The sequence below is a fragment of the Adiantum capillus-veneris genome, chromosome 3 (assembly GCF_014529385.1).
Source record: "Adiantum capillus-veneris isolate H3 chromosome 3, ASM1452938v2, whole genome shotgun sequence".
NCBI classification, from domain to species: Eukaryota; Viridiplantae; Streptophyta; class Polypodiopsida; order Polypodiales; family Pteridaceae; genus Adiantum; species Adiantum capillus-veneris.
Genome location: NC_140933.1, coordinates 98,033,294 through 98,177,472, shown reverse-complemented (window position 1 = coordinate 98,177,472; position 144,179 = coordinate 98,033,294). Strand labels below are relative to the sequence as shown.

The following is a 144,179-nucleotide window of genomic DNA, read 5'->3' as shown; positions in this document are numbered from 1 at the left end:
CCTGATTCCTATTGGCTAGGAGGCAAAGGGGTCCAATGCGAGTTTAGTTTAATTATTAAATTACCTAAAGCTCTCACAAAAGGGGAAAGGGGGACACATGTCAAAAGGCTATCACTTATGCTGCTTAATAGCCATTGGCTTGACTTGGGGAGGTCCAATGAGGGCTGAGCAAGAGCAAATAGCAAGAGGGCTCGCCCAAGAGAGAGAGGGGGCTGATTTTTGCAAGGCATTATCAGACACACACTCACACAATCTCATGTGTGAAGAAAGAGAAGACTATCTCTTCCCAAGCTTTAATGGAGAGCTCATCACCTACTCCAAGCTTGTGAGATAGAAGCCTACATCGACACACTCTTGGCTTGTGGATGCAAATCCAACCAAGAGCCAAACTTCAATGCATGCTCATCTCCTCTACCAAGCTAATTACTAAGCTAAAGCTATGCTAATATGAGTGATTATGTGAGGAGATGTACATCTTTCTCGTAAGATACTCCTTCTTCCTCTCAATCTACTCTCATACCCTGCTAGCTCTCACCATCTTCGAAGGTGTGTGAGGTCTTGGGTCTGAGAACGGGGATAATTAAAGTTGTGTTTACTAAGTGTTTTGCTTAGTGCATGAAGTTTTCATCTTCATTGCACTAGCTAGTCTTGAAGGAACACAAAGAATTGTATTGTACAATGTCTCTCTTGATGGGAGAAACCATAATACAAAGCCTTTTTGAGGGGGGACCGGCTCCATCCAAATCCGGTCCTCAACTATTGTCAATAGCTTAATTTCTCTCTCTTTTGAAAGTATTGTTGATGCTATCTAACTAGGTGTTATGATTTTTGTTGCTCTCTCCACCCAAGCACTCTTGTAATTCTCATTAGGAATCTATTCTAATGAAATGCCCACTATGTTCATGCTAATTTCCGCTACACATAAGTTTTAGACCATTAAATGTTACAAGGCTACATCTCATGAAGGGTCCAAAAGGGAGATGGTCTACCAAAGAGCAATGAGCAGGTAATGGAGCTTAAAAGACCTTAGGGTTAGCTTCATTAAAGACCTCCAAAGGTTAGTGTTAAAAGTCCTTAGACCTAGGACCTTTAGGTGCTTTAGACCTTAAGCAATCTAGGCATTTTCTTGAGGTGCTTGAGATGACTAAGGTGCTTGATGACTAAGGTGTTTGAGGTGCTTGATCACTAAGGTGTTTGAAAGTCAGCAAGTGGCGTAAAAAGGAGGGGGCAAGCCCAAGAAGTAGGGGATGAGAGAGAAAACTCACCCACACACACCAAGAACCACCCCTTCCACAAGAGGCATATAGGACACATGTCAAGCCCCTAGCAAGGTTGCCTTTATATTGTGCCTAAACCCTATTGGATGACCTTTAGAGAGGTCCAATGAGAATGTAGAATAATTAAATAATTATTCAAGCATTATTCAAGCTCTCTCTCTGAAAGGGGTAAGGAGGACACTGCTACCTCTATTGCTAGTTATGACCTAAGCTTATGATTGGCTAAGCTTGTCAAGGGCCAATGAGGTGCGAGCAAGAGTAGGGAGTGAGAGGGGTCGACCAAGGCTAGGAGGGAGGCTCCTTTTTGCTCATTCTTCCACGCACTCATACACTCTCTCATTGTGTTGAGCAAGAACTCCATATCCTTGTCCAAGCTTGAGAAGTAGAGAGCCTACACCAACACCTCTTGGCTATGGAATGCAAATCCAACCAAGACTCATGCTTCAAAGCAATGTTTACCATCTTCTTCATCTTCATAGAAGAGGCAAATGTGTGAGGCTCAATGACAATGGAGGAGTTATGCCATTGATAGGCAATCTTCAACACTTTAATTGGGCTTAATCCTACTCACAAGATGACAATGGTGAACAATTATAATTAATCCCAACTAATCGCACTCTCAACAAAAGCACATGCTCATGGATGTAATGAGTCAAGCATGCACTAATCAAACATACTAACAATTGGCCATAAGTTAATCAAAACATGGGATTCCATGCAAACGAATCTCTAATCAAATCATACTTGGAACAAGAAAGCAAACAAGAACATTAGAGAGAATTATTCCACTAATTAGTGAAAGAGCCTCTCTTGCATTGAGTCATTAGTGTGTAGCTAGTCTTTGTAATTACTCTAACTATGTTCATACATACAACTATACTTGGAACAAGAAAGCAAACAAGAGAGATTAGAGAGAAATTATTCCACTAATTAGCGAAAGTGCCTCTCTTGCATTGAGTCATTGCTATGTGGCTAGGCTTTGTAATTATTATAACTATGTTCATGTGATGAATGGTACAATGGCTTATCCACCATAACCATTTCTACCAATAAGTGGCATCAAAGCCTCATAAGAGCTAGCATCTCCTAGCTCTAGTAGATCCTTCAAATTAGGCATTTGCATGATACTCTATGCTAGATTAGATTGGCATTCTCTCTCTTAACCATTGTGATTGCCAATTCAATACTTATGCATTGCAAATTAGGCATTACGTCAGTGATCTCTCTCTTTTTGTTACTTAATGATGAGATATGTACTATTGAAGTGCTACTATCCACACTAGCGTGATTAAAAAGAAAGAAATTCTTATTGTGTATCATTGAGTATGTTTATGTGTAGAGTAATGCTCAATTAGGGTGATTAAGGTCAGCTTTGATCTCTAATTACTCTATAAAAATAAGGCACTTCATTGTATTGATCATATGTGTGCAAAGCTCTCTTTATGCACTTTCTATTGAGCTATAGATTGTGCAATTTAGTCTTCAATAGCTTCATTGATTATGTTCATATACAATGGCTTATCCACCATAGTTATTGCTACCAACATATCTATCTCTCTCTCCATTGACAAATTGAGGTGCGAACATGGGTCATAGATATAACATTAAGATGCGTCATACATATGTGCACTAATCTACATACAATCAAGGAGGCTCATTAACAAAAGAACAAAGTATGAAGTTGAGGATTTGGTGTTGTTTTAATAGTTGTACTTCATGTCAAAGACATCTAACTTATCAATCGAAGACAAAGATGATTGGAAATTGATATTGATGTCACACAAAGTCTTCCATCTATCTTCTAAAGAAGACCAGGACTACCAGAACTTGTGGAATTGAATTCTACAAGGCTATGTTTTAGAGAAGATCGTACACAATGCATGTGTTGCATTGGAAATGAGGTATGCACCTAGTCAAGGGCAACCAATAGATCAAAGAATCATAGAAAACTCTGTTATCTATTAGGAATGTTCAAGTGTGGGGAATCCTATTGTTAATTCAGAGCAAAGTTTTACAACCTCTTTAAAGTCATCAAAATATCCACTTATCACTTTTGTAACAAACACAAAAGCGTGGCAACGATTAGACACATATGTTTGGCGCAATGATTAAGTTAAGCCCTTGTGCGAGTAGATAACACTTTTAATGCTCCCCTTGAATAATCAACCCTTACCACCATCTATACTAAACTAAACTAAGTACATCAAGTTTCATCAAGTGTGGGTGTATACAAGGGAATGATTTGTTCGAAGGAAAACTCACTTCATGCCTCGTGCACATGTCAAATGATTGTGGGGTTTCAGGGAAATATGTAAGTAACGACTTAGGATCGGCGCTAGGCTTGCTAGCTATGGTGAGGACTCAAAAAGACTTGAGGGATATGACCCAAGGTAGCAACTGTTAGACTGCGAACAATGAAATGCATTTTGAACGTTTCAAGCCATCATTCTCTCCGAGGGAGGTAAGCGACGTGTCAACATGGGGCTAAGTGACTTAGGTAGTGGTATGCTATGTGCGAAGATGTGAGTCCAACAGCTGAGCCGCACCATTGGCCATGACAGGTTGAGCAAGAGAGGCCGGGCAAGGACCAATGCTCGAGCCTTAAGTGGAGATGGATGCATGATGCATCATGGAGGGCCTCTCAGATAGAACACCAGGATAGTAGACTTTCTAGAGCTTTCTTTGCAAGGCACGCGTTTTGTTTTTCTGGGGTGAGTTTGTGGGGTTGTCGGTTATGTCGGCGTAAACAAAAGCTAACATATAAAAGGCCCTACGCAGAATTTTCACATCCATACACGCAATCAAGTTTACCTCCATTGCGAGTGTGAGAGACCCACTTTCGCGCTTCTCTTCTGCGTCTGCCCGTTAGGGTTTCCCTCTCCCTCCTCTCCTGGGATCTTCTGCTGCGTTTATCAGGTTGTGCTCTGCTCGCATCTATTTGTCTTTTACCTCCTACCTCTGCATGCATCTGCTCGTTAGTGTTTCTGCTAGGTGCCCTTTTTAGGTTTTCTGCCATTCCCCATATAGAATCGTTAGTACTGCGTCTTTCCCACATTTTTAACCCACTAAAGCCCCCATTTCAGGGTGTGACTCTCTCTTCTCTTCTCCCATTAGATCTTTAGACTAACACGTCTCGAGGTTTCCTCTCTCTCTCTGCAGTCAATTTTCTAGACCTGCGTTCTAAGGTTTTTCACTTCCCAGCCCTGATCTGGGCTCGCCAGCAGACGCTTTCCTTGTTCCGCATCGTCTACAGAGAAGCAGGATGGCAATTCCTCTTGGGAAGCCTGTTGAAGGTACGTAACTTGGAATCTCTTGTATAACTTGCTTTTACATGTCAATGTTTTAAGCCATATCGATGTTGATAGCCATTTCTGGGATGTGCAGAGATTACATATGGGCTGGAGGGCATTAAGATTGATAGCCATGCGAGGGCCCCTCAGAAAGCTGGAAAATTAGAGGTAGGTTGTACTTTGTAATCGGCTAACGCTGCCTGAATGCTCATTATAGATCACGCTGATGTGGTTTTGTCTTTGTTGCAGAATGGCCCAGCTTTATCCCCCCCAGATGTTGCAAGTGTACAGGCCCATCTCGTAGGGCATGAACATACTGGTGGTGAGATGACAGTTCGAACATGCTGCTCTGAGGCGTCTGCCATTGAACAAGGAAATCTTGGTCATCCCCGTGGTATTGTGCATTCGGGTGCTGAGAATCCGATGATGGACCAAGGACATCCAGGTGTTGAACATATAGCTCTTGCTCCTGAGCAGTTTGCCCAATATCCATACGTTGGAATGCCTCAAGTTCCTTTGCAGGGCTCAATTCATACAGGTACATCACGTGTATGTGCTTAGCTTTTCTTCCTTTACATAACTTTGTGCTTTGGTAAGTTACCTGAGGTTTGTTTTGTGTGTAGGCTACCCTGCTCCGATTGTGAATTTCTCGGGCTATTACCCATATTCGATGGATGGTGGTGCTTACAATAGTCCTGTAAGTACTCCGATTTGCACGATTTACTGTTTAGTATGGTAGATCTGGATCCGTTTCTCATTTTTAAGTGTGCTCTTTGCAGTTTGTAGATTATACTCCTGTATATAGTCAAAATTATTACTATTCTGCGCCCGGTGCGGCTCAATACAGCATAGGGTACTCGGTTCCATATGGCTACCCTCAGTATCAACTTGCTCCCGTGGAGCAATACAATGCCACTGCTATGAACCCCCCGTTGAATGAGGATGGTGCGATGGTACCAGATGTACAATTTCAGGATCCTGCTGCTTTTGCAGCATATGGGTACCAACCCATGAATCCCAATGTTGGACATGGGCAATGGGTCCCTGTGGCCATGGTTGCTCCTCCTACTACCGGGGACGTTGTACCGAATTTCAACCTTGTCTCTTTCCCGGATCCCTGTGCACCAGGTCTTTTAAATGCACAGCCAGCTGCTTGGATACCTCAGCCTGAAGGACTGAAGGGTCTGAATGATGGTGAGGAATTTAAGTTGGGCCTGCAGCAACCGAATGATGCCGGGTTGCAGAATGATCGCACATCAGATGTACAGAAGAATGACACTAGAGTCCCCACCATTGACAATAAAAAACATATGAAGAAGCAACCCAACGTCTTCTATGGTCCTCCCATGCCAATCAAAGGATCATGGGTCCGTTCTGGACATTTTAACTACATGAATGCTGCGCACCCTTTGAAGGCTTTTAATTCGAAGATTAAGAGCTCTGGAATGTGTGTATCAAGTGCGGAGCCTCATGTCAGGGCAGAGGTGAATTTGGAAAATTTCTCACTTGACTTTGAGGATGCAAAGCATTTTGTCATCAAATCGTTTAGTGAAGAGAATGTTGCTAGAAGCATTCAACATGGCGTATGGGCAAGCACTCCAAATGGAAACAAGAAGCTAGATGAAGCTTTTCAAGACTCGCAAGTGCGAGCAGCTGGAAAGGCAAAGGGATGTCCTATTTTTCTTTATTTCTCTGTAAGTATTAGTGTTATTGTTGTGCCCTTATGCAGTATGTGACAATTTTAGCTCTTCGATACTGAATTTCTTTTACGTCTTAACAGGTGAATGGAAGTGGGAGATTTTGTGGTGTTGCAGAGATGGTTGGAGCTGTCGACTACAACAACACGATGGACTTCTGGGAGAGAAACAGATGGTGTGGCTCCTTCCCTGTCAGGTGGCATTTTATTAAAGATGTTCCTCATTCTCAGCTCAGGAGGATTATACTACCGAATAATGAGAACAAGCCAGTCACAAGCAGTCGTGACACTCAAGAGGTTAGTCTTAGCTTAGTCTTTGGTTTGGCAAAGTCCTGAATGAGTGATGGTTTGTGTTGAGTTGTACGAGGTTGTGACAGGCTTAATTGGATGTTGCCTTAATGCTTCTTATTTTTCTGTCTAGGTGAATTTTGAGCAGGGGCTCCAGATGCTAAGCATCATAAAAAATTACTCAACCAAAGCGTCGATTCTGGACAACTTCCCTAGTCCCCATGCAGTAGCTCTGGTGGATGCTAGTATGGAGCAGCCGCCTCCCATGGAAAGTAGGGATGGTGCAAACAGTATGGTAGACAAGAAAGAAGTCCAGCCGGACTCTAATGGAACTGTCTTGGAGAAGAGCAATGCACTGAGGGCATCTAACTGCGAAGCCAAGGCCCGGGACACTCAATTGCAGGGAAAGCCCAAGTCGGATGCGACACCAAGTCAAGGTGTTACGGTGGAAAGTGGAGGAAGGAATGCTGACAAGGAGAATGTAATGGTTTCAAATGTCAGCACTGCGGTTGCTGCCTGAGCTGACCACCACCTCAATCACCGCTTGGTTGGTGTTGTCAGTTCGTGTCTGGCCAGATGGTGCGCTTACAAGTGTACAGCTGTGTATCGTCTGAGCCACTGACGCGACGGTCCATTGCCCACAAGGAAATAAAATCTGATTTTCTTATTCTCCTTCCTGGTTTTGCTTTGGCTCTCTATTTTGTCTAGAGCCCATTTCTCTCGTCTTGGATGGCAGCTTCTTTGCAGAAGCAGCTTGTATTTTATTTCTCATTATTAATCAAAGAAAATTTTCTTGGGGCTTTTGGGTCTGTCCTCTGCTCGGCATTGTGCGTGTGTGCGCTTTTTTGGGGGGGGGGGGGGGGGGGGGGGCGGGGCTCAAAACCACTGATAATTATATAGGGTGTATTGTGCATCCAGCTCAGCTCTGTTGGGTGAGGATCTATAGAATGGGGCCAATTTTACTTTATTAGTCTTTAGGGAAAGAGAGGAGAGATGCTTTTTAAAGTGGAATGCAAAGGTAAAGCAATTTTCTCTGGAAAACTCTAATGCTGGTAAACAGTGGGTCAGTACCAATCAACTCTCTCTCTCTCTCTCTCTCTCTCTCTGCGCACATGGAGCTGTTATCTTGTTCGCCAGATCCAGAAAGAGGCTGCCATAGCAGCCAGGCCCACTTGTATGCTGCTGAAGTTCAGCAGGTGGAAAGAGAGGTGAATGGCGATGGTCTGCACAAAGCTGACACCAGGGCTGCGGACCTATTTGCTTCACCCTGCAGCTTGCTCCAGGTCTGTCATCAACGCTTCACCTTCCAACCATCACCAAGGTTCCTGACCGAGCGGTTCCATGTGCGTCGGCCGGGGAGGGGGTTGTTTTGCGGTGCAACTGAATGTATTTTGTTATAGGGCAAATTGTGAGGACAATGCTGGGCTCTCTCTCTCTCCCCTTTTGGCATACATCAGGCTCTAGTACAACATGCAACTCTTGGGAGCAATTGTGTAAGCCAACCTTTTTTATTGTAAAAGGGGCTTGGAACTGGATGTAAATGGAACTGCCTAACGCTATTGCCAAGCCGTCGTTCCAGATGGGTTCTAGCCTCCTCACTATCTCACACGGGCATGGACTGGATGGGATCAATGGCCTACGTCTATTTCCCCGGGCTGGTGCTATTTGAGCCATCCGATGCGGTTTGTGTAAATTTGGGCAAATTGGTAAATTTGGGTGCAGCAAAGGTTGTAAATTCGGGCGCCCCCCCTCCCTTCCCCACTCCTCTCCCGGAATCAAACCCAGGACATCACTTTTGCAAGCCTATCACCTTAACCGTTGTGTAAATTGGGGTCAGTTTAGAAAATTCGGGCAAACTGGGAAATTCGGGTGTGCCACAACGGACGGCCCATGATGCACCTGCCCCGGGAAATAGGCGTGGGCTGTTGATCCTATCCAGCCCATGCCCGTGTGAGATAGTGCTGAGGGGGTTCTAAGGCCTAAATTTGGGGGCGTGGACTAGGGTGAATAGATGTGGTTACTGTTTGCCATGGACGTGCATTAGTGGTAGGGCTTTTGTGTGGCAATCAAGAGATCTAGTGTTTGACCCGTGCCCGATATGGCCAATGAACTAGAATGAACTCGGTGTAGGGGTAAATTTCAATCGCTGTTGTTTTTGCCCCTAGTTCACCTTAGATCCCTCCTAGTTCATTGTGGCAATTTGATGATGCAGATCAAAGCTGTGCGTCTCCCCTCAACATGGCCCTAGCTCCCCTTTGGGCCACTCCCGTGTGACAGTGACGAGGATTGTCAAGGAAGGTCCTTATGAGTGGGGTGCAGCACAATGGAGAAGTTTGTATTTGCTCATGTCAAAGTACCTCTCATTCTGCTTTCATGACGTTGACTTTGAAGGAAGGATTGTGTGTTGTGGGCGGACCTCAGCACAATTCGACATGGGGTATTGTATGAAGTCTAGACAGTGAGAGATGACGGAGAAGTCGAGGCACGTAAACAGAGGTGCGTGAAGACGTCCAATGGAAAAAGGTAAAATAAGGATATGAAAAGTAAACAATGGCATGGGAGGGGAGGGGTAAACAAAATCCAACTTTATAAACATGTGGACTCACATGGGTTTCAACAATCTGCATGTGTGGTTAGTTGACCAAGGTCCTAGTGTTGAGGTGACGGGGTCAAATCTCAAATCTTGCCGTGTTCTTTTTTTTTTTGCACCCTTCCCCGCCCCTAGATTTGTGCGCTTCACTCTGTCGTCGATTCCATCGCCTTGGGGCATTTAAGACCCTGTGAATAGTGCTAAGGGTGGGGTGGGGAGTGAATTTTTATTGCCGGAAGTTTTAAATGATGACAAGTTTTTGATGTAAGGTGTTCTCTCAGCTCAACATAATGATCTATTGATATGAGTTTGATTTTTTCCGGAGGTTCTTCAAATCATTAGATGCCATTAAACAGTTATCTTTTTAGATTTTAATATTATTTTATTTTGGTTTAGATCAATGATTAAGTTTTGTTAATTCTGTATGAGTTGATGACCATTTGAAAAGAAAGTGACAGATATTTCTTCTATGAGCTTATTCAAACTTTTTGAGATTAGATTATCAGAAAATGACTTCCTTTCATTCGATCATGATCCTCTCTTCTTTGTTTTATGTGTGTGTGAGACAGTGTTCGGGAAGAAATATTTTTCCAAACATACAATTCCTTTCCTTGAATTTGCCAAGAGGAAATTTTAGAAAATTCGGCTACTTTTTTCAGATTTTTACACTATTTTTCTCTACTTTGGGGCGGAATTTTTCCTTTTCCCCTTGCCCTCAACTGGCATTTTGGAAATTGAAAACAGCATGATATTAAGCTGATTCCCAAACATTGGTGTGTGTGTGTGTGTGTGTGTGTGTGTGTGTGAGTGAGAGAGAGAGAGAGAGAGAGAGAGAGAGAGAGAGAGGATACAAAATTGCTTTGATTTTATATTTGTGATTTGTTATATTATACCTCATTTTACGTTTTCTTGAGTGCAAATGGTTAATTTTTGATTAAACTTGGCTCTTATTTCATCTTTTGTGTCGTAGGATGACAATGTAGTCCAAAGTCTAAATTGATTCTTGATCGGATAGATCAAACATTTACCACTTACTTTTTGCTTGCTGACCACTCTTTTTTTGAAAGTCCTTTGTTCCTCAAGACTAGGGTAAAGGTACCAGCTAAAAGACGGGTCCCTCTTTAGACACCCATTGACCTCTTATTTGACCATGCTTTTTTTAAAGAGTCATTCGTCATTCGTTCCTCATGACTGTTAAGGTGCCAGTTAAAAGACGGGTCCCTCTTTAGACACACATGATGTAAGGAACCTCATGGATGGATGTGGAAACCTCATATGCATGCGTATATTGCTTTCCACCCTTCTAGGCCAAAATTAGCTTTGTGTGCTAGGGGGTGAGGTGCAGTCATAGTGCATCACTTATGCATGGTTAGACATTGTCAAAAAATTAGATTTTGCAGTCATGTTTAGTAACCGTTTGGACTTATTTTATGCATAAAAAATTCATGTCTTGAGAGCCATGTGTATGGGCTAAATTTGATTGCAGAGTGGATATGTCAAACTTAAAGTGTGGGAGTTGGTTCAGTATGGAATATGGTTTATGGGCTTGAGGGTGGATTGTTGGATTCAAGCCCTGGTTGGTTTAGTCTAACTCGTGTGGGATCAACTCTTGTCAGTTAACATATATGCACCACTCTTTGGTATTTGGAGCACGCATGGTGAAAAGGGGTGGCTAATATTAGTAAAAACCATAAGCAGTGGATGTTAAGGAACATGACCAAAAGTAGGAAAATTAGTTGGAGTTAACTTACAATAGCACCAAAAGGGAGCAAAGGATGATCATCCCTAAAAACAAAGCCCATAAGCAGTAGTAGCAGACAAGGGATATCAAGCACAAAGTAGTACCAAAAGTGCATGGGGATGGGCAAGCCTTCAAAAATCAACACCAAAAGAAAATAACAATGCATTTGCTCTAGAATTGGGCAAAGAAGGGAACAATAGGAGCCAACAAGGGTGCATCATTAAATCCAAGACAAGAAGCAATCAAGAAAAGGTTGCAACTTCCATGTCACTTCAAGATTTAACACATTTCACAACTCCAACTTCCAAGTCCAAAATGCCAAATCAGCAAGAGAGAGAATATAAACCAAAAAACGATTCATTAAACCAATGCTTAGACGAAGTCAATGATGCAATGAGATTTTAATATGTGCACTCTTCCTCCATGATGATGATCATGATCAAAGCATACTTGTGTAGAATGGGACAACGTACAAGTAGTCCAAGACCTCTATTCATATGCAGGAAAACATTTGAAGTTTTTTAGATCTTGTGTCCTTGCTTATTGTGGAAAAGAGGAATATTGGTGAAGAATCATCTTCACAAGGTGCAGGTAATTCTATTGGAGTCTTCCAGAATAATAGAGGCAGAGGTAGAGGACGTCGTGTAAGTCAACAAGGTGGCCATAATTGTGGAAACTGAAATCACAAAAATCTAGATGTATAACAATCAAAGGCAAAGTGTAGATGGCAAAGGACACTCTCAAGGCAAGGGAAGTCAAAGAGGTGATATAAATTTTTGCACAAAACAATAACGATAGGGGATGTTGAGCATGCGGAATTCAAAACCACCTTGAGCATGATTGTGCATGAAGAGGGTAGCCAAACAATTATGTAAGTACCAATAGGGGTGTAGATGAGCCAGAAAGACTATTTGTTGTTATGTAGCATATGATGAACGCTATGTTTGCAAATGTATCAAAATGTGGTGAATGTATGGTATGTGGATTTGGATACATGGAATAAAATAACCAGCGATGATGAATGGTTTAGTATCTCCAAACTTTGGATAGTTCTTGCTATGTTGAGGTGAGGGATGATAAAATGGATCCTATTGTGCATACACGTTATGTGCCATTACAGTCTTCGACAAATGACAAAGTGAAATATTTGGTTGATGTATTGTATGTACCCAATATTGCAAAGATGGAAAAATGAAGTATTTGGCTGATGTATCATATGTGCCCAACATTAAAAGAACTTGTTGTCTATTGGGCAAGGTTATAGATTAGATTCAATTTTGATGCGCTGTCTGTAGAAGAACATAAGAAGATTGGAAGGCTCATTGCACAAGGCAAGAAGGTAGATAGAATTAGGCGTGCCAGTTTGAGAAGAATTAGGCAAAGGTATCCTTTCCTCGTGATAAGCATGCAAGAAAAAATGTGTTGGAGATAGTGCATAATGATGTATGGGGCGATGTGAAGATTGGATCTATGGGTGTATGCATGTTTTATGTTACCTTCAATCATGACCATACAAGAAAAGTATGGGTGTTACTTCATGAAGGAGAAAAGTGGGGTGTTTAATTAATTTTAGAATTTCATGGTTATGGTTGAAAATTAGATTGGGAAGTATGTACAATGCCTAAGGCTGAATGGAGTAGGAGAGTACTTCTCCAATGAGTATACTCTGCAACAAAATGGTGGTGTTGAGAAAAAATAAAGCACTACCTTTACCATTATTGTAGTGACTACAACAAAAGGCTAGGTTTTGCTTTAGGTGACATGAAAAATTCATTTTTGAATGGTGACTTGTAAGAAGAGGCATATATGAATTTAGGAGCAACCGTAGTAATATGAGGATGTGAGACATCGCGAGGATGTATGTTAGTTGAGGAAATCACTTCCTGGGATGAAGCAAACATAGAGCTTGGCATGAAAGGCTTGTAGCTTAGTTTGTCACCATTTCTTTTCATATTTCTAATGTGGATCTCTCTTTCTATGTGTCGGAGAATGCGAGTCTTGTGATCATAGGTATTTATGTGGATGATATGATTACTGGTGGAAATCATGAGGTTGAAGTTGGACATGTAAAGATCCTCCTAAATCTAGATGGCTCTTTAAAGCAAGAGTTTAACATGAAGGGTTTGGTAGAGTTGCACTACTTTTTGGGCATTAAAACTATGCATTGGAAGCATCTTTCTATGGGCTTGTATCCAAAATTGAAGGTGCTATGGGTGACGTGCTTGAGAATGCCACCATGTATAGAAGGATTGTGGGTAGCTTGATCTACTTAACAAAGTCATGACCAAATTTGAGCCACACAATCGGCTTGGAGATTCAATTTATGCAATTTTTCATAAATCCACATTAGGAAAAGTTTGGACTCAAATTTGGGCCTGGTAAGAAATGCCATGCCAACATAGAGAGAGATAATAGAAAATCCATTTATAATCAACACTTTCTCATGTATGCAACAAATGGCTGCAAAAGCCCTTTTTTTCAAAAATCCAAACCCCCCAATATTATAGGGTATGTTTATAAAAAAGCTGCCCCAAAAAGTATCCAGGTAATGATAATGTGTTAGCTTTATGACGGCTTGAAATTGAATGCCGTGTATCTTGATCTTTTTCTTTTTTCCAAAAGTAAGCTTTGATTAGCGAGAGTCACTAGTCATTCCACATCAAATGTCTTCTCTTCCTCCTTTCAAGTTTCGCTCCTTTGCACTCCCGAGTAAGAATCTTGAAAGTTCTCTCCTTCATTAGCTTCACCTCCTTTCTGTTAGTGGTTACTAATCATCATGTCTCAGGCGATGCAGTCAAGGAATCGGAGGGATGTGCATCATTTGCATGTAGAGCTCTCGCAAGAGTACGAGCTTCTAACAAAGAAGAATAAATGACACACCATTCTTGAAGCTTTGAAGGAAAATTTTAAGACATAGGGCATGAAAAATGTGGATCGTTGGGTGGATGGTAGAATGTATCATAAGTACCCCCTCACAAAATCCACTCCACCTTTCAAAAATATAACCTCATTGGTGAATTATATGAGATATGGACGTAACAGTTTGTATGGCTACACCAAGAACTTTGTTGCACGCAATGATATTATGCAATTGGAGAGCAAGTGTGCATGCAAAGAGATCTTCACTTGAACTAGAATGTGGTACACTATGCTCAACAACTCAAAGACACGAATGACGACATCAAGGAGCTTACACAGACGCTTAGAAAAAAAAAGCTATGCTAGGTACTCGACAAGAAAGAGAAGACTACAAGACATTGAAGAGCCAAAGGTTGGTGTGGGAGGAATTAAGAAATGAGTGCAAGCCATCAAGTATGTTCATTTAATTTCATAGGTTCTCAGACATGTTTCTTACCTTAAACTTGCTTGCCTAGATCGTTGCTTCACCCCAATGAGGATATTGAGCGCAACAAAACTATTTCCTCTACTCCATACGATCTCATATTGAATCGGAGAAGATAAATGTTGCTAAGGTTGTTGGACGATAAGAGATATGGCAAGATCGTTGCCAAATAGATTGATTAAAAAAAAAAAAACTAGCTCCATGCATGGGAGGTTTAGTCCATTTTGGATGAAGCTGATATATCAAATAAAGGATATGCTACGATTTACATGCATGTAATGTAATGTACTATATAACACTGCAAGAGGGCTTAGTTAACTTAAGTCCTCCTTTTCAAGACTATGCAAAAACAAGGTAAGAAGTTTCACCTCAAGCACAAGCTACTACCAAACCCTTTTTCTATTCAAAAGATAAGATGACACATCAACAAGGAGGTGCTACAAATGCCAGGGAGGCCTTTCCACATTAAATCAACATATAGATCACCATCAATGAAGTACAATAATATTTTTTATGATTTGATTGCTCTTAAAAAATATAGTTGTGCACTTGTTTGAAGTTATTTTGAAAGAATGCAATGGTGTTCTCAAGTTTGTGATTAAACTAAATGAGTGTGAGCTTGTTAAAAAGACTAAGGTTGAGGAGTCACAATAACTCTCATGAATAGAGCACTAGATGCAAGCATTGCTATCAACAATTTTAGAAACTTCAACATACAATATGAGAAAAACATATTCCTTCAAGGTGAGCTGACATTGTGTTTAGCTTGGATTATAGCTTGGATTAAATTCTTTTGCATGTGGCGTCAAAATGGATAAAAGTTCCTTTTGCAAGTGCCTATTGAGAGCTTTGATATATTGATTTGGATTTGAATCAAAAGGTTTTTTTGCTCTCATATGATGAAAGATAAGAGATGTCATCAATAACAATGTATATGGTATGGAGTATGCACAACACCTGACCTTATATGTTAAACCAAGTCCCACTAGAGGCTTGTTGCTATGGCCCTAGAGTGCAAGCATTGCTAGCTTGCGAACTCCTCAAATGGTTTCCATGGGAATGTGTGGAGGTTAGTGAATTCCCTTTTTGAGTATGTCGGCTATGACACTTTATGCCATGAATTTTTTTTTGAGTATGTCGACTCATGACTACTCGTCATGCCTGTTTGAAAACTTGTAACTACCTTGGAGGCGTTGACCTAGGAGGACATTTGCGATGAGATTACAATTTTGAGTTGCAAGGTGTCAAAACAAGACGCCACACATTTTTGTGGCTGGAGGATGTTAGCCAATGTAGAGCTCCTATTGGAACGGATTTTTACGGAGGAGATAAGCACTGGACTTTTGTTTATCACTATCCATGACAATCATTAACTTCATAAGCTTACTTAGGTTGTTGAATGATTATGCAGGCTAGAAACCTGAAAAATTACTCAACAATGCATGTTGATTTGTTTAGAGCACAATAGTCCATAACATAATCAATCTTGTGGGGATGTGCCCACATGGAATTTGTGATGCCACCATGTGGCCTCCACATAGAAGATACGATCATCCTCTCGATCCTACACCTATTTTTCCAGATGAGGAACAAAATAATGTTGAGGGACCTCCTCACCCCGCACCCTTGGTCTCTCCCCCTCATTAGCCAACATTTCCTCCACATCACCCCACACACCTTGCCTCACCCTTTGTCCCTCACACCTACTTGCCTCACTTTGTTTTAAATCAGTTGCAAACTTGATGATTTTTTAATTTAACAAGACAATGTAATCATATCTACTATGTGTGAGAACACTTGGATTGGAATTTGGCTTCATATTCATATTGATGATTGCAATTAGTTTACAAAAAGTGTTGTGCATAGCTTGTTACAAAATCGGCACACATGACGTTTAGGGTTTTTTAAAATTTTGTTCTAGCTATTTGTAATACTAGTTTGTGTATCATGACATGAACTACACAACGTCTAGTTGATCGTCTATAATCTCTGCACATCTATCATTTCTTCCTTTCTCTCATATATCTGTAGAAAAGCATGCAAAAATAGAGATTATTCAACAACATTTTCACAAAAAATAAAATAAAATGCATAAACACAATAACTTCTAAATTTGTGTGAAGCATACAACCTTTCATATGTTGCACTTGAAAAGAAACTTTTTAGGCATGTTGAGGTCGACCACATTCTCCAAATCTTGTTGCACCTGTCTTAGCGTGACATTACCAGTTGATTTTCACACATTACTTCAAGTACTCTTAGGGGATTATTGACATTGTCAGACAAATCTTGGGTCCACAATTATCAAGTGACCATTCACTTGATGTCATCTTTCCTAGTGGAAGGAAGCTATGAATTTTTGAGAGTCTATCATACACTTGCACACAATAGAAATTTTATCCACCTTGCAAATATGCCATTAGAATCATGGATATCCCAAGCAGCATCGAGAAAATCCAAGTAGCTTTTCAACTTGCAAATGAACATGGTGTCTGTCTTTCTCACCTCCTTGTCATGAAAGAATTATAAAAGGACATGGATTGGCATGAAGTTAGAGACATGTACCTATCTTCTTACAATGTTTGCCATTTGATTGTAACAACTTTTGAATGGATGAAGCTTAACTCTAAAACTCTCAGAGGTTTCAAAGATGATACTGGCCACTCTGAATTATCATTGGGAGGAAGTGGGAGATGTCGCATGCTACCAAATACATGCTCAAAACATGGGGAATTATAGAAGTGATTGTAGAAGAAGACCCCTCTTTTTGTGAGTGCTCTTCAAGAGCTAATTCTATAAATAAGTTTGTTGAACGGTATCAAAGGTACCCATTATGCATTGCCTTGGCTGTAGGGATGAGCATCTCCAAAAGAACTTCTGTCAAGTCTAGTAAATGGATAATTAAGCCGATTAGCGCAAGAAACCCCAACGGTGCCACTTGCCACCATAACTCAGACATATACACATGCTCAATGGTCACCTCTTTCATTGTCTTCCTTGTTTGGGACAAGAAAAAGTCTTTAATACGTCCTTTGATTTTGTTGAGGAATTCATTATCCCTCCACTTTCTGCTCCTTATCCGTAGAAGAACCCAATTGTCAATGGTAGTGGATAGACATCAACCATGGTCCAAATCAAAGCTGTTGAATAGTTCTATTGACTTAATGGATGTGGATGTACTAGGAGTTCATCTACCCTCCATTCCTATTTTCTCTACGTGCTTAATGGCATAGCATAGAATAGAGAAAGAAAAAGGGTAGTGTGTTGAGGAAGCAGTGTGAGAATGTAGTCAATTGTGGAGAAAATGGTAAAAGCAAAGCACAAATGAGAGGGAATCAAAGGGAGAACCATGAAAAATATCAATTAAAAAACTGTACCTTTATTCAATGCGGTGTTTGATTTACGCCACATTCATCCTACCTTCGTCTTGGCAGAAGGAAGATTCAAACAAATCTCAACGTATCTCCAATTTATGTTATGAAGCAATTGAAAACTATTTTTAAAAAAATGCCTAAATTTGGAATATAAATGAAATAAATTGGAGCAAATGTTATGGTAGCCCAACCTCCATTGGCTGGGATGCCATTCTCTCTCTAGTGCCAAAAATATCAAATTTGAGTCCAAACTTTTCCTAATGACATTAAATTGGATATAGTGAGACATACATTGTGTGAAGAGAGTGCTACTTTAGATTGTGCACTACTTTATGAGGCTTGCACATTGGCACAACATTATAGCTACACTAATGCTCTATCTGCTTTGCGATCCACTAGTGCTACATTAGATTGTGCACTACTTTATGAGGCTTGCACATTGGCACAACATTATAGCTACACTAATGCTCTATCTGCTTTGCGATCAACTAGTGGGTCCATGCTCTTACCTATGAGTGCTGCTATCACATAGAGTAGGAAGAAGCAATACACAATTTCTTTGCTAAGTACAAATGCTAAGTATAGAGGTGCTATAGTTGCACCATGTGAGATAGAATGGTTATAAATTCTACTTTAGAGTTGGGCATACAAGCCAGAGGCTGATTGTCATCTATTGCAAAAACCGTAGTATCATACATTTGGTGTGGAACCCAATGTTTTACGCATGGATGCAATGTATTGAGGTGCACTACTACTTCATTAGAGACAAGGTTTTGGATTTCAACATCGACCTTAGACAGATGAGAAGGTTGGAGAAATCTTCATGAAGTCCCTATGAGCACAAACGCTGAGACAATTTTGAACTATGCTTGGAGTATGAGGGGTGGATTTGACCTTGAGAGGGAGTGTTGAGGTATCAAGCTCAACACATGGTATACTCGATCAATTTTCATCTACATTTATCTTTAAGCTTCACTCAATTCACTAGAGACATACTCAACCAGTAAGATGGAAACTTTGCATATATTTTGCACGATCTAGATAAAATTATAATTTTTTTTTTACCATGGATGATGGCTATCTACAACAGAGTGTGTGTCTCAAATATATTTAAGAGATAAACCCCTAGATATTTAAAAGTGTTATGATAGTCAAGCACAAGACGTTCACGAGTCAACAAAAGTTACAATCTTATGAAAAGACAAATTTTTCTCTCTAATTTATGAAACATCTGGATTATGTGAAGGTTAACGTTAGGATCCATTGGACATTTTGTTGGGTAAATCGGAGAGCATCTCCATGGATGTCCTAGTAGAATAACGTAAATCATAGAAATGCATGACATCGCATCGATTATTTTGGATAGATTACCCAAGATGGTGGGGTATCCAACTAAGTCTGATGTAAAAACCCAAAAATTGGCTAGGTTATTTGACATTGCATCAATTATTCTAGATAGATTACCGAGGATGTCAAGCTAAGTTTGATATAATATCCCAAAATTGGCTAGGTTGTTTGCCAAAAACCTATTTTTACTAGGACGAATACTATATTTAGAATGAGCACTGCATAGCATCCACACATGGATGGTACAACAAATTAGGTTACAAAAAAAAACTAAAGGCCTAATTTGAATCATTAGCAACTAGTTGGTAAAAGTAATTACCTTTTTTTGGAGTTTGCATATAGTTGTGCTAAGTATGCTTCCATAGAATATTATCCATTTATGTCGATATATACATTTTAGCCTAGAGTGCCATCTACTGTTGGGACAACAAAAGGAGACAGTCCCAACAAAAGGAGACAACGCAAGCACTTAAGTAATTCCTTGAAAGGCATGATCAAGATGATTAGGCTTGCTAAAAAAACCGCTAGAAAGGATGAAGATCAAGGTTAAGCCTATGCTAATCAACGCCAAAGACCTCGTGCCGATTTAAAACTGCAGCAAGTCTATCTTAGAGTGCCCCAACAAGTCTATCCTTTATATTTGAATGAAGTTCAATAAAAAATTAAATTGCATTGTGCACGCAACTCCTTTTCTCTGCACAAATAATCATGTCGAGGAAGCTCTCCAATTGTTCCAATGTTACGCATATGCGTGTGAGATCAAATTTGATAATCATAATGACTCATGTTTTTTATTTTAGGGTTTTTAAGGATTTCAAATTTCAATGTTTTGTGCACCAATGGATTTTCAAATTTTAACGGATCACCAAAAAATTACAAGGGTTCACGACCAAAGAAGGCCATGGAAACAACTTCTCCGATTGTAGCACCCATCAAACTTAGCCCGTGAGCATCGAACCATCTACCTTTGGGTTACATCATGAAGGCTCAACCAACGTAGCTAGTAGAAAGCACGAGTGATTGGTAGAGGAGAATTGAGCTCAAGTAGAAGGGTGAAAGCTTTCGGAGGGCATAGCTATGTAGGTTACTTAGTCAATGTTCACCAAAAACGTTTTTAGCAACTAATGAAGAAAAGGAGAGCATTGAAAAATCTCTCTGTTTTTAGTGAAATTTTTAGGGTTTTTGCCGGTTTGCACACTAAAATCCTCCAAATTTGGCCAGTTTCCATCAAGGTGACCCTCCAAACTAGCGGATAATTTTTAGGGTTTTTCCTTTAAACATACACTAAAGGCCACTTTTGTGTGAACAATGAACTCAATGTTCTTGTTCTCCCAACAACACGACACATTAAAGCTTTCCCTCAATGCACCTTGACTTAAGCTTGGCCAAAATGTGAAATCGAGCAAGGAGTCAATCTAGCTTATGACTCCTCCGACCCCAACTGCGTGCTCCTCATTATTCTAAACCATGACATAATAAGTAAACATGGATTGTTTGGCAATCCGTGTTCACTTTGGGCCGACTTTGATTTTCAAAACACATCTATGGTGGAGGGGGTCTAGGGTGCGTCATTTCTATGCCGTGGATCCCTTCCCCCACCATTGCATTCAGTTTCCATGTCACTTAGTGCCAAGGCCTTGACCCTCTATGCCTTTGTTCTTCTTGAAACGTTCGTAGTAGTGAAGTGCATTCAAGGACAATATTGAATGGATTTTGTATTCATATCAATAACACTCACATAACAGACTTTTATTGATAACAAATCATCACTAAGGCTTTAGCCAAGCTTATCTCAACACAAATCATGAGATTCAGCTACTTCAAACATATCTGGAAGACAAGGAACTGTCGAATTTTCGAGAGCACCATGAAAACTGCTAAGTTTACGGAGATAATCCAAGAAAGCCGATCATTGCCATTGGAAAACAGAATAGCTCTGATGAGTGGAAGAAGGCCTTGGGAGCCGTACTGAATGGCTTATAGCAATAAAGGTGTAGGTTTGTCCCTTATCATTGGGTACCTTGTTTGGGTAAAGGTATGGGCCCATCCCTTGGCATGGGGTGGCTCCCCTAATAGCCGATGTAACTAGGACCCCTTGAAGCTGGCATGGCTCGTCATGAGCATGGCAAAAGTTTGTAAATTGTTTGGTTATAGCAATATAATCTACTCACCATTGTGAGTTTTGCAGAGAAAAAAAAAAAGGATTCATCACTAAGGCTCGAAGGGAAAGAGGATTCATCACTAAGGCTCACCAAAACCATTTTTTTTAATATCCCAATTTTTACTTAAACTTTGCCCAAATTTTGAAGCATTTGTTGGTATTATTACACTAAGAGCGCCTTCTCATAGCCCAATCAAAAAGGTCCTTGAGCATGCTCCTAAGAAAAGTGTCACCCCCCATGTGGTTGAACCACCCTCTACATTCGCAGCTATGCATCTTGATCAGCTCCATCCAATTATTTTTTAATGAATTTGGCACTCTTATTGTGTGAGCAAGGTTGACATTGGGTAGTTCAGCTCCCTCATCTACGTCTTTTCACCTTGTGACTAGAAACTGATGACTCTATGGGTAGGCAAGAATTGCTTGGAGATGCCTCTGATTTCAAGAGGACCCTCTTGAGAAATGCGATTCTAATAGGCCTATGAGAAGGCGTTCTAAAACTTGTAAAATTTACACGATTTTCTTGAAGGCAAGCTCGAAAATCTTCTCTAGATTTTTGCAATTTTAGTTGGTTCAAAATACATTAAACCCTAGTTTTTTCGCCAACACTGGTTAGCACTAAGGTTTTGCTTTTGAAAGAACGAACAAGTTGAAGATTTATGCTGGGTTGAAGTCAAGTTTTGTGATGAAGGGATTTCAAAACAAAAAGTTGAAAGGGAAGTCTTGGGCTTAAATGAAGGGACCATTTACAACTAAAATAAATCTTTTTTTTATTTCGGCAAAACTCTCTTGAGAAGAGAGAGTAAGATGATATTAAAATAGGCGGATCATATATGAACACCATGCTTAGAGCGAGCCATGGATGGTGACCAAAAACAATTACATGGATGCATATAACACTGGTGACATCAGCTAAATAGGGAACCAAAATATTGCACCACAAACTAGGCTGATAAGGGAGTCACCCTGCCAACAAGGAGACCAATATATACATAAGCACAAAAACATATCGTTGCAACACTCTCTAGTGTCGCATCTTTAGGGGAGCCTTGCACCTTCAACCATAAGACCTGACGATGCCACTAGGAAGAGAAGGTCTACCACACCTACAGATCCCGCCGTCGAGCCAAGCACAACATGCCCTAAGAAGGTAGCAGAGAGAAACTTTTTACATATCCATGTATTAACAAAAGCACATTGTTGTACATTACACGTTCCATGATTGTGATGGACACTCATGAGCAACCTTCCCAATGAGGAAGGAGGATACACCCATGGCGCATGAGTCTCGTCTTGAACCCTCAACCTTAGGGTTACATCACTAAGACCTCACCAACTAAGGCTATGCTTCTTGGGTATATCAAATAATATAATATCAAATGTATGCCTACCTCTCTTATTTGCTAAGGCTCGTTTTGAAAAGCCACAAAGAAAGTATCCAAGTAAATGCATATCTTGAGAGCGATTGTGCTTTTTGAACTACCTAAGTTAGTCCTTAGTAAAGGGTTGGATTTTGGGTGCATCTCAAGACCATTATTGGATAAAGCTTGGGGATTAGTGTATTAGTGTCACATGGCAAGCTAATGATAATAAACTTTGCTATTATTATTTCTTTTAGATCCTTGTGAGAGGATGTTGACATTTGTCTATCTCTCTCTTTAAACATTATTTTTTATGATTTTGGAATATACTATAATCTAACTAGTTCATTGTTACACTTTTTGTTGAAATATAATTTTTTGTTGTAATAAATATCACATGTTTTAAAATACCAGTGTCACTTTCTAATTTTCTCTCACAAAAAAGCCTCTTATTATGAAATTCTTCTCAATAACTTTATGTAGGCCATAGTGACTTTTCACTTTGTTTTTCACCAAAAGAAGATCTTTTTTTAATTTATGAGATTCATTTCAAAACAAAAAGAAGATCTCCCCTCCTTCAATTTTGAAACTTGAAAAGTTTTTAGAATGCATATATGAAAGATCTACTTTACTCCTCTTTTCATAAAGTAAAATAGTGTCGTGTGCCAAACAATATACCTTTCTTCATTATAAAGTAGAATTGAGTTGATGATGATGCGTTTGCCTTTCGTATATTCCAACACTTTAAGATGTCTACGTTCAATCAAAATAATACTTTCATCCTTTAGAACCAAATCCTATATTTGGAAATTGTTAATTACAAATCTCAACTATCTATACTAAATATAATGGGGGAAGGGATTCTGGCTCCCTCTCCCAGACACGTGGAGATAGTTGCTTTCGATCCCCTCCCGGCAGTGTTCCCTGAATTGCTCATGTTGAGAGAGAGGAGACTCCGTAAGAGAGAGAGGCAGATGAAGCCTGCCGGTCGTACTAGTATGTATATAATTTCTTAAGTTGTCAAAGGCAACGTGTTCAAAGATTATGTAAGCCCAAAGTGTGTAGAATACTATATTGTGTATATATATATATATATATATATAGAGAGAGAGAGAGAGAGAGAGAGAGAGAGAGAGAGAGAGGACTTAAGGACTAATATTCCATTTCCTAGCATCACAACGAGACAAATCCGTGCTTCTTCAAATATTTTCTTGGTCCAAAGGTGGTGGTGATTACCCTCAAGGTTGATTTATAGACACCCTTGCTTGTCAAAACTTAAAAAATTCATAGATTTCAAGGTATTTTAGTGTATTTTTTAAAGGGTGTCTTCACATTTTCATCGATTAAAAACAGGCAAATACCCCAAAATGGGTAAAATGCTCGTCAAACAACCTTCACTACCCTTTATCAGCTACATTCATCTTTGGGCCGGCCACAAGCATGCAAGAGGAACTTAACACAATGTCTGTGATGTATAAATTTGGGAAACTAAATGGTGAAATAATTGTTGATATCATTGCCACAAATCTTCTACACTAAATTTTGTGATCCTTCCTTCAATAGGGACCCCACAACGTTAATATTTCTTAAAGGAGACTTTGTTCCCCCGATAGTTCTACACAAACGCATGAAACCTTTCTCTTCCCATTACATGCTTCGTATAGTCAAATTCACTCTTAGAATGGTGTTTTGATTATAAACAGGTAGCTATCATTAGCATTAGCGAAGAGCGGGAGTGCATCACAAGAAGCTTAAATGTTGTGAAAAAGTACTAGCGACATTGATTGTGATATACTCCATTGTGCCTATAGAATAGCTCTTACGATCCCAACAATTAGTAACCATTTACATGTCCGTGGAATTCTTAGGCTTATCTTCCTGCTTTTTATCTGGATATGCCAGAAGGGACATGAGATTGACTGAAGCAACTACGATTTTGTGCTCTAGAGTCTTATCATTTTGGGTGCTCTCATTTGTGTCTTATGTGTGTTTGCATCTATATGGACATACAAACATACAAAGACATAGTATATATAAGGGTGTGGACTTGTTTGTTGTGTTGTGGAAGGGGGTGGGTCTATCTGGTAGTCTTCTTGATGCTCTTGGGTGTTGTCTTGTTGAGGAGAGAGTGGGCCTAGAATCATATCATCCTTCTCTCTCTCTCTCTCTCTCTCTCTCTCTCTCTTTTCTATGTAGAAGCCTTTCTTTCTCTTGCTCGATCCTCTCTTGCACAACTCTTTTGCCTTACTCCTAATTCCTCAAAACTTGTTGCCTCTTAGCTATTCTTGATTTTTGGGCTCTTACCAATGAATCATCTCTTTATCGTGGTTTACCTATGAAACTTTAGGTGACTTTTACTTTTGCTTCTCTCTCTTCAATGTCTTCCTTGTTTTTATCATGGGCATGGTATCTTTGAGAGCTTTTTGGAGCAAAGGGCCATCTTCTTCACCTTCCCCATTGCTTGAAGAGGATACATTAAATTTTGTTTCTTAGTCATCCTTTCAACTTTTTTTGTGTAATTTTGGGCAGGTGTATGAGGAGCAACAAAGCTATATCTTAATTCTATTTGTATTACGAAAGACCTTGTGACTTAATAGGCATAGGTCCACACATTTGAACAAACTAGGGCTAACTACTCAGGCTTCACCACCTTGATCTAGTAGGCTTCACCACATTCACATAATCCATACTCAGAAAAATTGAAGACACGCACTTAACCTAAACAAGATAGAGCTTTCATTTCAATTGGCTGGCCTAACCAACTATGCCACAAAGAAGTATTTGGCCACTCGATTTTGTTTACAACACAATCCTATAATATAGAAACATGTAATGGATAAAGTGTACTACATTTGTCTCCTAGCCAAGACAAAGATCCCCTATTGAATCTTCTACAAGGGATTGCCATGGTAACATTTCCTTTTTAATTAGTCTCATTCAGTCGCACAATCTCGTTTGTTGCCCCATTTGCTGCCGCCATCAGCCTTGTTGAGTAGCACCCGTTCTCTTCTTTTTGCCCCATTTGTTATTGTGGGTACTTTGGTATGTCAGCATTGGCATGCTAGGTGCCGTTCATACCGATGTGACTATGTTCACGTCACGGAGGCATCGTTGTCTACACCCAACCAATGCAGAAAGAGTCACGAGGAGAGGAGTCTGTGCCTAATGTTCCTCATCTAATGATGGGGAAAGCTAGCCCAATGGATACGTTTGCCATCATTTGCGGCAATGATGAGCACGTTGAGTGTGCTATACAACACAACCAACATAAGGACTACAAAATGTGTCTTTTGCAAAGTTTTTATTCTCAAAAAATTTGCAAAAAAAGATGAAAGTGCACGCAATGTTGTTGAAATCAGTGGGTCCTTCTCATCATCTATCCACCAATTTATATAGCTCATCATGAGTGGCATATGTGAGACTAGGTGAAGGAACCATCTCATACTATTTTATATGTGGGTAGTGTCTTAGAAGACTCCACTCAAACACTCATTGAGAGTCTATCCTATCAGATGACTCCATCTGCCACCCCACTGACTTTAGGGGGCACATCTCCAAGTTTTCGAGGACATACAAAAACCGACCAATCATGTGGCTCTGATGTATCAACCCAGAGCTAGTCATAAATAAACATGCCATGTCAAAAGAAAAGGCACATTGAAAGAGATTGCCCTTTTTGTTTGAAGCCCTTCCATTTGAGATTAAGCATTCTTCGAGATTGTACATACCCTTCACTTTTGCTTCTTTAAATATTTTGGAAGTTTCATTTTTCCAAAATTGTACATTGCTTTCGCTTTTGCTTCTTTAAATGTTTGGATTCAAAATTGTACTTTACCCTTCACTTTTGCTTGTTAAATGTTTCAATTTTTTTTGAAGTTGTAAAAGACCTACATCCTGCTCCATGCTACACCTAAAACATACCCAAGTGTGTCAGAGTGGTTATCTGACAGGTCTTGAATTCAAGACCTATCGGATAGATCTCTTGGGATTATTCCTATGACGCAAAAAATTACATTTTGCTTTGTACCCTCCAATCATTTTATTAATGCAATTAGCAATCACATATCTGAATTGAAGCAATCTAGAGAAAAACCAACAAAAAGCCCAAATGTCACACAATCTTGTTTTCAATTCAATTGAGAAATGAAGGCGTTTCCCAAACAAACAGAAATTCTGAACAAAAGCTAGATGGGAAAGATCAACATCGACTGCATACATGTTAACATAGAACATGACAAAACATGTACACTGTTTTGGAATTGTTGGAAGCTCAATAAAATTATGGGACATATAAGTTGACAAATGGCAATTTTCCATCTTTTGTCTGCATATCTGCAATTAATCTTTCACTCGTGCAACTGTACCGGAAATAAGTAACTATATATAGTTGCCCAAAATGCACCACAAAAGCTGATGTTGGGATGTTCAAGTGCTAAGAGACATTGGACATTCTCGATCCTCTAGAACTCCTCTCAAAATGTGACGACCAAAGCGCAATTTAGCCTCGCCTCTGCTGGCAAAGTTGCTGCTCAACTGAAAATTCTACAAGTTTACAACATAACAAAATTTCCTTCCAATTTTGTTTAAAGAATGTGGTGAGCCAGAAAATTAACTGGACTCCACTTCTATGCACAATAACCATATATAAGTGTTCTCACGCTACATCTAGCTTTGGCCAGAAAAGAGACCTGGCAAACAGCTTTTAAAGTTTGGGACTGTTTGCAGTGACTCATTTGTATGTTTACAAATGGCTTTCAAAACTTGAAAGTTGGACTTCAACCATTCACATTTGTAGAAATTGGTGAAACTGTAGCTCTTACACGTCTTCTGCCAACCCCTCTGCTTTGTCATCTCTTAACCAAGCGATTTCCTTTGGTCAGTCTTCCCCTTTCTTCAAGTAACAGGTGGAGGCGTTGGGAACCCTGACTTTTTTATCATCCTAACCCACGCTGCAACTCCCAAGGAAAAAAGAAGCCACCCCATGGCATCATACTTGAAATTGCTCCAAAACGATTCTCTCTTCTTTGTACCCTGAAATGTTGTTCAAAACAGAAAATCGTTCCAATGCAACAGCGTATACATGCATAAGAAATGCTCATGCCTAGGAGCTGAATCAAGGGGAGGGGGAGAAAGAAACAATGACAGGAAGACATTTTTTTTTAAGGCCAAAATGGCCCATGAGACCAAAACAAATAACTGCAGGTTTGATGATTTTTACTACAGGGAAAAACCTTAGAGCTGAAAACCAAAGAGCACCATGAAGTTCTTGTTCGAGTTTTGGAGGTCATGTTTTGGGTTTCCTATCTAAAGTGAGGGCTTCTTTGTGGCTGTGCCCGGCCTTGTGAGATTTTCCCAGATTCTAGGCATGTGGGGGGATATTCCAGATTTGATCTGGCTGGCCACTTGCGACCCTATTTTCTCCCCAGATTTCCATATTTTCTCAAGTTTCGTTCTTTATCGATGTGGGTCAGGCATTTTTGTTGCTCCCCTGTGTAGGGAGGAGGGGAAATGTGCCATTAAGCCTTGTATTCTGTTGTTAGCAGATTGCCCCGCAGGACTTGTCCACACTCTCGCTAGCATGTTTCTCTCCCTCTTCTCCTCTCTCTGTGCTGTGTGTTCCCTTGTCACTATGCCTTCACTGCACTTTGACAATTATATCTTAGCTAGCAAAAGTATGGTATGATTATGGTAATCGTTCTCCAAGAAAATCCCAAATTTACCTTTCAAAGAAAGTACAACTTAGACTCAAGGTCGTCATCTTTTAGATGACAACTCCATCAGCTCCAACTCACATAGTATTCCATCCCCTCGAACCTAATCAGTGCCCCCATAGTAGGTGTAGAACTAGTCATCAATATGTAGACTTACAGCATGATTTGAAGTTAATACAATGATGACCTAATGACGGATTGAAAGGATGGCAAACCCATTCAAGAGCTGCGATCAAACAAGGCTTTGATCTGAATGAAAAAAACTAATGAGCAAAATCAATGGAAACAGTTTAAGAGACGCAAATGCTATGCATCTTCGTATTGGGCAGCAGCCATCTTGATAGGAATATGGCCTTAGTAGATTCAAAATGGAGATCCAAAATCCCAACAAACTCGCCAAGTAAATATTTTATGAGGCAAAGGCTTCCATCTGTTGGATATAAAAAGCTGGTACTTAGCACTATCCCATCTAAAAATCCTAGAATTCTACTACAATTGGTTGAAACCCTCAAAAAAAGAAACCGGAAAAAAAAAGGAGACTCACCTTTGAAGATTCACGCCTGGCGAGTTTTGAAGAGCCACTTCCACCTTTCTGTACCGCTTTTTGTTTTTGAAGTTCATGATACATTGAGGGTGCCTAAGAAAATACTCAAGTTCTCTTTCTCTCTCTCTCTCTCTCTCTCTCTCTCTCTCTCTCTCTCTCTCTCTCTCTCTCTCTCTTTGAGGGTGCCTAAGAAAATACTCAAGTTCTCTCTCTCTCTCTCTCTCTCTCTCTCTCTCTCTGTCTCTCTCTCTCTCTCTCTCAAGCGATGGTGATAGAGGTGCACAGTTGGCAGGGACATGGATTCCACTTTTGTTATATGCTGATGATATTGTGTTGATCTCCAAATTCCGGAGGGAATGCAACGCAATTGGATGCTTTGCATAGGTTTGCCCACGAAAGTGGTTTGTCTGTCAACCTTGGTAAAACCAAGGTTATGGTGTTTAATACCACCCCACAGTGGATCAGGAGGTCAGCACCTACATTCACATACGGCCAGGAGACTGTGGAGTACACATATGCTTACACTTACCTTGGAGTGGTTTTTAGCGGACCTGCATTCTCACTCAGAAGAGCAGCAGAGACCAGACTGACTAGAGCCCACACAGCATTGGGTAGATTGGAGAGGATGTGTTCACAGGTTCAGTTTCAGGAGCCCCGGACGAAGCTCTGGCTCTTTGACACTTTGGTGGCTTTTGCATTGCTCTATGGAGCTGAGATATGGGGACCCTCATTGGATCACCACGGGAGGCCGGGTCGCACTAATGGATGGGGGAACATGGAGAAACCTCTCGTCTCTATGATCTCGCGGCTCATTAGAGCCAAGGCATCAGTACCACGGGCCATTATCCGAGCAGAGCTAGCGGCCCCCCCACTAGTGGTTGAGGCGCTCACCAGATCAGTCTCCTTCATACACCGCACATGGGAACTTCCTAGAGACAGATATGCTCGCATTGCACTTGAGTCCTCTCGACAGTTAGCCATGCAAGGAGATACAACATGTTGGTATGGGGAGATGGCATCATGGTTTCAGGCGCATGGGTTCAGCATAGACAGGCTGCCACCACCATTCCAGTGCTCACTGGATGCACCATCTCTTACTCTTACGCAGTCCGAGATCACCAGGCTCATCCCCCAAGACCTGACCCAGCTAGACACCAGGAGGACATGGATACAGCCAGCACAGGAATTGGGCACGAAGATGGCTTTCTATAGAGACCATCTTCTCCAGCTTACGGAGGATGGTTTTGTGACGAGACCCAGATACATGGGCACCCACTTGTCTCATGGGATACGATGTGCTAATGGCCAGTTATGCCACATCTTCTCACCAGCTGCGGATTGAGACTGGGAGATACAGCGGAGTACCAGCTGAGGCCAGGACTTGCCCCTTGTGTGACATGGAGCCTGAGACAGAGTTGCACTACACATGCTGCTGTCCCGTCTACTACAAGATACGAGGCCGCTTCCATTGCTTGTTCAGAGAGGGTTTTGGACCACTCTCAAGAGTCATGGGATACGAGGATCACAGATGCCTGGGTTTGTTCTTGCTCGAGCTGCGCAGACACAGAGATAGCCTGATGAGTGGCAAGGCTAGCCAGTCTCAAAGACGGATCACAGACTTCTTCAGAGCAAACACGGGACAGCCGCAGGAGCCACTCCCACAGCAGAGCTCCCTCTCATCTCACACCAGAGGCACATTGATCAACCAAGCGATTGAGCTGGGGAAGTCCAAGCGCCCACGACTGCGGAGGACTACACAGCATCGACAGAGGCTACGTCAGAAGATTCGGAGCACTCTGGCCAGGCATGCACGACGCCCGGTCAGACTACTAACCATGGAGGAGATTGATGAGATCTGCCAACGACCGATGCTAGATCTCCTGTGATTCAGTTATCCCAGCAAGCCGCCCATTTTTGCTTAGTTCACATCGACCAGTCTAGGATCCCATAGTATATATCTTTGTTTTGTTTTGTTATGTTGTTATTTTGTTACTCTGACTTTGTTCAGATCCACCACATTGTAACTTTCTGGTCTCATAGGTCACTTTGGCCTTTTGAAGACGTTAATATAACATTTCATTTCAATTCATCTCTCTCTCTCTCTCTCTCTCTCTCTCTCTCTCTCTCTCTCTCAAGAAAAAGAGGCCGAATCAATTCCCAGAACATTCTGAGCAAGTACATCACTGTTTACGGTGAGGGTGAAGAGGCAACTCACATCACCAAGAGACTTCAACACGATGGCACAAGGTGGGTAACAAAGCATTGCACCGGAGCAGACAAGGAGCTTTCATCTAGAAGAGAGAGCAATCCACTTGATGAAGGTGGCTCCTGAAACCCATAATTGAAGGTGAAGTACATCACTCTTTACAGTGAGGGTGAAGAGGCAACTCACATCACCAAGAGACTTCAGCACGATGGCACAAGGTGGGTAAAAAAGCACTGCACCGGAGCAGACAAGGAGCTTTCATCTAGAAGAGCGAGCAATCCACTTGATGAAGGTGGCTCCTGAAACCCATAATTGAAGAGGAACTCTAGGGAGATAGTGCAGGAGGCTTTGAAAATTGCGTCCAAGTAAAACCGTCTGAAGAGTCTTTGAAGAGCGAGGAGAGTGAAAACAAACAAATAAAAAAAAACAAAAAACAAAAGCAACGCAAAGGAAAAAACAAGAACAATAAACTCGAAGGAGATGCATCCACGCACGCACACACACGCACTCACTCTCTCTCTCTCTCACACACACACACACACACACACACTCTCGAAAGCAAGTCCTCAGAGGGCAACGAAACACTCTCTCTCTCTCTCTCTCTCTCCATAGTATTTTATTGTGACATCTATCATTTCATTGTTGTCATCTTGTTACTCTGACTCTGACTTTGTATCAGATCCACCACATTGTAACTTTCTGGTCTCAAAGGTCACTTTGGCCTTTTGAAGACGTTAATATAACATTTCATTTCATTTCTCTCTCTCTCTCTCTCTCTCTCTCTCTCTCTCTCTCTCTCTCTTTTTTTGGAAAAATCAGGGCTTTATATTACTGAGTACAATATAATCCCCAGCGGATGCCAAAATAGCCTATCACGTGGGGTGTACAAGCTGAATGTAAGGGTGAGAGCCACTATAGTGACAACTCGACTAGAACAATCTCATGGTGGTCTGTGTGATGAGTGGAGGAGAAACCACCGAGGGGGTGCATAATGCCATGTAATTTGTCCACCTGTAAGTGTGAAGAAGAGTGGAGATCGGACCCAACACCGAAGGAAGTCAAATCGACGAGCCTCGGCTGCTCTAGATGTACCTGAGGAAGAATCCCACTACCAAATGAGGGTGTGAATGATGTCCAGCCAAATGGCAGTGAGGGTATCCGGAAGGAGCTATGGAGCCGCACTGAGAATGTGAAGACAACGAGCTCTCCAAACATTCCATAGTGCAATGCTAGTGATGACTGAAAAGATTTCATCACGTGTCTGAGTATCCCCCTGCCAAGCAATCTGTGGTAACATAGCCAAAGTCCCTCGCCGATAACCAGTCGAGGTAAGCATAAGAGATGGATCTGTGTCTGAGCCCTCGTAGAAAAGATGCGGTCCGGGCATCGGCATCAACCAGGAGACAGATCCCCAAGTGAGAAATCCATGCTGAACACCGGCTCTGTTAAGTAAAAAGCAAACTGCTAGCCACACTACGTGAGAAGACGAGCATGACCAAAGACAATGGGTAGGTGACTCAGGTAGTCGCAAAGGACAGCGAGTACATAACGGATCATGACCCATAGTAGCTAGCCAAGTCCCAACTGGAAGTCCTACATGTGCAATCATCCACATGAAAAAAGAAATACGACGAGCCGCATGTAAATCCCAGATGGCTGACCAGAACTGCTATACATAGGCATGGGAGAGACCTGAATGTAACCAAAAACGCATACGAGTGGGCTGCTCTGGGTGTTGTCTCATCAATGCTAATCTTCCAATTCTGACAGAGTACTCAAAGAATGATACAGTTGCACCGGTGGGGTTAGACTGAGGCCAATGCCACTCTCCTGGGTCCCAATAAAGCTGAGATAGGGCACGACCCTTCCACACCCAAAGCCTCCAAAGTGCAACATCAGCGGAAGCGAAACGGGGGTCAACACAACGACGCTTCCCGCGGGAGCCAACTACTCGTATGGCCTCCCAGCTAGCGTCGGGGTAGACAAGGTGCGGAGAGGAGGTAGCATATGTCAATCTAGCATGCATCCCCTGGGAGTAGTCACTATGAACTATGAACAGCATGGTGTCTAAACGAACTAATAAGAGAGTGCTCTGAGCAAAGAGGCCTTCCCAGCCACTATGTGGAGGCATCTGAACTGTGCCTCGCATGACTGCGTCCCATTGTGAAGGAATGGACAATATTCCATCTCAATTTCTTTTGTATAGCCTTCGAGCTAGTAATTGATACATAACGATTGCCCAATTAGTCCTGGTGTAATAGGAAGTGGTATTTGAGAACCAACTTGAGCTATGGTCATCAATGAAACCATATTTTCTGACCAACGGGGTATCATTTCCACGGAGAACATATATGCATCTGGTAGATCATCATCTACCCCTTTTGGGATGTGCTCTTTGGTTTGTGGTGCCCTTTTTTACAACTACAGTGAAATCAAATTCCAAAAGAATGATGAACCATCTCACTATTCTCCCTGTGTTGCATGGCTTGTTGACCAAGTACAATAAAGCTTGGTGGTCCAGAAAGAACAAAAATTTGTTGGCTAATAGGTAATGTCTATACTTTTTAACGACATAGATCATCCCTAATCCTTCTCTTTTGGTGGTTGTATAATTCTTCTCTACCACATTCAGCAGACATATCAAGAATAACATTAGGATGCATATGTAGTGTTCCCTGAGCATCGCACAAAGTCCGAAGGGTGGTGCCAGGAGGGCGCTCTTTATGCGCAGCAAGTCCTGATTCATTCGATCAGCTTTAGCTATCCAATGAGATACTGAAGCATGATGAGTGAACTCAGACCTAGCCTCCTGTACGCGACGAATTTCCTCTGTGAGCTCTCTCTGTCTAGCAGCGAGATAAGCATCCTGAGGCCACTACTCAAGCAAGCGCTGTGTGGAACCAAGAGGAATGTGGAGATCAGACTCGCGTATTCTCTACTGACGATGAATAGTAGCAGTCTGATCACGGCAGTAAATACTAGACTGAGTAATGCAATGGGCAAGGAACTCTCCAGGGGGACCACAATAAGAAGCACCCGTGGACCACAAGTCACGAATCTGTTGCTGCAAAACTTCAGTGGTGAGAACACTGTCAGGGATGCGGCAGCCTCGTCTCTGTGCAGAGGATCTAGTGAAAGAGATAAACAATGAGACGGGTAAATGATCTGAGAGGCTGGTCCCTCGCCAAATAGTAGTAAATCCACCTAGAGCTGCTGCCCAAGGGCCAATGTAAAAACGATCAAGTCGCTCTAATAATCTTCCCTGCTGTCTCTGAAACCCCCACGAGTAATGAAGTGTAGCAGGGTGGTGACCAAAAGAGGGTATGTGCCAGGCGTCAACACCTTGAATAGCTAGAAGAAATCGATCCCAAGCTGGCTGCTCATCGGGAGAAATGGATGATAGAACTGGAGGTGTGATGGATCACCAGTCAGAGTCGCTCTCGACGTTGTTGAAGTCGCCTCCAACAACCCAAGAGTCTACAGTAGGTAGAGCAGCAGCCAAGGAGGACCAAAAAGTAGCTCTCTCCCGAGGAGTAGTGGGTGCATAGACTGACATAAAGCCAATAATAGAGTCCCGAATCCGAATAGAAACATAGACTGCTCTGCCAGCGACAAGGGTGCCATGCTGCTGAACGGATGCCAAGTAACGTGGCCCCACTGAAATGCATACACCGCAACTCTGTCCATGAATGCCCAGAGCAGGCTCCCAAAAAGTGTGAGCGCCCGAGGGCATGAGATTACCAAAGGGAGTGGCAATCTTATGCTCCTGTACTAGTAATATATCCATAGTGCCTACTACATGAGCGTGTAAATCTCTGCGAAGTAAAAGCTTACGTGAACCTCTTACCCGAGAAGTCTGTAAACCATTAGCATTCCAAGAAACTACATGTAAATCCATAGTCTGCATGAAAGAATTGGTAAAGCATCTGACTAACTGCGCATCTTCTTGGAGGCAGCTGGGCCATCCAAGGGGTGAGCTTCGTGCGGTAGGAAAGCAATCCGCAAGCCCTCTCTAAAATATGGTGTCTCATTGCACCAACTGCGGACCTCAGCTTGTTTACATTGCATTACCAATGCTGCAGCTTTGACACCCCAAATGCGCAGACATAGGAAGCACCACATCTGAGGATATATGAATGATCATAGGCAATGAATAGCAAGCATAAACATCACTCCATTCCATAGCACCAATACATGAAGGGAAGTGTGGAGACAATACATCCGGAGCGGAAGTAGACAACCATAAATGAAGCTGAGCCATAGTTTGTGCATGCACAAAATGCAGAACCTGATCCTCGGACCATTCTTGAGCTGCATGGAATGGAAGGAAAAAGGAATGGGTAGGCTGAGAGCGACTGCCTATTAAAGAGGGAACACAACCTGGCTTGTGATGCATAAGGTAGAGCTGCACCCGCAATGGTCCTTTTGAGTCACCGCACATTTCAGCCTGATGAGTGCCCCAAGAAAGAGGGCAAGAGCTGAGAAAACTGCGTGGGACGTAAGTATGAGCGGCTGAGGGAGGGGGTGGACCAGAAGGTGGAGGGGGGGGAGTAAGGGCGAGAGGGAGAGGAGGAAAAGGAGAGGTAATAGCGGTGAATGATCCATCTGCATGGGAATAGGGACCTCGGGAAGAGGGGAAGGAGAGGACAGGGGAATGGCAAGTGAAGGAGGAGCTGGTAGCAGAGGTAAGTGATCCTGTGCTGAAGAAGAAGAATGGCGAGGAGAAGCAGGGGTAAGGGAGTGGTGGAAACTTGAGAGGGAGCAGGAGAGTTAACACTGGGGGCTGCATGTGTTGTGGGTTGGTGACGAGGACGGAAGGAATGATTACGACCCATTGTCTGCCATGCAGTCTCAGTAGGAGCTGAAGCAGAGGGAGGAACATGGAGGGTTGAAGCTCGGGGAGCACCCGTAGGCTGTTGAGGTGCTCGAGTAGTAGTAGGAGGAACCGGCTGTGGACGTTGACCACGTGGCTGAGCATGAGTGCCAGGAGCCGGCTGTTGTTGTCGCCGATGGCGTGGCTGGGTGGGGCAATCTCGTGCCAAGTGTCCCATCTCGTGACAACGTAAGCACTGTCCTGGGCGGCCAGTGACTACCATTCGGCAAGAGTAGTCTCGATCATGCACAGCCACAGTAACTGTATCTGGTAATGAAGTATCCCCAAACACCAGGACCTGAATGCGAGGTGGACCAGATGAGAAGATACAGGATCCTGGAACTACTGTGCCAAAATGAGCAGCAATCATCTGAAGGAGATGCTTATCAATAAAATGGAGAGGCATATCCGGGAAGGAGAGCGTCAGAGGGAATCTGGGAATAAGGTGTCGACTGTCAAACTCCTCAGTAGTAAACTCGGGATACCACCTCGTCAAGTATATCATTCTGCGATCAGAGAGTATCGGAGAGCGAGCCAGGAGAGCTGAAGCAGTGGCGGGATCTGAAAGACGTACCATGAATATGCCTCTGCCAAGGAATGTAAGCTCTGAGACCTGTCCCTGAGTAGTGCCCAATGTAGTCTGACACCAATCACGTATAGAAGAGCGAGGTGGAGACTGTCCAATCATCCGGCCAACCAAGGCATGTTGTGCCAAGTGTTGAATTTTGGAGTCAATGAGTGTCAACAGGTCACCAGTACAATCCACGCGACAGGCAAGTGGTGATGGAGCGCCGTGTGTAGCACTCAAGACCGGCAAAGCCGCCATGAAGAATGGGCGAGACTGGCAAACGGGAAAAGCAAGACCCGAAGTGAAGCTTGGACTCTCTCTCTCTCTCTCTCTCTCTCTCTCTCTCTCTCTCTCTCTTTCTCTCTTGCGGTAGAAAGATGCACACAGGTAAGGTTTGAAACAGTTAGGGTTTGCGGGCTGTTAGGGGTTCGGGGAATTAGGGTTTCACGGGATTAGGGTTTGCAGATGGGGGCTGTTAGGGTTTCACTGAATTAGGGTTTGAAGAGGTGGGCTACAGGTATTCGCAGGCGGTGACGCGCTGGGCAGGCAGAGCGTGTGCGGCTGCAGGCTGCAGGCAAGCGGGTACGCTGCGTCAGACTGCAGGCAGGAGGGTACCTCTCTCTCTCTCTCTCTCTCTCTCTCTCTCTCTCTCTCTCACGCGCGCACACGTTGAAAGATACAATCAAGAACCACCAAGAAACAAGGAAAGAAGAGAAAATAAAGAAACAAAAAAGGAGCAAAAAGAAAACAAACCCGAGACAAGCGAGGCACCGACCAAGCAGCTGGACCAACAGAAGGAGAAACGCCTGAACAACTGCTAGGGAGTCTCCAGCACTAGGAAGAGGATGGCTAGTGTGGGAGGCGAGGTCGTGCACACAACCTTCTCCAAGCAGAGACAACGGTCTTGACGGGCTTCATGTTGATGGATGATAGGCGGCACCTCCGGAAGCGGGAATGTGACAGAAGAGAAGAGGGGTTCTCTGTGTGTGTGTGTGTGTGTATGTGTAGATGGGATCTACAAACGGCTGTGCACTGAGGAGCCAGAGCGACCTCTGGAGGAGACGGACCCTGTACATATAGATGGGATCTACAAACGGCTATGCACTGAGGAACTAGGGCGACCTCTGGAGTAGCTTACTACTATACTGACACAGACATTACATGATGCAACAGCAGAGGCATACCCACACACTCAGCCTGAGCACAGACGCCGTTTTGGGAGCATGCCGCAGAACAGTTGGTATGATGTGGAATGCCGCGAGACTAGAGCCAGACTTCTGAGGAAGGTGCTTTTGGGGGACATCACTTACACAGTCACAGATTGACTTCCGACGCCTAGTGCGGCGCGGCGCAAGAAGAGGGCACTTTTGGCTCGACTAGAGCAAGATCTTTACCAGCTATTCTTGAGTCGGGACTCACGTAAGACATGGCGGCTCTTTCATGAGCACTCTCCCCCCCCCCCCCCCCCCCCCCCCCCCCCCTTGCCATTACCTCTACAGAGGCCTGGGGCCAGTATGCTTCATCTTTGTACACAGTTCTTGGACAGCCACCCCTTCCCGACCCTCCCGATCCATGCCCACACGCATGTGCTTTTTTCACCGCTGAAATGGTGAAGAAGGCCATTGACAGGATGAGGAATAGGAGAGTATATGATCATGATGGCTTAGTGGCTGAGCATTTCATGCATGCCAAAGATCTACTAGCAGAGCTTCTAGCAGTTATGTTTAACCGTGCCATGTGTGAACCTGATACTTGGAGCCTATCTACTATTGTACCTATCTTCAAGTCAGGAGACCCTATGGAGCCTGGGAATTATCGCACTATCATGATTGGACACACATTGGCACGGTTGCACGCATCCATTCTTGAGCAACAGCTCAATAGATGGGCAGAGAGGGAGAGGATACGCGCAGCCAGGCAGGCAGGGTTGAGGAGAGGCTTTTCTACTCCTGGCCATATCTTGACACTCAGAGCCATCATTGAGGAGGGCAGATCACATGGGAGACGGATCTATTGTAGCTTCGTGGACTTCACCCCAATAGTGGAGTGAACCGGTGTAGATAGACCCTCTGAGGTGCGTACATGCCCCACTAATGACCTGTATAATGCCATGATCCCCCAAATGAGATCTGTGGGTACTCCCATCTCCTGTAGTCTGCGCATCAATCTAGCTCTGGGTACTGTGTCAAATGCTTTGCGGACGCTCTCTCCTACTCTATTTGGTATGTATGTGGATGAGGTTTCTGACTACATTGAGAGCGATGGTGATAGAGGTGCACAGCTGGCAGGGACATGGATTCCACTATTGTTATATGCTGATGATATTGTGTTGATCTCCGACTCTCCGGAGGGGATGCATCATGCAACGTCACTTCGATGCTTTGCATAGGTTTGCCCACGAAAGTGGTTTGTCTGTCAACCTTGGTAAAACCAAGGTTATGAACCACAACGGAAAAGTTAGCAGTTACAAAAGATGGGTCAGACTACGAAAGTTAGGAGCGGGGGATTTAGCGAAGACAGTAGCAAAGAAGAATCTCCAATGTCAGACTCTGGGTCTCCAAGACTATGACAATGGCGCATCCCAACAGAAAAAACATCACCATCTGGGAGAGAGCTCCAACCATCCCTGGCATCAATCAACAGGGCTATGGTGCTCTTCAACTTGCAAAAGCAAAACCCAGATATAGGACAAGTTGAAGAAGAGACTGAAAGCTCCAACCCACACCTCCACTACCCATCATACGCAGATAACCCTTAATCTGACTATTCAAAAACAAAGAAAGAAACAGCAAAACATGCAGCATGCATCCATACACACACCCCCCACAAACAGACAAGCAAGCACATGCAAAAAACATACACACATGCAGAAAATCACGCATTGCAAACAAAACAAAAAACCACAGGCTCCAATAGAAAGAACAAACCTGCGTAAAAGAAACTGCACAAATCAAGCAACAAAAGCACAGTCAAGGGAAAGGGGGGGGAGGGGGTTGAGGGGACTGCAAAATGCTTGGAATCATCTGGGCACCAAGAGCAGGTCATCACGCTGGCTGAGCAGCAGCTACAGCATGTGGGAGCAGCCTCCCAAATAGTTTCGAGTGACAAAGGGTTCCTCTCTCAGGTGTGAGCTATATATACATCAAGGTGGTGTATGATGAATGTAAAAGGAACCACTGTGGGGGTGCCATGTGATGTGGCCATGATCACGACGAAAAAGAACTGACGATCTCGCCCATCTGTGAAGAAAGACGCATCTACGCTACTCCGCTGCCCTGGAGAGCCGACTAAAGAATCCCACTGACTGCGAATATGCAACAGCTCTGTCCAAATGGCTGCTAAAACAGTGGATGCAGGGGAGGATTGAGAGCCGAGCATGTGGGCACAGCGAGCCTTCCACATGGTCCACAGTGTGATGCTGCATATCATGGTGAAAACTGTGTCGCGGTGATAGAAATCCAACTCATGCCTTGCATCTGCTATCATCTGTAGGGTGCCTGGTCTATACCCTACGGGAGTAAGCAGAAAGACTGGATCTGTCGGCAAGCCCTAAGAAAAGGTGTGTGACTCCGGAAATTGCAAAAGTCATGCAACTGCCCCCCACAAACCCATCATGGATGCCCACTCTAATCAGCAAACAACAAACTCCCATCCACACTGGTTGTGCATATGGGCAAACCCAAAAACAGTGCCTCAAAGACGGAGTCTCCAAAGTACATCTCTGACAAGTTGGATCATGACCGATGACTGCTGACCAAGTGCCTACATGCAATCCAGCATGTGCTAGCATCCACATGAAAAAACATATCCTGCGGCTGATCCGGAGGGTCCAGAAGCACGACCAAAACTATCGCTGGAAAGCTAGGAGGATGCACTGATCCTCCCACACCTCTGACTGCAAGGACGATAAGATGGATGCCGTGTTCGCAAAAAGAAGCCTCCTCCCAAGGGAGACTGAGTACTCAAAAAGGATAGAGGGGCACCATCATTGCTCAACGAAGGCCAAAGCCACTCTCCAGGGTCCAAGTCCAATTGAACAAGGGGCTTGCCCTACCAAATCCATAGTCTCCAACATGGAGCCTCCTCAACAATGAAAACAGGGTCGACACATGATCTTCTTTAGAAAGAGCCTACCACTCTAACAGGCTGCCAATGCGCAGTCAGCCACTGATCAGGTAAAACCTCACCCTGAAAGTCCAATCTGATGTTACATTCATGATGGCCAGTCTCGACAATGCTAAAGACTAGAGTCCCCTGCTGAGCAACAATCGGGTCTCCAGAGATGGGATCAAAGTGCATCCACCATCCTTGATGGGAAGGTAAAGTAGACTGTCCCTCGATCAAGGCATGCCAATCAGGGGGAATGGCCTCATTAATCTCTCTCATACGGGCAGTAACCCCTCTGCGAATCCCGTAGGTTGCTCCAATAACCTGTGCCCCAACAAGGAGGCACCTATCCAACGGCGTAAATAGCTTGTTGGCCCGTCATCCCATCTAGCCCAATCAATGTGAGTCCTCTCACCTAGCTGAGGTCCTTCTGCATCTGTCACATATGCATTCCAGGCTACCTCGCTACCTCCTTCCTTAACAAAAGAAGGCAGGTGTCGAATCAAAGCAAGACGAAAGTCCTTCCAAATCCGCAGCAAGCAGCGCATAAATGGTGACAAACGGGACGTGTCCAAGGGTGGGTGCATCTGTGAAGATGAATCTGATGGTTGGGTGCCAGACACCGGTAGCATCTAGAGATCTACAACAAGGAGAGGTATGTGACAAGCATGATGCAGAAATTGTTTCCAAGGCTCGGCCCTTGGAAACAATCCACGCACTATGAGTTTCACAAGCAGTGCCTTGCTCTGCATCTCTGGATCAATAATCCCCAATCCTCCCTCCTCTCTAGGCAAAATGACTGTGTCCCAATGTAGTCATGGTCGAGTGTCTATAGAGCCATCCATGCCACCCCACAAAAAGTTGTGTACAAGGTGCCTCAACCCGCCAAGATGCCTCCCTCCTCTCTAGGCAAAATGATTGTGTCCCAATGTACTCATGGTCGAGTGTCTATAGAGCCATCCATGCCACCCCACCAAAAGTTGCGTACAAGGTGCCTCAACCGCGCCAAGATGCCCGAGAAGAGTCATGCAAGATGTGGTAAACCACGCTGTTGCAAAAAGAACCTCATTCACCGCAAGGGCTCTTCCAACCAAAGACAAATGCAAGGATGACCAATGGCAAAGTTTCTTCTTGATGGATTGTAGCACGGGCGCAAACTATTGCTCGAGGGACACATCAATCCCGACATGGAAACCCAAATATCTGCGAGTCTGCCCTCTTGGAAGCCAAGTGAAATTATCTAGTGACAATCTTAATCTACTCCTACTAGAAAGCCAAGACTTGTGCCAGTTTATGAGAGCTCCACTGGCCATGCAGAAGGTAGCAAGGGCATCCTTAGGCTGTCTAAGGTGGGTGTGTCATATCCAACAAAGAGCATAGTATCATCAGCATATTCTTGATCCAACAAATCTTGCGAGTCAACCAACAGCATAGCAAGATCTCTCAACTGTGGGGAAGCGAGACATGACATTTGCAAAAAACAGAAAGAAGTATGCAACCAAGGGACATCCTTGGCGAACTGAACGAGACAGGGAAACACGCTGAGAGCATCCCAAAACCTCAACAAGAATTGTCTAGTCAAACCATCCTCTCCAGGATAGGCGGCACTATCAAGGCCAACCACTGCATCATGCATCTCCACCATAGAGAAACGGGTTAGTAACGTATGGCACATAGCCTCTGTAACCACGGTGTGTACATGAGACCAAACCTCTTCTCTAGCACGTAGAATATCATCAGTAATCTGATCAACAGTAAACAAATACTTAAAATAATCAAAGATTTAAAGGAGATGCTGAGAGCTCGCCCCCCCCCCCGGCACGCGTACTTGCAACCCCTCCCTCTCGCCATCGCTTGCACCTCCCCCCTCCTCCCTCGCGCTGCCTGCCCGCCATTGTCCAGCCCGCCTGCGCGTTGCACGCTGCCCTGTCTGAGTGCGGCACAGCCAGCTTGCGTGCTGCTCCCTCGCCCCCTCACCCTTCCCCTCGCGCTCCCGTGCTCCTCCACCCCCTTTACCATTCGCTAGCCATCATCCCCCTGAAGGCGCCTCTCGACTTGCTCCGAAGGGATTAACCTCCTGCCATTGCTTGTTGGGATTTCCTCAGTGGGCCGTCTTCTTCCGTCTCGCGTTCCCACAACAGCAGACACAGATGGAGGCTCATGCTCCACCTCAGAGGGACTCTCAAGAAGCCCCCTCGCCTGACCCTGAGGAGCCCACCATCCGACTTGCTCTTTCGCCAACAGAGCAAGCAAGCCTCGCAGCAGAGGTGGAGCGCCTACAGGCAACCTCCATCATCTGCAAGATCATTGGCACCCGCCCTAGCACAGGAGAGGTGCGTGATCTTCTCCGGGCCTGCCTTCTAGCCGAGGTGGGCAAGATTCTCGATGTTCAGTTTCTTGGGCGTGGCTACTACCAGATAGAGATTGAGACTCCCGAGATGGCGTCAAAAGTCATTGCGATGAACCCCCTAGCTATCCGAGCAGTTCGAGCACACTTTCGACAGTAGCACCACGGTTTCGACCCCGCTACCGACGTTCTTGTCGAGGAGGCAGACCTGTCCATCTCAATCTGCTTCCCCGGCCTGCGGAGGGAGTACCTTCCGCTCCTTTCCAAGATAGGCTCAGAGATTGGGACTGTCCTAGAGGCACCTCGCACGGCAGCCTCTGTAGCTGCCAAGGCGGCCTGCATCCCCACAGTACGTGTTCTGGTTCGGGACACCCACACTCTCCCGAAGATCACATCCTACTACCTCGGGTGAGTGGAGGTTGGTTCCGTCAGAGTGTGGAGTATTTGCGCCTCTCGAATCAGTGTTTTATTTGTCATCAGATGGGCCATCTTGCAATGGCTTGTCCACGGAGGAGACCCCGACCTACACCTCAGGCTGAGCCCCAACCTTCAAGGGCTGGCCAGCAGCAGTAGACAGAGTCACATGATACACAGGTAGAGCCACCCTCCGAGCCTGGGGCTCAAGCGGAGGAGGGCTGGCAATAGGTTCGTGGTCGACGTCGACAGGGACCACCATGCCAGCTTGGCACTCAGAGTGGTCCCGAGGCTCCAGTCCAGCAACGATGGGTTTCCATGGGGAACTGTTTCGATCCTCTTCAACAGGACGAGGTCCCTGCTCCACCCTCCACCTCAGCCTCACCTCTGACAGCCCCCCCCCCCTCGGAGTTCCCCTCCCCCCCCGCCTCCTCCCTCCACCCCCTCTCTCTGCCGCTCCCCACCCCCCCTCTCCTCCTTCTCCCACTACCCCCCCTGCTTCCTCCTCTCCTCCCGCTCCTTCCCCGCAGCCGTCTCAGGAGGCAGGACCATCCTCGATTGCTAGGAGATCTCTTGGCAGTGCTTTTGCCACGAGTCGCTGGTGAGAGAGGGACAACCTTTCCTGCGTACCCCCCTTCTGGTGTAGACGTACCCCCTTTGCAGCAGTTCGTCGCGGACTGATGAGCTTCAATATTCGTCTCGGCGACCCCTCACCGAACTTTGCGGAAGCTCGCTTCAAAGTTCATGTACTGTTCCTTGCAGCTAGAGGGATAGAGGCCCTGGACCGAGCGGTTGGCTTCTCTTTTCCCCTATGCGGTAGGGATCGGCCTGAGTGGACTCAGTGTTGGTGTGGCTGCAGGCACAGGCCCTCGAGTTCTCTCATTACATGGGAGACCTAGGGGCTACAGACTTGGTTCAAACTCTGTGGCGGTTGGCCAAGTTTTTAGTGACACCTCCAGACTCGGTAGGATGTAGACACATTATGGTTCACTTCTTTGCTGACACGCAGAGCCCGCCATGCTATGTACACATACATTAGGATTCTTGGACAGAGGAGGCTACCTTGCGCACGGCTCGTTCTTCCTTGGCTTGGGCTAGGCACTCTTTGCAATCACGCCTATCTAGGGGACGCTCGGATGCAGATTATTCCCCATCCAAGCCAGCCTCGAAGATATCACGGTTAGTTGTTGCTGCAGCCTCAGTTCTCTCTCGTTCTCCATGAGGATCGTCTCATGGAACGTGCAGGGATTAGGTGGGCCCCAGTTTCAGCGCCAGAGGGGCCGATTGCGTCAGGAGCTTCAGCGATGCCTTGTGGGGGTGGAGAGATTGACATTCTTATGCTACAGGAGCATCATCTGTGTGAGAGCTGCATTAGACGATGTGGTCGGCTTTTGCGTGGGCGGTATGAGACATTCTAGTCAGCTGCATTTAGACTTGGTGGTATCCAGGGAGGGGTATGTATGACTATTGCGGACTCTTGGCAGCAAGCCATTGTGGACAGAGGGATTATTGTGCCTTGTAGGGCTCAGTGGATTACTATGCAGGTTCACGGTTTCCTCTTGGGCTTCCTAAACATCACAAGGAAAGGAAACCGTAGTGGTACTCTTGCTGATGCAACATGCCATACTAAGGCGATAGAGAGAGCAGAGAAGAGGTGCCATGCAGCCGCCCTACAAACCATGACAAAAGGAACAACAGGTCGGACATGTTCTCCAGATTAGCCGAGAAGGGCGAAAGGCGGGCGGCAGCGCACTAGTAGGTAGCACGATGGCGCACGTGGGCAGGCAAGCCACATAAGCGCATGCAACAACCAAGAAGCTAAGGGAGACTGCATAGGCCGATGGAGGATGACGGAGGGGGTCGTTGTAGAGGGCTAGATGAGTCAAAACCATCAATGCCCTAGCGGGGAGAGAGAGAGAGAGAGAGAGAGAGAGAGAGAGAGAGAGAGAGAGAGAGATCTGGGAAAGGCTCTCCATGTTGATAGCAAGTTGCTCATACAAGTAACCAAGGGTGGTCCGGCATAGAGCTAACATGCCCAATGGATAGACCCGAGGTACACACAACTGTCCCCACTTGCCATCCCGCCCTCTTTTTTACATTAAAAATCTATTTGAGCCCCGTCCCCCGTCCCCACTCCTTGGGACGCGTCCCTTGTGACTATGACCCGAGGGCTGCCCCCCAAGGTCCCCCTTCCCCTCCGGGCTCTACTGCAGTGTGCTGAAGAGGTACCCCCCTTGCTTCCTATATAGGTCTCCAAAAAGCAGTTGCCTGACCGAGCCCTCAGCCTCCACGACCTTGATAAAGGGGGAAAAAATATAAGGAGAATGGGAGAGGGCATCAGAGGCGCATAGGGCTCAGGGGGGAAAATAGGAGAGGCTGGTAAAATATCCCAGGCCAATAGGTGCCTATATAGCCATGGAACCAAGCCAAAACCCAAGGCTAAACATGGTTGAAATGCCCTGACAATAGAGAACTACCTCACACTAGCCAAGCATAGCCACAAAACAGCCCTCACTCCCTAAAACCTATCCCTAGGAGATACTTGGATGAATCCAGAGCGATGCCTGAACTCCAACACCCTATCTCAGCACCTGGAAAGGAAGACGTTGGAGTGAGCAATCTACACTTGTAAAGAGAGGTTTTCGTGGACGAGGATATCGGCTACAAAACTCCAAGGTCAAACAATACAAGCCGCCATAGTATCATCCAACCACTACCCCCGAAGACATCTGGGAAGTACAGTGCTATCCACTCAGAGTAAATCAAGCTCTAACAAGAAGCTCCTCAACTCATCCGACTTGCAAGTCGCACAACTAGCATCTGCACAAGGGATTGCTACTGACCGCTCCAAGAGAATGTATCACAACTGAGGCAACTGAGGGTAAGGCCTAAACTACTAGTTTCCCCATCATTTCCCAACTCTCAAGTTATCCACCCTCGAGGAAAGAGTTGGAAACTTGCACCTCCGGTCATATACCACATGCCAGAATCTCCAAGCTGCTACAAGAAGTCTAAAGAATAGGACAACCAAAGCTATTGAGAAATCAATTGTCCGATGACAAAGAATCAAAGAACTGCACCAACTACCATATAGAGGATGAACTCCAAACTATATCTGAAGGAACTTCATTGGAACTAAGAGTGAAACTGCTACTGATTTTCATCTATCTAGAACACACCCTAAGTGGATATCACCCCACTCTCAAAGTGAATCTAGAACAAACATCCAGTAGAAAGGAACACACAACAATATAAAGACTGTAGCTAACACGGCAAGATCAAGAGACCCTACACCCAAAAGGAGAATAAAGCGCTACAGAAAGCCACCAAATAGATTGTCAATCATGTCCGTTGCACGTGAAACTCCTCCGGACCATTTCCACCGCGTAGCTCTGTTCGAGAGCTCCACAGATATATTTTCTGTATATTTTTAGCCACATTTTATCGGCCTTTGGGCCACTTGGACTATTTTTAAGGTGTTCACATTGTCCAAGTGGCCAAATGGTCCATTTTGATAAAATGGTCCAAAACCTCATCACTTGAGTTATTGGACTTCCAAAAACTTACAAGCAGCCTCGTCTCTACAACTAGTGCTACCTCCTTTTGCCTCTTTGCACTCTACCATCGCGCACACACTCTGCAACTCAAACTCACCCAACGTGGGTTGGCAAATCTCCTCTTTCAATTGGTATCAGAGCCTCGTGCAAATTCCTCACGAGGAGTTCGTCACGAACAACAAAGTATTTCAGCCCTACACCCTCAAGAAACTTTCTCTACCATTTTAGGAAGTTTTCATCGCGGGAAGTCTCTCCGGCAAGCAAATTGCTGGAAATTTGTGAACACGTGTTTTCTGGTCCACTTTTGGACAAATTTCAATATTTACAGATCAATTTTGGGTGAGAAATTCGAAATTCTACGTGCTATATTTTTTTGCAAAAAATTTCAAAAATAAATAAATTTTTGAAGTTTTTTCAAAATTTTACGAAATTCGAAGGGGAGCTTCTAGAGGTGTTGTATTACCTGTTTTTGGAAAAATCAGTGACATTTCAGTAAATTACTAATTTCTGCATTCATTTTACAAAAATTCAATTTTTTTGTTTTTTGTGCACAAAAGTAATAATATGACCTCCTCCTCTTCGGACATGAAGAATCTCTTCGAAATTGAGAGATTCAAAAGCACTGGATTTTTGATTAGTGGAAAGACAAAAGGCAGGGCATTCTTTTCTTAAAGGATTGCGATGATGTGCTGCAAGATGTAAAACCTATAGCTATGACAGATGAGGCGTGGCTCAATCTAAACAAGAAGGCTATAGCGTATGTAAAAATGGATGTTTCGGATAAATTTTGGTAGACCTTAAGGGTCTTGACATTGCCTACGCTATGTGGGAAAAGCTCAAGGCTACTTATGAAAACAGGCTGCCAATGAACGAGGTGCACTTGATGAGTAAATTGATGTGTATGCAATTGGACACTACAAAGTCTGTAGGTGAGCACATTGGTGCATTTACGAGTGTTCTTTCCCAGTTTGCAGGACTTTGGTTTACCCGCTTTTGATGATAAGTTGAAGGCCATTTTTTTGCTTATGACCTTGCTTGATTCTTGGGAGGCCCTGGTGGTCTCATTGTCTAATAACCCAAATCTTACCTTCGATGGAGTAAGGGGTTCTATCCTCAATGACGAAATTAGGAAAGGCAAGTGATGAGGCTAATGCCTCGGCTCACATGGTTAGGGGAAGGACAGATGATAGGAATGCTAATGCTAGTCAAAGGAACAAGAGTAAGAGCGAAGGAAAGCAATCTAATGTCACTTGTTACCAATGTGGTTGGAAAGGCCATAAGAAGTCAGATTGCAGGTACTTTAAGAAAGAGCAAGAAAGGAAAAAGAATGCGGATGACAAGAAGAAAAAGAATGACAAGGCAGATAAATCTGATAGTTCCAAGAACAAGTAGAAGGTCAATGTAACCTCCAATGTGGTGACTGAAGACCTATCTGACATAGATGATATTCTGTGTGCCACTATGTCTCCTATGGATGACCAGGTTTATCATGCACAGGACATGCAGATCACCAAGGGTGATGTCATTGATGCTTTGTTGTCTATGAGTGATGGCTTGTCCCAGTCCTAGATAGTGGACTCAGGTGCCTTTTTTCATGTGACTCCATCTCGCGAGTGTTTTGCCACTTTTAATGCAGGCAATTATGGTAAATTTTATCTTGGAAATAATCATGCTTGCACGATTTATGGAATAGGCACTATTCATTTGGCTCTTGATAATGGGCAAGAGCTTGTTTTGCATGATGTCAGATATGTTCCTGGCATCAAAAAGAGTATGCTCTCTATTGGACAACTTGATATGCATGGTTATAACACCATTTTCAATGGTGGTACGTGGAAGCTCACAAAAGATGCTATGCAAATTGTGAAGGGCACATAAAAGGGGATACATTATTTCTTGCATTGCAAAGCCTTGCCGTGCAACTTTGTTGCTATAGAAGAGTTTGTTTCTCACTTGGAGCTTTAGCACAAAAGATTAGGGCATATGAGCTAGAAAGGACTTGATGTTCTTTCCTCTCGTGTTGATACTAAGGACTTAAAGCTTGATTTTTGTAATGAATGCCAATATGGAAAACAAGTGAGAAATTCTTGTTACTCTGGTGTCTCTCGTAAATCTGATCGTTTTGATCTTGTACATTTTGATGTGTGTAGTATGCCTGTAAAGAGTATGGGTGGTGCTCCGTATTTTGTTTATTTCTCTAGGAAAATTTAGGTTTACTTGCTCAAGAATAAAAGTGACACGTTTGCTTCTTTGAAAACTTTTCACGCATTTGTGACTACCCAAACATATAGGAACTTGAAATGCTTGCGTACAAACAATGGGGGTGAGTTCACATCTACTGAATTTGTTAAGTTCTGCCAAGAGAATGGTGTCAAGAGGGAGCTAACAACCCCTTACAGTCTTTCGTCTAATGGCATGGCTGAGAGATATAACAGGACGTGTGAGAGGGTCCGATGCATGTTGTCCACAACTAATCCCCCTCAAGGATTTTGGGGGGAGGTGCTTAAACTGCAGTTCATATTTGCAACATTTCACCCCACTCTACGTTGAAAGCTGGCATCCCTGAAGAGGTTTGGTCTGGCAAACCCCCTTCATATGACCACTTATGCATTTTCGGTTGTGAGCAATTTGTTCATGTAAGGCCTGAGTTGAGGAGCAAGCTTGATGCTAAGTCAATGAAAGGAATCTTCATGGGATACGGAGATGAAGGAGAAATGGGCTATAGAGTATGGCTACCACAACTTCAGAGGGTTATACGCAGTCTTGATGTTGTATTTAATGAGGCAAAGCTGCTTAAAGACAATGTTGCCTCTGATGTTGACTCTAAAAAGATCAAATATCAGCATGTACAGCCAGCCACCTATTAGTTTTGAAATTGAGCCTCAAGATGCACCACAAAGGCCCGAAACTCTTAATGAGCAAGTGGTTATTGAGCCGGAAGATGTTGAATAACCATTGCATGCACCTGAAGGCGGTTTGCAGCCAAGAGAACATGCTAAAAATAGGGCTTAAAATGATGTACAACAGCCCATAAATGATAATGTTATCGTCCCTCTTGATTTAGAACCAATGTCACAAACTGCTAACGTGTCAAGCCACTGAAGAACGGAGCCAATCTACAGATCCTGGCCGAGGAGCCTAAACCCTAGAAGAAGCAGCAGAAGAAGTTTTGTCAACTTGCAAGACCCTGTCTGATGGGGCCCAAGTGACCTAAAGGGATTAAATAAAGCAGGACCACACACACACACACACACTATTCCGTAGCAATTGATGACGTGGCAGGCCAATACAGACACCCGAATTTTGCGCTGACATGCTGACATTGCAGCTTGTTTGGATTTTCGGATTTCGTGCTGACCGTGCTAACATGGCACCTGTACGGATTCTGTGATTATTGCTGGGCATCTTTTAGCGCTAGTTTTTGAGGCAAGATGCTTTTGAGTTTAAAGCTTTTCATGTAATTGCTTTTCATGGCCAAGGGCCTTTAAATATGAGGGAAGGGCTCATTCTTTGGCACGCTCCCGCATGGAGGTGCAGAGTCTGGAGTATCGACGTTGTACTAAGTTCAAGCAATATAAAGAAATACCGTAAGGGGCGCCAAGGTTTGGGGTCAGTGCTCTCTTGGGGTGGAATTTCGCCACTCCCCGTCTCGTGTGTCATCTATCTCTTTCAGTTCAGTTGTTATTTGAAGTGCTAAAGTTGTTCAGTCTGTTCTTTTCCATTGGCACGTGGTGCCCTCAGTGGTATCAGAGCTTCAGGTGTGCTTTTCTGAAAGCATACCGTCCTACTAAAGAGTAGACAAAGCAAGATGGCACTTCCGAGTTTCACACAGAAATTTATCAAAGAATCTTCATGTCCCGACCCTGGACTTAGTAGTCACTCCACCCTTACTTCATCGCGCATCGAGCGCGCTCCCATCTTCATCACTCTGACTTATAGGGCATAAGCCATAAAGATCACTTGCAAGAGAAGGATCATGATTTTTTTTCCAAGCCGCTATCTTTCTTAGAGCGAGTGCCATGCAGTAGTGGATCTTTATAGCTACCAAGCCGCACACTCCAAGGACTTGGCAAGCTTTCAAGTTTGCCCGAAGTTATATGCCTTCAGACATCTTTCTTCGGAGTCCAACTTCTGGCAAAGTGGGGTATCCTAAAATGTTTGCCACGAAAACTCTCACAGATTACGACTTGAGATTTCTCGACACCTCTCCTCAGGTGTCCCCGAGCTGATAGTCTTGAAGGTCCAGTGTGATTGGTATATCTTGGGGCTACCATCCTAACTTTGCCCCAAGCTCTGCACAATTTCGTGGCATCTATGTTTAGCTAGTCACCAACCAAATCTAGGACAAGTCCTGCACTCGGCTTTGGCTTCTTTCCTTTATGCTTTGACTTGTCATCCTTATCCTGTGACTTGTTTGGTGGGCATTCATTCGCAAAATGTCCCTCCTCTTCACAAATGAAACATTTCTTGGCCTCTCTTAAGAGCTTTCCTTTCTTCAAAAGATTTGCTAGAAAAATGTCTTTTCTGTCCTTCTCCTCGCCCAGAAGAAGGTGTCCATAGGTGGCCCGTGCAGCTGAGAGATCCTCCCGCGTTTTCGTTTCATGGTATCAGAGCCCGCTTGGCTGCTAGTAGGACCTCGTGCACATCCATGAAGCATTTTTCTTTCGAGTCGGACAAGTTTAACCACTGATCAAAAGTTAGTAGGTCAATTTTCTTCTTCTTTTATATAAACGTGCCAAACCCTCCATAGAATTTGGTACAATCCACGGCGTAGATGGGGACGGAGGAGTATCGGGAAATGGTCCTCTTGCCATAGAGGCTTCGTCTTCTCCAATTCCACTTTCAAGTCCTTCATGCAAAGTATCCATCCCGCTTCTGGTGATGACCATGCAGTGAGCACTTGGGTACTTGAGATACTAGGGTTCTTGGGGTACTTTGGGGTACTTGGGTTCTTGAGTACTTGGTACCGCTTGCAATCTGCGTTTAAGACGGCTTTTCTCTTAGCCAAGCTCAACTCCTTCCTGCGGGTGCACCCCTTGGCAGCCTTGCGCTCACCTCAAGGTTGCTTTTCCCCACCTCACATCTATTGGCCTACCGCAATTTGCAAGGTCCGCTCTCAATGAGCGGCAAAGAGGAACGAGAGCAAGCTGGACAAGCCCTCCTTTTCTGGGTCACCTACCACTCTTCAAAACAACAGATTAGAGAGATCAACACGCCCGAGTGGTCTTGGGTTACGTGCAATCTCAAACAAGCAAAAAAATTGTGGATCTTAATGGCTTGATTGCCCTTATGACAGAGCGACGAAGACGGAAGGACGCCCGATGCGCAAAGGACTAAGGGTGGAAGTGGCTAATAAGCCCGGAGCAAGGACACGAAGATTCTTTGACATAATAATCTGAGAGAGAATCTTTTAAGGTCTTTTCTTGAGTGATGATACCGAACACTGCCAAAGATCTTTGATACCAATGTAATGTGCAGCCGAAGTGATTGATGTTGAATGCTCAGGATGAGTGCTCAGTGCGTACTCAAGGTTCCTTGTACTTCATGAGAGATGTCCACAGACGAGAGAGAAAAGAGGGAATGATACTATGAATGAAGGTTCTGTGAGAGAGAGAGAGAGAGAGAGAAGACTAACACCAAATGTTGATACAATGGTCCTCCAAGCGCCCCCCTCTCTATCGCTAGAGAGGTATTTGCTTTAGATTGCACAAATGCTGATACAATGGTCCTAGATGCTGAGATGCTTATGGAATCTTGCTGTAGATGCTCGGGTCTGCAAGGCTAAGGATTGAAAATGCAAAACGCTAGGGATGTTAAATGCCATCTGCAAACTGCAACGAGGTTATGAGCTGATCTGTTGTCGCCGATGTTGGCGATGGGCTGAAAACTGAAAACGCTAGTACTGATCACGGGATTTGAGACGGTACGGTGAGGTTATGACTGAAAACTGAAAATGCTGGTGCCGATGGGGTGATCTGGTGCAAAAACGCTCAAGATGCTGAGGTACTATGAGTACTTGGTAATAGTACTAAGGGTACTTGGTACTGGTACTAAGGGTACTAACTTACGCTTGAGAACTGACCCCTAGGGTCACTTGTATATGGGATTGAAGCTTGGTCGGGCAATGCCAATAAAAATGTCACTTATTAATGAGTTAATTAACTCACTTATAAGTGGTGCTTCACATGCAGATAAATACCTAGGCTGGGTACTAATGCAACTGTATGGGAACACTCCCCAATGCCTACACCTAGCAGACATTGGCTGTGCTCATAGGGTATGCAAGTCCATTAAAGTGCCTGGACATGCAAATCTTGCGTACATGCTCACAAAGGTGCCAGAACACTTCCTAGGCTGTCCTAAACCCTAGAAATAGGAGTTAGCTTGTCCCCATGCACATAGGGTTAGATGTGCATTTGACAGAGGGTTGACAATGTTGGTCGAGCTTTTGTGCACACAAGTGTAATCGAGGACAATTTATATATATACCTTCATAAGTTCAGAATAGTCTGAACTCACGAATTATAAGAAGGAATAAAGCACTTATAAAACTATAAACGCAAGGGCACAAGAAAAGAAAAGAAAAACAAAAACAAACAAACAAACAAACTAAATCACTTTGTTTGTTATGAAACAAAACTAGATAAAACAAAACATTATTAACTTAAAAATGTTTTTAGAAAAGGCATGTGTAAAATAAGACGACGCAACTTACTTGGCTTAAAACAAGTACTCAACTTTCAGCAAAAAAAGGATAAGACATCTTAAAAACTTAATCCTAGAAATCGAACTTCACACAACAACTTCTAACGGAACACATTCTTAAGTCCTCAGGTAAGCTAAATAAGAAATCGAAAAATGAATACTACTACAAACCTACGAAGAGCAAAGAACCAAACTTGACAATATGTGATCTCAACTTCGCTGCTTGTCCAAACAGGAAGAATAAGATTATCACCTTTATCATGCATAGCTTGGACAACAGCTATGACATCCCTACTCACATCGTCAATGCCCAAGAGTAGGTGCAGGTTTATATAGAGGTCATTCATGCTTTGAACGTACTCTACAAAATCAACGAGCTAAGTTTCTATCACCCTCCGGAGGTGATGGGCATACTCAGACATGATAAAGGCTAGCATTTGTCAAGCTATAGTAAAAATACTAGAAGCGCTAAAGATCGAGGACAATTCTCTACGAGGGAGAAGACACACACACACAAAACTATAGACGCCAATACCTCGACAACTTGTGCCTATAAACTAAAGGCAAGTGTTGTCACGTGCAGTGGAATTGAAATGGTGAAGATTTAGATTTTACACTTCCACAAATCCTTTACTTCCTTTCCTTGAATTAGTGATTCCATTTAGCTAGAATGATGGTTCCTTTTACTTTCCCTAAAGAGAGGGAATGAGAGAGCAGTAGAGATGTGTAGAGGGGGAATGAGACAGCGGTAGAGATGCGTAGAGGGGGAAAGAGAGAGAGAGAGAGAGAGAGAGAGAGAGAGAGAGAGAGAGAGAGAGAGAGAGAATGACACCCGATGGGGTCCCAACCAACCCTCTCAAGGCTCCCCCACATTGTTGATGATGTGGTATTTGCTTTTGATTTCGTAAATGGAATGTACGCACATGCAATACCTCAAGTGCAGACTCTATTGACTCGAATGGCGAATGTCGCCTCGGTAACTCTTTAGGATGAAGCACATCAGGGGCTGATTTGATACACCTTTAGATTTTTCTCGATGTGGGATTGGAGATGGCCACCAAGAGGTAGATCTGGAGTTGGAATGCGCTACCGATGTGAGAGAAATGAAGGGCTGAAAATGCAAATCTCGACGATGCCGATGATGGACAGCAATGGGAGCACTCGATGCTAACGAGGGAATGGCCGAGGGGAGGCTCGATGGGCTGCCAACGTACCGGACTACAACGAAGAGGGCTAGTGAGTGCAGATCCATGCCGATCCGGCGACGGAAGGGTTGAAAACTGAAAACATTAGGGCTGATAGCAGGGATGGCAAGCGATAGGGCTGAAAACGGCAAGCGCTGGCTGCTCTAGCGATTCCCAGCAAAAACGCTAGGGTTGAAGGCTTGCTGCAGAAAATGCTAAGGCTGAGTGATCCAAAACGCTGGCTGCTTTTAGCGCTAACTCCACTTGTTGCAAATCGATGGCTTAAGGCTCCCCTTTATAGGTAAGGTTTGGGAATTATAAATTTCTTAAGATTCACGTAGGGCAAAACTGGAAGACAAAGTTCAAAAAAAAATATTATTAAATAAACTTGACTTCAGTTAAGTTTTGGGTGAAACTGCCGCACAACTGCCACCTGGGAATCCGATTGACACGGGGAATGGCTCGTTGGATTCCTCTAACCAAAAACTACATGCACGTCATGTCAGATGCCCACCCTAGTGTAACAACATTTGTCAAAACACTTGTACAATTTATTTATGCAAGAGGGTTCCAAAATTGAAAAATTGGCTCTAGATGTCGAAGAAGCATGTCCATGTGGCTAATAGAGCCATGCACACGTAACATCCCCTCCTGGTTAAGGTGAGGTACTGGTACCGAACTCCATGCACGCCATAAGATGGTCTCTAATGAAGTTCCTTCTAAATGGTGTCCTCAATGGCGAATTTTGAAAGAGAGGCTCCCCTGGGTGATGTGGAAATGTCCAAAACACAAGGATGGTGATGATGCATCTACTTGCAACCAATGGACTACCTCTTGGATCAATGATGCCCTTGTTGGTTACCGGCAAACGATAACCTTTGTTGCCCCATCTCGGATAGTGTGAACCAAACTGCAAACGGGATAGATAATCGTTGAGCGAATGGTGGGATATGCAAACACCAATGTCCACGAAGGTTACCGACCAGCCTACGCTGCCCTTACGGAGGAAGATTGGTGAGAGCAACGCCGAATGGGAGATGAAGATGGATATGTCCTTTGGAATGCCCTCGAACCATGGCAAGTCCTATGTATGATGTCTCATGAAACCACAAATAACTCCTCAAAGATAGAGGCTCCTCTTGGGGGCTTCGACTAGATTTGCCGTATGATGGAAGCTCTAGATGAGTCCTCGTCTCTGCAACGGATGTGGCTGAGAATGTAGGCTCATGATGCCTGCAAACTCCCGCAGTGGTTTCCTCACATTAGAACCCTTTGGCTCCGGATTGATGGCCACCAATTGCTAAGAAGATGCAGATGGTGTGGACTCAATGTGCTCCCAAAGATGTGTACAGATCAATGACGATGCAATGCCTTCTCTGTCCAAGCACATGGGAGAGATGGTTCTTCAAACAATGCTAAGACTCCAAAGCTAATACACAGATCAAGATGGCGCTTTCCTTTGTCGTCATAGGCCGGTAACAAATCTTGATACTCGCAATCAACATCTTCATGTTACCGATGCATGTCTTCAATGATGCGATCTGTCATGTTGAAGAAGTTATGGCTGCAAATATACATGCTAAGATTATTTTAGGTCAAGGTGGTCGAGTGTGCACACCAAGTCAACTACCCTCTCATAGGCGCACCATAGCTGTAACCCCCGGTATACAGTGTTTGCATTTCCTATACTCAAGGCGTACGGTCCTACGCGCAATGCCAAGTTCTGCAATTCTCCAACGTCCTTGGTTGAAACGCTACAACGCACACTCAAACACTAAAGAGAAACAAAAAATTCAGCCAAATCTTCAAAGCTCTGATACCAATGTCAGGAATTAAAATGGTGAAGATCTAGGTTCTACACTTCCACAAATCCTTTACTTCCTTTCCATGTGTTAGTGATTCCCTTTAGCCTGAATGATGGTCCCTTTTACTTTCCCTATAGAGAGGGAATGAGAAAGAAAGAAAGAAAGAAAGAAAGCTTTATTAACGTCTTCAAAAGGCCGAACTCGACCTATGAGACAACATCCTATACATGTGTTGATGCGCCAGGCATCGAGAAAAATAAAATGGTACAAACTAAGAACATGAAGTGTAAAGCTACTCCTTGTGGTGTGGTATGATGGAATGTGGTGTAGTATGTGTAATGCGCAGTATACAATAGGCGGCCCTAGAGTAGGACGCGCTCATATGTGTATAACATCTATATGCAGCAGGGTAGTACAATCATGAAATGCAGGATACTAACAACATGCAACAAAAGTAGGGGACAGTATGTGGTACATCGGTAGAGTTATGTAGAGGAAGAGAGAGAGAGAAGGGGGGGGGGGGGGGGGGGGGGGGGGGAGAATGCCACTCGATGGCGTCCCAACCAACCCTCTCAAGGGCCCCCCACATCGTTGTCGATGTGGTATTTGCTTTTGATTGTGTAAATGGAATGTACACACATGCAATACCTCTAGTACACACTCTACTGACTTGAATGGCGAATGTAGCCTTGAAGCACCTCCGGGGCTGATTTGATGAGCCTTTGGATCCTTCTCGATGTGGGAATGCAACAGGTAGGACTGGTGCTGAATTGCACTCCCAATGTGAGAGGAATGAAGGCCTGAAAACGCAGAACTCGACGATGCCGATGATGGACAGCAATGGAAGCACTCAATGCCAGTGAGGGAATGGAGGAGGAGATGCTAGATGGGCTGCCGATGTACCGGACCGCAGCGAAGAGGGATAGTGAGTGCCGATCCAGCGAGGGAAGGGCTGATACTGAGAACGCTAGGTCTGATCTTTAGGGATGGCAAGCGATAGGGCTGAAAACTGCAAGTGCTGGCTGCTTTGGCAATTCCCAGCAAAGACACTAGGGCTGAAGGCTTGCTGCAGAAAACACTAAGGCTGAATGCTCCAAAACGTTGGCTGCTCTTAGCGCTAACTCCACTTGTTGCAAATCGATGGCTTAAGACCCCCCTTTATAGGTAAGTTTTGAGCCTTATAAATTTCTTACGGTTCAGGTAGGGCACAACTGGAGGACAAAGTTCAAAAATAAATCATAAAATGATTTATTAAATAAACTTGACTTCGACTAAGTTTTTGAGTGAAATTGTCCCACATTTGCCCACCCAGGAATCCGATTGACGCGGGGAATGACTCGTTGGCTTCCTCTAACCAAAAACTACATGCACGTCATGCCAGATGCCCACCGTAGTGTAACAACATCTGTCAAAACACTTGTACAATCCGTTTATGCAAGAGGGTTCCAAAACTGGAAAATTGGCTCTAGATGTCAATGAAGCATGTCCACGTGGCACATAGAGCCATGTGCACGTTACAAGTGTGCAACTTGTATAAGATCATTGTGCATGGTCGAACAAGGACACATGTAACCTCTCACAGTTGATAAATAAAGAAATCCCACCAGGGGCCCCGACTTGAGGGCCAATGGTCTCTGAAGGGGAACTATGCCTCTCCCGTGATGTCTACAAATTTGCAAGTGTGTTTTATCCCATTCAATTCAGTCTTTGAATTGCGGTTTTAGGTTCGAGTGGATCATCCGTCTAACGGGTGATTAATCCTCTTTCAACAAGCATTATTGACACCTAGTTCTATCTCACTATCAGGCTGTCACGAGGACGTGGCAGTTATTAACCATGTCACAGAGATGTGGCAACTGCTAACCTTGGTTGTTGGTTTCTTTCCAATGGGGTTTATTTTATTTGTTTAAGACCCTCTTTTTGAAGTAGCAAACGGTCGGACATTGTATGGCCAATGTGAACGGTAGATTCACCCGCAGACGGGAAGTGGTCGGCACTGGAATTCGTATGGTAAGAGGATGTCTAGGCTCAGAGCAAGATCATATAGGTCCCTCCCGTCGCACTTAGCAAGTTGGTGGATGCTAGGAAGTGAACTCAATTAAGGCGTAAAGTCAAGGTGGGACTTCCAACAAAAGTATGCGACAGTTGGGCCACATTGCATTTTTGGATGCGGTCCCAATGAGGATAGATGGTCAGAAGACCACTGGGAGCCCAACGGAAGCATCTCCTAAAATTTAGGGAACTGCTATTTTGGGCCGTGAAATGTGTTCGCGTCATTACCTTCGGTATGACTAGGGGAACACTTTATAACTCTGCCGCGAAGTCAACTGACGCGTCAGTTGGGATATTTTTAAGCGGCGAACCCGAAACGGAAAAATGCTTGTAAATGCGCCAAGTGTCACATTTTCAGGGACTTGCCTCTTCCAGAAAAATGGGCGCTGATTTTTAAGCTGGGAGAAGCCTCATTTGCAACCTGTCACAGGTTAAGAGCTATGGAGTGCTTTCTTTCCCTCTCATGTACAGTGTGGTGCTAGGAGTGATGCCCTGCACACTACACACTGCTCTCTTTCTCCCCTACGTGCAGTTATGTGATGCCCCACAAGAGGGCTACTCATTTGACTGATGTACAGTTGTGTGGGTTCATGCTTTTGTGCTGAGGCAAGAGCCTCCTTGAGCAGGAACAGGGGTAGCTAACTGCTGCTCCAAAGCAGGCACTGGTGAGGGTCATAACCTCACCGTACAGGTGCAAAATCAGCGCTGTCTATGCGCTGTAATTTGACTGTTTTTCAGCCATACGGACGCTAGGATCATTGGGAATCGTGCCCCACTGGCAAAGGACAGTTAGGGGACTGTTTGGGGCTGAAAACAGGGCAAAAACCAGTAAATACAGCGTGCTGAATTTACTGTTTTTGGACAGGAATCAGAGGGTATACGACAGTGCAAGCGAGTTCCAACAGGGGAATTGGTTTCGCGCAAGTTTTGGGGCTGTTATGCTGCCGAAATTTGGCCAAATCAAATGGTATCTAGGTGGATACACGTGAAGGATTCCCAGGACCTTACCTTGTAATTTACCCTCCTAAAGAATAAAGAAATACCGAAAGGGGCGCCAATTTTGGGGCCTACAGGTTGTCGGCGTCTGCTCGGAGCATTCTAGCTTCCGAGCCGTGTGTGAGTTGAAGTGTTAATTCCCATTACAGGTTCTCTTTGCAAAGTGCTCTGTGTGTGTGTATAAAGTAAAGAATTTCGGGTGAAAGCCAACGCCTACCGCCCTACGGGCCGGTTACATGGACATCAATCACTTTTTCCTCAAAGAGTGAGCCTGGATTGTTCAGGGTAAAGACACAGTGCAAGAACACGGGGATTACTCTATGGCCGACAAGGGGAAGGGAATTATGGAAGAGGGTTCCTCTCCAAAGGACAGGCAGGAGATTCCGATGGTTTTTGAGATTGGCGAGAGCTCACGGCCACGTCAGTCTGTACCTCCTGTCAACGTGAATGTCCCTCCAGTAGTACAGGGCTTTATGACAAGGCAACTTGAGGATGATGCGTTTAAGACTCAGTTAGTTGCCGCGGTGAATGTCTTTTCGCAGCTGGTGCAGAATCCGAGGTTTATGGAATTCTTGCAAGCGCCACCAGTGCAACAGCAAAATAGGCAACCTACGCCGCGTACGGAGCTTGTTGAAGCTCAAGCCCAGGTACTTCATGAGGCGCAGGAGGAAAGGGAACACTCGCATGTTGCGGAGTCGGGGGCTCCAAAGCAGATTCCTCCCGTGCTTGAACAGGTGGCTAGAACGCCTATTCCACAGGTTATGCCAGTTCAGCCCGCCACCTTTCAGAGCCAGCATGCTGTCTTGAATAGACAGGGAGTTGGATACCAGGCTATGCACTCAGTTTTTCCACCACCCACGGTACATCCTGGGTATTTCGGGGGTGGATCAGTGTTCCAAAGTATGGCTGGTTATGCATCTGGAAGTCAGCCGTACATGCCAGGAACAGTGTTCGGGGGTATGCAAGGCATCATGCCAAACCCCATGTATGGTACTATCGGCATGTAGCAAGGTTTCCACGGCAACCAGGGCCAGTTTGGGGTGCCACAGGGTCATTTTGGCATGGCTGGTTTTTCTGGACAGCAGCCAGATATCGCACCTCTGACGCAAAATGTGAATGGCCAACACGTGCCGATCATGCCTAGTACAGTGCCCATGTTGCAGACCATTCCGTATGACAATTTGGGGGCACTAGAGAAGCCGAAGGCTTACAAAGAAGGTGGTGCATCGGTAAAGTTCAGTACCTTCAGTGGTTTCGAGGACAAGACAAAGGCACTCACTTTCCTCCAGCAGTTTGATACAGCTTATGCGGGAGGGAATTTTACAGAGGCCTCGAAGGTCAGGAAAGCTGCCCTATTGTATCTGCTTCTGCTATCACTTCTGTAATAAAGAATCATCTTTCTGTGTACTTGATTTTTGCACGTGATGTCTCAGATAGTGATCAGTCAAATTTATCTGTGTTAGATAAAGAAAGGTCAGCATTTTTGCAAAAGTTTAGTGACTGTTTTTCTGATTCATTACCGTCGCAATTACCGCCAGAGAGACCTGAGGACCATCGGATAGATTTGGTGCCAGGGTGTAGCCCACCAAATAGACCTCCCTACAGGGTTAGTGCGGCGCAACAAAAAGAGATTATGGGCCAGGTTGAGGAGTTATTAGAGAAGGGGCTGATTCAGCCTAGTTCTTCACCCTTTTGCTCCCCAGTGCTCCTAGTGCAGAAGAAGGATGGCTCATGGCGCATGTGTATTGATTACCGTGCGTTGAATAAGAATACCATCAAGAATAGGTTTCCTATTCCTCGCATTGATGATATTCTCGATCGTTTAGAGGGTGCTGCAATTTTCAGCAGGATAGACCTGAAGAGTGGGTACCATCAGATTCGTATAAGCCCAGAGGATGTGCACAAGACTGCGTTTAGAACGACATTTGGTCTTTATGAGTTTCTAGTGATGCCGTTTGGGCTAACAAATGCTCCTGCCACGTTCAACAGAATGATGGACCGGATTTTCCGCTCGCATCAACAGTTTGTTGGAACATTCTTCGATGACATGATTGTGTATTCGAAGAATGAAGAGGAGCATAGGCGTCACTTGACCATTGTGTTCGAAGAGCTGCGCAGTCACAGGTTACTTGTCAATCCTAAGAAAAGTGAATTCTTCCTGGAAGAGATCCACTTTCTGGGCCACATAGTCTCAAAGGATGGTGTTAGAATGGATCCCGCAAAGGTCGAAGCTATCAAGACATGGCCAGGCTTGAAGACTGTGCACGATGTCAGAAGCTTCTTGGGATTGTGTTCCTACTATAGAAGGTTTATCAGAAATTTTGCCGAGATAGCATCGCCTCTTCACGCATTACAAAAGAAAGAGGTCACTTTCAGATGGACCCAAAAAGAGATTTCAGCTTTTAGTCTCTTAAAGGAAAAGTTGACTTCAGATCCAGTTATTGTTTTGCCAGATCTCAGGAAGTCATTTGTGGTCCAATGTGACGCGTGTGGCAGTAGCATCGGAGCAGTGCTAATGCAAGATGGACGGGTAGTAGCATATGAAAGCCGAATTTTGCAAGGGCCAGAGAGGACTATGCAAGTCTATGAGAAAGAACTCTTGGCCGTTATTCATGCGCTTTCTAGCTGGAAGCACTACCTCTTAGGTGCTGATTTTGTTGTCCAAACAGATCATCAGACCTTGCGATACTTCTTGACACAGTCAAAGTTATCCGAAAAGCATATGCGATGGGCAAACATTCTTTCCATGTTCCACTTCCAGATTATGCATGTGGAAGGCAAGAAGAATGTTGTGGCTGATGCGTTATCAAGAAAGCCACAAATTTCAGCTGTGTTAATTCCTTATCATCATGAGTTAGATGACATGAAGGAACAGTATACTGCTGATGAAGATTTTGCAAGGATCTTTGAACAGTTACAAGAGGGGCAACATCACGAGCACTACCTCCTCAGAGACAGTTTTATGATGATGCATGGCAGACTTTGTGTCACTAGGCCATTGCGACATAAGGTCATGGAAGAGAGTCATGTCCCACCGTATGCAGGGCATCGTGGCATTGATGCAACAGTTAAAGCGGTAGAGACGTTCTTCTATTGGCCTACCTTGAGGAGAGATGTGGATGCCTTTGTGCGAGCATGCATAGTTTGCCAAAAGGTCAAGTTTGACAGGCAAAAGGCACCAGGGTTGTTACAACCACTGCCGATTCCGGATAAGCCATGGGAAAGCATTGCTATGGACTTTATCTTTGATCTTCCAAGGACGCCAACAGGGAATGATGGTATATGGACCATTATCTGCAGGTTCAGCAAGCAAGCCCATTTTATCCCTGTCAGGAAGAAGATAAAATCTGATCAGATGGCACGCTTGTTCATGTACAATGTGTTTAAGTACCATGGTATGCCACAATCGATTATCAGTGATCGTGATCCTCGCATGACCAGTTTGTTCTGGAGAGGATTGTTTGAGAACATGGGTACTACGCTCAAGTTCTCGTCTTCGTTTCATCCACAAACTGATGGACAGTCAGAAGAGGCCAATTCTACTGTCTTAGATCTGCTGAAATGCTATGTGTCAGATAATAAGGGCAAATGGGAACAGTATTTGCCTATGCTTGAGTATGCGTACAATAATACGGTGCATTCGTCTACTGGCAAAGCACCTTTTGAAATTGTTGAAGGCGGCAAAAAGGTTCCTCCCATTTTGCATACAAAGGACAAGATCTTTGAGGCAGATCGATATGTTGAGAACATGGATGAGATGTATAAGAAGATTAAAGTTGCCTTGGAGAAAACTCAGGCAAAACAGAAAAAGGCTGCTGATCGTCACCGTCGTGAATTGCTACTATCACCTGGTGATTGGGTTCTTTTAAGGTTCGAAAAGGCAAGGTTAAAGAAGATGAAGGGTAAGGAACGGCTGTTTCCTAAGCTCAGCATGCGTTACTATGGGCCTTTTCAAGTGCTTGACAAGATCAGCGATGTGGCTTACAGGCTGAAATTGCCTGATGCGTGGAAGATTCATAATGCGTTTCACGTGAGTCTTCTAAGACCCTTCGTGGGTGATGTGCCAGAAGATATGCCAGTTGAGGATCAGCCAGAAGTTGAAGAACTTGATGAGATCTTGGTACCTGAGCAAGTTTTGGCACATAAGGACAGAAAAGTTAAAGGACAAGTTGCAAGACGCTATTTGGTGAAGTTCAAGAACTATCCGCCTATGGATGCAAAGTGGATGGAAGAGCATGAACTGTCAGAGTCACCAAATGTATTGCAGCTTTACCTTGAAGCCTTTGGGTTACAGCCTACTTATGCCCCAACCCAACGTGTGCAAAGGAGGGGTAATGATAGAGCTAGTACATCAAATGTACATATGAATTCAGTGCCATAGATGGAAATGACAAAAGTATGAAGGCCTCATTAAGTCATTTGTATCTATGTATGTTACGACCTTTCTTGCGGATACATGCGATGATAAAAGAGTGTTAATAGCACAAGATCATCAGTGGCGTGTATTTATGGTATGCAATCGAGGACGTTTGCGATTTCAAGAGGGGGGTATGTCACGAGGACGTGGCAGTTATTAACCATGTCACAGAGATGTGGCAACTGCTAACCTTGGTTGTTGGTTTCTTTCCAATGGGGTTTATTTTATTTGTTTAAGACCCTCTTTTTGAAGTAGCAAACGGTCGGACATTGTATGGCCAATGTGAACGGTAGATTCACCCGCAGACGGGAAGTGGTCGGCACTGGAATTCGTATGGTAAGAGGATGTCTAGGCTCAGAGCAAGATCATATAGGTCCCTCCCGTCGCACTTAGCAAGTTGGTGGATGCTAGGAAGTGAACTCAATTAAGGCGTAAAGTCAAGGTGGGACTTCCAACAAAAGTATGCGACAGTTGGGCCACATTGCATTTTTGGATGCGGTCCCAATGAGGATAGATGGTCAGAAGACCACTGGGAGCCCAACGGAAGCATCTCCTAAAATTTAGGGAACTGCTATTTTGGGCCGTGAAATGTGTTCGCGTCATTACCTTCGGTATGACTAGGGGAACACTTTATAACTCTGCCGCGAAGTCAACTGACGCGTCAGTTGGGATATTTTTAAGCGGCGAACCCGAAACGGAAAAATGCTTGTAAATGCGCCAAGTGTCACATTTTCAGGGACTTGCCTCTTCCAGAAAAATGGGCGCTGATTTTTAAGCTGGGAGAAGCCTCATTTGCAACCTGTCACAGGTTAAGAGCTATGGAGTGCTTTCTTTCCCTCTCATGTACAGTGTGGTGCTAGGAGTGATGCCCTGCACACTACACACTGCTCTCTTTCTCCCCTACGTGCAGTTATGTGATGCCCCACAAGAGGGCTACTCATTTGACTGATGTACAGTTGTGTGGGTTCATGCTTTTGTGCTGAGGCAAGAGCCTCCTTGAGCAGGAACAGGGGTAGCTAACTGCTGCTCCAAAGCAGGCACTGGTGAGGGTCATAACCTCACCGTACAGGTGCAAAATCAGCGCTGTCTATGCGCTGTAATTTGACTGTTTTTCAGCCATACGGACGCTAGGATCATTGGGAATCATGCCCCACTAGCAAAGGACAGTTAGGGGACTGTTTGGGGCTGAAAACAGGGCAAAAACCAGTAAATACAGCGTGCTGAATTTACTGTTTTTGGACAGGAATCAGAGGGTATACGACAGTGCAAGCGAGTTCCAGCAGGGGAATTGGTTTCGCGCAAGTTTTGGGGCTGTTATGCTGCCGAAATTTGGCCAAATCAAATGGTATCTAGGTGGATACACGTGAAGGATTCCCAGGACCTTACCTTGTAATTTACCCTCCTAAAGAATAAAGAAATACCGAAAGGGGCGCCAATTTTGGGGCCTACAGGTTGTCGGCGTCTGCTCGGAGCATTCTAGCTTCCGAGCCGTGTGTGAGTTGAAGTGTTAATTCCCATTACAGGTTCTCTTTGCAAAGTGCTCTGTGTGTGTGTATAAAGTAAAGAATTTCGGGTGAAAGCCAACACCTACCGCCCTACGGGCCGGTTACACAGGCAATGATCATACACTAAGGAGCCTTGGAGTATGTAGACGGTAGTAGCATGATGGAGTTGATGGTTGGAATGACAACCATGAGTTCATATCTCACAATTCCTTGTTGATTTGAATTCGGGATTTTCTTGTAAGGCTTTTGTTGGGGCTGTGACTCTTTTCCAGTTTTCGTATTAATGCACCACCTTTTTGGCAATCATTTATATGTGTTTTTGAGTGTGTTGTTTTAGCGCTAGCCTTTATTTTTAAATTATCAAGAAACGGACTAAGTGTCTTCATTTGTGCTCAAAAATTGGTATCAATTCTATTTATTTTAAATCGTCCTCTATAACAATGAGACCTTTTTGTACCACATCACAAGAATGAAGTATCGACATGTCCTATGTATTTGTACTCCCTTGATGTCTTAGTTATGCGCAAAAACTCATTTCGTCCTTTTTTTAATGAATAGACTTGTCAAACAGTTTCTAGAGAGAGACAAAATTCATAAATTTGCAATTCCATTGACTAGTCATATTATCAACGGCCTTGTCCCTTATAACTGCAACAACTTTTGACTGTCAAGACCTAATAAAAAACGTTTCTTTTGCTACAGTTCCCTCCTTCAGACCCCATGTAGAACATGAAATATTAAAAGCACAAACAAATCTCCTTTCAGACATTTCAAGCCCATCAATAGGCAGCTACAAATTATTTCTATGGTTTATAGAAAATCAAGGTCACATAGCACATTGATGACAAAACCAAAATGAAGACGAGGCAATTTAGAAAAAGTTACCTTTAAAGACATCTCTAATCCTCTCAAATACTGCACATTATCTCGATCCTGAAAGAATGAAAATATTTATCAGTCAGAATAGAGGATGGTTTGGTCAACCGTCCAGGCTTTCCAAGTCCAATGTAAACTGTGAGCCCCTAGCACAACAGCACCAATCAAGTACAAAAAAAAGCTGACAAAACATAAATGGCTAGACATGTTTCATTTCTCTGAAAGAAACCCCTCAACATATTTCAAGAAAGGATCAACCGGCAAGGACCAAAAACATTTTTGATAGCCAGAATTGCCCAGAGCAAAAAAGCTGTTTTGATAAAACATCAACAGCCTCATGTACATCTATGATCCTACTCGAGAGGAGCATCAGAGACAAGCAATGTGAACAACTGTGAATCCACGACCACACACGTGCACAAAAATACATACAGAATTAAGACAGCTTGTGGTCAGAGGTTATTCCTGTAAGCGATAACTTTGATCCACCTTAGCAAGCAAAAGCTACAGAGCTGAGCATACAGTGTGAAAATTGAGAACAAGCCAGTAAAATATGGTAAGTTACTTGCCTCGTCTAAAGCATCTTGATAGCATTGAGTAGCTTGTTTGAAGTAGGAATAGGCTTTGGCACCATCAGTCATAAGAAACCCCTGCGAAGTGAAGGCACTACCCAAGCACCATCTGGTGTGATGTTTGCTTGGTTCTAGCCGTAAAGCTTCTTCAAACTTAGACACTGCCTCTGTATTCCAGCATAATTAAGCATTAGATAAAATGCGGAGAGAGAGGAAGTGTTAAGCTGATACAATTTTTAAAGGTCAGCCACACTTTCTTGTTGAAATATCAAGTGCACATACTAAAGTGAAAACAGTGGCGCAAAAAATACTTGTAAAGGAAAGCAGCTCTTTTTTATTTTGTTAAATGATTTATATAATACAGGCTACAGCACTCTGAAGAAGTGTGCTGCCTTGATGAAAGCGAGACAGAGAGATCCATGAAAAAGACTGCTGCACAAGAGTCTCTTAATACTTAATGGCTGCAACTAAAGCCTTGACGTATCTTGCTCTTTGCTGTGTATGGTGTACTTCTCAAGGTAATGACAGACCCTTAGCAATGTAACTAAGTTAGCATAAACCAATAAAGGTGTTTATTGAGAGGAAGGTCAAACCTTCAATCATATCTATCGCTCCTTCTCCCTGCCGAAATTGGGCCAATTCTAGCAGCAATGAGCCCCATTTGGTCAAATTCTGCACAGAGTTAGCATGATTCACTTGCTTAACTTTTTCAACAGCAATAATAGCAGCTACACTGAAACATCATCTGAACCTAGGACCAAAAACAGCAACTAGTTCCACTTCAAGCTGGAAAATACATGAACATTTAGAAAACTATTTGACAAGTCTATCCACCTCCACACCAAAGTTCAAACCTAGGACCAAAAGCAAAAATAGTAGATTTATGTTAGGCTGTACAAATACATGAATGTTTGGTAATCATTGAACAAGTCTATCCGGATGCATATGTTGGCACAAAACCAACCAGAAACGGACCAAATAGATCCATCATTTTGCGTCATGTTGAACATTTGGCAACAAGTCTATTCAGCTTTACCTAAGAACTCGATACAGAGTCTCACTGAAATACACCACCCACACACACACACACACACACACACACACACACACATTTATATATATATATATATATATATATATATATATATATATATATATATATGCACATGCACAAACATACATACCGTACATGCATGCATGCATACATGTGTACATTGCAAAAGTTTGCATCATTGGATTTCAAGCAGCATCTAGTTTAACTTTGAACTTCTTGCCGTACAAAATAGCTTGCACGCACGCACGCTCGCTGCTGCTGACACTCCTGCCCGCCAGCCCCCCATCCCCTCCTTGCGCTGCTATCAGCAACCCGCCACCCCCCTCTCCTGCCTGCAGCAACCCACCAGCCCCCTCGCCCGCCTCGCGGCTCCTCTCACCCTGCTCACCCACCCCCTTCTCCCTCTTTGCGTTGCCAATCTCCCGCTCCCCCTTCTTTCAGCTTCGGGCCCCTCGGTCGCTTCCAGCCCTGTACTGTAGCGACGCTGACTTGCCCACCCTCCCCACCTTCGACACTCCACGCCATTGATCCACCCTCCCAAGACAGTCCCTATCTCTGAATCTATCCTAGAAAGGAGCGGGAGGTACTCTCTCCTCAGGCTTGGGAAGTAGACTGAGATGGGTAGGTTTGCCTCCTCGACAAGAGCATCGATAGCTAGATCAAAGCCATGGCGCCATTGTGGAAAATGAGCTCTAGCTGCTCGGATGGTCAGGGGGCTCAGTGCAATGACCTTGGACGCCATCTCGGAAGTCTCAAACTCTATCTAATAGTAGCCGCGCCCGACAAGCTAAACGTCAATGATCTTACCCACTTCTGCCAAAAGACGGGCCTAGAGGAGATCACGCACCTCCCCTCTGCTAGGTTGGGCGCCAATGATCTTGCAGATAACAGAGGTAGCCAGAAGGCGCGCCACCTCTGCCTCTAAGCTCGCTTGCTCAATCGGCGAAAGAGCAAGTCGGATGGTGGGTTCTGCGGGGTCGAGCGAGGGGGCTTTCGTCGAGTCCTTCTGAGGAGTAGACCCCTCCATTTGTGTCTGTTGTTGTGACGGCGAGCAGACACCTCGCCCGGTAGCTTCTGTCGTTGCCAAGGCAGCTGGCATACCTACATTACGCGTTTTGGTTCGAGACACCCACACCCTCTCGAAGGTCGTTTTACTACCTCAAGTGAGTGGTGGGAGTATTCGGGCCTCCCGAATCAGTGCTTCATTTGTTGACAGATGGGCCATCTTACGAAGCCTTGTCCAAAGAGAAGACCTCGACCCACGGCACAGACCCACACCATTGGACAATATCTATGAGGAGAAGTTAGAACAAGGCAAAAGCTGTGAGAGGGCTTCATGGCACGGCCATAAACACCTAAGGCTGGCCACACACAACAGGTAGAGACACAAGGAGCTCAAGCAGATTCTTCCTCCGAGCCCGGTGCCTAGGCAGAGGAGGGCTGGCAGTAGATCCATGGTCGCCAGGGACCACCACATCATTTCGGCCCCTTGGTGGTCGCCCTACAGCAGACCAGCAGCAGTGAGTTCCCACAGGGAACCGTTTCGACCCCTTACAGCACGATGAGCCCCCAAATACCCCCTCCACCTCAGCCTCGCCACCCACAACCCCTCCTCCTCCCGTTCCACCCACCGCTGCCCCTCGCCTCCATCTCCTCCACCTCCCCTTATTACCGCACCCTCCCATCCCATTCCACCCACTAGTCCCCCCTGCTCCATCATCTTCTCCCACTCCTACCTCACAGAAGGCTTAGGGGACAGGACCTTCATCGTCTGCTAGGAGGTCTCTTGGAAACACTTTTGCCACGAGCCGCCTTGCGAGAGCGGAGCAAACTTTCTTACGGGCCCCCCTTTTGATGCAAACGTCACCTTTTGCCGCAGTCCCTCGCGGACTGACGAGCATCGACATCTGTCACCGGTGGGACTTCTTCGCTTACGACTTCACACAATTCCTCAACGACTCTTCTCCAGACGAGGCGGCTTGCTTCAAAGTCCATGTGTTGTTTCTAGCAGCTAGAGGGACAAAGACCCTGGACAAAGCGCTTGGTTTCTCTTTCCCTCTGAGTGGACTCTGGACTCAGTGATGGACTGGCTTTAGGCTTAGGCTCTTCAGTTCTCTCATCACACGTGAGACTTGGGGGTGAGAGATTTGCTATAGACTTTGTGGCCGTTGACCAAGTTCTCTATGACACCACCGCGCACAGCAGGATATAGGCACATTGTGGTACACTTTTTTGCTGACACGCGAAGTCGGCCATGCTATGCATGTACACGAGGACTTCTAGACGTCGACGGATGGGACGCTCTTCCTGGGCCTGGGTTGGACAGACTCTACATCACGACTATCTTGACGTCGCGGATTATTCCCCATCCAAGCCGGCCTCGAAGATAACGAGGTTGGCTGCCGTTGTAGCATCAGTTTTCTCTCACTGACTCCATGAGGATCATCTTGTGGAATGTGCATGGATTACGTGGACCCCAGTTTTAGCGTCAGCGGGGTCGCTTGCATCAACAGTTTCCCAAGTTCTCTATGACACCACCGCACACAACCGGATGTAAGCACATTGTGATACACTTTTTTGCTGACATGCGGAGTCGGCCATGCTATGCATATGTACACGAGGACTCCTGGACAAAGGATGTAGCCGACGGACGGCACGCTCTTCCTGGGCCTGGGTTGGACAGACTCTACACTCACGACTATCTCGGCGTCGCAGATTACTCCCCATCCAAGCCGGCCTCGAAGATAATGAGGTTGGCTGTCGTTGCAGCATCAATTTTCTCTCACTGACTCCATGAGGATCGTCTTGTGGAAAGTGCAAGGATTAGGTGGACCTCAGTTTCAACGTCAATGGGGTCGCTTGCGTCAACAACTTCAGCAATTCCTTCTGGGTGGTATGATTTATATTCTTCTGCTTCAAGAGCACCATCTTTGTGAGAGCCGCATTAGACGATGTGGTCAGATTTTGCATGGTCGTTATGAGACATTTTGGTCAGCTACATTTGGGCCTAGAGGCATTCAACGAGGGGTATGTATGACTACTGCGGACTCATGGCAGCAGGCCATTGTGGGCAAAGGTATTATTGTGCCAGGCAGGGCCTAGTGAATTACTATGCAGGTTCAGGGTTGCCTCATGGGCCTCCTGAACATCTATGCGCCCAATGTTGCAAATGCATGAGCTGAGTTTTGGTTAAATATTGTATAGTTCTTGCCGCATGCACAACAGTGGTGTATAGGGGGAGACTTCGACATGTTGGAGGACCCCTCAGACAGGATTGGAGGTAGCCATGCTACTGTGCACGGGGCTGAGTTGGCAGCTTGGGAGTGTCTATGTATGATGTTGAGGGTTTCTGATGTTTGGCAGCATGCAGGCTTTGTCCGGCCCCAAGACAGCTTGTCTTTCTCTCGCTTTGGCCGCAGAGTAGGAGGAGTGAATCTATCTCGGATAAATCGCTTCTACGCCAGTGACCAGTCCATGACATGGGAGGATCGGTTTGCATTCTAGCAGGGACTAGATTTTCTGACCATGCGCCAGTGATTCTTACTGTGATAGACACACATAGGAGTGGCGATGTTGCGCATCCTTGAGAGTCTTGCTGGATCCAGAGCTTAGAGAGCGAGTGGTGGCACTTTGGACAGATAGTTTGGACACTCAAGACACCCCTGTTGGTAGAGTGGCCTCTAGACTCGCTAAGCTTAGTCGCTTCTTCCTTCAAGAGTCTGCAACTCGCTTGGCTGCAGCCAGGGAGGAGGAGAAGCGTCTGCGACGGGGCATTGCTTCCTTGCAACGGATGCAGGAGCACCACCCAGACAGTCCTTGGTTGGAGAAGCAGATGCAGCAGGCTCGACAAGAACTGACTAGCATTGAGGAGCGGCGTCATGAGTTTGCCTTCCATCGGCAGGCATTTCAGTGGACCACGTGGGTGACACAGTTAATGGGGAGTTCTTTGAGACGGTGGGACCCCGCCATGTGCACATCAGTGTCAGCTGCTTCAGAGCCCGAGGATTTCTGTGCAATTGCTACTGACTTTTACCGTGATTTGTGTGCAGCTGCTACTGACTTTTACTGTGATTTTTTGTAAGCTGAGCCACACTAAGAGCGTCAGGATGCATCTAGAGAGCAGGTTTGGACGCAGATGCCTTGCCTTGTTACTGAGGAGATGCGGCAGAGACTAGAGCTTCCTCTCCAGCCAAAGGAGCTCCATGAGGCCCTGAGAGCACTCCCCCAAGGTAGTTGTCTAGGGGGGGATGGTTTGACTCCCAACTTCTTTTTGGACTACTGTGACTTGCTTCTTTGTAGCACCTATCAATACATCTTGCATACTAGAGAGATGCCTAACAGCATGAGTGAGGGCTTGATCTACCTTATTCCCAAGGAGGGAGGCTCCTTGGATGAGATTCGGCACTAGCGACCCATCACCATTCTTGACTCAACCTACAAAATTTTAGCAAAGGCTCTGGATTTGAGAATCCAACCGCTACTTGAGTGCATTATACATGGGACCCAAACAGGTTTTGTGAGGGAGTGTAGTATCCTTAACAACATTTTCACCTGCCCTCGCGCTTCTCCAAGGAGAGGATCTTGTGATACTCCTCGATTTTGAGAAGGCTTACGACAGAGTTCACTGGGGACAATTTACGCAGGATGGGGTTCTCACATGCTTGGATCAGAGGAGTGTCAGCTCTCTACATGTGTGCACACAGTCAATTGCTCTTGGCAAGGGAAGAGGCAAACGGTTCATGCTCACGCGTTCGGTTAGACACGGTTTTCCCTCTTGCCTCCTGCCTCTTTCTTTTCTATGCTGAGGCAATGAGCAAAATTTTGACTTCACAGGAGGTTGGCTTGCGTGGTTAGGGCTCCCTATTACAGGAGACCAACTACTTGACGTTGAGTTTGCTGACGACTAAGCCATGTAATTGAAGGGCCAGGAGGCCAATCTGCACAAGTGTGAGGAGGCTCTTGAGGTGTTTTGTTGTTCATCGGGAGCACTAATCAACTAGAGGAAGGCAGTGTCTTTCTAGGTTGGCAGTGCTCCTACACCTGATTGGTCGTTGGGTGACGGCTTTAGGTGGATTCCCACAGGGACTCCAGTATGCTATCTTGATTGTCAGGTTGGCTTGGATATGTCCCCTGAGCAGCAGACTTCTCCCCTCCTGTCCATTAGGAGGAAACTGCTTCATTGGAGTTCGGCACGGCTCTCTTTGGCAGCAGAATTGTAGTGGCCAACCAAGTGTTGTTGCCTATTGGCTACTATGTGGTACATCACGTCTTGCTCGCTCTTCTTGAGCTCCTGTATCAGCCAGCTAGAGAGCTGATCAAGAACTTTCTGTGGTCAGGGCGCAACACCCAGCTAACCCAGGCCAAAGGGCCTAGCAAGTCATCACCTTACCATGTTCTCAGGGGGGGCTGGGGATCATTGACCGAGCACAGTAGAGCAAAGCCCTCCTTAGGAAGTTTGTGGTCAGAGGATTGCTTCCATGGGAGGAGCCCTCGAAGGAGTTGTTGCTTCACCGGCTTCGAGCTCCAGTCCCTCATGCGGGCGGCCCTTGAAGCCCGTCCATCAGGTGGATTTTTACAGAGATGCACAGAGTTGGTCTGAGCAAGAGGTTGGAGGACCGATTTGCTACAAGCCTGCTTAGGTCTTGGGAGTGGCCTGGAGCAGCATCAGCCCACTTGCATGGAGAAGCTATCACAAGGTGGGCACCACGTGCCAATAGAAAAGAACAGACTGAACAGACTTTAGCACTTCAATAACAACTGAACTGAAAGAGAGACGACACGCGACACGGAGTGGCGGAATTCCACCCCAGAGAGTATTGGCCCCAAACCTTGGCACCCCTTTCGGTATTTCTTTATATTGCATCAACACAGTACAAGCCGGTACTCCAGACTCTGCACCTTCGACAAGAAAAGAAGCATGCCAGAGAATGAGCCCTAATCTCATATTTAAAGGCCCTTGGCCTAAAAAGCAATTACAGTGAAAAGCCTTCAAACTTAAAAGCATCTAGTCCAAAAGCAAAGCCAAAAAGCTGCCAACGTAAATCACGGAAATCCGTACAGCCTGCCACGTCATCAGCCAGCGCAAAATGCGGAAATCTGCCTACTATCCTTAGGATTAGGGTTAGGGTTTCTGCAGTTTTAGGGTTAGGGTTTCTAGAATTAGGATTTTAGGATTTAGGGTTAGGGTTTTCAGAATTAGGGTTTGCAGGTTTTAGGGTTAGGGTTTCCAAAATTAGGGTTTCAGCAGTTAGGGTTTCTGGCAGAAATTAGGGTTTAGGCCCCTCGGCCACATCTGTAAGTTGGTTAGGCTTTAACACGTCAGCAGTTTGTTACATCTTCCCTTCTTGAAAGAGAGTAATCGTCCGCGATTACAGCATATCTGCAAAACAATTCAAGTTAGCTCAAAAATTTCCGAGGGACAATCAATTTGCTCTTTTTATTAAGGAGTTAGCTTCTCCTTTCGGCTGTTTTGATCAAGGAGTTATCTTCTCCTTTCGGCTGTTTTGATCAAGGAGTTAGCTTCTCCTTTCTGCTCTTTTGATCAAGGAGTTAGCTTCTCCCTTCGGCTGTTTTGATCAAGGAGTTAGCTTCTCCTTTCGTCCAGATCGGAACTCTTGATATTCCGGCGTAGTAAAATTAGCCATCACACTCAAACCGTACTGCGGGTGTCTTGATGCACTAAAATTACATACCCAGGCAATCTCATCCAATTAGGAATATTTAGTAATTGACACATCACAATGCAACACATATGCATGTTACAAGACACAACAAACAGAGCCGCTGAGCACTCCCTCGAGACAAACGGTCTGCGGTATGAAGCTACTCAACGACTACCTCGTCCCCCCCCCCCGCAAATAACCTAAAAAGGTCCGGGCCATGAGCTCAGAGGACTGTACAACCAAACGCTCCCCAGACCGCAGTCTGCGTCGCTTGGAGGTTCAAGCATACAACCAACCGCTCCCCAGGCATCGGCCTGCGTCGTTCAGAGGTTTTCTAGCATACAACGGAACGCTCCCCAGGCATCGGCCTGCGTCGTTCTGAGGTTTTCAAACATACAACGAAACGCTCTCCAAGCATCGGCCTGCGTCCTTTCGAGGTTCTAACAATACCAAAACAGTATTTCTCACTTCTCCATCTGGGAGTAAAATTACCAATCATTGAAACCAGTATCAAACCAGAGTTAAACAATTCAAATTGGCACCAAAACAGATACCATCCATTTCAAACAAATTCCAAACACGATCATCAAACAAGATCAAATAGAACTCAAACTTAAAAAGCAATCTCGACATCAGTCAAGCTCAAAAAGTCGACTAGCTTTCCATCTTGAAACCTGCACCAAAAATTAGGGTTAGGTTCCTTCCATGAGGTCATAGCCGAGCACAGCATGGTCCATCAGCTCTTGGACAGACAGTGTTTCTTTGGCGGCGATGATAGTCCCAAGAGAGAGCAATCACACCGAACCTCCAAGGTCATCTGCTCGTGAAGAGACATCGACTGAGAGTTGTCGAGAAATTTCAAGATATAATCTGCTAGGGTTTCCATGGCAAGCATTCCAGGATACCCCCCCCTGCCAGAAGTTGCACTCTGAAGGAAGATGTTAGAAACCATACAACTTCGGGCAAAAATTTACTTGAAAGCTTGCCAAGTACTTGGAGTATGCTGTTTGGTAGCTGTAGACATCAATATCTGCATGGCACTGCTTCTGAGAAAAAAACAGTGACTTGAAACAAACCTTGGATCCTTCTCTTGCAAGTGATCTTAATTGGCTTATGCCCTGTAAGACATGAGCGGTGAGGACGGGAGCGTGCCCGATGCGCGATGAAGGGTGGGAGTGGCTAATATGTCCGGGCTGGAGGGCGAAGATAACTCAGATAAAATTCCATCAATAGCTCTATCTTCTCTTTTGTAGGACCGGTAAAAAGCATACGCCTGATGCTTTGATACCGTTGTCACAAGGTGGGCACCACGTGCCAATAGAAAAGAACAGACTGAACGGACTTTTAGCACTTCAATAACAACTGAACTGAAAGAGAGACGACACGCGACACGGAGTGGCGGAATTCCACCCCAGAGAGTATTGGCCCCAAACCTTGGCACCCCTTTCGGTATTTCTTTATATTGCATCAACACAGTACAAGCCGGTACTCCAGACTCTGCACCTTCGCCAAGAAGCATACCAAAGAATGAGCCCTAATCTCATATTTAAAGGCCCTTGGCCTAAAAAGCAATTACAGTGAAAAGCCTTCAAACTTAATAGCATCTAGTCCAAAAGCAAAGCCAAAAAGCTGCCAGCGTAAATTACGGAAATCCGTATAGCCTGCCACGTCATCCGCCAGCACAAAATGCGGAAATCTGCCTACTATCCTTAGGATTAGGGTTAGGGTTTCTACAGTTTTAGGGTTAGGGTTTTCAGAGTTAGGGTTTGCAAGTTTTAGGGTTAGGGTTTCAGCAATTAGGGTTTCTGGTAGAAATTAGGATTTAGGCCCCTCGGTTACATCTGTAAGTTGGCTCCATTCTTTAGGCTTTGACATGTCAGCAGTTTGTTACAGAAGCGCTTGAGGCAACCTCTTCCCCATGGTTGCACTCGGGGAGGCCACTTGGTAGTAGGCCTTATGTCTCTTGCGATTCCATGGCAGAGCGTCCAACCCACACTCTCGCCGATTGGCTTCAGTTTCTAGGCTTGTCCGAGGAGATTCAAAGCATCCGGCTACGAGACATGAGCGGGGTGTAGAGCATGTGCCAGGATATTACAAAGGCTTTACCAACTGAGTGGCTCACCCCTCTAGAGGCAGCAACTCCCACATGGATGGGGGCCTTCACGCGACTGGAGGTCCTCATTGCAGTTCGAGCTTGCTCGGAGCCAATACCCCACATGTTCTTTAAGGTTCAGGGACAGGGTCACCTTCACGGAGTCTCAGTAGACACTCCACACGTTGCAGAGTGTTGCTTTTAGAGGATACGAGTTGTGGGCATTTGTGGGAGGACCTGCGTCATAGATCCTAACCCAGCAGATCCCTTGGGACCCCCTTTTTCCAATACACAGTTTGCTTGGGGCGTCACATACTGGCAGCACAGAGAGAGGCTCGTCTTGCAGCACCACTTTATTGGCAGGAGGAGGGTCTCATAGGTGAGTTATTGTCACGTTTTCGGAAGCGGGAGCGGTTGTGGGATTGCAGGCAGCTGAGGAGAGTTACTATGTTTCATTGGGCTAGTTACACACAGAGCTATAGCAGTTAGGAGCTAGCTAGTACACAGCGGCTTCTCGACAGCCTGTGCAGCTTGTGGCCATCCTTTGGAGAGTCAATGTCACTGCCTGTGGGATTGCCTCATGGCACAACAAGTTTGGCTTCGAGGTCTTCGGCTGTGTCACAAACTGCTGACGTGTCAAAGCCCCGAAGAAGGGAGCCAACTTGCAGATGTTGGCCGAGGGGCCTAAACCCTAAGAAGAACAAGTACCAAAAGAAGAAGTCCTACCAACTTATGGGGACCCCGTCCGATGGGGCCCCAAGAGACATAAAGGATTAAAATAAGGGAAAATTACCAAAATACCCCTCTAATTTGTGGAAATTCCCAAAATACCCCTCAAATTTCAAAAATTCCCAAAGTACCCCCATAATTTGTCATAAATTCCCAAAATGACCTTCGAATTTTCCAAAATTCCCAAAATACCCTTAGTTGTGAGAGTAAATTTCTCCAAAAACAAAGAAATTTGTAGCTTTTCATAAGAAGAGTGATTGTCTACCATACAAGATGCCAAAACTAAAATCTGAGTTGGTTATGTAGGCTTTGGAGATGAATTGCTTCATTATTTTTAGACATATTTCGCTTTTTTTTGGGAGGTAGTTGGCAACAAATTACATGCTAAGCACTCAAAAGCCGATCTCAACTATCAAACAAGAATAAAGATTAGAAAATCTTGAAGAATCCAACGAAAATAGATACAAGGGTATTTTGAGAATTTTTGAAATTTGAGGGGTATATTGGGAATTTCCACAAATTAGAGGGGTATTTTGGTAATTTGCCCTTAAAATAAAGCAAGACCCACACATATAGAGAAAGACTTGCACCAATACTGATGATGTGGCAGCTGTACGGTCAAAACCCGAACATTGCACTGACATGATGACGTGGTAGGCTGTACGGATTCCCGCGTTTTGCATTGGCTGATGACGTGGCAGCTGTATGGATTTCTGTAAATTACGCTGGCAACGTTTTGGCATTGCTTTTGGACGACATGCTTTTGAGTTTGAAGGCTTTTCACCTGTAAACTGATTTTGGGGCCTAGGGCCTTTAAATATGTACTAAGGGCTCATTCTCTGGCATGCTTCCTGGAGAAGGTGCAGAGTCTCAAGTACCGGCTTGTACTATGTTGATGCAATATCCAGAAATACCGAAAGGGGCGCCAAGGTTTGGGGCCAATACTCTCTGGGGTGGAATTCCGCCACTCCGTGTCGCGTGTCGTCTCTCTCTTTCAGTTCAGTTGTTATTGAAGTGCTAAAAGTCTGTTCGGTCTGTTCTTTTCTATTGGCACGTGGTGCCCGTCTTGTGACATTGGTATCAGAGCATCAATTGTGTGCTTTTCTGAAAGCATACCGGTCCCCGACCCGGGACTATGACGTATGCATCCCCGGCCTTCGACCCCGGACTATGAAGTATTCTCCGCCTCCGACCCTGGTCTATGAAGTATGTATCCCCGGCCACCGACCCCGAACTTATCAGCCACCCCCACCCTTCATACATCGCGCATCGGGCGCGCTCCCGTCTTCACCGCTCATGTCTTACAAGGCATAAGCCTAATTGCGGATGATTACTCTCTCTCAAGAAGGGGAGATGTCACAAACTGCTGACGTGTCAAAGCCCTGAAGAAGGGAGCCAACTTGCAGATGCCGGCCGAGGGGCCTAAACCCTAAGAAGAACAAGTAGCAGAAGAAGAAGTCCTACCAACTTATGGGGACCCTGTCCAATGGGGCTCCAAGAGACATAAAGGATTAAAATAAAGTAGGATCCACACACAGAAAAAGACTTGCGCCAATACTGATGACGTGGCAACTGTACGGTCAAAACTCAAAAATTACGCTGACATGATGACGTGGCAAGCTATACGGATTTCCGCATTTTGCACTGGCTGATGACGGGGCAGTTGTACAGATTTTCGTAACTTACGCTGGCAGATTTTTGGCATTGCTTTTGGCCCGGATGCTTTTGAGTTTGAAGGCTTTTCACCGTAAACTGCTTTTGGGACCTAGGGCCTTTAAATATGTGCTAAGGGCTCATTCTCTGGCATGCTTCCTGGAGAAGGTGGAGTCTCTCGAGTACCAGCTTGTACTGTGTTGATGCAATATAAAGAAATACCGAAAGGGGCGCCAAGCTTTGGGGCCAATACTCTCTAGGGTGGAATTCCGCCACTCCTGTCGCGTGTCGTCTCTCTCTTTCAGTTCAATTGTTATTGAAGTGCTAAAAGTCTATTCAGTCTCTTCTTTTCTATTGGCACATGGTGCCCGTCTTGTGACAGGCTGATGCCAGCTTTTTCCAAATTTCCACAGCTCGAGTGTACACTTGGGGTGTTGCAGTCGATCCACTCTCACAGGCTGCTCTGCGCTCCATTTTGAGTTGGCTTCCAGTAGCAGGATCATAGTGATCCAGGGGAATCAATCTAGACTCCAGCTTGCCACAGCGATTACCCCCCAAGAGTGGTGCAGTGAGAGAGAGGTGTGTTGGAGCTCCTATGTGGCCTGACACTTTGGTTCATCTGGCAGGCCCGCTGCTTCCGCATCTTCGAGGCTCACCCTGTCCCACCAGCAAAGACTATTCGTGACTTTTGGTTGGAGCTGATTCACACTCTCAAGGGTCAGTTTGAGAGACTTGGGGGCAGCTCCGACCGCATGCAGGAGCACAGAGAGGCTTTCCTGCAACTCTGCTGCCCATGGCCTTTTTTCACCATGGTCCAAGGTGTGCCTAGATGGCACTACCAGCCACCAACGTGGCTTTTTCCTTCTCGCATCTTGTGATTTAGCCCTCATTGTATATACTTGGTTTACTCACTGGGAGAGTCTCCCCATGTTTTTGATGTAGCCTTCCCTAGTAGAGGTGGTTTGTTTTTATTAACTAATGGAAGGATCTTTTTCTCAAAAAAAAAAGAAAAGCTTGCATGCAAGTTAGCATGTTCTAGTTCTTCAACTTGGCTACCAAGCTACATGCCTTGTGAAAGCATTGTCTTCCCCCCTTGGAGGGGCTTCTCAATCTACAATAGATGGCCATTCCTTCTCTCCCCTTTGCGACGTGCCCAATGGGTAAGGTGTAAGCACTTCGGGTGGTGGTCAAAGGGAAAGATAGTGAACTACCCAGACCTACAAGACTTGAATCAACTTCAATATTGAATGAATTGAATTGAGTAAGAGGGAAGGGAGATGGAGAAGATGGTGGAGCAAGATGCTTTTGCTCAAGAGAGACGGTGGCCTTGAACTGCCACTATCAGCACCCCAGTGTCACGTGCACATCTAACCCTATGTGCATGTGGACAAGCTAACTCTTACTTCTAGGGTTTAGGACAGCCTAGGAAGTGTTCTAGCACCCTCGTGAGCTTGTACGCAAGACGTGCATGTCCAGGCACTTTAGCGTAGTTGTTGTCACATGCACATCTAACCCTATGTGTACGTGGACAAGCTACTTCATGACAAGGGTTCAGTCAGCCTAGCTTAGGAAGTGTTCTAGCACTTTTGTGAGTCTATTCGCAGACCGTGCATGTCCAGACACTTAAGTAGATGCATATCCCCTGGTTGCACACAGCATGATCATCAGATTACAGTCAGTAGCCATCATGAGCATTTTTACAGTGCACAGATCCTTTTTCCCTATTTTAGCCATTTTTTTAATATTATTAATAAGTGACTTTGTTGGGAAACTGGGTGGGGCAAAATAACTAAGGAAATATATAAGAAAACCTAGAGCTAGCACTTTCTGGCAGAAGAGGCAGCAAAGACCACAAGTCTAGCAGTGCACCTTCTCAGCAAGACCCCCCGACGAAACTCCTAGCATTTTCAGCCGTCAGAATCAGCCTGGCGTTTTCATCAAATGCAAATCAATCCCAACGTTTTTCAACATTGCACATCGGCCTTGTGTTAGCAAATTTCCAGCAGTTTGTCTAGCGTTTTTTCAACAACAGCCCTAGCGTTTTTGCAACTTGCAGATCACCTCGCGTTTTGCAGATTCTCTGCAACAGATTACCCAGTAGCATCAGCGTTTTCAGTTTTCAGCAGTTAGATTCCACACCGCAATCCCCCAAACCTCGCAGATCTCACCTTCTCGCAGCAGATCCTCACCGCACGGTCAGATCAGGCAAAGTTTGCAGATTCAGCCCACTATTCGCAGATTTCAGCATCTGCGTTTTCAGTGCATCGTCGTCGTCGCCATCGTCATCGACATAGAGTCTGAATTCAGCAGATACAAGATTTGCAGATTTCAGCCCTTGGCGTTTTCAGTTTTCAGCCCGTCTCGTCGTCGTCCTCATCATCGTCAACATCGTCGGCAAGTCCATTGCATTGTAGAGATTTGTGCAATCAATAGTAGACCTCTCTCGCAATAGAGAGTGGGGCCCTTGGAGGAGGGTTTGACAACATCCTGGTGTCGTATTCTCTTCTCTCTCTATCTCTTAGTCTCAGTACCCTCATTCACAGTGTTTATCCACTTTGTTTGTGATCATTTGCACTCTCTCACTAATGGAACGGAAGGCTCTCCCTTCTGTAAGTAAAAGGAACCCTTGAGCACAATTCGGAGTACTCATCTTGAGCAAAGTTCAACATTCACTTCCGCTGCACCTTACATTGGTATCAAAGCTTTGGCAGTGTTCTGAATCTCTCAAGGAAAGAACCACAAAAAAAAAATTGCTTGTTGCAGTCGCACGTAACCCAAGTCCCCTTGGGCGTGTCGATTCCTAATCGTGTTTTTGAAGAGTGACAGGAAACCCAAGAGAGAAGGGCTTGTCCAGCCTCCACTTGTTTCTCTTTTCACTCATTGAGAGCGAACCGTACACTTACACGCCGGCCAATCGACGTGAGGTGGGAAAAAGCAACCTTGGTGTGAGCGCAAGGCAGCCAAGGGGTGCGCCCGCAGGAAAGAGAAGAGCTCGGGTAAGAGAAGATCCTTCTCTTAACACAAATTGCAAGCTAAAGAAGAACCTCAAGAACATCAATACTCAAGAACCTCAAGACTCAAGACCCTCAAGACCCTCAAGAACCACAAGAACCCAAGTTCCTCGTGAACTTAAGAACCCAAGACTTCAGTGTATGGTCATCACCCGAAGCAGAATGGATACTTCGCATGGAGGTGATGAGCATGGAGGTGGCGAAGAAGAATTTTCCACACCAGGAGGTTTTTCCGGCCCTCCCCCTTCCCCATCTACGCCAAGGATTGCACCAAATCCTATGGAGGCTTTGGTCAAGACACTGATAAACATGATGATACGACAGCAACGTGCCGCCTTGGAACGTGAGCGCGAAGAAAGAAAGGCAGAACTGGATCGTGAACGCGAAGAAAGAACGGCAGCCTTAGAGCGTTAGCACGAGCAAGCGCGCTTGGCGGCCGAAGAAAGAAAGGCAAAAAATGGATCGCGAGCGTGAAGAAAGACGAGCGGCCTTGGAGTTAGAGCGTGAGGCGCAGAGAGACCAAGGCATGCAAGAGTTGATCCTACAGGTACCTCGAAACTCGAGCCGGCCAAAGATGTTGGTGGTTCAAGTAGCAAAGACTCGAACTCCAACAACCCCGTCACAGAGAAGATCACGTTCAGTAATTATGACGGTAAGATGGATGCTAGTGTTATTCACTCTTGGTTGGATCAATTTAATGCTTATTTTGCGACAACTAAGAAGACAGGGAACAACAAGGTTTTGACGGCAGCCATGTACCTTGCTGGTGATGCCATCAATTGGTACCACATGGCAAAAGGCATAGTTGGCTGCGCACCTAGAGGAAGCCGATGGAGACGCGCCCCTTTCCTTCAATTGGACCGACTGCCAAGACAAGCTCAAGGCGCGGTTTATGCCACCACAGTACCTAACACAGTTGAAAGACGATTGGTTCAATCTCAAGCAAAATGGTTTGCCAATTATGTCTTTCTCCAATCGTGTTTTGCAGCTCGGTACCCAATTACGCAAATCGGATGATGAGCGCAAGGAGGCTTTCATTTTCGAGTTGGACGACTATATCAGGTTTGATGTCGAAGTCCTCGACCCCATAGATCTCAACAAGGCGGTAGCGATTGCTCAATCGCACAGGAGATGAAACACAATAAGGGAAAGCCGAAGGAGAACAAGACTTCTCAAGGTACCACTCAGACTTCTCAGATCAATAAGAATGGTAAGAATGGTAACTCTTCTAACCAATCTTCCTCTAGTCTCTCAGAAAAGAACTCTCCAAATGAACCTAAGGGTAAAGCAAACACAATTGCTAAACCTAAGCTCACTCCAGATGAAAAGGCAGAACAAGGAATTTTAGGAGGATACATCACATCGGAAGAACAAAGTATTTATTCTAAGGAAGGTCGATGTTATCATTGTCACATCAAGGGTCACATAAAAAGAACATGTCCTAAGCTTGACTCTAATGAATCTATAGAACCCACATCCTCTGTCAATGCAATAAATGAGAACACAAGTGTGACCCAAGTTTCTCATGATCCTCCCATTGATGAGTCTCTCCTTAAGTGTTATGGTCATGTGAAGGGTCAGCGTTTTGTCATATTGTTTGACCCACGCACTATGCATGAAGTGATTAGTGACTCTTGTCGAAGGAGCCCGCTTGGAGGTTAGCAAGACATCTCCTTTCAAGGTGTCGGGCTTCGCTCCCGATATGGACTCTCTCATCACGCAAGAGTGCCTTGATGTTTTGTTCACTATTCAACAAGCGTCCTGCCGCAAAAATTTGTAGTCTCTCCTCTTTCAGGATGTGATATGCTTTTGAGCATTCGATGGTTTCGTGAGCATAACCCTCTCATTGATTGGGCGGAAAATACGTTCACTTAATTGCCAAAAGCGACTCTCCCATTGTCATTCGTGGGGAGAAAGTTGTTCATTCTTCATCTCTCATTTCTAATGTGCAGACGAAGCTTGAAAAGAAAAAGGAGAAGGAGACTCTCTCAATCTTGTCTTCTCCAAAGCCCGACATACATGATTTGCATGATACAGATGTGATTATTCACAACCATGATGATTTGCATGATCAAGATGTGATTGTTCACAAGGATGATGGTTTAGTTGATACTTTGTCTAGTAAAGCTAACCTCCTTGCAAATTCGATCAATCACGAAGAACCGATCTTTGCTCTCGAGTCGAGGTCCCAAGAACCCCCACAGGAAGTAATTATGTATGCGCATGATTAGTCAGCACGCATTGTTCGAGTGTTTCATTTGTGACAGTTTCCTGAATTTTAGTCACCATCTTTATGTGATCCCTTTTCATAGGCATGACATATTGTATACTGAACACAATTCACTCATGAATGAGCACGGATGTATGTGGATTACTCATGAAAAGATGAAATGTTTGCATTCAAGGAATTCACATTCCATGTCTCTTCCTTGGCATGACACAGTATCCGAAAGAGCACAAAAAGGATTGAGCATCATGCATCGGCATTTCCATTGTGATTTGCCACAATTGATAGATTTAGATCAGAAAGACAAGTTTCGATTCCATTGTTTGCGTGTGTTTGATGTACGGTTTGGCACTCCGTCTATATGTTCATCTACATTCCATGCACAGTCTTTAGAGAAGACTAGAATTTTTCCAGTCACTTTACATTGAATGGGTATGTTCATGTTTTTGTGTTGGAAGTGGTTTCAAGAATTTTTCATCCTCGGAGATTCTTGAAGAAGGTAGACGCATGACTATAGACAAAGTTGAAGCATTGAAGGAGCCACAGATGAGTTTGTGTCGCTTTCGGCGCAGCCCAGAGAAGCAAGCGTTGCAGACCTTTATAAAGTTCAAAAATCGCATGATCCACTCATCAGAGTGGGCCGGCGAAGAGTCCTTTCTAGCATTCCAGACGCCGTTGGCGATCTCCCTCGACGCCATACAGCTCAGTACCAGTACCTCACTTTAAAAAGGAGGGGATGTTACGTGCACATCTAACCCTATGTGACGTGGACAAGCTACTTCATGACAAGGGTTCAGTCAGCCTAGCTTAGGAAGTGTTCTGGCACTTTTGTGAGTCTGTTCGCAGACCGTGCATGTCCGAACACTTAGAGTGGATGCATCTCCTCTGGTTGCACACAGCATGATCATTAGATTACAATCAATAGCCATCATGAGCATTTTTACAGTGCACAGATCCTTTTTCCCTATTTTAGCCATTTTTCACTTATTATTAATAAGTGACTTTGTTGGGAAACTGGGTAGGGCAAAATGACTAAGAAACTATATAAGAAAACCTAGCGCTAGCACTTTCTCGCAGAAGAGGCAGAAGAGACCACAAGTCTAGCAGTGCACCTTCTCAAGAAGACCCCCCGGCAGAACTCCTAGCGTTTTCAGCCATCAAAATCAACCTGGCGTTTTCATCAAATGCAGATCAGTCCCAGCGTTTTTCAGCATTGCAAATCAGCCTTGCGTTAGCAGATTTCCAGCAAGTTGTCTAGCGTTTTTTTGGGAACAGCCCTAGCGTTTTTGCAACTTGTAGATCACCTCGCGTTTTGCAAATTCTCCACAACAGAACACCCAGTAGCATCAGCGTTTTCAGTTTTCAGCAGTTAGATTCCGCACCGCAGCCCCCAAATCTCGCAGATCTCACCTTCCCGCAGCAGATCCTCGCCACATGGTCAGATCAGGTAGAGTTCGCAGATTCAGCCCGCTATTCGCAGATTTCAGCATCTGCGTTTTCAGCCGGTCGTCGTCGCATCGTCGTTGTCACCGACATAGAGTCAGAATTCAGCAGATACAAGATTTGCAGATTTCAGCCCTTAGCGTTTTCAGTTTTTCAAACCGTCTCGTCGCCGTCCTCATCGTCGGAAAGTCCATTGCATTGTAGAGATTTGTGCAATCAATAGTAGACCTCTCGCCATAGAGAGTGGGCCCTTGGAGGAGGGTTTGACAACATCTTGGTGTCGTATTCTCTTCTCTCTCTATCTCTCAATCTCAGTACCTTCATTCACAGTGTTTATCCACTTTGTTTGTGATCATTTGCACTCTCTCACTAAAGGAACGGAAGGCTCTCCCTTCTGTAAGTAAAAGGAACCGTTAAGCACAACTCGGAGCACTCATCTTGAGCAAAGTTCAACATTCACTTCCGCCGCACCTTACAGTTGCATACCCTCTAATTGCATGTGAGCACAGCCAATGCCTGCTAAAAATGTAGGCACTCAAGAGTGTTCGCATTTAGTACCTCAATACCCATGCATACGTAGTAGGAAGTTCACGGCATAGCAGGCACCTCTTATTATGAGTTATTACTTATTAATAAATTATAAGTGACATGCATTTATAAAGTCGTGGGATGTAAAACTGGCCTGCTAACATTGTTTGACCGTGCTTTTATGCCCTATATAGAAGAACCCCTTGGGTCATTCTTTAGCAATACGTTAGTACCCCAAGAAGGCATCAATGCCCTCAACGCTAGCGCCCTCACCTAGCATTTCCTAGCAGCAACACATTCATCTCCCTGGCGTTTTTGCATCAGCCCAGCATAGGTTCATCAACATTTTTGCACCAGTCAACCAGCATGAACAAATATCCATAGCGAGAACAAATTTCAGCCATAGCCTTACAGATTAGCCGTGTTTTTCAGATTTCAGCCCTTCTCTGCCATCGTCATCGGCAATACAATATCGGCCCATGGCCTCGTCAGTTTGTAGATCCAAACTTAGATTCCCTAGTGTTTTGCATTTTCCCCCCTTTGCCTCTCAAATCCAAGCATCGGTACCAAGATCCCATCAGCATCTCACCATCTAGGCCCATCGAAAGCAAATACCTCTCTAGCCATAGAGAGGGGGGCCCTTGGAGGGGGGTTTGAGACCCCATCTGGTGTTAGTCTTCTCTCTCCATCTCTCACTCACAGAACCTTCATTCACAGTATCTCTCTTCTCTCAAGTCTATTGCATATCTCTCTCATGAAATAAAAGGAACCTTGAGTACACACTGAGCACTCATCCTGAATTATCACCTTAGATCACTTCCGCTACACATTACATTGGTATCAAAGCTCTTTGGTATCATCAAGAACCTAAAGAACCAAGAAGAATCAAAGAAAATGTTGTTAAAGTTCAGCAATCTCTATCAATTTGTCTAGTCGGTCCAAGTTTCTCCCAGGGACAGGTGTTAGAGAGTGAGGGCTGTTTTGTGGTTGCGCTTGGCCAGTGTGAGGTTGTTTTCTCATGTCGAGAGGTGTTAAGCCATGTTTAGCTCAAGGTTTTGGATCATTTTCATGGTTATGTAGGCTCTAGTTTCCCTAGGTGTTTTCCCCCAAGTGGACTATGATGCTCACATGCCTATTATCCTATTTTTGCCCCTTTCCATAGTCGTGAGGGGTGGGAGCCTGGGTCGAGCAGCCTCCTAGAGGACGTATGAAAGGTGTGCAAGGGGGACTGTCAAGACCTAGAGGGTTGGGCACACTACCCCTAAACCCTAGCCAACTTGTAGATATCAGCCGAGGGGCCTAAACCCTAGCAAAAGCAGAAGAAGACCAAGTTCTCACTAGGGTTAGAATTGAAATCCTAACCCCCAACAACTAATGGGACCCGCGTCCAATGGGGCCTTAAATAAAAGAGAGACTCACTAAAGATTGTGTAGAAAGCTAATGAAGTGGTAGTTGTACGGACACCCGCGTTTTGCGTTGACTGCTAATCTGGCAGTTGTACGGCTTTCCGGAAATAGCGTTGGCTGCCCATGGCGCATGCTTTTGGAACCACATGCTTTTAGAGTTGATGCTTTTCATGTAAATTGCTTTTGATGGCCAAGGGCCTTTATAAATGAACCAGGGCTCACTCTTTGGCATGCTTCCGCGTGGAGATGCAAAGTTGTGCTGTCGGTATTGTACTCAATTGAAGCACTAAAAAGAAATACTGAAAGGGGCGCCATAATTGGTCGTGCCTCTTGGGGAGGAACTCCCCCATTCCGTGTCTCATGTGCAGTGTATCTCTTTCAGTTCAATTGTTTTGAAGTGTCTAAAGTCTATTGAGTCTGTTCTTTCCCATCGACACGTGGTGCCCTTCCGTTACAAGGACCCCCTAGGCAATGTAGAACAGCCCCGAGCGGGGGGTGTGTGTGTGGGGGGGGGGCGGGGGGGGGCGCCCTGTCACAAATTGCTGACGTGTCAAGCCACTGAAGAACGGAGCCTACTTGCAGATTCCGGCCAAGGGGCCTAAACCCTAGAAGCAGCAAAAGAAGTTGAGGTTCTCACCAACTTACAAATCCTTGCCAAGTGAGTCTATTTTTAAAGAAGTTCCTGCCAACTTATAAGACCATATCCGATGGGGCCCAAGTGACATAAACGCATTAAATAAAGCAAGGCCACACACACACACACACACACAGAGATTGATGACGTGGCAATTGTACGGATTGCTGCAACCCGCATTGGACTGCTGACGTGGCAAACTGTACAGATTTCCGCGTTTCACGCTGACTATGCTAACTTGGCAACTTGTACGGATTTCCGTAATTTACGCTGGCTGAATTTCAGCGCCAGCTTTTGGGCCAGTTGCTTTTGAGTTTGAAGGGTTTTCATATAAACTGCTTTTCATAGGCCAAGGGCCTTTAAATAAGTGCAAAGGGCTCATTGTCACGTGCACATCTAACCCTATGTACATGTGGACAAGCTACTTCATGACAAGGGATCGATTAGCCTAGCTTAGGAAGTGTTCTGGCACTTTTATGAGTTTGTTTGCAGACCGTGCATGCCCAGGCACTTAGAGTAGATGCATATCCTCGGGTTGCACACAGCATGATCATCAGCATTACCATCAAAATCCATCAGGAGCATTTTCCAGTGCAGAGAACCTATTTTCCCTATTTTAGCCATTTTTCACTTATTATTTTTAAGTGACTTTTGTTGGGAACTGGGTAGGGCAATTGAGCCAAGCATATCTAAAAGGAAACCTAGCGCTAGTGAAGTCTGGCAGAAGAGGAGGAAGTGCACAGGCAAGTTACTTTGCAACAGGCATCTCTCCCTCTCTCTCAAGCAAGAACTCTACAAAACCTGGTGTTTTTCAGCAATAAAGCCCAGCATTTTCAGCATTGATTGTCACAAAGTGATGACGTGGCGGATAGCAGAAACCCTAAAATTCCTGCAAACCCTAATTTCTGCCAGAAACCCTAATTTCCGAAAATCGCGGAGGCTGAAAAAAAAAAAACAAGAAAAGACTAAGAGAGAGAGAGAACTGATGCTTTTTATTTTAAAAGCTTTTGGGGGCTCTGCTTTTGGGCATCCCTTGTATCTTTAAATTAGTGGTGAGGACCTCACTACTCAGAGCATCTGGACGCAGAGTTTGAGAGTGAAACCCTAGCCACTCTCTTGTACTTTGATCTGAATAATATAAAAAGAAATACCAGAAGGGGCGCCAGTCTTTGGGGCCAATATCTTTAGCCACGGAACTCCGTCGGGCCAGTGCAAATCTATTGTGATCTGTGAATTGTATTGAAGTGGTTATTTGGTGCTGTCGCGGTTGATTCTTGACTTGGAGTGTCCAAGTCTGTTACATTGATACACTGGCGTTTTCAGCCGCTGTCCACAGCGTTTTTCAGCCAAGCACCACAGTGTTTTTTCGGCCAGGATCCACAGCGTTTTTACAGCAACAAATTCAGCGTTTTTCAGTAGTATGATCAGCAGCAACTTAAGCGTTTCTAGAAGATAGAGGATCAGCCTGAAGATAGCATTTTCAGTCGTCGTCGTCGTCGCCGCTCTCGTCGTCACCATCGTCCCCAACCTAGACACACATTGCAGCATAAGCTTCACGAGTTTGCATCAGCATCTTGTACCAGTTTGTGCAATCAATAGCATAGACTTCTCTCGCCACCGAGAGAAGGGCCTTCGGAGGACGGTTTGACAACTTGTTTCGTGACGTACACTTCTCTCTCTATCTCTCAGTCTTAGCACCTTCATTCACAGTGTTTATCCACTTTGTTTGTGTAACAGACTTGGACACTCCAAGTCAAGAATCAACCGCGACAGCACCAAATAACCACTTCAAAACAATTCACAAATCACAATAGATTTGCACTGGCCTGGCGGAGTTCCGTGCCTAGAGATATTGGCCCCAAAGACTGGCGCCCCTTTCGGTATTTCTTTTTATATTAATCAGATCAAAGTATAAGAGAGTGGCTAGGGTTTCACTCTCAGACTCTGCGTCCAGATGCTCTTAGAAGTGAGGCCCTCACCACTACTTTAAAGGTTACGAGGGATGCCCAAAAGCAGAGCCCCAAAAGCTTCAAATAAAAAAACAATTGCTCTCTCTCTCTCTCTCACAGAGAGTCAAAACTTAAAAGCAAAAGCATTCTCTCTCTCTTTCTCATATTGTAGAGAAAAAGGAAAATTTGCGTCGCTCATAATTTTATTTTTTTTAATTTTATTTTTTTAATAGCCTCCGAGATTTCCGGAAATTAGGGTTTTTGGCAAAAATTAGGATTTGCAAGAATTTTAGGGTTTCTGCTGTCCGTAGCCACGTCATCACTTTGTGACATACCCCCCTCTTAAAAGCATTGTACTCGACCGCGATTACGACTGCAAAACCGACAAAAGCCATAAACCGTCTTAGCAAACACTGACTGTTAGTACCTACGTACTAGGAACACACATCTAGCACATGTAACAGTCACATCACCAGACATCACAGGACATCACATGACATTCAACATTCATTCGGATCTTAGACCATGATTTATCGGCAATGTAGCTAGCAATCACATCTAGGTCCAATCGAGACCTCATCGATGTCCGATTGACTAACCCCTAGTGCAACCATGTCTATTCGAGATCAATCAGACCAAAATGCTGCAGTCATTTCGTCTATCAGTTCCTGTGCTCACAAGAAGTCAAGAACAAATCAGTATCATAATCAAGAATTCCATTTCATAAAGTCATCTAGCAGAATACTGTCAACTATCAGTATCCCTGAAGCTCAAAGAGACATCAGTGACTTTAGTATCAAAATCGAGGCATCTGTTCACAAGGGAGCGGAGTGACTCTCCTCTTGTGCATCCCACTACACCAGATCTCCGGCCAAGCTGAATGCTGGGTTCCGTTTGGAGTAGACTATGCTAAACCAAAACATCGAGGTAAAGTTTCACAATCCAAGGAGTATCTGCTAGGTCCTCCTCCTCCATCCACTTTGCATCAAATGCAGGAAAGTTCTTGAACTAAACAAAGAACCGCCTTCGGACTTTACCTTTCTTCATATCGTTATGTGCCAAAATCTCTTCAGGAACAAGGATCTCCTCGTTTTCTTCCACTTCGGGTTGCTCATCAGGCTCCCCATCATCAGGCACATCACCCTTAACAGGTTTCAAGAATCTCACATGCAATGCATTGTGAATCCTCCAAGTATCTAGCAGTTTCAATCGGAAGGAGACATCATTTATCTTGTCAGTGATCTGGAAAGGTCCGTAGTATCGCATACTAAGCTTTGGAAAAAGCCTCTCCTTTCCCTTTTTCTTTCGTAGGCGTGCCTTCTCAAAACATCAGAGCACCCAATCATCCTCCTTCAATTTCAAGTCGCGACGATGGCGGTCCCCTGCCTTTTTCTGTCGTTCTTGAGACTCCTGCAAAGTCTCGCGAACCTTGGCAAAAGCCGTATCCAAATCTCGCGAGTATTCATCCGCTTCCAATATCTAATCTTTCGTGCTCAGGAAGGATGGAACCTTCGCAGCACTTTCAACAATCTCACATGGCGTCTTCCCCGTCGAAGAGTGTATCATGTTATTGTAGGCAAATTCCACCAAAGGTAAGTTCTTTTCCCATTGAGTCTTTCGATCCGAGATACAAGACTTCAATAAATCTAAAACCACTGAATTGGCAATCTCAGATTGCCCGTCAGTCTGCAAGTGGAACGATGACGAGAACTGCAACTGCGTGCCAATATTCTCCCAAATTGCCTTCCAAAACAAACTCATAAATCTAGGGTCTCTGTCGGAGACAATCGTCTCAGACGTGCCATGTAATCGGAAAATCATCGTGATCATTCTATGTTCTCGGGAGATCAAGAATGAAATCCATTTCAATACTTTTCCAGGGGTGGGTGGGTATGGGTAAAGGCTTTAACAATCCATGTGCCTTATGCCTGTCAAACTTGACCTTCTGGCATACTCCGCACAACTCTTCCACGTCGTTTTTGAGTCACGGCCAAAAGAAGTATCTCTCTATTCCTTTCATGGTGGTAGCGATGCCGCGGTGACCCGTAAACGGTGGACAGTGGCATTCAGTCATAACCCTTTTCCTCAACGGCTGTGTAACGCACAACATAGTCTTTTTCATCAAGTAGCCTTCCCGAAGGGAGTATCCAGCTATTGTCTCCCCATCCCGTATCCATGTGAAAATATCTGCAAAATCTGTATCTGTGGCATACTGATCGACCATATCCTCGAAGCTCCTATGATGTATCGCGGAAATAGCCAGAACCAACGGTTTCCGAGACAAAGCATATGCCACCACATTCTTTTGTCCCTGCACATGGACAATCGGGAAGTGGAACTGTGACAAGTTGTTCGCCTATCGCATCTGCTTTTCCGAAAGCTGCTTCTGTGACAAGAAGTAGTGCAAACTCTGATGGTCTGTAAAGACAATAAAATCCGCTCCGAGTAGGTAATGCCGCCATTGAGTAAGAGCATGGATAACCACCAAAAGCTCTTTCTCATAAATCTGCGCTGTCATCTCCGGCCTAGAGAACAATCGGCTCTCGTAAGCAATGACATGGCCTTCTTGCATCAAGACTGCACCCAGACTACGACCACAAGCATCACAATATACTTCAAATGACTTCTGCAAGTCCGGCAAAGTCAAAACAGGTCCTGTAGTCAATTTCTCTTTCAATGTCCGAAAGGCAGTCACCTCTGTGGGTCCCCACGAAAAAGGTACTCGTTTCTGTGTCAAGGTATGCAAAAGGGGAAGCAACCTCTGCAAACTTTCGTATGAACCACCTGTAGTACGAACACAGTCCCAAGAAGCTTCTAACTTCATGGACATTCCTCAAATCGGGCCAATCACGGATAGTCTCTATCTTGGTCGGGTCCATTTGCACTCCTGCTGTGCTGACACAATGTGTCCCAAAAAGTGTATCTCTGGTAGGAAAAATTCACTTTTCTTTGCATTAATCACTAACGTGTGATATCGTAATGCCTGAAAGACTTGAATCAGATGATCTGTGTGTTCTGCCTCATTCTTGGAGAAAACAATGATGTCGTCAAAGAAAGTGCCAATAAATAGCCTGTACTCTCAAAAAATCATGTCCATCATCCGGTTAAATGTTGTAGGAGCATTGGTTAAGCCAAAAGGCATCACCAAAAACTCAAATAACCCAAAAGTCGTCCGAAAAGCTGTCTTGTAGACATCTCCTGGCGCTTTCCTGATCTACTGATATCCACTCTTCAAGTCAATCCTGCTAAAGCACGAGGATCCCTGTAACCTGTCGAGTATATCATCGATCCTAGGAATCGAAAATCTGTTCTTGATGGTGATTTCGTTGAGAGTGCTATAATCGATGCACATTCTCCAAGATCCGTCTTTCTTCAAAACCAACAACACTGGAGAGCAATACGGTGAAGTACTAGGCTGGACAAGACCCTTTTCCAAGGGGTCTTTCACTGGGTTCATAATCTTTTCATTCTGTACTCGGCTCACACGGTAAGGTGGCCGATTCAGTGGCGTGCTTCCAGGTATCAGATCAATGGTTTGATCTTCAGGCCCTCTGAAAAGCAATCGGCATGCGTGTGGAGAAAAATCTTCGCGTTCTTTTGACCAGGTCAAAACATATTCAACCTTTATCCATCATTCAGTTCTCTCCCAAAAGAATGAGTAAGAAACTGAAGTTCATCAAGTACAATCTCTAAGCCCTTCATTTATCAAAGTCGCTTTCTCGGCCCGATAGTCAACCACGGAGTAGTTCTTGTGCCACCTTCCTTAAACTCTCGGACTTTCTTGCTTTCATCTTCGAGAAAGTCATACTAGTTGGCTTTGAAAAAATTCTTCTTGTTCGCATAAAAGTTTCCATGATCAGAATCTGAGCTGTCTGTAGACAAGTCCTCAGTAGAACTGTCAGTCTCTGGGCGAGATGTAGTCTTCTTCTTGCCCTTTCCGAAGCTTTGTTTCTTGCTTCGCTTTTTACCTTTTCTGTATTCTTCGCTCGAATCTGAAGAGCTAGAAGAACTGTCACAAGAAGAAGAAGAAGAAGAACTGGATAGGCCTTCAAACTTGACGCGCTTCTTCAGTTTCTTTGCCTTGTCGAATGTCGACCGACGACCCAAATATCCCGAGAAGTCAGTGCCTTTCTTCTGCTTTTTGCCGTGCTTTTTGTCCTTCTTTTGCACGTCGAAAAGCTGAGCAATCCGTGCATCAACCATGTTCTCCAGTTCCTTCTCCGTATATTTCTTGGAGGCAGAAAGTTTCTTGAGAGCGGGTTTCGGGAGTGGTGTTGTGGTTCTCTGCCACTCCGTTTGTGCCTCTTCCAAAGAGGTCTGGTTCATATATTTTTCCATCTTCGGGTCCCTGGCAAAATTGAGCATCATCTTTGTTGACGCCCCATCTCTCACTGCTCCGCCTGAGTAGGCCGAGGTGGGCCATACTCTCTGTCTGAATCTTCGTTGTGATCCCAGCCCGCATCTCCAGATGCAGAGGGAGTCGACTGATCCTTGCGTGAAGCCACAGGTGCCGCGGAAAAAAAGATTGGGGATCGGATTTCCCGTAGAAGAGAAATCGGCCGTGCTCTGATACCACTGTAACAAACTTGGACACTCCAAGTCAAGAATCAACCGCGACAACACCAAATAACCACTTCAAAACAATTCACAGATCACAATAGATTTGCATTGGCCCGGCGGAGTTCCGTGCCTAGATATTGGCCCCAAAGACTGACGCCCCTTTCGGTATTTCTTTTTATATTAATCAGATCAAAGTACAAGAGAGTGGCTAGGGTTTCACTCTCAGACTCTACGTCCAGATGCTCTGAGAAGTGAGGCCCTCACCACTAATTTAAAGGTTACAAGGGATGCCCAAAAGCAGAGCCCCAAAAGCTTCAAATAAAAAACAATTGCTCTCTCTCTCTCGCTCACAGACAGTGAAAACTTGAAAGCAAAAGCATTCTCTCTCTCTTTCTCATATTGTAGAGAAAAAGCAAAATTTGCGTCGTTCATCATTTTCCAAAAAAAAAAAAAAAATTAAATAACCTCCACGATTTCCGGAAATAAGGGTTTTTGGCAAAAATTAGGGTTTGCAGGAATTTTAGGGTTTTTGGCAAAAATTAGGGTTTCTGCTGTCCGTAGCCACGTCATCACTTTGTGACAGTTTGTGATCACTTGCACTCTCTCATTAAAGGAACGGAAGGCTCTCCCTTCCATAAGTAAAAGGAACCTTGAGCACAATTCGGAGCACTCATCTTGAGCAAAGTTCAACATTCACTTCCGCTGCACCTTACATTGGTATCAAAGCTTTGGCAGTGCTCTGTATCACTCAAGGAAAGAACCACAATAATTTTTTGCTTGTTACAGTCGCACATAACCCAAGACCTCTTGGGCGTGTCGATTCCTAATCGTGTTTTTTAAGAGTGACAGGAAACCCAAGAAAGAAGTGCTTGTCCAACCTCCCCTTGTTTCTCTTTACACTCATTGAGAGCGGACCGTGCACTTAGCGGCTGGCCAATGAACGTGAGGTGGGAAAAAGCAACCTTGGTGTGAGCGCAAGGCCGCCAAGGGAAGAGCTCGGGTGAAAAGAAGATCCTTCTAACACGGATTGCAAGCGAAAGAAGAACCTCGAGAACTTCAAGAACCTCAACAAGAACCTCAAGACCCTCAAGAACCACAAGAACCCAAGTTCCTCGTGAACTTAAGAACCCACGACTTCAGTGTATGGTCATTACCTGAAGCGGAATAGACACTTCGCATGGAGGTGATGAGCATGGCAGTGGTGGCGAAGAAGAATTTTCCCCACCAGGAGGTTTTTCTAACCCTCCCCCTTCCCCATCTACGCTACGGATTGCACCAACTCCTATGGAGGTTTTAGTCAAGTCGATGATGGACATGATGGCACAACACAAAGGAGCGAATTGCGTTGCGATGGCACAACAAGAAAGAAAAGTAGAACGACAGGAAGTCGTGGAGCGTGAACGCCAACACAGACAAGAAACCTTGGATCGCAAAGCACGCTTGGCGGCCGAGGAACGAAAAGCAGAAAGAAAGGAAGCTTTGGAGCGTGAGTGCGATCAAGCGCCCTTGGCAGCCGAAGCAAGACACGCAGCTATTAAGGGTGGACGTGAGCAAGCACACGAAGCGGCCGAAGAAAGACGAGCGGCCTTGGAGGCTGAGCGTGACCTACGTATGCAAGAGTTGGTCCGACAAGTTCTTAGCTCGAAGTCCGAGCCGGCCAAAAATGTTGGTGGTTCATCAAGTGGCGCAAGCCGAGATTCGGACTCCAACAACCCAATCACAGAGAAGTTGACTTTCAGTAATATGATGGTAAGATGAATGCTACTGATATTCATTCTTGGTTGCATCAATTTAATACTTATTTTGCGACAACTAAGAAGACAGGCAATAGCAAGGTTTTGACGGCAGTCCTAGAGGAAGCCGACAAAGACAGGCCCCTTTCCTTCAATTGGGCCGACTTCCAAGACAAGCTCAAGGCACGGTACCTAGCGCGGTTGAAAGAGGATTGGCGCAATCTCAAGCAGAATGGAATGCCAGTCATGTCTTTTTCTAACCATGTTTTGCAGCTCGGCACCCAATTACGCAAATCGGATGATGAGCGCAAAGAGGCTTTCCTTTTTGGGTTGGACGAATATATCAAGTTTGATGTAGAAGTCTTCGACCCCTCAGATCTCAACAAGGCGGTAGCAATTGCTCTCTCCCAAGAGATGAAGTACAACAAGGACAAGCCCTCGGGGGATTCACTCTATTTACAAAACGGGACGCCACCTACGAGCGAGCAACTTCGATAAAACCCCTATATATAACTCATATTAGGAAATATGACCCCCTTTATACGCGTATACGACAATCAATGCAGAAAACTATCATATCCCTATCTTATATATAAAATTTAGTCTCACATAATCTAACTGAGTAAAACTAGTCAAAAAGTGTGTAGCATAGTGACTGGCAACGTACTAAGGAACCACTTATATTGATAACTAGATGTACCTTCGATGTGTCTTAGTTTTGACTTTCAAACAATGTGCTCGTTCAACTTGCACTCTAGCTACTTGTTTAATTCTAACCCATTTAATTTACTCAAAATACATGGTTATAAAGTTATGTTAGGTTCTCCGTGTAAGTTTACATCTATACAAACTCTTTACAGCTGTCATCCCTCAACAAATGAACTACAATCACAAAATAAGTAATTGATACAAAGCAGTGTTAGTTCTTGCATGTATCTTTGTAGCTATTGATTCACAAGTTTGAGGAAAAACTCTTTTGGAAAGCCATGACTTTGAAACACACAAACTTCCTCTCATTTTCCCCTTGTCTCACTTCTTCCCCCCCTCTCCCATAAATATGATACCCCCTCCCTTATTTTTAAGCTTGGGAGATAAATTATTGAGGGCCAGCCCCTAACTTATACGCTTATGTAACTTGTCCAAAAAAAACCCTCCCCTGCACTTACGTGGTACGGTAAGTTTTCCATGGTGAATCCCTCGGGGGCAAGCCTAAGGAGAACAAGTCGTCTCAAAGTACCTCCCAGACTTCTCAGAACCCTAAGAATGGTAAGAACGGTAACTCTTCTAGCCAATCTTCCTCTAATTCTTCGGAAGAGAGCTCTAACAATGAATCTAAGGGTAAAGCTAAAGCACCTGCAAAACCTAAGCTAACCCTGGATGAAAAAGCCGCACAAGGAATTATAGAAGGATACATAACGGCTGAAGAACAAGCGATTTATGCCAAGGAAGGTAGATGTTATTAATGTCACGTCAAGGGTCACATTAAGAAGGCTTGTCCTAAGACAGCCCCACCTAAAGAACCTAAAGCACCCACAACAACCACAAGCACTTTAATGAACCAAGCTGAATCTTCTCATGTCTCTGACACACACATTGATGAGTCTCTCATGAAGTGTTATGGTCATGTAAAGGGTCAGCGTTTTATCTTATTGTTTGATCCAGGCAGTATGCATGATGTGATTAGTGCCTCTCTTGTTGAGAGAGCCCGCCTAGAGGTTAGCCAAAAATCTACTATCGAGGTGTCTGGCTTCACTCCCAGTATGGACTCTCTCATCACGAAAGAGTGCCTTGATGTGTTGTTTACAGTTCAACAAGCTGCTTTCCGTAGGAAATTTCTCGTGTCTCCTCTTTCAGGATGTGATATGCTTTTGGGCATTAGATGGTTTCGTGAGCATAACCCTCTCACTGATTGGGAGGCCAACACTCTCGCAATCACACATGAACCCACATAATTGTACATGTCACAAACTGGTGACGTGGCGTGCCACAACACACACTCTGCTGATTGCCCAACCAAATGGTGACGTGGCTGGCTGTAGTACAGACGCCCGCGAATTGCGGAGGATGTGACACGTGGCCAGGATGTACGGATCCCGCGAATTCGGCGCAGAATGTGGAGCTGACACGTGGCAGTAGCGTACAGAATAAAGCAGAGCAATTTTCAGCAGCTTTTGGCTTTTGGCTTTTGGCTACGCATATTGAGAGAGAGCTCTTTTGCTTTATTTTAAAAGCTAATTATTTTTAGCTCTTGGAGTTTGCTTTACTTTACAAGCAAGAGAGAGAAAGAGCCTTTGCTTTATTTTAGGCTTTTGAGTTTCCCAACTTTTGGGGCTCTGCTTTTAGCATCCCTTGTACTATAAATAAGCAGGTAGGCCTCTCACAACTCAGAGCATCTGGAGGTAGAGTCTAAGTGTTGGCCAATATCTCTAGGCACGGAACTTCGTCGGCGGGCCAGTGTCGAATCAATTATGAACTGTGAATTGTTTGAAGTGATTATTTGGGGTGTCGTGGTAGATTCTCGACTTGGAGTGTCCAAGTCTGTTACAATACATACATATGAAAAGTCCTAGAGCGGGGCCTCACGTTTCTATCTTCAAAGGGGAGAGAGGTACACGAGAGCGGAATCATCGTGCTACATAAGACAAGGGAGAAGGCAAGCTTTCCATTAAAGTTGTGATCACCTGCACCCACTACTGAAGTCTCACACACACATTGTGTTCACATTGCACAATAACTCAAAAATCAGCCTCAACCTCAATTTTGGGCGCCCCCTCTTGGGATGAGATATTTTGGACTGAGTGTTGACCTGCAGGTTGCTCTCCTACTGCCATGTGTCCAGTTTGCTCCTTTTGGTTTAATTCCTAGTACCCATCAACTTATAAAGTCTCACCGAGGGGCCGAAATGACTTTAACAGAACCTAGCCACTTCTTTACTAGTCCGATTCCAGTGCCGATTGACCCAACCATCTCGTGGGTGCTTGGCCTTGACCCGTGCGAGTGAAACTCTTGGCCAACGGTTGTTTCACACTAGCCATCGCACTGGCCATGCAATGTCCGAGCATTTGTGATTTCAACAAAGAATTGTACCTCGTCGAATTAATGGTAAAGAAATATTGAAAGGGGCGCTAGTCTTTGGGACCAATGCATCTTGGCTTGGAACTCCACCGAGTCATGTGCTACTATCTCTTTCTTTCAAGTATTTTGAAGTGCTAAAGTATTGCTAAGTGTGAAGATTGCAGTTATCTGAGCCACCTTGGTTATCTTCGTGTTTCCGTCCGATCCCTCATTGGAAGTGATTACCAACAATGACTGCTACTGATACTGCCAAATGCTCCTGCACTTGAGACCATTATGTCATGTGCACATGGATTTGTGTGCCACGTGGACATGCTTCATCAACTTCCAGAGCCAATTTTCCACCCATCCCTAGATAGGAGTGTTTAAAATCCTAGGAGGACTAGTATCGGCAATTTTGTGAGCCTGTTCGTAGGAGCTACATGTCCGGACGAGTCCATTAGGTGAGGTTTTCAAGTTTTGGAACCATCTTGCATGAATGGATTGTACAACTGTTTTGACAGATGTTGTTACACTACAGTGGGCATCTGGCATGACGTGCATGTAGTTTTAGGTTAGAGGAATCCAACAAGTTATTCCCTGTGTCAATCGGACTCGAGCTGGTAGATGTGCGACAGTTTCACCCCAGAAACTTAGCCGAAGTCAAGTTTATTAACAAATCATTTTAATGATTTATTTTTATAACTTTGTCACATCAGATCTACAACATTTGCATCTTCTTAGCAATCGGTGGCCATCAATCCTGAGCCAAAAGGTCCAATCTGAGGTAAACACACGGGAGTTCGCAGGCATCATGAGCCTACATTCACAGCCACATTTGTTGCAGAGACGAGGATTCGAAGGTGTATCAAATCACCCCGGAGTTGCTTCATCTTGAAGAGTTACCGCAGTGACGTTCCCCATCGAGTCAGTAGAGTCTGCATTGAGGTATTGCATGTGTGTACATTCTATTTACGGAATCAGAAGCTAATACCACATCGGGAACGGTGTGGGGGGCCCTTGAGCTCCCTCTCTTCAAGGAAATAAAAGGAACCATCTCTTGTGCTCAGTAGCACACATTAACACAAGGAAAGAAGTAAAGATTTGTGGAATTGTAAGGTCTAGATCTTCAACGTTTCAATCCCGCTGCACCTGACACACTGACACGGCCACAACACTGGCTAGAACCCCTAGAAGCTCTGGGAACAAAGCAACCTTCAGCTCCTCTTGGTTGGAAGGCAGATCTGAATGGAGGGAGAGAGACGGTGGGCCACAAGGCAACCATAAGAGCATGGCTGCCCTCTAGGGAATCTGGGATCTCTCCTCTCCAAGGTGTGGGAAGGGCTGTCGGTGTTGGAGATGAGCAACACTTCCAAGGCTGCTCGAAAGTGCAAGAGAAGCAGATGTCAAAAATGTTACATTAGGAAGAGAATTGGGTCTAGGAGGGCCTCTTTATTTGGCAGTTTAAAGGAGGCAAACCTCTAGTATTAAGAAAGCAATCAAAGGACAACTTTTAAATTCAGACAGACAAAATAGCTAGTTTATTTGAATTCAAATTTTCCCCCCAAAATGAAATTTAAAATCTAACGAGCAAAATCGTATCATGTAACATATTTACAGAAAGAGCTCGGTGTGTAGATTAAAGATCTATAATCTCCGCTCAGATTGGAGATCGTATGTAGAAGTTATGGAAGGCCAAAAATCATAAAGTTATCCACCCCTTTTTTTGGGGGGGGGGGGGGGGGGGGGGGGGAATTTGACCACTATACAGCTCTCTTACACACCCACCATTCTTGCATACATGGCATTGCATCTATTTGTCAAAATGTTAAATCACCTCTGTAATCTCATGGCAAATAAAGAGGCTCTCTTAGACCCCATCCTCTTCCTAATGGGCATGCTTCTGTCTTTGCCACCCACTGGCCTCCTTATCATGCCCACTGGGGCACCCAAGTAAGGGCGTGTCACAAGACGGGCACCACGTGCCAATAGAAAAGAACAGATTGAACAGACTTTTAGCACTTCAATAACAACTAAATCTAAAAAAGAGAGAGCACACGCGACACGAAGTGGCGGAATTCCACCCCAGAGAGCATTGGCCCCAAACCTTGGCGCCCTTTTGGTATTTCTTTATATTACTTGTACTCAGTACAATGCCGGTACTCCATCCTCTACACCTCTCCCGGAGCATGCTAGAGAATGAGTGTAAGGTGCAACGGAAGTGAATGTTGAACTTTGCTCAAGATGAGTGCTCCGAACTATGCTCAAGGTTCCTTTTACTTACGGAAGAGAGAGCCTTCCGTTCCTTTAATGAGAGAGTGCAAGTGATCACAAACAAAGTGGATAAACATTGTGAATGAAGGTGCTAAGACCGAGAGATAGAGAGAGAAGAACACGACACCAAACAAGTTGTCAAACCCTCCTCCGAAGGCCCTTCTCTTGGTGGCGAGAGAAGTCTATGCTATTGATTGCACAAGCTGGTACAAGATGCTGATGCAAACTCGTGAAACTTATGATGCAATGTGTGTCTAGTTGGGGACGATGAGAACGGCGACGACGACGGCTGAAAATGCTATCTTCTAGCTGATCCTCTTATCTGCTGGAAACGCTGAAGTTGCTGCTGATTATACTGCTGAAAAACGCTGAATTTGCTGCTGTAAAAAGGCTGTGGATCCTGGCTGAAAATGCTGTTATCATTGGCTGAAAAAACACTGTGGTGCTTGGCTGAAAAACGCTGTGGACAGCGGCTGAAAACGCCAGTGGATCAATGCTGAAAACGCTGGGCTTTATTGCTGAAAAACGCCAGGTTTTGTAGAGTTCTTGCTTGAGAGAGAGGGAGAGATGCCTGCTGCAAAGTAACTTGCCTATGCACTTCCTCCTCTTCTGCGAGACTTCACTAGCGCTAGGTTTCCTTTTATATATGCTTGGCTCAATTGCTCTACCCAGTTCCCAACAAAAGTCACTTAAAAATAATAAGTGAAAAATGGCTAAAATAGGGAAAATAGGTTTTGTGCACTGGAAAATGCTCCTGATGGATTCTGATGGTAATGCTGATGATCATGCTGTGTGCAACCAGAGGATATGCATCTACTCTAAGTGCCTGGGCATGCACGGTCTGTGAACAGACTCACAAAAGTGCTAGGACACTTCCTAAGCTAGGCTAACTGAACCCTTGCCATGGAGTAGCTTGTCCACATGCACATAGGATTATATGTGCACGTGACATCCCTGCTTTTTAAAGTGAGGTACTGGTACCGAGCTGCATGGCCTCCTTGTAGTCTGCCAACAACTCTGGATAATCTCTGAAAAACTCTTCGTTGACCCACACTGCTTCATGGGTTCCTCGATCTTTGAACTTCAAAAAGTACTGTCTCACTTGCTTCTTCGAAACATTTCGAAACCGATGCAACAACACTTGTTCCGGCTCCATGACTTCTGTTTCATTTATGATCTCCGGCTCTTCTTCTTCCGAAATGTCCTTTGGAGGCGTTCCGTGATACACTTTCAACCAAGAAACATGGAAAACGTGTGCATTGACCATGAGTTAGGCAATTGCAATTTCATTGAAACATCATTTATCTTTTTGATGACAAGAAATGGACGATACATTCGAAAAGACCAACTTTGGACACTTCTTTTCAACTTGCTTAAGACGTTGCTTCATGATTCTTAAATACATCCAATCTCCTTCTTTGATCGAAACATCCTGACGATGCTTGTTAGCCTGCCGTGAATAAGATTCTTGAGCCTTGCTTAGCCGAAGCTTTACACTCTCAAAAGTCTCATCCAATGACTGACTTTCAGCATTGGCATCAGGCATTTGACTGACCGAGCGAGTCAAAAGTGACTGGAACAGACGGCCAAAAGCTGCCTCATACGGAGTTCGACCAATGGCAGAGGAAAAAGAGTTATTCAAAATAGCCTGAACCAATGGGAGATAGAGCTCCCAATGAGATTGCTGATCATACACACATGACTTTAAAACATCAAAAGCCAACTGATTGTAAATCTATGTCTGACCATCCGATTGTGGATGAAAAGCTAATGAAAAATTCAACTTAGTGCCAAAATTGTTAAAGAGTGCGCGCCAAAAATTGGACGTGAACTTAACATCCCTATCTGAAATAATCGATTTTGGCAAACTACAGAGGAGATACCAATGCTTTATGAACAACCGTGCCACATCTTGTGGAGTGACTGTGGCCTTACAAGGAATTAACATGTAAAACTTGTTGAAACGATCAACAATTGTCAAACATTGAGTGTTGGTGGAAGGTTATTCACAAAATCCATCGAAATATCTTGAAAAGGTCCATCGGGAATAGGCAACGGAAGCAAGAGGCCTTGCTGCTTACCCCCAGGAGCTTTTACCTTTTGACATATAGTGCGCCGTGTGACATAATGAAACACATCTTTTCGCATTTTAGGCCAATAAAAGAATCTTTCTATTTTTTCCAAAGTGGTGTTCATTCCCCTGTGCCCACCTGTGAGAGAATCATGTGTATCATGCAATATGGTTGGCTTGAGAGAGGGAACACACATAGACGTTGATGAAAGTACAATAAACCATCACGAATGAGATAGTTGCTTCGTCCTTGGGAAGCAAGAGCCTGCAACCGCTGCTTACCAAACTCGGAATCCGCATACTGGTTCTTCATGCTGTCGAAAGACACACCCTGAATAGAAACTATGGATCTTGACTTAAGAGCCAAAATCTGTCCTGTGCGACTCAACGCATCTGCAACAGGGTTAGTTTTTAGGCACATACTCAATCAAACCTCCAAATTGCTCAAAAAATTGTGACCACCGTGCTTGGCGATCACTCCAATGTGCACTAGGCATAGATTGGAGCCATAGATCTGTGCGAACTATGAACTCTCTACCATAAAGAAAATGCTTAAGAGAGTGAATGACAGACAAAATTTCTTTATCATAAACTGAATAATTCTTTTTTGCACTATCGAGCTTCCGGCTAAGGAAAGCTACTGGACGACCATGCTGCTAAAGCATTGAAAATGCTTAAGAGAGTGAATGACAGACAAAATTTCTTTATCATAAACTGAATAATTCTTTTCTGCACTATCGAGCTTCCGGCTAAGGAAAGCTACTGGACGACCATGCTGCTGAAGCACAGTGCCGATGGCGACATTGCTCGCATCCGTCCATACCTCAAAGGGGTCATCCCAAGAGGCAAGGATAAGACACGGTGCTTCTGTCACACCACAACCTTGAGAACTGCGAAAGCCTCAATGGTTGCCTCGGGCAAGTCTACGCGCCGACGGCGAATCTTTACCCCTTTAAAACATCAGTCAATAGGTGCGGCAATGCGTGCAAAATTCTCTATGTGCGAACTATATGCTTGACACAAACCAAGAAAAGAACGCACATCATATGCAGTTTTGGGCAAATCCCAATTACGTACCTGTTCCACCTTCGCGGGGTCTAGCTTGACGCCGTCTGCAGAAATAATATAACCCAGATAAGTAACTTTTTTTTTTCCCCCCTGAGAAAAAGATCCTTCTATTAGTTAATGAAAACTGCCCATAGGGCTACAACCACCTCTGCAAGAGAGGGCTACAACAAGCATGATGGGGAGACTCTCCCAATGAAAAAACAACATATATACAATGAGGCTAAATCAAGAGATGGGAGGAGGGAAGAGCCACACAGGTGGACAGTAGTGCCATCTGAGCACCCCCTGGACTACGGTGTAGAAAGGCCCAGGGCGCCAGAGTCGGAGGAAAGCCTCGTGGCGCTCCCGCATGCGGTCGGAGCTGCCATGTAGTCCCTCAAGCTGTACTCTGAGAGTATGGAACAGCTCTAGCCAAAAGTCACGAACAGTCTCCGCTGGTGGCACAGGGCGAGCCTCAAGGATGCGGAAATAGCGGGCCCGCCAGATGAACCAAAGTGTCAGGCCATTGATGAGCTCCCAACACTCCTCTCTCTCACTGCACCACTCCTGTGGAGTAAGCTCTGTAGCAGGCTGGAGTGTAGGATGCCCCCCCTGTATCACTATCATCGTGCTGGTGGAAGATAGCTCAAACTGAAGTGCCGGGCCCGTGAGGGTGGACCAAGCCGCTGCTCCCCAAGTGTACTGTCGAGCCGTGGAGAGAGCAGGCATCAGCCGAAGAACTCGTAGCCACACCTGTTGGGCCGAGGAACAGTCTCAAAGACAGTGACGCTGACTCTCCACCAAATGGTCACAAGCTGCACATGTGGCAGAGAGACCACTATGCACCAGCCAGCTCCCTACTGCTGTGGCTCTATGTGCGACCAGCCACTGAAACAAGGTGACTCGCCTCGGCTGTCTGGAGTCCCACAACCTCTCCCAAAAGTCTGCCAAGAACTCGACTGTGAGACCCTCCTGCTGCCAATGACGTGCTGCAGCGGGGAGGGCCTCTCTCTGTGCTGCTAGTATATGACGTCCCAGTCAAACAATGTACTGAAAGAAAGGGACTCCTGGGTGGTCTGCAAAAGAGAAGGGGTCCCTCCAGAGCCACTCACCAGGATCCCACTGTACTCGTACCAACGGACAACACTCCAAGCCCATAGCCTCCAATGTCCTGTCTCAAGAACTGCTGGGTCAGGGTCTATGACGCAAGTCCTCCCACAGATGCCCACTACTCGGATCCTGTGAAAACAACACTCTGCTACCTGCGGGGCCTCTACTGCAACTCGTTGTAGTCGTCCCCCACCCTGAAGCTCGAAGAACAGGGTTGAGACAGACTCTGAGCAGGCCCTGACTGAAATGAGAACCTCTAGTCGTGTGAAGGCTCCCATCCACCGAGGTGCTACTGGCTCGAGAGGCGTGAGCCACTCAGCTGGAACTGACTCTGTGATGTCCTGACACATGCTCTGCACCCCTCTCATGCCCTGTAGTAGTTGGAAACCCTGCACCTCCTCTGACAAGCCTGTGAACTCTAGCCAGTCACCTAGAGAGCGCGCTGGACCTGCTGCCATGGGACCCCAAGAAACATGAGGCCGACTACCAACCAAGTGGCCTCTCTGAGTGCTAACCATGGGGTTCCAGACGAGGGGCTGCCGTAGGCGCTCCTCCGTGCACGTCGGCTGTCTCTGCTCCAGGCCACGCTGTAAGAGCTCCCAAGATCGAAGCAAACTCACAGCGAAGCGGTCCTCCAGTCTCCTGCTCAAACCAACTCGGCGCAACTCTGTAAAGATCCATCTGGTCGAAGGTTGCCAAGGGCCTCCTGACTGAGGCACCCTGGCACGAAGCCTCTGCAGCAAGAACTCTTTCCAGGGCTCCTCTCCTGGAAGAAGTCCTTTGACTACGAACTTCCCAAGAAGGGCTCTGCTGTGCTGTGCTGGATCAATGATCCCAAGCCCTCCCTGAGAACAAGGAAGTGTGATGACCGACCAAGCCACCTTGGCTCGGGCAATCTGAGTGTCACGACCTGACCAAAGGAAGTTCCTAATCAGCCTCTCTACCTGGCTGATACAAGAACTCTAGAAGATCTAGCAAGAAGTGATGTACCACATAGTTGCCAACAACACTTGGTTGGCAACTACTACTCTACCCGCCAACGAAAGTCGTGCTGAGCTCCAATGTAGCAGCTTTCTCCTGATGGACAGGAGAAGAGGAGCAATCTGCTGCTCGGGAGACAAGTCCAAACCAACCTGACAACCCAAGTACCGAACTGCAGTCCCCGGGGGAATCCACTTGAACCCCTCGCCTGGCATCCAATCTGGCACAGGAGCACTACCAACCGAGAAAGCCACTGTCTTTCTCCAGTTGATCAGTGCGCCCGATGCACAACAGAAGGTCTCCAAAGCCTGCTCACATCTGTGCAGATTGGCCTCCTGGCCCTCTAAGTACAAGGCTGAGTCATCGGCAAACTCAGCGTCCAGTAGCTCATCTCCCCGAATAGGGAGTGCTAAGCCCTGCAGACCAACCTGCTGTGACACCAAAAATCTGCTCATCGCCTCTGCATAGAACAGAAAGAGAAAGGGGGCAAGAGGACAACCCTGTCTGACCGAGCATGTGAGCAGGAAGCGCTCACCTCTACCTCCTGCCAAAAGCACCTGACTGTGAGCCTGTCTGTACAAGGCTGACACCCCTATGATCCAAGCACCTGAGAAGCCCATCCTGCGTAGAGTGCCCTCTAGAAAGTCCCAGTCAACTCTGTCGTATGCCTTCTCAAAATCGAGAAGAAGAATCACAAGGTCCTCCCCACGGAGCCGTGCCAGGGCAGAAGCCTCCCAGAAAGTGAAGATGTTGTCAAGGATACTGCGTTCCTTGACAAAACCTGTCTGGGTCCCATGTATAAGGCTCTTCAAAAGTGGCTGAATCCTCAAACTCAGAGCCTTGGCAAGAATTTTGTAGGCTGAGTTGAGGATGGTGATGGGGCGCCACTGTCGAATCTCATCCAAGGAGCCACCCTCCTTTGGGATGAGGTAGATCAGGCCCTCACTCATGCTATCAGGCATCACTCCTATGTGCAAAATGTACTGAAAGGCACTACAAAGATCTGGGCCAAGCAGGTCCCAGTACTCCAAGAAAAAGCTGGGAGTCAACCCATCCTCACCTGGACAGCTACCACGAGGGAGGGCCCTAAGAGTCGGGTGCAGCTCCTCAAGCTGAAGTGGCATCTCTAGCCTCTGGCGCATCTCCTCTGTCACAAGACAAGGCATCTGTGCCCAAACCTGCTCCCTGCATGCATCCTGCCGCTCTTTCTGGGGCTCAGCTGACAGTAACTCACGGTAAAAGTCAGTAGCAACTGCACGCATATCCTCGGGCTCATAAGCAACTGACCCATCGGGTCTCCTCAACTGATTGACCTTGGCATGCGAGTGCTGAGGTCCCACTGTCTCAAAAAAAGCCCCAGTCACTCTGTCACCCACCTGAGTCCATTGAGATGCCTGTCGGTGGATGGCAAACTCATGACGCCTCTCCTCTGTGCTAGCAAGCTCCTGTCGAGCATGTTGTAAGTGCTCCTCCAACCATGGACTGTCTGGATGCTGCTCTTGCATCCTCTGTAGTGAAGCAATGCCTCGTCTGAGACGCTGCTCCTCCTCTCTCACTGCAGCCCGGCGAGCCAGAGACTCCTGAAGAAAAAAGTGGCTCAGCTGAGGTGGGCCTAAGGCCACTCTTTCTGCAGGTAGAACCTGGCTGTCCATGCCCTCTGTCCAGAGAGCCTCAACCCTCTCTCTGAGTGCTGAGTCCAACAAGACCCGCTCTGGGATGCGAAGCATCGTGCTCCCACTCCTTTGCCTGTCTGCCACTGTGAGGAGAAGGATGTCCCTGCCAGGATGCCCACTGATCCCCCCAAGTCACTGAAGTGGTCACTAGTGTAGAAGCGATCTATCCGCGATAGATTCACTCCTCCCACTCTGCGGTCCGATCTAGAGAAGGCAAGACTGTCTGGAGGCCTCACAAAGCCAGAGTGCTGCCATGTATTCGAGACCCTCAAAGTCATACACAACCTCTCCCAAGCTGCTAACTCGACGCCATGCACAGTAGCATGGCTGCCTCCAATCCTGTCAGAAGGGTCCTCCAACATGTTGAAGTCCCCTCCTACACACCAATGGTTGGCCTGCTACAAAGACTCAACAATCTGTGACCAAAACTCTGCACGAGCACTCGCCACATTGGGCGCATAGATGTTCAGGAAGCCAACAAGACCACCCTGAACCTTGCCTGTCACAATAATCGCTGTGCCCACAATGGCCTGCTGCAATGAATCCGCAATAGTCATACATACCCCACCCTGGATGCCTCCAGGTCCAAAAGCAGCTGACCAAAAGGTATCATATCGTCCACGAAAAATCTGACCACATCGCCGAATGCGGCTCTCACACAGATGGTGCTCCTGAGCATAAGGAGATCAATCTCTCCTCCCACAAGGCAACGCTGAAGCTCCTGACGCAATTGGCCCCGCTGTCGCTGAAACTGGGGCCCACCTAGTCCCTGCACGTTCCATGAGATGATCCTCATGGTGAGCGAGAGAGAATAGATGTTGCCGCAGCAGCAAGACGTGCTATCTTTGAGGCTGGCTTGGATGGGGAGTAATCCGCATCCGAGCGTCCTCTAGATAGGCGAGACAACCTCCTCTGTCCAAGAGTCCTCATGAATGTATACATAGCAAGGCAAACACTGTGTATCAGCAAAAAAGTACACCACAATGTGCCTACATCTTGCTGAGTCTGGGGGTGTCACCGCAAACTTGGCCAGTGGCCACAAAGTCTGCAGCAAATCTGTAACTCCAAGTTCTCCCATGTGGTGAGAGAACTCGAGAACCTGTGTATGCAACCATCCCAACATTGAGTCGAGGGACCACTCTGTCTCGGCCCTACCACAGAGGAGGAAGGAGAAACCAACTACCGAGTCCAAGGCCTCTGTCCCCCTAGCGGCGAGGAACAAAGTATGGACCCTGAAGCAGGCTGCCTCGTGGTCTGCTGCGGAATCGCCGAGAAAGCGAGTGAACCCGTAGTCGAAGAAATCCCAGCGGCGTCGGAGGTCAACGCTCGTTAGACCGCGAGGGATAGCTGCAACGGAAGATGTCTGAATCTGCAGAGAGGGCCGCAAGAAGGGCTGACTCTCTCTCGCCAGGCGACTCGTGGCAAAGGTGCTGCCAAGAGATCTCCTAGCCGCCGGCGAGGGACCAGTCTCCTGAGTTGATTGTGGAACTGGAGCAGGAGTGGGGGGGGGGGGGGGGGGGGGGGGGGAAGAGGGGCGGGGTGGGGCGACATATGTAAAGGGGCGAGGTGGGGAGTGGACGGGAGCAGAGGGCGGGGGGGAGGAAGAGGAGGAGGAGTGCCGCTGGTTGTGGCTGCGGCCCAACCTTGGCAGGCTGGGGCTGAGGCTGAGGTGCAGGTCATGGCCTCCTCCGTGGACATGCCTTCGCTAGGTGGCCCATCTGTCTGCAAATGAAGCACTGGTTCGGGAGGCCCGAGTACTCCACACTCTGTCGAAACCAACCCCCACTCACCCGAGGCAGAAGGATGACCTTCGGGAGTGTGTGGGTATCTCTGACCAAAACTCAAACTGAGGGGATGCCAGCCGCCTTGGCAGCTACTGATGCTGCCGTACGAGGTGTCTCCAGGACAGTCCCGATAGCGGAGCCAATCCTGGAAATAAGTGGTAGGTACTTCCTCCGTAAACCCGGAAAGCAGACTGAGATGGGGATGTCTGCCTCCTCTACTAGCACATCCAAAGTCGGGTCAAAACCATGTCGCCACTGTCAAAAGTGGGCGCGTGATGCTCGGATGGCCAGTGGACTCATAGGTATGACCTTGGAAGCCATCTCGGAGGTCTCGAACTCGATCTGGTAGTACCCCCGTGCGAGAATCTGGACATCCAAGATCCTGCCCACCTCTGCGAGAGGGCGGGCCCAGAGAAGGTTGCGCAGCTCTCCTTTGCTAGGTCGGGTGCCAAGAATCTTGCAGATGACCGACGTTGCCTGCAAGCGCTCTACCTCAGCGGCTAGGCTCGCTTGATCTGCCGATGAAAGAGCAAGTCGAATGGTGGGCTCAGCGGGGTCGGGCGAGGGGGCTTCGGGTGAGTCCCTCTGTGGCGGAGCTGGAGCCTCCATCTGTGTCTACTGCTGTGTCGGAAAGGAGGAAAGAGAGATAACGCTGTCAACGACCTTGACGAGCACTGTCCCAGGAGGGGGGTACTGCCAATGCCAGCTGAAGGAAATCTTCGGGGAGGAAGGCGAAAAAGCAAAACAAAGGCGGACGCGGGGGGGGGGGGGGCGTAATGCGGATAAGGCAGCGGCAACGTGGTAGCGGGCTGAGCGGGAGAGGCAGCGTGCGTAATGGGCGAGTGGCGGGCGAGGTAGTGGGCTTAGCGGCAGAGGCAACGGGCGGGCGGGGAAACGGGCTGAGCGGCAAGGGCAACAGGCGGGCTGGGTGGCGCAGCGGGAGAGGTGGGGGGGGGGGGGGGGGGGGGGGGGCGCGCTAAGGGACAGCGGGTGAGGCGGGGGGGCTGAGAGGCATAGGGCACGCGAGGGCAGGGGGGGAAGGCAGTGATGGCGAGAGGGGGGGGGGGGGCGCGACAGCAGTAACGAGCTCTCACGCTCTCCTTGGGGTCTCCCAGATAAGTAACTTAGTGAGAAAAAACTCAGATTTCTTAGCTGCAATGTACAACTAACACTCATCCAAACGGGTTAGTATCCTTTTGACATCCTTTTCATGTTGTTCCCACGATGTAGAAAAAAATGGGAATATCATCAAGAAAGATGAACACATACACCAACCATATGGCTGAAACGGCCTACCATGAGACGATTAAATGTACCCACGGCACCTGTCAATCCAAAAGGCATAACCACATACTCCCATTGCCCTCGCTCTGTGCGACAAGCGGTTTTGAAGGTGTCGCCTTTGAATACCCGTACATTATGGTATCCACTCTTGAGATCGACCATACTGAAAACCTTTGCCCCATTGAGCCTATCAAGGATATACTCAATGCGAGGCATCGGAATGTAAGGTGCAGCGGAATGAATGTTTGCGCTTTGCTCGAGATGAGTGCTCCGAATTGTGCTCAAGGTTCCTTTTGTTCTTATGGAAGGGAGAGCCTTTCGTTCTTAATGAGAGAATGCTATGATCACAAACAAAGTGAATGGACATTGTGCGTGCAAGTGTATGAGATTGAGAGATAGAGAGAAGAGAGATACGACACCAGAGATGTTGTAAAACCCTCCTCCGAAGGCCCCACTCTCGTCGGCGAGAGTGGTCTACTTATGATTGCACAATCTGGTACAAATGGAATGCATGAGACTGATGCAAGTCTAGGCTATGTTGACAAAGACGACGGTGATGACGACGACGACACTAGGGCTGAAATCTGCAATCTTTTTACTGCTGTCCAAAAACGCTATGGGCTGAAATCTGCGACTGAGTCAAAAACGCTGATTTGGGGGCTCTTTTCTGTGGGTCTTTGACACTGAAAATCTGCATGTTTAGGGCTGAAAACTGATGATATTCAAGGCTGAAAACTGTGGTCTTTACCGTGCTGACTCTGAGGTGAAAATTGCCGGTCTTAATCTGCTGCTGAAATCCAAAAACATCAATGGAGCTGATGACCAAAGACGCTAGCAGTGGTTGATCCTTGCAAAAACGCTAGGTGAGGGAATCTGCTGCTTGGAGGGGAAAGTCCACCAAGGTTCTTGTCAGAAGTTGCCTACTGAGCTTGGCTCCTGTTGCCTCTTCTGCCAAATAGTGCTAGCTCTAGTTTGCTTATATACAAACTTAGTAAAATTGCCCTACCTACTTTTGTTGGAAAGTCACTTAAATTAATAAGTGAAAAATGCCAAAAATAGGTAAAATAGGCTAAATGCACTGGGAAATTCCCCCGATGGAATCTGATGGATTCTGAAGGGAATACTGATGATCATGCTGTGTACAACTAGAGGATATGCATCTATATTAAGTGACTGGGCATGCACGGTCTACGAATAGACTCACAAAAGTGCCAGATCACTTCTAATCTAGACTGATTGGACCCTTGTTGTGCTGTAGCTTGTCCACGGACACATAGGGTTGGATGTGTCACGTGACACGGAAACTTTGTTCTTGACGGTCATCTTGTTCAATGCCCTGTAATCAATACACAAACGAGACGAACCATCTCTCTTTCGGACAAACAAAATAGGAGCAGCAAAAGGACTTACAGTAGGACGTATGAATCCTCTGGCCACCAACTCCGTGAGTTGCCGCTCTAACTCTTCCTCCTGTGTCTTGTTCAAACGGTACTGACAGGCTGTGTCCCCTCCATAAGCTCGATGCGATGGTCCTCCGGCCGCTCGGGTAAGAGACGGGGTGGAAGATCATCCTGCAAAAAGAGATGCTTAAACTTGGTAAACAAATCTGAATACCTGTCTGGAGCCCGAATGCTCTGGGAAACTGGCGCAGCATAGATGAATGCCAATTGTGCTCCTCGTTGTAATTCACGCTTTACCTACACATGAGAAATGAGAGGCAAAGAATGCAGATTGTTCTCTAGGCTGGAGATGACATCACAAATTTATGAGAAAGGGCTTTTGGCGGTTAATAGTTATCCATGCTCTTACTCAGTGGCGGCATTATCTACTCGGAGCGGATTTTACTGTCTTTACAGACCATCAGAGTTTGCGCTACTTCTTGTCGCACAAACAGCTTTCAGAAAAGCAGATGCGCTTGGCGAACATCTTGTCACAGTTTCACTTCCAGATTGTCCATGTGCACGGACAAAAGAATGTGGTGGCAGAAGCTTTGTCTCGGAAGCCGTTGGTTCTGGCTATTTCCGCGATATATCATAGGAGCTTCGAGGATATGGTCAACCAGTATGCCACAGATATAGATTTTGCCGATATTTTCACACGGATACGGGATGGAGAGACAGTGGCAGGATACTCCATTCAGGAAGGCTACTTGATGAGAAAACCCATGTTGTGCGTTACACAACCGTTGAGGGAAAAGGTTATGACTGAATGCCACTGTCCACCTTTTGCGGGTCACCGCGGCATTGCTACCACCATGAAAGGAGTAGAGAGATACTTCTTTTGGTCGAGACTCAAAAAGGATGTGGAAGAATGTGCGCAGTTGCTTAGTATGCCAGAAGGTCAAGTTTGACAGGCATAAGGCACAGGGATTGTTACAGCCTTTACCCATACCCACCCGCCCCTAGGAATGGATTTCATTTTTGATCTCCCGAGAACACAGAGTGGTCACGATGGTATCTGGACTGTTATTGACGGATTTAGCAAACAGACTCATTTCATTCCAGTATAGAAAACAGTCAAGCTAGATCACTTAGCGAGACTGTTTGTGGCCCAGATCTTCAGATTACATGGCATGCCTAAGACGCTTGTCTCCGACAGAGACCCCAGATTTACGAGTTTGTTTTGGAAGGCAATTTGGGAGAACATTGGCACTTGGTTGTAGTTCTCGTCATCGTTCCACCCGCAAACTGGGCAATCTAAGATTGCAAATTCAGTGGTTCTAGATTTATTGAAGTCTTATATCTCATATCAGAAGACTCAATGGGAAAAGTACTTACCTTTGGTGGAATTTGCCTACAATAACACGATACACTCTTCGACGGGGAAGGCGCCATTTGAGATTGTTGAAGGTGCTGCGAAGGTTCCACCCTTCCTAAGCACAAAAGATAAGATTTTTGAAGCGGATGAATATACGCGAGATTTGGATACGGCTTTTGCCAAGGTTCGCGAGACTTTGCAGAAGTCTCAAGAACGACAGAAAAAGGCAACGGATCGCCATCGTCGCGACTTGAAATTGAGGGAGCATGATTGGGTGCTCTTACGTTTTGAGAAGGCACGCCTAAGAAAGAAAAAGAGAAAGGAGAGGCTTTTTCCAAAGCTTAGTATGCGATACTATGGACCTTTCCAGATCACTGAAAAGATAAATGATGTCTCCTTTCAATTGAAACTGCCTAATACTTGGAGGATTCACAATGCATTTCATGTGAGTCTCTTGAAACCTTTTAAGGGTGATGTGCCTGATGATGGGGAGCCTGATGAGCAACCCGAAGTGGAAGAAAACAAGGAGATCCTTGTTCCTGAATAGATTTTGGCACATAAGGATATGAAGAATAAAGGTAAAGTCCGAAGGCGGTTCTTGGTTAAGTTCAAGAACTATCTTGCATTGGATGCGAATCGGATGGAGGAGGAGGACCTAGCAAATACTCCTCAGATTGTGAAACTTTACCTCGATGCTTTTGGTTTAGCATAGTCTATTCCAAACGGAACCCAGAATTCAGCTTGGCCGGAGATCTGGTGCAGTGGGATGCACAAGAGGGGAGTCACTCCCCTTGATCTAGATACTAGAGTCACTGATGTCTCTTTGAGCTTCAAGGATACTGAAAGCTGACAGTATTCTACTGTATGACTTTAATGAAATGGAATTCCTGATTATGATACTGATTTGTTCTTGACTTCTTTTAAGTGCAGGAACTGATAGACGAAATGACTGCAGCATTTAGGTCTGATTGATCTCGAATAGACATGGTTGCAATAGGGGTTAGTCAATCGGGCATCGATGAGGTCCCGACTTGATCTAGATGCAATTGCTAGCTACATTGCCGATAAATCATGGTCTAAGATCCGAATGAATGTTGAATGTCATGTGATGTCCTGTGATGTCTAGTGATGTCCTGTGATGTGACTGTCGATTTGGTACATGTGCTAGATATGTATTCCAAGTACGTAGGTACTAACAGTCAGTGTCTGCTAAGACGGTTTATGGCTTCTGTTGGTTTTGCAGGCATAATCGCGGTCGATTACAATGCTTTCAAGAGGGGGGTATGTCACAAAGTGATGACGTGGCTACTGACAGCAGAAACCCTAATTTCTGCCAAAAACCCTAATTTACAAAAACCCTAATTTTTGGAAACCCTAACCCTAACTGCTAGCTGAAACCCTAACCTGGCGGCTATAAATGCCACGTGGCAGCAGTACGGAAGTTTCCGGATTTTGCGGAGCTGAAGACAAAAACCAGCTAGTGACGCAATTTGCATGCTTTTTGGCTACGCTTTGGAGATAGAGAGAGAAAGGGAATACTTGCTTTATTTTTGCTCTCTTGAGACACACACATAGAGAGAGAGAGAGAGAGAGAGAGAGAGAGAGAGAAATTGCTTTTGAACTGAAAGCTTTTGGGGCTCTGCTTTTGGGCATCCCTTGTAACCTTTTAAGTAAACGGTTTTAGGGCTCACTCTGCAGAGCATCTGGACACAGAGTCTAAGAGTGAAACCCTAACCACTCTTTGTACTTTGACATTGATTTAATACATAAAGAAATACCGAAAGGGGCGCCAATCTTTGGGGCCAATATCTCTAGGCACGGAACTCCGCCGGGCCAGTGCAAATCTATTGTGATCTGTAAATTGTTTTGAAGTGGTTATTTGGTGTTGTGGTGATTGATTCTTGACTTGGAGTGTCCAAGTCTGTTACAACTCGGGTCCCAATCAACATAAGATTGAAGAAATCCGTCATCCTGAAGTCAAGTCCACCTTTTGTTTCTGGCCGCAAAAGTCTTGTTTCAATGTCGTTGACAATGTCACACAAGCCTTAGCATGGAAACCACAACCGCATAATCAATTTTCAATGAGCGTGATTGCCTCCAATAAGCTTGTGGCTGGCCTTCGAGCAGGGAGGAGCCATTATTGACAAGGTCTCACGCAAAGTGACTTCAATAACCAAGGGGTAAAGATATGTACAAGCACTACAGTTGAGGACAACTGTTTAGAAGCCAGAGGGATGTTGCTAAATAGACTTTTTTCTTATTTTCTTATTTTCTCGAGTAATTTCTTTTTATTGAAATTAGGATATTTAGAGATGTGCACTTGAACCGTAAGGTTAGGAACTGTAGATCTACTGGAATTATTAAAAGCCATCAGGAACGGAAAACTCTGATGCGTCATATGATGGGTGACATTAAACATCGCGAAGGGGTTTTACCGTTAGTTCGGTGGGAGAGACCGAGAAACGAATATTCCTGATGCGTCACGTGATGGGGTGACGGGAGCATCGGAAAGGGAATATCTCGTGGGTCTGGCAGGAAACCCGAACTGGAAATAGGAATACGCGTAAAGACGCAAGCACAAGAATAAAGATGGGTTCAGAGAAGCTTTTCTTAAAAAGCAGAATATTTTAACGAGTTTTCCGGGAAGAGCAGACGCTTTCCCGCAAGGAATCTATGTTTGCATTGCATTCGTGCATGTGGTTGCATCCAGGGACGCCTGGGAAATGTTGTGCAAGGCATTGTTTTTAACTTATAAGGTTTTATTGAGTTTTTGAACAGGTTCAGACCAATTTTAAAAATATGCCGGCCGCCCACTTAATAAGTGGGCAGCCACTTAGAAAATAAAGCAACAAAACCAGCCAACGAATTCTCTCTCCCTATTTCGGGTAAAGCAACGGAAAAAAAAAACGGCCGCGATCTCTACGCGAGCAGCTATTCGTGCCGTGGCCAAGGAGCTATAAAAGCACCACATGCCCTCACTGAAAGGGAGGTTACCAACGTCAGCAAGAGAAGACTCTACCGCAAGAGATCGCGAGACTACGAAGCACAGAAGTCGCTTTTCCCGTGCAAGAGCGACAGGTATCTATTGTGGATTCGCCATACAAATTGTTGTCGCGTGTTTGTGTGTGTGTTTGCAGGTACTTCATCACGAAGGAGAAGCGAGAAGGCTTCGGCCCTACGCTTGGGAATTCCGGGAACGGAATTCGGAAATTGTCTGCGGAGTCTCGACTCCGAGTACAGACAGAAAAAGGATTGAGAGCTCGTCTCTCGGATTTCCCTTACGGGAAGGAACGACCATTGAGTCAGAGATTTAGAACGGAGGGGTTTTTCTCCGGTTCTTGTGCTTGTAAAAAGATTCTCCCTAATAAAGGATTCTCTTTAAGGGGGGGACCAGCCCATCTTCTGGTCCCAAATACTGTGTTGAACTTCTCCCTCAGCTTTGTTTAGTTGAAAGATTATATATTTTCATCTTGTTGATTATTCGTGTGCGCTCCCGTTTGTGACAGGCCACCTGCAGCCTTTGTCTCTGTTGATAGCACACGGAGGTTGAGGTGTTAGAACTTCATCTCCTATCCGATAATGCCTCCGGTATCTCCCACGAGCGGATTAGGCAGTGGGGGCGGTTTTGTCCATAGGCTGGCTTAAGGCCGGCATCTGTGCCTAGGACTTTACAAGTTCAGAGTCTATTTACTGTAGGTTTAGCCTTTAGGCCTTGTGTCACTTTTTGTTGATGTGGCATAAAGGTGACACTTGGCACAGTTATGTGAGGTGGCACCATTTCTGGCTGAGGTGGTTCTTTCAAGGGGGCCCCCATTTTTACAATGGGTCATAGGTGATTTTTTTGGCAGCCAAACGAGGGGGGTGCATATATCTCTCTCTCTAGTATCAAAGTTATATAAGCAGCTTTAGCTCTCTCTCTCTCTCTCTCTCTCTCTCTCTCTCTCTCTCTCTCTCTCTCTCTCTCTCTCTCTCTCTCTCTCTCTCTGTGTGTGTGTGTGTGTGTGTGTGTGTGTGCGCGCGCGCGCGCGTACCAGCGTTTCCTCTCTCTCAATGTAGCGTTTTCTCATTCCATCACTACTGATTTTTTGCGACAAAGAGGATGGTATGGCTGGTTGCTGCTGTTTTTAACCTTGTTGTGGGCTAATTTGGAGCACCCTCTTCATCTCTTCCTATCCTAGCCTATTCACATGCCCAAGTTCAACAATATGTTGATGTCAACAAAATGTTGCATTGGTCCACCATGTAGGTGTTGGCTTATGTAACAGCTCTACTTTGTGGATGTATTTAGTGATCACCAAAGGTCTGTAGGTAACAGTCCTCACCACAAACATGTTTCCCCCTTTTCTTTACCCTCGTTCCCCATTTTTTGGCTGCTTCATTGATCCCAGTTCCCCTTTTCATACGACCATGTACAAGAGTCAGCCAATGGAAGCTGAAAATTGGAAGATTAAAGCTGAGAGTATCACAGTTGTCAGCTGTTTAAGATTTTGTGCAGGAAGCGTGTGCATAGGAAAGTAGGTGCTTACAACAGAAAGGAAGAGAGAGCAGAATCCAAGAGGCACAAAATAGTTCAAAAATGAAAGGGTTGTCATACATGAAGTTGGCAAAATTGCAAGTGAGCGTGTGTGTGTGTGTGTGTGTGTGTGTGTGTGTGCGTGCGTGCGTGCGTGCGTGCGCGTGCATCACAGATACCTAAGGAGGACTCGGCAACCTAACGCACTACCCATAAGTAGGTGAACTAAACAATGGTGCAGTTTGTGTGTGCCTTTCTTTGGTTCCACGGGGGGGGGGGGGGGGGGGGGGGGGGGGGGGGGGTCTCTCACGTGCCTCAGTGTTAGTGAGAGACTTCCATTGCACTACAGCACTCCGTTTCCATTTCTATTCTTCCAATGTGCGGACACCTCTCTCTCTCTCTCTCTCTCTCTCTCTCTCTCTCTCTCTCCACGCACTTAATGAAAAAACGAGGCAGGAAGAGAAGAATACGTCGGCGTCGAGGGGAGAGCGTGCATATTCAGCAGCTGCCTTGTCGCGTGCTTTCTCGATGGAGAACTCGCGCTGTATCTCGTGGCGAGGTAGAAGCGAGTTGGGATCCATCGTGCTGTTCCTTTCTTGCTCCTCGCAAAATGGAATTAAACGTGGAGAGGGTTTAAGGCGAGATTTTACGAGAGACAGGTTGTATTATCACTGGAAGTGCTGTGAGATGGTGATGCTGGTTTGGTTGAGCATTCGACCACCATGACTGGGTCATGGGTTCGGTCCCTGGGTTCGAATGGGACCAAGCAACGTTATTAGCGCGTGAATCAAAAAGGAAAAGCATTCTATCATGAGATTTTATTTTGATTCAAAAGGTTGTTGAAACAAAGTATTGTGAAGAATTATACTTTATTGGATATGCATGCCAAGTATTTAGATGAGTTAATGCAATGGATATGACATCATGTTGTGTAAAAGTCTCATTAATAAGCTCCCAAAAGAGCAAACAAATCTTGGAGGATTCTCAAACAAGGGCATCATTGTCAACTTCTTACTAACTTAATCAAAAAAACATCTTGCATGTCTATCCAAATATAACTACTATGAGCTTGTTTGTCCTATCCATGGTGGATGTGTTGTGTAACACACTGTTGGGAAATAAGAGCAAGGGGCACCTCTATAGCAATGTCTCCCAATAGCTCTCAAGACACAAGATCAGCATCACAAACCATATCAAATGGACTCCCACAAAACCACAACTCGAAGGCAAAGTGATCTCTTGGGAATTCAAGCATACTCCCACCCAAAGATCCCATGAAAGCTAGAAGAATCACTTGCCCTGGCATGGAAATATAGCAGCCCAGGCGAGCCAATGCATTGAAGGAAAAGAGCTTCCCTCTTCACCGATAAATTCTTTAAAACCACCATTTCAAAGTGTATATATGCCACAAAACATGTAAGCCTTCACAACTTTACCTACCGTACACCAAACTGCCTCCAGGCTGTCGTATCTTGTACCTTGCAAGAAACACTATCCAAAAGGGATGCTTTAAAGCCTCAAAAATCATCTACATTTTTTGCAACAAAAGTTCTGAGGACACCAAATTTCAAATCTATGTGCCACCACGTGCAAAATTGGCTCGAACACCAAGTTGCCATGGCACACTACACGCAAAGGAGGCTAGTCAAGGGCAAAAATTTGCATCCCAAAGCATGGAGTGCTACAAACGGAGAACGCGGAGAGCCCTGCAAAATACTCGAAATAGCGTACAACAAGCCATAAACGAACACAGCTACGTACATGTCGACTCGCACCAATCCATAATCGAGCTCAACACGAACAGAGAGAGACAGAGAGCGAAAGAGCATGTGCAGACGCACCTCTTAGAGAGGAGTGCTACGCCGGCACGGCGAGAGAGGAGAGAGGAGAGGAGAGAATAATGACACAAGCATTGGGTGCAATCTCCCCCCGTGCAAGAGTGACCATTTCCCTCTTGCATGTATTTACTTTATAGATTTCTTGAATGGTCAAAGCGAGTACAAACTGGCCGGCTAGGCATAAATGGCCAAAGCTCATAAAGAGCACTTGAATAATCAAATATACATAAAATATATTATCCTTTCACAACAACCTAGCTCGGTCAAGCCTTTTCCACCTGTCAGCCTGCTGCAGGTAAATACCAAAATATCAATTCCATTACATGCCTCTCTGTTAGAAAGCAATTGTCCTCAGTTGCAAATATAAGAATCTGTAAACTATACTTGTCAAAACAGTGATTAGAAATCTGTGTCAAGAATAGCACATAGTAAAAACAAAAATTTATGAAACGAAAAAACATTGCTTATGCCTGATGTAGTCATCCACATACTACCTATTCTAGTGTCCCATACCACTAGAATAAGCAGTATATATCATACCCTGATGAATCAGGATATCACTGGTTACACTCATTATTCAATAATCAAGTCTTATCAATCTCAAGTTCAATTCCATAAATACTGTCACAGCAGAAAAGCATCATATACCAATTCCCAATCCAAATCCAAATATCTGCCAACATATATCTAGTTCAAATCCAAATCCAAATATCCTTCATTTTGTATACCTGGGTAACAAAATCATACCAGTTACAGTGGTGGCCAGCCACTGCAGCATGATTTTGTGATCAGTGTTGCCTAGATCGGCGAATCTACACCAATAAGACGTGCTGCCTAAATCAATAAATCTACACAAATGCTGCCTAGATCGGCGTATCTGCATTTACCATCGTGAATCTACAATTTATTAGTGTGCTACCTAAATCGACGGATCTGCACAGATAACTAGTGTTGCCTAAATCGACGGATCTGTACAGATAACTGGTGTTGCTTAAATCGACGAATCTACACCAGGATGAGCATTTACACACTGCCTAAATCGGCAAATCTGTGTGCATATAACCAATGGACTGGACAAGACATAAAAAAACAAAACATTTACTACCTGTGTGACACCACATTGGAGTATAGTTGAGTAGCAAAGTACTTACAAATTGTTGTTCACTAACTCAAAGCACCGTAGCTCATATGAGTAGCTTCATAGCTTAATGCTAAATCCTCTCAATAGAAATTACATGTAGTGCAAGCCATAACTTTACGGATGCTTAATTTCATATGCCATAAGAAAATGCAAAGAAGTAAAAACTCTTTTTCCTTTCAAATTGTCCAATGGTATTATCCCTATTGCAAACTGCTAAACTTTGTGTGCCTTAAATATATGCACCAGAAAAAATAAACCTCCAAGGAAGTAAAGAAAGTGAGTATTATCATAGTAGTATGTTAAGGGATGTCATTGCAGTATAGGTAGATGAAATATGTTGCGTAATTGATGAGATCTTAAGAAATAGCCATAGATATATATAGGAATGGATTCATAAAAGAGAATTAATATGTTGTGGAAAACAACAATAAATTACGTACCTGGAGGTGATTTGAAGGAGTGACTAGTATTCAAATCATCAAATGATAAACTAGTGCTTGAAAATAAAGGTCAGCAACAAAATTCATCATTTGATTAATGTCACGCAAGATAGAACAAACCAAAGTATAGATTCCATAAAGTTCAAGTCATACAAATGGGTGTCATATATCGGTGAGGTGGACTGTATATGTGAGGAAGTTTTAAACCATTGATTGTTGTCACAAGAAAATTAGAAGCAAATAGATTTCACATTTAGATCATACAGTCTTGGCACCTGGACAAGAAAATTGCGAAGCCAAAGCCAAAAATAAATTAAGGTGGAACACAAACAAAAAGCGAGCCATAACTCTGTTGAAACCGAAATGTGAGACAATTGAGCAGAAAGAAAAACATTGTAGGTCAACTTAATAGCATAGATCAAGTTTAGTCACAAATAAAGAGAGCAACTCATAAGAAAGCAAAGAGAATGGAGCATTTATCAAACGGGAATATGAGACCGGGGGATTATGTTATAGTAACTTGAAATACTCTTGTTAGATATATATATTCAAATACTCAGGCATGATATATATATACCCTTAAAATACACCTAGAAATTAAACTGATAAGCAATCTATCTAAGCCAAGTCTGTGTACAAATGTAGTGCGACAAGGGGGAGTAAACTTTTGTACAAGAGGTAAGTAACTTAAGTTTACATTCACAATGGTCTAAAACACTCGCTTAAGGTCAGGTCCGTAGATTAATGGAGGTCTTGGATCCCATCTCCCATGTCCATGGGAGATATCACGTACTACTACATGAGTTCTGCAGTAGCTTTGGAGATAGTGTTTAATATATTTGGCATAGCTACTAAGAAGTATTCAGAAGTCATAATACAATGCTGGTTTCTTGTAGATATCCTCCTATGGAAAATAACGTCATGGACTAGGAGTTGAGTTAGTAAGGGTTGGGGTTAAACTTTGAAGCCTCTGTCGATATTTATGCTCAAGCTTGTAAAATTTCACCAATGTTATTTAAACTAGCTAAAATAGAAAAACATTGGCTAGATTCCAGGCTGTCCTTCAAGTAAACCGGCAAAGTTTTACAAGTTTTGGTGTGAATACCTGAAAATGCTTTGAATTTTGACCTAAAAACAAAAGAGCTTTAGGTGTGCCCTTATTTTCCTCAGTTAGGAAAATTGTGTTTGGCAAGCGCTAACTTGATCAACAAACATTGCTATGATTACTCTGATCCAAAGTTTGATTTCCACCATTGCTCGCTCAAAAAGAATTTCTCGTGAAATTTTTTGTAGGAACTACTTTTGATGGCCATCTTTGAATGGATACAACAAACACTGAAATGCCAAGAGACGTAGCAGCGCTTATCTTCACCTTCAACATAGACACACAAATCTCAAAGCCAAAAAAAAAAAAAGGCACACGCCGATAAGGTTGAAAACTGCAACCCTTCCCACCTGGGGAAAGTATGTCTTAGCTTACAATCATGCTGCTTGAAAAGTCAAGAATGCCGCTGAGGAGCAGGAGGAAAAGGAATCGTCCCGCTTGGAATTTAAGAGAAATAGTGTAAAAAGAAGAAAAAAATGCAAGTCATTCAGCTAAACTTTCCTCTTTCTGTGTATGGTTAGGAAAATGATTTGTGTCGAACACTGCTTCCCACCACAACTTACAAGCATGGCAAAATATTGTAGCTCTTCACACCACTAACGCGCAAGGTGCTCAGCAAGCATCTCAAGGAAAAGAACCCTATACAATGAAAGGTTCATCTTTTGAAATCCCTTCAAATATTAACTCTTAAATTATATGAATTTTATAAATGGATAATGGTTATATGGTCTTGTGGACTACTACAATGCATCTGCTATAATAAGAGAAGAAAACCGTGCAAAGAAAAGCAAGCCTTAAAAATAGTGTATATTAGAAGTACTGGCCCGAGCTACAAGTTGGCAAATCTCATAAGCAATAATAGAATGCTCCTCCAACCTTGGCATAGAAATGCTCATCCAGTAATATGTTTACTGGCTTCACATTGCAATGTACGATGTGCTTGGCAGATTGATGATGCAGATATTCCAGACCCTTGGTGGTATCCAATGGAGGTGCGTCACCTTGTCTCCCAATTGAGGGTCTCATGTGCTGATGATCCATTATTGAATGCAACCTATTTAGTAGGCTCTGCTTTCTTTATCTGCCTACAGCCTAGTTCCAATCAAACAATCGATTCTTCCTACAACTTGCTTCCCATCAATGGCGTTCCTTCCATGCCAAACCCTCGGTTGTGATGGTGGTCTCTCAAGGCGCATGCCGCAGCCCTTGTGAGCAGAATATTGCTTGTAATGCCGCCTTGACGCCCTGTGGAGAGATAGAGAGAGAGAGACAAGAGTCCGGGCCCGAGCTACAAGTTGGCAGACCTCACAAGTAGTTATAGAATGCTCCTCCGACCTTGGCATAGAAATGCTCATCCAGCAGTATATTTACTGGATTCACATCGCAATGTACGACGTGCTCGGCAAATTGATGATGCAGATATTCCAGACTCTTGGCGGTATCCAATGGAGGTGCTTCACCTTGTCTCCCAATCGACGGTCTCATGTGCTAATGATCCATTACTGAATGCAACCGATTTAGTAGGCTCTACTCTCTTTTTTCTGCCTACAGTCTGGTTCCAATCAAACAATTGATTCAAGATACAACTTGCTTCCCATCAATGACGTCCTTCCATGCCAAACCCTCGGCTATGCTGGTGGTCTCTCAAGGCGCATGCCAGAGCCCTTGTGAGCAGAATATTGCTTGCAATGTTGCCCTCTTCGACTCTTAACAACTTGACACCCTGTGGAGAAAGAGAGAGAGGGACAAGAGTCGTGCAGACTCCGACACGATGATGTTTTTCCTGTTGTCTTGTTAATATTGCAGGCCTGTGTGTACTATCTGTACATTTGGAGCGATTAGAGATTTACGAGTTAGATGGGGCATCGGATTGGAAGATGAGAGAGAGAGAGAGAGAGAGAGAGAGAGAGAGAGAGAGAGAGAGAGAGAGAGCGTATGTCGCACGTGTCAATGCAAGGGACGTATCAATACACTGTGTGCGAGCCACAAATGGCTCCAAGCACACAACTAGACTAATCTAGCAAGCTCAAGAGAGCAAGGGTGTGTCACTCACCGTCCTACGCTCGCCTTCGTGGAGGATTCCTCGCCGCGAAGAATAAGGAGCTACCATCGTGCCGTGCTCAAACGCCTCCCCACCGCCATGCCCATCGTCGCAATGCTCGATCGCACACACTCTCTCTCTCTCTCTCACGCATACACACACACACACACACACACACACACACACACAAGGAGATGATGATGAAGAAGAAGAAGATGAAGATGGAGCAAGAGCACTCTTCAATTGCACAAATGAGAGAATGAGTGATTTTTAGGTTTAGGTGACTTTTATATGAGCTTGCCTATTCACACTTGGGCACCCATGCAAAGCCAACTAACCCTTGAATGTTCCAGTTAGAGTGCCCCTCTCGTCAGCGATCACTCTTACCCTTTCCCTATTGGATCGACAAGCCCGGTACCTGACTCTACCAAATTAATAATGTGGTGTCTGTCGTAGGTGACAGAAATGTGCGCGAGGGTTAACATGCCTCCCTTCCTGATGTAGATTCCGTCCTCGAAAGCTATTGAGTCGAAGCTCATTCGTCGAGGCGGAAGAGCATTTGAGATGAATGTCCTTAGCCTTGTTCAGTCACTGCAAAATCAAACAACAGTGGCACAATAATTGCATTCTCATATACAATTAAAAAGCATATGCAGTTGTAGGTAGACAGATTGATTGGTAACAAAATTTTAAACCATTTGTCAGTAAACATTAAATTGTAATATAATCCAATGCATAAACAGTTGTAAAGGTCAAAAACTAAACAAGTATGGGGCCGCTAATTTAACGGTCAAAAGACACTAGAGATAAACTATTAATACCATGGGCAAGCTTCTCAATTTTCTATGGTCAATTAAGTTGTTTAATCGCGAGAGCCAAGTATTTCATGTTCGAGGGCTGACTAGAGGCTATGCCTAGAAGACCTTGTAGTTAAGATACGATAAAAGGAATTGCTCATGAAATCATCGCCTTATTTATTTCCTTCTCTTTGACCCCCCAAAGTTTTTTCACATTGATTTAATTTTGATGTGTGTGTTTATTTTGTATGCTTTGGGTTTTTTGTTTTTCAAGGAAAAGCGCCCACACTGGGAACCTCTAGGGCTCTAGTACCATAGGCAATACATGTGAGTGAAGTACCAAATCAAGCTGAGATTTCTCTTCTAGCTTAATATTTTACATTGTGGCACTTTGATTTTTTTGGTTGTTCGATTTAAGCATTTTAATTTTGTAACTTTGGGGGGTCATATAACACTGTTATTCTCCCTAAGCTCATCACACTAGTAAACTCCCTTTATAATACTTAAGCTAAAGGTCAATAGGGACTAAGCCCACTAGAAAGCCCTAGTACATTGCACACAATGCTACCTAAATTGGATTAAGAACCTAAGTAACCATTGATTATGAGGAAGGCATTCCCCATGGTATAAGAGAAGATCTCTAATGCATAACTTGGTCAAACTAGCTTAGTCCTACTGCTTGTTTTTTAAACCTAGACAAGTGATTATGAAAAAAAAATTACATTGAATTTAATGTTTGGTACTAAGAAAATGCGCTGAATATTATGCTACCAATCACAATTAAAGCACAAAAACATAAATGCAAAAAAGATAAGGGGCCATGCTAATGGACAAGAAACACCTGCTTGTGTTGATGATCGCGCTTGATTTGAAAAGTGGACGAGAGAAAGATTCCATGAAGGTCCAAATCCTAACAACAGCAACATGTTCCTGTACACACTAGGAAACACAAAGAATACCTCTAAGAGGCACATCAGTGGGAAGAAAGAACTTTGCTAATCACTAAACTCTAAAACAAAAACACTCATATCATACTAATCCTACCTACCCTCCATCACTCGAGTGATGAGGATCAAAGGTGTTTGATGACATAGGTTTCTGTTTCAATGTACCGGATGTGAATGTGTAGGTCTGGGTTAATGTTTTGACTTTTATTGTGCATACTCGTTTGCTAATTGCTCTTGCTCTTTACTTTTTTTCTTTTTTGTGAGTATAAGGCTTTATATATACATTCCCTAAGATTGGTGATTGAGAGGTCTGGGAAAGAAGGGTAAGAGGGAAATAGATCAATAGGCTGACGTGAATGAAGACTTTCCCCCTTCCTTGGGTACGTCATACTGTTTGAAATGTACTCGCCACCCTTTGAAACCAATTGTTCTAGTTGGTAATAGGTGAGGATTTTTACCATTAGTTTTCTATTATCTTAGGTGCCTCATCGAGTTGCAAGGGTAGTAAGGTACTGTTCCAGGATCGAACTTGAAGTGGTTCATCAGGTGATTCTTGAACACTGAGAGGTGTGGATTCCTTTGTAGCTTTATGGAGGTCCACTATTGTAGGTGGAGGCTGTGGAGAAGCTTTTACCTCTATGGCTTCATTACATGAGGAGCTAGAAGCTTCATGGGACCCCCCCCCTTCTTGAGCTAGGTGGAACTAACCGTTCTTTCTTCGGTACTCAAACTAGCTCTGGAGCGGGTGTGTAGCATTCTGTGATTTTTTTCTTTCCACGATCGTCAATTCGTTTTGGAGCTACAAGATTGGGCGTACATGGGTCAGGTGACAGGTAAGAACACAATTTACGTTTTGGCACCCAGACTTGATCATTTTCTTGATAGTAGCCTTGGGCTTCCAATAGTCGTTTAGGAATCCACTGCCACGTTTCCTTACATTTTTTGGGGCGAGTGGGATGCTTCTTACAAGGCTTCTATTTTTTAGCACTAGCTATGGTCGCTAAAGAAGCTTTAGGAACCCACTTGTATGTTTTCTTTGTTATATGAGGATGAGTCTTGTCAGAAGCTATATGCATTGCTTCTAGCATATTTAAGGGTACGAGCGGTGGCATTCATCCCCCTCAGGTGTTACCCAGGTCGTCCCCCTGTTTCCCCAAGTGTCTATGGTTGCCGCTAGGTGGACCCAATCCACATTGTCTGACTCAATCATCCCAGGTAGTACGTCCATATAAGGAGAATCTTCCCCAACATCAGTGTCCGCTTTACACGTGTAACAATACTGCAATGGGGCCGAGTGAACTGTGGTGTCAGATCTATGATCAATTATAAACCTACTTCCTAGGGGATGTGCTCGACCAGTTACAAGATCCACTCGAATGACAGAATCTTGGAACTGCAAGTAGACATGGCTTTTAGACCAATCATGCACCCCATCTTTGCTTCCTGTTGAGCCAGCAGAGGATCACACCCACATTTTTGCTCACACTCATCATTTTTGTAACCATTGATTGTAATAAATGTCTTTCCGACATTGATTTTGAATTGAGCCATTCATTAAGTAACGGGACTCAATTGAGTTTCCAGCTTGTAATTCCGAAGTAATTTCACTTGCTGATGTAATTAGTTAGAGATGTTCTCACCTCCAAGGCTGAGGTATATAAGCCAAAGTTTTTGTAACCTAAGGGGATTCAGATTATTAATCAAAGAGAGTTTTTGAGCGTCGTGACTGTGTCTGAGAGAGAGTGAGAGAGAGAGAGAGTCTTATCTACTTGCTACGCGAGCTACGGAGCCGCCATTGGAGAAGCGACACCGCCATTGTGTTAGCAACGGCGAGAGCTACGCACAGATACCAAGAGTGCGCGCTATCGGCTTCTATGTGTGGTAAGTTCCTACGAGCTTCGGTGTGAGTTTTCTTCCAACTCGTGTGTCGGAATAGAGCGTGCAACATATCTATAGAACCACAACGAGTAGAGCTACGCATTAGTACCATCGGGGTCAAGTTTCGGTCACCTGTATTTTTCGGCCTGTCTTCATACGCGTTTACCGCACGGAGTGATTTTAGGTTGATTTTGCAGTTCAAGTCTTTAGGGTGTTGTTCTTACCTAGTGCATAGACTTCCCCTTGAGTTTGAGATCGATTCAATGATTCTAGATCCTGTTTCGTATAGCATTCGTTCGTAGTACGGATTTCAGTCACTTGCGTATTTTAGAACTTAGATTTGATTTCCTTAGTAGTGATTGTCATTAGAAGGTCGAGTAGGTGATTTGACACCCACCTAGTTGTTTCCATGCGCCTGCGGGTCAAGCTTCGTCCTCGTCTGACAAATTTTGTTGTTGGTTGAGTTCTCGCTATTTAGCTTCCGCTAGCGGCGTAACCGCCTTAACACTTCCCTATGAAAGGTCGTCCTAAGATCATCTCAAATGCCATAGTGTGCTTGGAGAAATCCATAACAATGAAGGTTATTCTTATTTTATATACAAAGACCTTGATCTTGAGATCTTCTAGCATCCTAATACGTTTAACAATAGACCCATTGGCCATCTTCACTACTATGGTTGTGCTCGCAAGGTGAGGTCTTCCCATAGTTTCCCATCAATTTTTAGTCACAATACTAACCCCAGCGCCACCATCAAGGATTCCCTTCACAGTTAATCCCTTGGTAGTGATTGGTATGGTTACATTGGATTCATCTCCCTCAAAGTATTGTCCCAGCTTGTTAACAGGTATTTTTACCACAAGGTTCTCATATAGGTTGGGTTGTGGATCTAAGTGTTCCTTCTCTACCCAGCTCCATCCATATGTGCAAATTGTGGTAGCCCAACCTTCAGTTCTCCATTGAGGAAAGCTCAAAGAGCTAAGACTAGCTCAGGGTCTTTATATAATTTGGACATGATGGTGGTTCTAACTTCTGAAGACATGAAATCCATCAATTTGGCAATGTTTAACTGCACCTTTTGGACTTCAGTCCCTTGACGTGGGGAAGATGGGATCTCCATTTCTTTGATAGGATCAGGTAGTCCCTCTGTAAACATTCTTTCCATCAAGAAGTGAGTACACCCACTTTCCCATGACTTTAAGTCACTTTCTTCTTGGATGACACTAGGTATGGCTAAGGGTCTATGGACTTGGTAAGGTTGTTGTTGCATAGGGAATACTGTGTCTTTAATCTGAATCTGCCTAGGTGCTAGCTCTAGATCCCTTTGGGTATCTTCTACCAAACTCCTTAATTGCTTGACTCACTCAGTCTCCTCTGTAGGGTTTGGATAAGTTCCTATCTTCTTCTTGGATCCTGGCCATTGTGGCTCATGAAGATCTTCTCGTTGGTTTCTATCTTAGTGGTCATTTTGATCTCCATGGTTTCACTTGAATCAGAATCCTCTTCAGCGTCGTTCATATATACGGGGTTGTCACCAGTCCCTATGTTGGTCTTTGACCTGGGATCTGACTTCGCTACTTTTTGCGATCTCTTCCTTCGTGTTTTCTTCTTCTTCTGATATTGGGCAATTGATGTCGTGTCTCTTTCCTCAAGAATATAATTTTGTTTTTGGAGCATCGACCGTGTGAGTACGTTTACTGGTACCACATGTGTACTTTGTGATGGCTCCTCGATAACCTCAATCAAGTTTAATGGCATGATGTTCGGTGCATTTGGATTATATGGACATTGGGCAATCAAATGATCTATGCCACGTCGATTATACATGAGTATCGGCATTGTAGACGTGCTCGCTTGATTGGTTTGCATTAGTGTGGCATTCTTTTGTAGCCTAATAGGACACTCGGCCACATGATGTGGACCTCCACACTCATAGCATTGAAAGAGGTGGTCTCTTAGCAGTGTAATTGATATTTGGCCTCTTGCAGCAAGAGTGGCTACTTGATAGACATATTTGACTTGTCCCCAATAGTCCTCCATGTAGTATTGTGGACTTTCTTCAAGCGCATCCATCCCATAGGCAATATTAGGGTCTATATCTTCCTCACAACCTTCCAAACAAGCCATGGATGACTCACAACCCACTTGATTCACAGAAGTGATTCTTGGATCTGGTGGTTGCGGTCCTAGCACTGGAGGTGGTAAGGGTGTTTTTTGAACAACATTTTGGGCCCTAGGAACATTGTGTTGTGATGTTTGTTCAAGAGGTGGGGCCGGCATCAATGCAGGCACTCGAGGTGTGTCTATCCATGCTAAGGTTGTGGTCTATTGGCCATCACGCGCTTAAATACTATGCAATCCTTAGCTTGATGACCATACCTCCCACAGGCATTGCAGTTCCCATTGAATTTTACTCTAAAAGTAGGGCATTCACTAGTACTATGTGGTCCACAACATACTGAGCATCATTGTTTCTCCCTTCTTGGATACACATGATTGTTTTGCGGAGCAAGATTGTCTCTAAGACTCTCTTGAATGGCCTTGGTGAGGTCTGTAAAGTCATCTCAAATATCTTTGGCTCCTTAGCAATAGGCTTTAGGATCATTGGCTAATGCCCCGATAATTGCAAGCTAATAGATTTAGGCTCAACAGACACTCTTTCTCCTTGAATCATTAAATTATCCTCCAATTGGATTGCATTGGTGGTGACTGCTTTCCAAGAGGTAATACCTCTAATGACTAGGCCATTGTAGATATCCTCATGTCATAATCCCCTAATGAATCTATCAAGCAATTGATTATTATTGAAGCGCTCATTTGGATTACAACAAGAATTCAAATGCTTCAAGAGACTAATAAAGTCTCTCACCGACTCTCCTTCCTCTCATTGGGCTTTCTGGAGCTGAGAGGCTACACCCCAAAGCACTCCCTCTCGTATGTATTCTTTTAAGAACAATCTCCTTAGAGTAGGGTAATTTGTTTTTCCTTCCACCCTTAGGGTTCTATACCAAACCCCAACCTTTCCACTTAAGGTTAGGCTTAAAGCATTACTCTTATGCAGGTCATTGTGTTCTCCTAGAGAATCGCATGTTTGTTCAAACACTTCAATATGCTTTCTCACATCCCCGTCTCCACTAAATTTTTGTGTGAGCTTGGCTATTTGTACAGCCTTACTTCTAGGTTCTCTATCAGGCATGTTACGCATATTCTCTGCAATAGATCGACCGATAGCTTGAGCAAATGTTGCCAAGTCACCTAATTGAGCAAGAACCGTGGGTGGAGGTGCTCCAGAGACTACATGTGGAGTAGGTATTGGCATTGGGCTTGGCGCATAGGAAGCCCTTCGATTCCACGTTTGGTACGGTGTTGTGCCATGTGGTGGTCCAAAGTTCATATGTGTGGCCCTAGGCATAGCAGACATCGAATGTGACATGCTAATGCTAGCCGGTATGGTCCCATGGAAATAAGAGCTTGGGTGTTGTGGTTGTGGAGCATAGGTAGTTGAAACAATGGGAGGGGTAGGGACTACATGAGTACGAGGACCTATAGGTATATACGATTGGTACACACTTGTAGGTACTGTTGCAGGCATTGAGCTACCATGTAGCGGTGCTTTACTAACAAATGAGGTCCATGGAGTGTTTCATGGAATGCCCATCATTGGGGTAGGCATGCTAGCCATGGTGTCATGAAGGGAAAGATGGCCTAGACTTGGAAAAGTAAAGCTATCACTTGTAGGCTCAGATTGCACTGAGGCCCGGTGAAACAACATATGGGGGATCTATCCCCTTGTTCTGTCTCTCTAGCTCAATAACCCTATGGATGACCTCACAAACTCTTTGTTGCTGATCCTTCACACTAGTAGCACCCGTTGTGCATTGTAGGACATCTAACCAACCCACGTGATAGGTGTGACCTATGTATAGGTCAGTTAGAGTTTTTGTTTGTAGCTCGTACTCCAAGTTCTCATTTAGGAATGCTCCATCTAGGCTTGAGGTGCTAGGGTGTCCTTTGAGCTAGATGCAATGTTGCTCTCTATGGGTTGACCCTTAGTGGTCGCTAATTCAGGAGCACTCGATTGCTCTCCTAGCAAAGATATTGACATAGGCGCTTTCTCTTTTAACTCTCTTCGTTGCTCCGCCTTGCGTAAGCTCTCGATTTCCTTTTTCCTAGCCGCGATGATATATCGCTCAACCTCTTGCACTTCAACAAGGCTTCTACCATCAGGTAATATAACCTCGAAGGGAAATAGCTCTCAAGAGTCAGGGGGTGCAGTTAATGGAGTATTCACGTGCACACTCTCTAAGAGCATAGGGTCTACGTTGGTCATGAATGGCGAATTTACTTCCCCACCCCCCTCATTTACATCGTTACCTCCATATCCGAAGCGAGTGGCTCTACTAAAGGTTTCCTTCAAGCAGCTAAGCACGCTCGGCCCGGACCGTGGACCCATGGCATGCATGTCTTGGCTTGAGCTATCGGGATTAGTCATTGGGAAACCCTCCATGACGTCGTAGTTAGAGGAAGAGTCACTAGCCGCTATGTTTGGGTCTTGGTTTGTACTACCTTGGGTCCCTGCCGAGGGCCCGGAACCTAAGGTAGGTGGATATTGAGGACTTGTGTAAGTCGAAATGCTCTTTAGTTGCTCGGCCTCTAGCACACGACCAGAGTACAGATGCATGTACCTTTGGCACCCTACAAGCGTCGGCAAATAACCTCGAAGGTTAACCGCTTACTTTTTTAGGCCTCTGTTTTCACTCATTTTTTTATGTTTTTTAATGATCGGTTTTTGGATTAGAGCGTGTGATAGCTCAAAACGAGTATATTGCTTAAGGGGTTGTGGTGTGCTTTACAGCACAGCATTCGGTTACTCGAAGCTCTGTTGGTCCTCAAAAAGGTCGATTTTTACCTCCGTGTGAGGCTAAAATACGTAATTTTAAAGGGGGACTGAGGCCTGAGCCCTGAGCCTGAGCGTGGGCTTGGGCTCGAGTCTGGGCTTGGGTCTGGGGGATACTCCCAATTCCGGTCCTACCTTTAAAATTTTATTCTATTTTATTTTATTTTTAAATTATTATTATTATTATCATTATTATTTTGGATAAGGTCGCCGCGATCGCGCTGTGCACGCGAGCACACACACCTCTAACCTACCTGCTTACAACTAATAGAGCTATTGTTACACACTAACACACTACTACAGCAACTCATTAGCTAACAGAACTACTTACTGTACTTTACACAGAACTAACATTATGGATCTACTACCTTAATTCTAACACCTTATCACAGAGAAAACACCCTATGAATAGAAAAAACATAGTACCTTTTAATACCTTATTAACAAAACAATACACAACAGCAAAACAAACTCCTTCTCAACACACACACCTTCCTTCTCTACCTTTCCTACGTTTCAAAATGCACCACAAAGTAGCATAGAGTGCTACTCGAGCTTAATGCAGGGCATTCCCCGGCAACGGTGCCAAAAATTGCACGTCTGTCGCACGTGTCAATGCAAGGGACTTACCGATACACTGTGTGCGAGCCACAAATGGCTCCAAGCACACAACTAGACTAATCTAGCAAGCTCACAGAGCAAGGGTGTGTTACTCACTCGTCTTCATGGAGGATTCCTCACCGCGAAGAAGAAGGAGCTACCACCGTGTCGCGCTCAACCGCCTCATCGCCGCTGTGCCATCGTCGCAATGCTCCATCGCACACTCTCTCTATCTCTCTCTCTCTCTCACGCATACACACAGACACAAGGAGATGAAGAAGAAGAAGATGAAGATGGAGCAAGAGCACTCTTCAATTGCACAAATGAGAGAATGAGTGATTTTTAGGTTTATGTGACTTTTATATGAGCTCGCCCATTCACATTTGGGCGCCCATGCAAAGCCAACTAACCCTTGAATGTTTTAGTTAGAGTGCACCTCTCATCGGCGATCACTCTTACCCTTTTCCTATTGGACCGACAAGCCCGATACCTGACTCTACCAAATAAATAATGCGGCGTCTGTCTCGTAGGTGATAGGAATGTGCGTGAGGGTTGAGAGAGAGAGAGAGAGAGAGAGAGAGAGAGAGAGAGAGAGAGAGAGAGAGAGAGAGAGAGAGAGAGAGTGATGTGCAATTGGGTGGTTGTGAGTCGTTTGGCTAGTAGAAAAGTGGTGCTTCCTCCATGGCTAGCAGTTGGCTAGAGATTTACAACTGTCCGCGATCAACGTCGTCAAACGTGCACGTGTCGAGGTGCATGCGGAGTCGCCAATGTGGTGGTGGGTGAGAAACTCGGAGACTGCATGCTTCACATGCATTAGGACTGTAGTGTGTCTGACGTGGCGGAAGCAGGTGACGACCCTGATTTGCCTCGTAATCACTGTGTCGTACAGTTGTTGGCCACATGAGTATTGTTGCAACTCATATCTGCACGTTCCATTGCTATGATGGCATTTCCTATGGCATTGCTGAGCAGGGTAGGATATTGGGGGTGGTTAAGTGTGATGTGGCCACGACAATTGCTAGTTAAGGCAGATGACTCGATGAGGAGCTGCCAAGAACTACTGAGTGAGCTGCAAAGCAGGGTAGGCTATGATGAGCATAGATGTGGGCATCGCAAGTGCATTGTGGTTATCTCTCTTCTTTCACCTTAGCATCATGCTCGCGAGCCTCCTACAGACTTCAATCAATCTTTTTTTCCCCATATGAAATTCAAAGGAAGGGGAGGTAATTATGAAGGTGGGTTCCTAGGTCGAGACTTTAATCTTCCTCTGCATTTCCTTGTTCTTCCTTTGCGCTTCCTTGTTTAATAATTCCCTCTTCTCCTTTGTCTAATAACCTCCCCAAGGCTTCTCGTGTCCAAATGAAGCAGACCTTGATAGAGAAATCTTGGAACTTCTTTCTTGTGACTCTGAAGCCATCATTTACAGACTCGAAATATTCCTATTGAATTTTCTCTATTTTCTTCTTCTTCTATTCCTTTCGATTCCAATTAATCATCTCTATTACAATCCAGGCTTATAAACAACCCCGAAGTCTACATGCTATCCTATTGTAATGGCTTGAAGTCTTGAAACAAGAATGATGCTATAATTACTAATCAAATTCTATCTTTTGTATGCTCGAGAATGGTCGCATACGACATGTTTGACTAGTCGATACTCTCAAATGTTATCGTGATTTAGCTTCTAGATAAAATCGCCTTCTCTACATTCCATAATCATGGTCAATTTGTTTAAATAAACCACACAATGATCAAACTAACACAATGAAATTTTGAGAGATAAATACACTTAGCTCTAGGATTCGTTCGTAATGAATTTTATCATGAGTGGTTTTTTTTTTGTGTAGGCTCTGATACCACTGCTACAAATGGAGAACGTGGAAAGCCCTGCAAAATACTTGAAATAGCGTACAACAAGCCATAAACGAACAAACCTACATACCTGTCAACTCACACCAATCCATAATCGAGCTCAACACGAACATAGAGAGACAGAGAGCGGGAGAGAGCGAAAGAGCATGTGCAAACACACCTCGTAGAGAGGAGTGCTATGCCGGCATGGCAAGAGAGGAGAGAGGAGAGGAGTGAAGAATGACACAAGCACTGGGTGCAATCTCCCCCCGTGCAAGAGTGACCATTTCCCTCTTGCACATATTTACTTTATAGATTTCTTGAATGGTCAAAGTGAGTACAAATTGGCCGGCCAGGCATAAATGGCCAAAGCTCATAAAGAGCACTTGAATAATCAAATATACATAAAATATAATATCTTTTCGCAATAGCCTAGCTTGATCAAGCCTTTTCTACCTGTCAGCTGAAGTAAATATCAAAATATCAATTCCATTACATGGAGGAGGCACAACGATCCAAAACCTACAAATTTTTAATATATGGCTGAACTTTTCAATGTTTGTACATTATTTTAAGTTATATACAAGTCCTAGTTCAAAAAACTCACGAACTCGCACTTAAGGCAATCCGCCAACTAGTGTTGGTCAAGCGACTTGCACTGCATGTACACGTGCTTGCTAAAGAAAGCTAAAAATTCCACCAACAATTTTCCACACACCCTTTTGGCACACGATGTCTTACAAAAAATGGGGTGTCCAAAATACACGCAACAACATGTAGCGTAAGAGACAACACCTGGATAGAAAGCTTAAGAATAATTTATGCTCGTACAAGTGCAATCCAATGTAGTTAGTCAAATTTGCAATATCTTGGTTTGTCCTCCTTTCTAGGCATGTTTTAAGATGTCCTTGCAAACAACAAATAACAAATCAGTGATAGATTTTCAATACTTTTTTGTTACACATGAAGAACACTAATCACATTTGTGCATGGTACACGCGCAAGAGAGGCTGAGTGATCAGACACACAAGACACATGATCGCCAAGTGGTGCTATTCTCCTTAGTTAAAATAAATAAAAAAAGATGCGCCCTTTTTTTCATTAGTGTGGGGGAGTCTTAGTGTTCAGATCTAGGTTTGGGCTTCCAATGTTGGACATGACCTACAACCAACTTTCTTCAAGTTGTGATAATATTTTGGATCAAAAGCTTGTTCACACTACCTGAGTGTGTTGTTGTAGTTATGGAAACCTTCATAGGCCTAAGAAAGGAGCTGGTACAAGGCTGACTTCTTTGCAGTATAAGAAGCTATGCATTGAAGCACTAGAGCTTTCTCTTGTGTTTATTTTGAGAATATTATTTCCTTTACATAGCGGCACACCTTTAGAGGTGACTGCTCCCGCAGCATGGCGGTGCTAGGGTGGCTATTGAGGAGAGTTGCGTAAAGTGGTACTACCACACAAGCATTGAGTAGCAGGTATAGCACATGAACCGCATTGTCAATAAAAAAATTATCATAAGATTTTACAAGATGCTTTGCTTCACCCAATTTCTTGGCAAAGGAGGAAAATTGCATGTGCAAATTTGATTTGCTCGAGAAGCTTGTCATTGAAAAAAGATGAAGCACACATCATACACCATCTCAGTAGGTTTCAAAGCTTGAAGTTTTGTTCCATACAAGATTAAGTTGCTTAGCTTTGGTTAAAATTCATAGGCATCTTCCAATTTTTGGCTCCACCTATGCAATTTTTACCTCCCATATTCATGTTCCCCCTTATGTACATTCAATCTTATCCAAATCCTCTTGATATCCACAACATGCAAGCCACTTCAAATGCAAGGAGGAGGGGTTGTTCTTGGGCAGCCTACAAGTATAGATGATTGTCAATGATGGCCCAGAGGGCTACTCTGGAACATGAGGGAGTGAGGGGCATATACCACGAGAGCAGGATTAAGTAGCTCTACAATGATAGAGAGAGTAGGAGGAGGTTAGCCCTAATTTGCTGAGTTGTTGCATCATTCGTTCTTTGATTTGTTGGGCTTTCATGCAGTAATGTTAATTCATTCGGTTGCATGCTATTCTAAAGTTGGCTAATTTGGTTGTGTTGGTTCTAATTGGCATCACTTTTCATGGCTCAAGGCTAAAGCTAGCTCTAATTAGCTAAGAAGTGTATGCCACATGGATGCATTCTCTAGCCAGAAAGCGCAAAATAGATATGATACTTCCCATGTAAAAATGCATATTCTGAAGAGAGTTAGCACTCCTAAATCATGAATTTAGAAGAGAAAACAATTTTTTAATGCAATTTTTATTTAGACATCGACATGCATTACTCTTAGCTTTGTCAAAAAAACTTACATGTGAAGGTGCCAAGGGAAGCGTGTGCGTGTGCGAGTGCCAGTGCGAGAGCAGAGAGAGAGAGAGAGAGAGAGAGAGAGAGAGAGAGAGAGAGAGAGAGAGAGAGAGCTGCTTTGGGTGGAGTGCACATCAACGTTATCTTGTTGCAGCTCCTTATTCTGTTGTATTAAAGAATAATTGTATAATGGTTATGTTAGTAGATGGGTTAGTAGTAAGTGGATGTCTGGCTAGTTGGCTTGAATCCCAACAAACTCCCACTTGAAGGCCAACGCAGCCCAAGTGACTTGGTATGTACAACCGTGAAGCAATCTAGTGGATTCAACTTATACCCATCAACTTACTGCAATGTGTAAACCGCTCCAAAGCTAAGCCTTTCGTCAAAGCATCTGCTGGGTTGTCGTCAGTGTGTACCTTGACCAAATCAATGAGCTTTTTGGCCAAGAAATCTCTCACGAGATGATACCTAACTTCAATGTGTTTCAATTTGGAGTGAAACACGGGATTCCTTGCGAATGCAAGAGCACTCTGACTATCACAATATATCATTGGAGTCTCATCAATGCCAATATTTTTGACCAAGCGAGATAACCATACCTCTTTACTTGCATCTGACAATGCAATGTACTCTGCTTCCGTAGTGGAAGACGACGTACAATCTTGAAGACATGACCTCCAAGATACTGCTGCTCCAACAAATATGAAGACATAGCCGGATGTCGATCTTCTATTGTCGACACAACCCGCATAGTCTACACCCGTATAACCCACACTGGATGCATCACTGTTCCCGAAGCGTAAACACCTGTCGATCGTAACTTTGAGGTACCTAAGAATGTGCTTCACTGCTTCCCAATGCTTGTTGCCAGGATTTTCCATATATTGGCTCACCACTCCTACTGCAAAAGCAATGTCTGGTTTTGTGGCCAGCATAACATACATGAGGCTGCCCACTACTGAAGAATATGGTACCTTAGCCATTTCAGATCGCTCAACATCAGATTTGGGTGCATCTTCCTTGCCGAGTTTCAAGAATGCATGCATTGGGGTACTCAATGATTTCCCCCCTTGCATATTGAAACGCTGCAAAACTTTCTCAATGTATGTTTCCTGAGATAACTCAAGAATACGACGTTTGCGATCTCTTTTGATTCGCATGCCAAGAAAGTGTGTAGCATCCCCAAAATATTTCATTGCAAAATTACTGCTAAGTGTTTTCTTCAAGTTGGCAATTTTCGCAATGGATTTCCTAGCTATAAGCATGTCATCAACATACAAAACTAGAATGATCATCGAGCCATCATCTAGCTTTCTTGTGTACAAGCAGTGATCCTCTTCGATCCTTGTATATCCTTGAGACCTCATACATGCATTAAATTTATGATACCACTACCTTGAACCCTACTTTAAGCCATAAAGTGCCATTTTGAGCTTACATACTAGCTCCTCACGAGATGAATTCTCCTGAACAAACCATTCAGGTTGCTGCATGTAAACATCCTCATCGAGATCCCCATGAAGAAATGTTGTCTTCACATCCATTTGGACAAGTTCCATGTCCTCAATCGCTACAAGACCAAGTACGGTTCTAAGCGTTGTCATCTTGACCACATGCGAGAAGATTTCATCAAAATCGACTCCCTTTTGCTGTTTGAACCCTTTGGCTACAAGTCTAGCCTTGTACTTTGAATTTGGATCACCTGAGGTAAATATCATCTTGTAAACCCATTTGCAAGCTAAAGCTTTCGCATCATTTGGCAGTTCTACCAACTCCCAAGTGTCATTAGCCAGAATCGAGTTATACTCAAATTCCATAGCCTGCTCCCACTTCACCACATCATCCGTCATCATGGCTTCTTGGTAGCAGCTTGGCTCACCGCAATCGGTCAACATGATGTAATCAAGACCTGGCTCAAAACGCGTAGGTGGAAGAGAGACTCTAGTAGACCGTCTCACTCCTTGACCATTGCTATCCACTCCCTCTGGAGCATTGCTAGTGGAAGGTACATCACTAGACCACTGAGTTGATTTCACTGTTTCTGAGGCAACATCCTCAAAAGTGAGTCTCCGAATTTCTATTTCTTGATAGGTTGTTTATGCATCTTCGACTCATTGAAGATCACATCTGAACTACGGATGACTCAACGAGATTCCAGGTGCCAGAGACGATATCCCATCTCTCCATTTGCACCATATTCAATGAAAATACATCTGTGTGACTTTGGCTCTAACTTCTCTCAAAGTTGTTTAGGCACGTGAGCATAAGCTTCACAACCAAAAACACGTAGATGGTCATAGTGGGGCTTACGTTTAGACCATAACTCTTCTGGAATCTCATAATTCAATGGCGTACTAGGCGAACGATTTATAATGTGCACTGCAGTCAGACGGCTTCTGCGCCTTGTGTGAGATTTTCTCTAGAAAGCATGGTTGTGACTCTTTCTTGAATCATACAATTCATACGCTCAGCAACTCCATTCTCAGCTAGTGTGTATGGTGCAGTAAACTACCTTTTAATCCCCCTCTTAGCACAAAAATTGTCAAACTCCTTGGAGACATACTCTCCACTGTTGTCAGTCCGCTACCTCTTGAGTTTCTTGCCAGACTGATTCTCAACGAGTGCTAAAAAAGTTTGGAACACAGGAAGAACTTGATCCTTATGTTTCAAAGGATATGCCCACCCCTTTTGAGTAGAGTCATCTATGAATGTCACAAAATAGTTGCCCCCCCCTAGAGATTTGGTTGACATAGGACCACAAACATCACTATGCACTAAATCTAGAGGTTCAACTCGCTTTTGACCCAATGGTAAGTGCACAGACCTAGTCTGTTTGCCATAGATACAGTGCTCACAAACAGGAAAGTCAACATAAGACAAGACAGGTAAGTAGCCAAAACGAGTCAGAGTTCTCATTCCTTTTTGGCTAATAGGACCTAGCTGGCAATGCCACAACTCAGTAGACGGCAGCTCGCTATAGATATGTAATCATGACCAACATCTGACACATGCATGGAATACAAGGTACCATGCTTCTGACCTCTCAATACAACAAGATTACCTTTGCGTACTATCCACGAACCATTGCCAAATGTGGCGTTGTAGCCCAAATCATCAAGCTGACCAACATAAATCAAGCTTTTAGTCAACTTGGGCACATGTCTGACATTACATAAAGTAAAGTGCGTGCCATTCCTTAGATGCAATTTGACGTTGCCGACACCCTCAATTTCTAGTTCATAAGCATCAACAAGTCTCACTTTGCCACAAGTGTGAGAATAAGTAGAGAACCACTCTCTATCTGGTGTCACATGGAAACTCGCACCAGAATCTACTATCCAATTCTATGCATACTGCACATCTTTTGTAACAAGAGTCTCGATAGGTAGATCTGCTGTGAAGACCAATACGTCAGAGGTAAGTGGCATAACAACCGCTAGAAGAGTCTCTACAATAGGAGCATTTGAGGACTCTAGCACATTGATCTCCTCTAACTTTGCTTTGCCCTTGTTTGAATCATCAGACTTAGAAGTTTCACAAGATTGTTTATCCTTCTTGCTTTGTTGTCATTTCCTGCAATCCTTCTTCACATGCCCTTTTTTATGGTAGTGATAGCACTCGACATTACGCATAGAACCCCGAGACTTATTGCGTGAGCCTCCACCTTCCTTGCTTTTGGCACGACTTTGAGTGCGACCCCTCTGTCTATCACTAGCAACATACGCATCACCATCCTTCTTGCCTTCGAGATATTCCTTGCGAATATCCTCGATAAACAGACTCCCAAGGATGTCATTGTACACTAGACCGGTACTAGGTGCTGAGCTGCTAATCGCAGTACAGAACGTATCCCAAGACGAGGGTAAACTAGTTTGCATAGCAGGAATATACATTTGATTTCCTCATCGAAGACCAAACCCTGAGTGGTCAACTGAGTGAAAATGATATTGAACTCATTAATGTGAGTAGAAATAGTGGCCTCTTCCTTCATACAAAGGTCAAATAGCTTCTTCATCAAGAAAACCTTATTAGTGGCACTTTTGTTCTCATAACTAGAACACAACTTATTCCATACATCTCTAGCAGTCCTTTCTCCAACTATAGTAAAGTACACAGATTCGGCCGAATGCAAACGGAGGGTAGATTTGGGCTTAGCATCAAGTTTCTCCCACTCAACATCTATATACTCGCCCTCTTGGCGCTCCATGATAGGATCCAGTTGGCCTATTTGTATAAGAACATCTTGAATCTGCTCTTTCCAGATAGCAAAATTCGTCCCATCAAATTTTCGGATATTCTAAATATCCTTTTCACCACTAGATGACATGTCTGCAAGCTAAAGATAATATGGCGATAAACACTGGTAATTCTGGGAAAAATTCGGCAGAGTTTCCCTAGAAAAACTGACAGAATCTCAATCCAAAACTGTCACAAGAAATCAATAATGCATAAAAAGTAATGCTCTCAAAGCATAAGACAGGCGCATCAACCACTAAATGTGCATAAAAAGTCAAAAAACTGACCCAAGACTGCCAACACAGTGTCAAATGCACCTAGCCCTCTTTATACATGTCCTATGGCGAGGCCACAAAAAAGGGGTACTCCAGCAACCTGTATCACCGAAAGGATCTCAACATTCAAGAATCCCCCATCTCAAGAAAACCTCACGCTATCGACCCTCACAAAAAGGTTATGCAGACAAGAAACCAGCCTAGTCTCAGAAAGGGCCTCCGAACCGAGTCTCAGAACGGTCGGGACTGCCAGAAACAAGCCAAATCGGCTCCACAAAAGGTACTTATGGCAGTTTCCGCAACTCAACATGCATCCACTGTCAACAATATTGCAAGGTGCAATATACGCGTTCAAACAGGCACCAAACGAAATGTGCAAGCAGTAAACAAATCCCTGCGAGGAGTAAAACCACTCTCAAAAGAGCTCAAGCACTATCAAAAGTGCCAAAACAATGCATATCTGCATCAAATACTCTCACTAAAATATGTGCTGATGCTAAACACTGCAACCTGTAAGAAACCTGGATGTCCTGTATGTATGCAAGAACCTATGATGAGATGGATGCTTGAAAAACTTGAGACAATGTCAATGCCGAAAAGTGATCCTAATCAGCCCATAAACACTATCTCAATAGCACAAAATAGCC

General features: G+C 44.9%; 2 protein-coding genes across 3 annotated transcripts; one reads left to right on the top strand and one right to left on the bottom strand.

The window, feature by feature from the left end:
- The first annotated feature begins 4,066 nt into the window (after positions 1 to 4,066).
- LOC147461369 (uncharacterized) lies at positions 4,067 to 7,352 on the top strand. Its single transcript, XM_086508939.1, has 8 exons — positions 4,067 to 4,193; positions 4,437 to 4,570; positions 4,662 to 4,735; positions 4,817 to 5,105; positions 5,191 to 5,264; positions 5,347 to 6,261; positions 6,348 to 6,560; positions 6,685 to 7,352. The coding sequence occupies exons 2-8, from the start codon at positions 4,540 to 4,542 to the stop codon at positions 7,069 to 7,071; spliced, it is 1,983 nt and encodes a 660-aa protein (XP_086365065.1). The 5' UTR covers positions 4,067 to 4,193; positions 4,437 to 4,539; the 3' UTR covers positions 7,072 to 7,352.
- Positions 7,353 to 26,763: 19,411 nt separating this feature from the next.
- On the bottom strand, positions 26,764 to 119,798 carry LOC147461368 (mitochondrial import receptor subunit TOM20-3-like). 2 transcript variants are annotated; one of them, XM_086500801.1, is made up of 6 exons: positions 119,607 to 119,798; positions 67,501 to 67,579; positions 66,905 to 67,074; positions 66,345 to 66,392; positions 28,724 to 28,816; positions 26,764 to 27,499 (listed from the first exon to the last, which is right to left on the bottom strand). In XM_086500801.1, the coding sequence occupies exons 1-6, from the start codon at positions 119,715 to 119,717 to the stop codon at positions 27,362 to 27,364; spliced, it is 639 nt and encodes a 212-aa protein (XP_086356927.1). In that variant the 5' UTR covers positions 119,718 to 119,798; the 3' UTR covers positions 26,764 to 27,361. The 2 variants fall into 2 exon arrangements, with proteins under 2 accessions (XP_086356927.1, XP_086356919.1); XM_086500793.1 differs by lacking the exon at positions 119,607 to 119,798 and adding an exon at positions 68,350 to 68,486 and having other exon boundaries at positions 67,501 to 67,640.
- Positions 119,799 to 144,179: the final 24,381 nt, after the last annotated feature.

Excerpts from the sequence above, each read along its gene's own strand:
- LOC147461368 (XM_086500793.1), bottom strand. The coding sequence starts at position 68,486 with ATGGCGTGGAGTGTCGAAGGTGGGGAGGGTGGGCAAGTCAGCGTCGCT. Across the intron at positions 67,075-67,500 it reads AGCGATAGATATGATTGAAG|AGGCAGTGTCTAAGTTTGAA; the intron begins GTTTGACCTTCC and ends GCTGGAATACAG. Across the intron at positions 66,393-66,904 it reads ATCAAGATGCTTTAGACGAG|GATCGAGATAATGTGCAGTA; the intron begins GCAAGTAACTTA and ends TCATTCTTTCAG.
- LOC147461369 (XM_086508939.1), top strand. The coding sequence starts at position 4,540 with ATGGCAATTCCTCTTGGGAAGCCTGTTGAAG. Across the intron at positions 5,106-5,190 it reads GCAGGGCTCAATTCATACAG|GCTACCCTGCTCCGATTGTG; the intron begins GTACATCACGTG and ends TTTTGTGTGTAG. Across the intron at positions 6,262-6,347 it reads CTATTTTTCTTTATTTCTCT|GTGAATGGAAGTGGGAGATT; the intron begins GTAAGTATTAGT and ends ACGTCTTAACAG.